A 144179-nucleotide genomic window follows, 5' to 3' on the forward strand; every position below is an offset into this window, starting at 1 on the left:
GGCCCTGCTGACTGGTGGGGGCTTCCAGCAACCATGAGATTCCCGAGGCCTTGTCTACTAGATGTAAACTGCACCATACTCCAGGTACTGGACAGAGTCCTGCAACACAGGAATACCCAGCATTTGGAGCACAACACTCCTATTACTGAATCCATGATGACACAACTGGTGACCGACGTGAAACTCTCCATTCAGCCAGAGATTAGATCAGCAATCTGAGCTGCAACACGAAATTACAACTTTAGGACATGGCACTGCCCATGTGGAGATAAGATGGTGGAATTCAGCTTATCCAATGGGTGGACAGTCTAAATGGGAACTAGATGTGAAGCGCTCCTTTACTTTGGAGTAATGGCCTTACGTATTCTTGCTTAGTACTGCCACCTCTAAATGTATTAATCATTTGAAAGCTACTGTGCAGGTGGGACTATAGCCCATATGGGTCGGCCAAAATATATCCGCAGACAGCTCCACACTGGTGACAAGGGGCTACAGATATTGGTACAATAATGCACATTAATGAACTGGACTTACTGGGGCAGGTCATTGGGGGAACGATACCTTGGGACCCCGAGGTGGCTTTGATATTTTATATGACTATCATATCCTACATTATTACAGTGGCTAGGACGCTGGTAGCTAAATATTGGAAGCCTACCAACAATGGAGGAAATGGTTAATTAGGTGCAATACAATTGCACTATGGAGCCTCTTATTGGTGAATCCTCTACATTCACGTACAGATGGGAGAGGAGGACTTCCTTTAAGGGATCAAATCATTTGGGTTGCTGCCTTTTCTAACACCGACTTTATGATTTTTTCCTTGGATGATATTGGCGCTCCGACCGGCTGTATATTTCTAGGGTCGGAAGTTACACCGTTCCTACTGCTGCATACGTTTATGCTCATACTGTCCTTTTTCTATCGTTTTGATTGTATATGTTTTAAAACTCAATAAAAATGAAGTCATAAAAAACTCAAGCATCTGCTAGGTGGAAATTTCTGATTCCCCGGGCTCAGAAAAGTCCTCACTACAGATTCCTCCGCCGGCGACTCGGCTTCATATGTAGACAGACTGTGGGCCCACAAAATGTGGCACATGGAGAAGGGATTGTCATCCAACCTGAAAGATCCATGGTGGTCAGACTGGCCTCAGCTCATGTCCAACCTTACCCCCACAACCACCAAAGGCTTCTTCAGCCAAAACTCCGTACTAAACGGTTCATTTCAATAAACAGTCTGCGAGGAGCTTCGTCCAGAGGAGCCTCAACTCCACGATCTTCTCTCGGATAACGAAGAAGTGAGGAGAAAGGGAAAAAACATCTTGGGACGCTATAGCAGCAGAGAGGAAAAGCTAAGAGATACAGATTTGTTCACACCTAGCGTCCACTGCTGCCTACAGTCAGGTCCATAAATATTGGGACATGGACACAATTCTAACATTTTTGGCTCTATACACCACCACAATGGATTTGATATGAAACGGACAAGATGTGCTTTACCTGCAGACTGTCAGCTGTAATTTGAGGGGATTGACATCCAGATCAGGTGAACGGTGCAGGAATTACAACAGTTTGCATATGTGCCTCCCACTTGTTAAGGGACCAGAAGTAATGGGACAGAATAATCATCATAAATCAAACTCTCACTTTTTAATACTTGGTTGCAAATCCTTTGCAGTCAATTACAGCCTGAAGTCTGGAACGCATAGTCCTCACCAGACGCTGGTCTCATCCCTGGTGACGCTCTGCCAGGCCTCTACTGCCACTGTCTTCAGTTCCTGCTTGTTCTTGGGGCATTTTCCCTTCAGTTTTGTCTTCAGCAAGTGAAATGCTCAATCGGATTCAGGTCCGGTGATTGACTCGGCCATTGCAGAACATTCCACTTCTTTCCCTTAAAAAACTCTTTGGTTGCTCTTGCAGTATGCTTTGGGTCATTGTCCATCTGCCCTGTGAAGAGCCGTCCAATGAGTTCTGAAGCATTTGGCTGAATATGAGCAGATAATATTGCCCGAAACTCTTCAGAATTCATCCTGCTGCTTTTGTCAGCAGTCACATCATCAATAAATACAAGAGAAGCAGTTCCATTGGCAGCCATACATGCCCACGCCATGACACTACCACCACCATGCTTCACTGATGAGGTGGTATGCTTAGGATCATGAGCAGCTCCTTTCCTTCTCCATACTCTTCTCTTCCCATCACTCTGGTACAAGTTGATCTTGGTCTCATCTGTCCATAGGATGTTGTTCCAGAACTGTTAAGGCTTTTTTAGATGTCGTTTGGCAAACTCTAATCTGGCCTTCCTGTTTTTGAGGCTCACCAATGGTTTCCATCTTGTGGTGAACCCTCTGTATTCACTCTGGTGAAGTCTTCTCTTGGTTGTTGACTTTGACACACATACACCTACCTCCTGGAGAGTGTTCTTGATCTGGCCAACTGTTGTGAAGGGCGTTTTCTTCACCAGGGAAAGAATTCTTCGCTCATCCACCACAGTTGTTTTCCGTGGTCTTCCGGGTCTTTTGGTGTTGCTGAGCTCACCGATGCGTTCCTTCTTTATAAGAATGTTCCAAACAGTTGTTTTGGCCAGGCCTGATGTTTTTGCTATCTCTCTGATGGGTTTGTTGTGTTTTTTCAGCCTAATGATGGCTTCACTGATGGTGACACCTCTTTGGATCTCATCTTGGGAGTTGACAGCAACAGATTCCAAATTCCAAATGCAGACAGCAGACTGGAAATGACCTCTGGACCTTTTATCTGCTCATTGTAATTGGGATAATGAGGGAATAACACACACCGGCCATGGAACAGCTGAGAAGACAATTGTCCCATTACTTCTGGTTCTTTAACAAGTGGGAGGCACATATGCAAACTGCTGTAATTCCTGCACCGTTCACCTGATTTGGATGTAAAGCTGACAGTCTGCAGGTAAAGCACATCTTGTCCGTTTCATTTCAAATCCATTGTGGTGATGTATAGAGCCAGAAATGTTAGAATTGTGTCGATGTCCTAATATTTATGGACCTGACTGTATATATATATTCCCATAGCTTCTATTATTGCTGAGAGTCTGGAGGCGCAGGCAGAAGTCACAGCCGATCTCTCGTCAGGGCCTGGTTTCATTTCTGTGCTCGCTCTCGAGAGCAGTTACTGAAGTCTGACAGACATTTCGGCCCTTCTCTTCCAGAAGTCGTCTTCTTCATCCATACGAGTTACATCTCACAGTGTGGAAGCTGCAGGGACAACTTGTTATGCCTAGGATTTCACTGAGGTTGTTAACACTATGTTAGCTGCCTGAAGGCCTGGGGTGTTTTTGTAGAAAGTATAGGAAAAGAACAAAATCAATCACGGTGCAATTCACCGCCATCAAGACATAGTTGTAAAGCAAGGCTTTTAACCGCCATTTTGGTTTCTGTCAGAATCTCAGTCCGCCATTTCATCGCCTGCACTTATTAAACATTGGAAGTCTCTTCTCTCAGATTCATCATCTTCAGGATCTTCCTGATAGTTGTCATCACCTCTGCAAGGCGTATTAGTGATCTACAGGATCCGTACACACAAGGGACCTTATCTTAGAGCTCTAGGTTCCACATGGTCAGGAGCTGGAGAAGGCCTGTCTTAATATATATCGAAAGGTCCGATACCTTCAGAAAATCTGAGGCCCTCTTTCTTCAGCATCATGGACCCAATAAGGGCAGAGAGCAAGTGATGCCACCAGCTGGGTGGATCAGGAGTCTGGTGAGAAGTGCTATCATTTCCATCAGTCACTCTACCTGCTCCACTGCCACGTGGCACATACCACAGGAACAAATCTGCAACACTGCCGTATGGTCAGAGTCTTCGGCCTTGATGAGGATCACAGGCTGGACCTCCTCAAGACGTAAGCCTCTACCATAGGATATTTTAATGGGGTCTCCTGTCCAACCCACTTGGACACTGCTTTGTAAGTCCCATTCCTGACTGTGCTGCCGAAGAACGTCCAAGAAAATATAAATTTATTTACGTGAAATGTTCATTTCCCGTTGTCCGCAGGCAGCACAGCTTTCCTGCCCTTTAATACAGGTAATATTGCTTTATAAAAATACACAGGCTCCTTCCTCCTATCTCAATGTGGTAAGGCTACAGTAAGTGGTGCTTATGATATGTACATGCTAGGACAGAGTACAGGGCTGTTACAAAGCAGTGCTCAAAGGATTCAGTCCCACCCCCGAGTGCTCCAACTGGCATAGCATTAAAAACACAGATATCTCTACAGCTGTTCAGCATACAGACAGAACAGTATAGCTTTAACCCCTTCAAGCAACAGCCAGTTTGGACCAAATGCCGGAGCCCCATTTTCAAATCTGACATGTGTCAGTTTATCTGGTAATACATTTGGAACACTTTTCACTTATCCAAGCAATTCTGCGATTGTTTTCTCACGACACATTGTACTTCATGTTCGTGGTGAATGTGAGTTGATCCGTTTTACCTTTATGCATAAAAAAAAATCTAAAATTTTGAAAAATTCGCCATTTTCAAAATGAGAATTTCTCTGCTTTTAAGATGGATAGTGATACCTCATAAAATAGTTATTACTTTACATTCCCCATCTGTCTACTTTATTACTTTGTAAATGTCATTTTATTTTTTTCAGTAAGTTAGAATAAGTTTAGAAGCAAATTTTTAAGAAAATTGCTAAAACCTGCCTTTTTAAGGACCAGTTCAGTTATGAAGTCACTTTGTGGGGCTTACATAGTAGAAAGCCCCCATAAATGACAAATTACACCCCTCATGGTTTTCAAAACTGATTTTACAAACTTTATTAACCCTTTAGGTGTTCCACAAGAATTAAAGCAAAATGTAGGGGTTAACAAAAGAATTAAAGCAAAATCAAGGGTTAACAGGCAAAGAAAACTCAATATCTATTAGCCTGATTCTGCAGTTTACAGAAACCCCCCACATGTGGTGGTGTACCGCTGTATGGGCACACGGCAGGGCACAGAAGGAAAGGAGCGCCATATTGTTAATGGAGGGCAGATTTTGCTGGAATGCTTTTCAGGTGCCATATCACATTTGAAGAGACCCTGAGGTACCCTTGGAAAGAAAACCCCAAAAAGTGACCCCATTTTGGAAACTACACTCCTCAAGGAATAAATCTAGGGGTGAGGTGAATGCTTTGACCCAACAAGCGTTTCATAGAATTTAGAAACATATGGCTGTGAAAATGAAGAACTTTATTTTCACACGGGTAACAGAAGAATGTGCACCCCACAAATCGCTATGCATTTTTCCTGAAAACAGCAACACCTCATACGTGGTCGTAAACCGCTGTTTGAGGGCACGGCAGCGTTCAGAAGGGAAGGAGCAGCATCGGGATTTACTAACCTGTAATTTGCCGAAATAGTTTTTATGGGCAATAACATTCACTGCGCCGAGCCCAGTGACAAATTTACAGCTATTGCCCTCAGGAGCTTCTACATCGCGCAGGAAGTCCACCACGGTACTGCGCCTGCGTGAGATTTCACATAGCGGAGGGGGGCGGCGACAAAGTCCGGGTGTGGGCAGTGCTTGGGCTCTAAAGGAAGGGCTCCAGATTAGGATAATAGCGCCCCTCTGGGCACCTTGGACACTTATTTGCATAACATAAAAAGTGGATTTTATCGCTAATGAAACCAAACAAAAAATGAAGACTACAGCAAGAAATAAGGTATTATATTGTACATGGCAGTAGTAACACCTAATATGTTCAAACCAGGTGACAGATTCCCTTTAATGACCTAAATGAACGGATATGAGAAAAATTTTATTTCAATATTATTATTTTTTTTTTACACTTAGTATTACACCTTCAGGGTCTGATCAGGCTTAGGTAAGGCGTCCAGTTGCTATGGTAACCATCAGGTCGCTGCCATCGCAGCAGGGACGGCCCGATGGAAAAGAAAGGGAGCTCCCTCTCAACCCCAGGGATGCCGCGGACGGCTACTGACCACAGCATCTATGGAGTTAAACGGCCAAGATCGGTGCCAGCACAGATTTTGGCTGTTACAGCTGACACTCTGCTGATGGCAGTGGCTCCGTTCCTGAGGAGCAAGAGGCATGGCGACACACAGGGGAACAGGGCTGATTTCAGGCTGTGATCTCCAGTGTGGAGATCACAGCCTGAAACCGGCATCTTCTGACCGGGAAGAGTGGAGACTCCGGGGCTGGGACACTTTATAGTTGGACTGTGCGTCCAAAAGTTACATGCAATTTGGACATAGTTACATCCAAATGCGCAAATGGGTTAATCAACAGGCCTCTTTAGGCCTCTTTCACACTTGCGTTGTCCGGATCCGTCGTGTTCTCCACTTGCCGGAATTACACGCCGGATCCGGAAAAACGCAAGTGTACTGAAAGCATTTGAAGACGGAACCGTCTTCCAAATGCTTTCAGTGTTACTATGGCAGCCAGGACGCTATTAAAGTCCTGGTTGCCATAGTAGTAGAGGGGAGCGGGGGAGCAGCATACTTACCGTCCGTGCGGCTCCCGGGGCGCTCCAGAATGACGTCAGAGCGCCCCATGCGCATGGATGACGTGATCCATGCGATCACATGATCCATGCGCTTGGGGCGCCCTGACGTCACTCTGGAGCGCCCGGGGAGCCGCACGGAAGGTAAGTATGCTGCTCCCCCGCTCCCCACTACACTTTACCATGGCTGTCAGGACTTTAGCGTCCCGGCAGCCATGGTAACCATTCAGAAAAAGCTAAAATGTCGGCTCCGGCAATGCGCCGAAACGACGTTTAGCTTAAGGCCGGATCCGGATCAATGCCTTTCAATGGGCATTAATTCCGGATCCGGCCTTGCGGCAAGTGTTCCGGATTTTTGGCCGGAGCAAAAAGCGCAGCATGCTGCGGTATTTTCTCCGGCCAATAAACGTTCCGTTCCGGAACTGAAGACATCCTGATGCATCCTGGACGGATTTCTCTCCATTCAGAATGCATTAGGATAATCCTGATCAGGATTCTTCCGGCATAGAGCCCCGACGACGGAACTCTATGCCGGAAGAAAAGAACGCAAGTGTGAAAGAGCCCTTAATAGGGTTGATCATGCTGACACTGCTCTTACAGTAAAGAGTCCATAGTCTCACTGCTCTTACAGTAAAGAGTCCATAGTCTCACTGCTCTTACAGTAAAGAGTCCATAGTCTCACTGCTCTTACAGTAAAGAGTCCATAGTCTCACTGCTCTTACAGTATAGAGTCCATAGTCTCACTGCTCTTACAGTAAAGAGTCCATAGTCTCACTGCTCTTACAGTAAAGAGTCCATAGTCTCACCGCTCTTACAGTAAAGAGTCCATAGTCTCACCGCTCTTACAGTAAAGAGTCCATAGTCTCACTTCTCTTACAGTAGAGTCCATAGTCTCACCGCTCTTACAGTATAGAGTCCATAGTCTCACCGCTCTTACAGTATAGAGTCCATAGTCTCACCGCTCTTACAGTAAAGAGTCCATAGTCTCACTGCTCCTACAGTAAAGAGTCCATAGTCTCACTGCTCCTACAGTAAAGAGTCCATAGTCTCACTGCTCCTACAGTAAAGAGTCCATAGTCTCACCGCTCTTACAGTAAAGAGTCCATAGTCTCACTGCTCCTACAGTAAAGAGTCCATAGTCTCACTGCTCTTACAGTAAAGAGTCCATAGTCTCACTGCTCTTACAGTAAAGAGTCCATAGTCTCACTGCTCTTACCGTAAAGAGTCCATAGTCTCACTGCTCTTACCGTAAAGAGGCTCTAAGACTATGGACTCTTTACTGTAAGAGCAGTGAGACTATGGACTCTATACTGTAAGAGCAGTGAGACTATGGACTCTATACTGTAAGAGCAGTGAGACTATGGACTCTTTACTGTAAGAGCAGTGAGACTATGGACTCTTTACTGTAAGAGCAGTGAGACTATGGACTCTTTACTGTAAGAGCAGTGAGACTATGGACTCTTTACTGTAAGAGCGGTGAGACTATGGACTCTGTACTGTAAGAGCGGTGAGACTATGGACTCTATACTGTAAGAGCAGTGAGACTATGGACTCTTTACTGTAAGAGCAGTGAGACTATGGACTCTTTACTGTAAGAGCAGTGAGACTATGGACTCTTTACTGTAAGAGCAGTGAGACTATGGACTCTTTACTGTAAGAGCAGTGAGACTATGGACTCTTTACTGTAAGAGCAGTGAGACTATGGACTCTTTACTGTAAGAGCAGTGAGACTATGGACTCTTTACTGTAAGAGCAGTGAGACTATGGACTCTTTACTGTAAGAGCAGTGAGACTATGGACTCTTTACTGTAAGAGCAGTGAGACTATGGACTCTTTACTGTAAGAGCAGTGAGACTATGGACTCTTTACTGTAAGAGCAGTCAGACTATGGACTCTTTACTGTAAGAGCAGTGAGACTATGGACTCTTTACGGTAAGAGCAGTAAGACTATGGACTCTTTACTGTAAGAGCAGTCAGACTATGGACTCTATACTGTAAGAGCAGTGAGACTATGGACTCTTTACTGTAAGAGCAGTAAGACTATGGACTCTTTACTGTAAGAGCAGTAAGACTATGGACTCTGTACTGTAAGAGCAGTGAGACTATGGACTCTTTACTGTAAGAGCAGTAAGACTATGGACTCTGTACTGTAAGAGCAGTGAGACTATGGACTCTTTACTGTAATAGCAGTGAGACTATGGACTCTTTACGGTAAGAGCAGTGAGACTATGGACTCTTTACGGTAAGAGCAGTGAGACTATGGACTCTTTACTGTAAGAGCAGTGAGACTATGGACTCTCTGCCTGAGGAGGGGGTGATGGTGAGTACAATAAAGGAGTTCAGGAGAGGTCTGGATGTATTTCTGGAGTGTAATAATATTACAGGTCCCCTTCTACCTCACTGGGTATTTTGCCTTACCTTGAACTGGATGGGCGGAGGGCTGTATTCGGCCTTACCAACTATATTACTGTGTTAACCTGTCAGGACTCTGCTTTCATCTTCCAAGGGGACAATGAAAACCGAGAGGTGGACGCGATATATAGCTCGCTCCTGTACAGCGCAGCCCGATGGGAGGAGACGCTTACAATACCCCATCCCACAGATATTTCACAAAAAGTTTTTTTTTGTTAAACATTTTATTATAAAAACATAGATAGCAGCAGCGTGGGGACAGACGGATGGCGGCAGGGGAGAGGCTCATTCCAGCTCCTTGTAGCGCTCCAGGATTCGCCTCTTCATGTTATCCCGGTACGATGCTCCCGCTTGTCTCTTCACTTTAGGCTCGCTGTAATGGAAGCAGAAGAGACTGAGAAGTGAGGCCTGTGCAGGCGGAGCTAGAGCCACGGCGCTTCAGCAGTCATCACACAGCCATAGATTAACCCCCGCCCTGCTGGTCTGCAACGCTGAGCTTCTGAAGCCCTGTGATGGATATGGGGGGGGGGTGTAGGACCCCAGTAGCAACCAATCATTTCTTGCTGCATGGAGACTGTGACTGAGCGATTCCAGACGGCCATATCGGGCGACCTCTCGTGCTCATGAAGAGCTTTAGAGAAGTGGGGACGACTGAGTTTCCGTTTCGTAGTTTACAAGATCTCTGCTTGCAGTTACTGAATGTTAAAGTTACAGCCTGAGACTGAAAACCAGTCCCGACCTAGTCTTGCTCACAGCTGAGGGTTTGTTACAATGCAGCCAGCTAAACACAGCAGCAGCACAAATCTGTTAGGCCCCTTTCACACGAGCGATACAGACGGTCAGGATCTATTCAGGAGGAAACTGCTGCTTTTCCAGACAAGTCGAGTCCGTTTTTTCCACGTCTGCGTTTTTCCACCCGGATTGCTATTCTTCACACGTGGCACCTGGACACCTTCCGTTTTTCACACAGCATCATTCACTTCTATGGTGTCAGAGCTGCGATTTCTCCTGGACGCAGAGATGATGCGCACAGGACCATTGACATGAATGGTCAGCGTTCTCGCATCTCATCCACACGGAAACCTCGCTTGTGTGAAAGAGGCCTTAAAGTATCGGTCTGAATATTGTCCACACATTGTAACAACCCCTCAGCTGTGAGCAGTGCCCGGTCCGTATGGGGATCTTGAAAGGCTTCAGTACTGCGTGGGGGAGGTGGCACACAATCGCTTTACCTGCCGGGATCAGAACCTTTCGGTTTCTTGTTTCCAGGAGCTTGGACCTCGGAGTCCAGACCTTCCCTTTCCTGTCAGAGAGTAAAGGGACAGACAGGTGTGTATCTCCACAGCTGCAGTGGAAAGGATGGGGGAGGGCGCATGCAGGGCTGGGTATGAGCTAGGGGCATGCAGCTGGCCCTTTAGCAGAGCTGTGTGTGCGCGGTGTATATTCCAGGACTGCACCTGCTGCGCGCCTTCCTCCTGTCGCTCCAGCATCTCCAGCTCTTTCCTGGCCTGCAGCAACCTCCGCTGTATGGACTGATTCTCCTGCCGATAACATCCACACTCAGTGGCAGCCAGGTAGGTAACACTCTGCCCTCCCTACCCACCATCCCCAGCAAAGCAGGCATCGGGCATGCAGAATGGGGTACACAGGGTATCACAAGGGAGCGATTTTGCAGCCAGCAGTTCGGTTGTCAATTTATAACTCAGATTATTATTAAAGTTTTCTCAGTGCAGCCTGCAGTGTAAAGAATGGAGGTTTTATTCTGGTTGCATCCACCTCAGATAAAACAATATACATAGGAAGCATAGAGACGCTTGAGGGAGTGCGGACAACGACAACCTCCAGGAGGCAGTGAATGCCCCTCCGAATGTTTGGCCTCATGGAGCGCACAATCGTCAGGACGGGCCCCATGTAATGGATGATTCACACCTCTGTCCACCTGACATTTCCCTCCAACGGACATTGCATTCCGCTGGCGAGCGCCATCCCCCGATTACATCCGATTGTGGGGTCTCTGCACCTCCAGCGCTTATTTTATAATTAAAGGAGGCCCCTTCACAGGCGATTCGGACATCACTTATAGGGATCAGAACTGGGCTCAGCGACAAATCGGAAAAGATTTACAGCAGAGGGCTCTCCTGCTGGTGCTTGACTACAACTCCCAACATGCCCTGACAGCTGCAGGCTGAGAGCTGTAGTTTTGGGACGGTGATCATGGATGTAGAGTAGATAAGCGCCCCTACCTCTTGCTCCTTCAGGAAAGCCAGCCCCTTCTGAGACTTCCTGACCTTCTCCTGGATGGCAAGGTTTTGCTGTTGGAGGGCAGAGATTACAGAAGGTTAAACACAGGATTGGGGCGGGGGTTGGGGTGCATATTCTGGGGTACAAGTCATTACCTTGTGCAGATCCGATAACTTCTGATGCCGGATTAACGCGTCCTTATTGGGGAACTGTCGCCTACACAACAGGCAAATCATCTTACTCCAATCCGTTAACTTTTCTTGATGGACGGCGATGGGGCTGAATGTGGGCGCAGCTGGTTTAGGAGCAGGGGCCGGTGGGGGTGGAGCGGGCTTCTTCTTTATCGGAGGCAGGAACACTTCCTCCTCCTCCTCCTCCTCACTGTCATCTCCATATTCTCCAAGCAGCTTAATCAGAGGGTTGTGCTTTGGCTAAGGAGAAATACCACGGTGATGGTCTGCAGCCATTGCACAACTACACCTCCCAGCATTACCTGGCGGCTGAAGGTTGCCTGGACATGCTGGGAGTTGTAGTTTGCAACAGATGGAGATGCACAGGTTGGAGAGGATTCTGTTAGCAAAAATGTTCCCATACAGAACCCCAGGAATTACCTCCAGAGGCGGCTCCTCCTTCTTGGTCACCGGAGGGGGTAACGGTCTCTTAAAGGGTTCCTTGTCCGAATCCTTCACCTGAGAATAAAAGCGACCATGAGGAAGTGCACACCGAGTCAGGACGGGGGAGGGGGGCGGCTGGCGTCCTCTCACCTTGTCCTCGGTGAAGCCCCTCCGCGGTTGGCTCGAAGGCTGCTTCTTCCCACCGCCTGCAGCTTGATCGTCCTTCTTGCGCTGACGAGAGACATAACAGATATCAGACCGGGCGGCGGAGTCGTCAGGTGCTGCGCTTGTCTACAGAGGCGACTCCGCCCTTTACGAGAGTTTTCAGCTTTTTCAGACTAAGTAGTAAATCTGGCATAAGCCCCATTAACAGAACTAAGGTTCAAATGTGACAGAAGAGGCGTAAATGACCAAAACCTCACATTCTTGTGCAAAAATACAGCAAACGTGTAACTTTTGTGTCTGCCAGAATTCTGATGCAAGGGGAAGGACAAATGCCCCCGCGTTTATGAACCGCCGCGTCACTGTAAAGATATCAGGATATTTTATACACCAGAGCTGCACTCACAATTCTGCTGCAGTTGGAAACAGTCAGCAGGCTTGTGGACTGACAACCCCCCTAACAGCTTAGCCAAGACCCTACAATGCGGAGTGTAGAGATGAAATTACAGAGTAAGCTCCGTGCAGACACTGAATCAGCTGGAAACGCCCTGAAGGTGGAATTAAAGGGGTTTTAATACCGAGGACCTTAATATAGCGCTCCGCCTCGTAGAAGTGAATGGGGCCGAGCACGGCCACCATACATTGTACAGTGCTGTGCTTGGTAAGCTCATAGGAACATCGGTGCCTTTTGAAACAGCTAATCGTCGGGGGGCCTGGGTGTCGGACCCCCACTGATCAGATCCTCAGGATAGGTAATCCGTATCAAAAACCTGGAAAACCCCTTTAATATGGGGTGCAGTTCGGGTAGACACGTACCTGGTTTCTGTTTCCACTGTAGACCGTCTTGGTCAGGGGGTCCACATACATGCCAGTTTTGGGGTTATAGACATAACTTGGACCGGCCGCTGCAGAACATAAGAATTACAGTAATGAAGACCTAAAATCCCCCCAGATGTCCCCAGCGAGAGCACAGCTCGGGGGGCTTCCTGCTCACAGATCTTACCCGTACCTTTGAATCCCGGATAGGTGATGGATCTTCTCTGTGCTCGGCGGTTCCGGGCCTGTAATCAGACAGACAACAGGCGGTGACCACAGTCAGGGGAGGCGGGGGTTGCAGGACTCGAGGGGACGGCGGTGAACTCACCTTTGCTGAACTTCTGTTGCCTTTCTGAGACTTTCTCTGTTCGTTCCTGTGGAGATGAAGCCGGGACGGGAACATTTAACAGAAAGGGAGAAGGATTCCAACATTCACCTGGTTTGGTTTGTGCTTGCTCTGGGGTTACCATGGTAGCAGGCTAACACTTCTGTGCACGTGACCTCCACCCTAAAGGGCCCTTTAATCGCACAGATTATCACTAGTGAGCGATGTAAATGCCGCAGTCTTGTCCTCTAGAGCTCAGCAGATTGTCAGGAAGGAATCTTCTGTAATATGGTCCCATGTAAAGGGACGAATACAATGGAATTAGTCTGTCGGTGCTACCATGGCAACCCCAGAGCAAGCACATGCTGAACGTCTCGCTTGCCATGCCTGATGCTCCCGACATGGTGGGACAGCCTTTCCATGACACGGGCAGGATGACAGACGCTATACTAGCTCACCTCCTCTCCCCGACAGCCAGGTCCACGGAGATCGGTTTCCCATCAATGGTGAGCGGAGGTTTGAGTTCACGAACCAACACGGTCAGACGGATCGCCTCCTAGAGTAATGGGGGAAAGGAATATACATGTCGGTCAGCACGGGAGATGTACAGGTGAGGGGTATACAGGTCAGTCAGCACGGGAGATGTACAGGTGAGGGGTATACAGGTCAGTCAGCACGGGAGATGTACAGGTGAGGGGTATACAGGTCAGTCAGCACGGGAGATGTACAGGTGAGGGGTATACAGGTCAGTCAGCACGGGAGATGTACAGGTGAGGGGTATACAGGTCAGTCAGCACGGGAGATGTACAGGTGAGGGGTATACAGGTCAGTCAGCACGGGAGATGTACAGGTGAGGGGTATACAGGTCAGTCAGCACGGGAGATGTACAGGTGAGGGGTATACAGGTCAGTCAGCACGGGAGATGTACAGGTGAGGGGTATACAGGTCAGTCAGCACGGGAGATGTACAGGTGAGGGGTATACAGGTCAGCCAGCACGGGAGATGTACAGGTGAGGGGTATACAGGTCAGTCAGCACGGGAGATGTACAGGTGAGGGGTATACAGGTCAGTCAGCACGGGAGATGTACAGGTGAGGGGTATACAGGTCAGTCAGCACGGGAGATGTACAGGTGAGGGGTATACAGGTCAGTCAGCACGGGAGATGTACAGGTGAGGGGTATACAGGTCAGCCAGCACGGGAGATGTACAGGTGAGGGGTATACAGGTCAGCCAGCACGGGAGATGTACAGGTGAGGGGTATACAGGTCAGTCAGCACAGAGGAGATGTACAGGTGAGGGGTATACAGGTCAGTACAGGTGAGGGGTATACAGGTCAGTCAGCACGGGAGATGTACAGGTGAGGGGTATACAGGTCAGCACGGGAGATGTACAGGTGAGGGGTATACAGGTCAGCACGGGAGATGTACAGGTGAGGGGTATACAGGTCAGCACGGGAGATGTACAGGTGAGGGGTATATACAGGTCAGTCAGTACAGAGGAGATGTACAGGTGAGGGGTATACAGGTCAGTCAGTACAGAGGAGATGTACAGGTGAGGGGTATACAGGTCAGTCAGCACGGGAGATGTACAGGTGAGGGGTATACAGGTCAGTCAGCACGGGAGATGTACAGGTGAGGGGTATACAGGTCAGCACGGGAGAGATGTACAGGTGAGGGGTATACAGGTCAGTACAGGTGAGGGGTATACAGGTCAGTCAGTACAGAGGAGATGTACAGGTGAGGGGTATACAGGTCAGTCAGCACAGAGGAGATGTACAGGTGAGGGGTATACAGGTCAGTACAGGTGAGGGGTATACAGGTCAGTCAGTACAGAGGAGATGTACAGGTGAGGGGTATACAGGTCAGTCAGCACAGAGGAGATGTACAGGTGAGGGGTATACAGGTCAGTCAGTACAGAGGAGATGTACAGGTGAGGGGTATACAGGTCAGTCAGTACAGAGGAGATGTACAGGTGAGGGGTATACAGGTCAGTCAGCACGGGGGAGATGTACAGGTGAGGGGTATACAGGTCGGTCAGTACAGAGGAGATGTACAGGTGAGGGGTATACAGGTCGGTCAGTACAGAGGAGATGTACAGGTGAGGGGTATATACAGGTCAGTCAGTACAGAGGAGATGTACAGGTGAGGGGTATACAGGTCAGTACAGGTGAGGGGTATACAGGTCAGTCAGTACAGAGGAGATGTACAGGTGAGGGGTATACAGGTCAGTCAGTACAGAGGAGATGTACAGGTGAGGGGTATACAGGTCAGTCAGCACAGAGGAGATGTACAGGTGAGGGGTATACAGGTCAGTCAGTACAGAGGAGATGTACAGGGGAGGGGTATACAGGTCAGTACAGAGGAGATGTACAGGTGAGGGGTATACAGGTCAGTCAGTACAGAGGAGATGTACAGGGGAGGGGTATACAGGTCAGTCAGTACAGAGGAGATGTACAGGGGAGGGGTATACAGGTCAGTCAGTACAGAGGAGATGTACAGGTGAGGGGTATATACAGGTCAGTCAGTACAGAGGAGATGTACAGGGGAGGGGTATACAGGTCAGTCAGTACAGAGGAGATGTACAGGTGAGGGGTATACAGGTCAGTCAGTACAGAGGAGATGTACAGGTGAGGGGTATACAGGTCAGTCAGTACAGAGGAGATGTACAGGTGAGGGGTATACAGGTCAGTCAGTACAGAGGAGATGTACAGGGGAGGGGTATACAGGTCAGTCAGCACAGAGGAGATGTACAGGTGAGGGGTATACAGGTCAGTCAGTACAGAGGAGATGTACAGGTGAGGGGTATATACAGGTCAGTCAGTACAGAGGAGATGTACAGGGGAGGGGTATACAGGTCAGTCAGCACAGAGGAGATGTACAGGTGAGGGGTATACAGGTCAGTCAGCACAGAGGAGATGTACAGGGGAGGGGTATACAGGTCAGTCAGTACAGAGGAGATGTACAGGTGAGGGGTATACAGGTCAGTCAGCACAGAGGAGATGTACAGGTGAGGGGTATACAGGTCAGTCAGCACAGAGGAGATGTACAGGTGAGGGGTATACAGGTCAGTCAGTACAGAGGAGATGTACAGGTGAGGGGTATATACAGGTCAGTCAGTACAGAGGAGATGTACAGGGGAGGGGTATACAGGTCAGTCAGTACAGAGGAGATGTACAGGTGAGGGGTATACAGGTCAGTCAGTACAGAGGAGATGTACAGGTGAGGGGTATACAGGTCAGTCAGTACAGAGGAGATGTACAGGTGAGGGGTATACAGGTCAGTCAGTACAGAGGAGATGTACAGGTGAGGGGTATACAGGTCAGTCAGTACAGAGGAGATGTACAGGTGAGGGGTATATACAGGTCAGTCAGTACAGAGGAGATGTACAGGTGAGGGGTATACAGGTCAGTCAGTACAGAGGAGATGTACAGGTGAGGGGGCAGTGGGTTTGGAGATGTACAGGTGAGGGGTATACAGGTCGGTCAGTACAGAGGAGGGGTATACATGCAGGTCAGCACGGAGGCAGATATGTACAGGTGAGGGGGCAGGGGGTTTGGAGATGTACATGTAAGCGGTATATATGGGGGGGGGGGCTGGAAGTAATTATAATAATCCCACAGTCGCCCCTCGATGCCCACTCTATTCCGCTACCTTGTGATTCCTCAGGTCAATGAAGCCAAATCCCCGATGGTCGCTCTTGCGGTTTTTCATGATGCGGATGCTGCGCACAGAAAGCTGCACGTACGGCTGAAGCGCCTTCACCACACTATTTGGGGTCGTGTTCACGCCGATTCCCCTGATGATGACGGCTGTGGATGGACAAGATGGAAAGTCTTGATACAAAGAACAGAGATGTGAAACTCACCCTTAACAACCCGCACGCTGCGCCACGGCTCATACTGCCGCCACGGCTCATACTGCCCGTACAAGAAAACCTCTGAAACTAACAGAACATTCACATGAATCTGTGGACTATGCTGATACACTGTAACAAGGTCATCAGCTGTGCATGCAGAATGTTCTACAAGCTAAAAGTAAGCAGAGATCTTGCAAATGGAAGGGAATTAAAACGGTCTAGCGTTAGTTATTACACAAACCATCTGAAGTACAACTCCCAGCATCCCTCCCTGTGTGGATTTAGGAGACTACGGCTCTCACCGTCCACTAGGCGTTACTCACTTGCACTCTCGGCCTTGGCGGCAGGCTTTCCTCCTTTTTTGCCCTTCGGCGGGGGGCTCCGCCTTCTCTTACTGTCATTTCTGCTGGGGACGGGGGGGCTCGGCTTGGCATTGCGCTTTTTGGCACGTCGTGAAGTAGGGAGGATCGGCGTCTTGGCATCTTTTAGGGCTTCTCGGACAGGCAGGTGGTCAGACCCTGCACGTAACAGAAGGAGGATTTATGGCAGCAGTTACTCTTAGAGGAGTGCCCCTTTATAGAACCCGCTGTAGAAATCTTATCTTGTACCAGTCCTTATTGCCGTACACTCCAGTCACCCCCAAAGCTGCTCTCGGTTATCGCTCACACCTCCCTGAGCAGTGTCTGGATGGTACGAGGTACATACGTCAGGACCTACCTGCCCGGAGGGCACTGCACTGCCAGCATCTTTCCTTAGATAAGACGTTCACCCCCTTACACTGCAGGAGACACAGAAGAGGGTTAGAGGCGGCGGGGGCGCAGCGCCCGCAGCGCACGTCCTGGGCGCAGACTCACCTGCTGGCAGCTCCATCGGTCTGAATTGGGAATGTACTTCAGACTGATCTTTTTTCCTCTAAAATTGAGGACGCCCTAAAAACAAGACAAGAAGAACTGAAAGGCAGCAAAGGACAGCGAGAAGAGCGAGTGCGAGCACAGCGCTCCGCCGGAACAGATTCCATGTGCAGAAACTGATAGAGTGGACAGAAGGCGGCAGGAGCCGGGAGGGGACCCCAAAGATGGACCTAACCCCAAACCTACTGCCTCCGGGGCCGCTCACAGGCGATGGATGGGTCTAATAGTCCCTTGTATTATTTCCTCACCATTTTTAGGACCACTGCTTTCAGTCAGCAAATGGAAGCACTCTTGTTTAGCTCCTAACCTAGTCTTCCTAGCACAGTGGAGGGATTGTTACAGTGTATCAGTGTGAGCTGAACACAAGTCCTGCACTGATACACTGTACCAAGTCCACATCTGTGTGAGGCAGCAGAAGCGCTCATTACTCAAGGACTGAGAAGTCCCCAGCGATCACCTCCTGTGAAAACCTCCATGTCACTCGACGCGGCCGCTCTGGGGGGGGGGGGGGGGGAATCTACGACGTGCTGGGAAGTGACTGAGTGCAGGACAAGGAGCCATAAGGTGTCAGCTCAGCAGCGGGCGCCACGTAACGTCCTGCTATCAGGCGGCTGTCAGATTCCAGTGGGTGATGAGGAGACGCAGCAGATAACGGACACTCGGCCAGAGTGCGCCCTTGTAAATAATGGTGTGACTGCGCTGAGAGATCCGCTGCAGTCCCATGTAAATGACGACTTGTGCCAATTTCTAATAGACTTTAGGGGGTAGTAAGCGACTGGCTCCATTTTTCTGGCATATAAAATTCACGTATTTTTGGGACACGCCATGTCTGCGGCACAACACGGAACTTTTTACTTCACTCGTTACTTCTGCAAAGTGCCAAGAAAATGGGGCCAGGGTCCGACGGGGCCACAGTCCGACAGATTTACTATACTCCACGGCAGCAAGTGGTACACAGCGCAAATCAGCGCCACCCGCATCTCAGTACCATGCACTGATGGGGGCTATGCAGCCCCCCTCACTCCCATCTTACATTTGCCCCTTTTTGTTTTCATTCCTCGCCATTTTCAAGAACTCTACTTGCAGTCAGTGAACGGGACCACCACGGTATCCAGTCCTGATGCATCACTCCGAGCTGTCTACCTCACGGAGGACAATCCAGGCTGCATACAATGTAACAAACCCTCTACTGTGAAAACTATCAGGTCAGGAGCAGCTTTCAAGGACGTTTGGATTCATTGATAGCAAGAAGAGGAGAAAATGATGAGGAAGCTGCAGAAGGTCGGACCCTTCTCTTTCCATACAGTCTCATGCAGACCCCCAAGCGAGGATCACTGCAGGCCACGATTATGGGATGGAATAACCAACACCGACTCATACCGTGCATACTGATCAGGCTCCATTCACACGGTGCGGACCCGTTCATTCTCTATGGGGACAGCACACAATGTGCTGTCCGCATCTGCATGTCCGTGCCGCGGCCACGAACTTTCGGTCCGTGGCTCGCAAAAAATAGAACATGTCCTATTCTTGTCCACAATTGCAGATAAGAATAGGCAGTTCTATGGGGGGCGCCGGCCGGGTGTATTGCGGATCTGCAATACGCTACGGACATGTGAATGGACCCTTACTCTGAGGCAGGCGGTCCCCCCACTACATAGGTCTCATCCGGAGTCGCACATCAGTCACAATATGGCACCCATAAGGATCTATGCGCCTCCCATACATTATCACTTTACACAGATTCTCTTCTATGGAAGACATGCCGCCTAATGGACACAGCAAACCGCAGCAGGGCGTTAGGACTTCAGGGCTTAAAGGGGTTCTCCACTTCTAGTTCACAGGCTCCCTAGGGGCTGATTCCCATGACCATATGCGGCCTGCATCTCCCGGGATGACTGCAGCTCCTGACCTAAACCGACCGCATCACAGTGATTTATGGTACAGTCAATCGGATGGCGGGTCTATGGTATACATGATAGACCCGCCATCAGACAGACAGTTCGGGAAGTGTAGGGATCATCCTCTGATACAGGGCCCCGCTACATCTCCTCGTACACTCGCCATCCACGTGTAGCTTTCATTCACTATTACTCCGTCCTGGTCGCATTGTAGAGCGCAGCTAGTGTCCGGTCAAATAACATGCAAAGAGAAAAGACGACCGTAACCGCGGCGAGAGGGAACACACAGAAATAGAGAGCGCCAACAAACTGCGATTCCGTGAGAAGACACAGAAATGAGGGCACAGAAGGTAAGGGTCAACAGGACGTGACCAGGGGACGCCATGTCAAACCCAGAGGAGCGCAGCATGGCGCCATACACCGGAGAGAAAGGCGCAGCATAGGACCCCCCCCCCCCCCTGCAGGGAGTCCCTTAGATTGAGTGGATCATCAGCGTACAGTGCGATGACGTGTGGGGGATCTGAGGCCCCCCTTCCTGCCCTCCACCCAGTGTCCCCCTCTGTACGGGATCGTCTGACCAGCCTGCGCCTCTGCCTTTCCATATAACTGCCGCGATGATGAGGAGGGAGCAACCATCATGCTGGGAGAAGCTGAAGACGGGCGGGATGTCACTGTCCTGCTGCATTTCATGCTGTAACTCATACACTTTAACCCTTTGCATTCCCTGCCTGATGACATGTAAAGACGGCACCTCGGCTTGGCTGCAGACACTGGTCATAGCAGATGTTCCCCTAGTGTGTCAGGGGCAGGTAAAAGGCTGCACCCCACAAACTGGCGGAATGTCTGCTGGAGCTGCAGGAGACTCGCTAGGGTTTCCCCGTCTCCTCTCCATCCTTCCAGAGCACCGCTGAACAGGTGGACAAGTAACCTTGTTGGCTTCCATGCATCCGACGGCCTCTTCCACGAGGGAAAACTCCACGCAGACAGAGCCGAAGCTGTAACCTGGGGACAGCATGTGATAGACGGGGATGTCAGTTAGTATTGGAGCAAGAGAAATGGCATTTACTTACAGCTCCCCTCCCCCACACACAGCTTTATTATGACCCCAGTACATTCACCAGAGAACGCAGGCAGGACAGACATCATAATCAGCACCAACATGGAAGGAGCCGGGAGCAGAAGCCTGCACGGAACGGGCCGTACAATGGGAGGAAGCGACCTCTGCATCTTCCCAGGTCCTTCAGGTGGGTGGTATTAGTAGTGATGAGTGTTGGGGGTCTCGGGGCCAGGTCATGCATCAGGTGGGTCCAGCACAGGGGTTTCTCTGTACTAGGGCCACCCATGGGACAGCACAAGGATTGAAAGCCACCTTTAGTTATAACAATCCCCCCCCTCCACGTGACACTATTCTTATAAGACATTACAGCGGAGTCCGGAGGACCGTGGGCCTGTGTTCTGCCACATCAGAATCTGCACAAGGAACGATTCCAGCCACAAGTCACGGCTGGGAATAGCGACAATCCACTACACGAGCTGCCCGCAATACCGGAGACTGTGTACATGAGGAGGCAGAGGTCAGACAGCCTCCACATCTGCACGTCTCCTGTATCCTCGGGAGTCGCTCCTCTATGGTTTCCTACAGGCAGGAGGTCTGAGCATTTCTAACTTTCTACAGAGTCGTGACACGGGATGTGGGGGTCATTCATTAAACACCGACATCAGCACCCACCTGGAATGTATCCGATGAGGTTCACTCCATCTTTGGGCAGGGGGCGCGCTGCGCCGAGCGCAGAGAGGATCTGTGGAGCAGAGATACAATGAGAGGATGAAGCAGCAGCCGCTGCCGGGCCTCATCCACAGCGCGGCTTCAAAGCTTGGAAACTGAATAACAACATGCAAACATTTGGTGAACAAAATAAATGTAACCTAAAACTGCACCTAAAAGTAGATAAAGAACCAAAATCAAATGAGTCACAAATATCTGACCTGGAAGAGAATGCTCCAATATAACATGTCTGAGTGGTAAAAGTATGTGAACCCCTGCTGTCAGGATGCGTGTGGCCCTTGTTTCTGCCATGTTGGTGGTTCCCTCCATGATCTGCTCTCTTCAGCTCATGACGTTGTCCTCTAGACCCCGACCATGATCCTACCAGCAGCGCGTGTCACAGAGGGGACGAGGTCTTTATGCGGGGGGGTATTCCTTCCTCCAGACAGAACATTGGACAATATCCTTCTGGACTCTGATCTTTACAAACTGAAGACGAGCAGCAATGGTCTGTTTGGAGAGCAGCTGCACCATTGTTGGTCAGTGGACTCAGCAACATTAGCTAATGTGAGAACGATCTTTAGAGGTGACCTTTGGTGTCTGTGAGCTGGCAGACTATTACGTGCCTCATCCTTGGCATGAGCCTGTGGAGGGCAATAATGGCCTGGAGTCTCCTCCATTTGTATATAATCTGATGTACAGTGGATTCGTGGAGTCCAGACTTTTTACAGATGGTTTTAGAGACTTTTCCAGCCTGATGAGCATTAACAACTCTGCTTCTGAGGTCCCCGGAATCTCCTTTTTTCCTGCCATGATGCAATTCCACAGATATGTGAAGATCAGACTTTGATCTTTAGAAAAAATTGTTCGCAGACACGTTATATTGGAGCATTTTCCTCCAGATCTGGTTTGTGGCTCATTTCTTTGATTTGTTTCTTTATCTACTTTAGGGACTTGTGTGAAAATGTGATTGAGTGTCGCGTCAGTGACGCCTCCCCTACATGGATCGCGTCAGTGACGCCTCCCCTACATGGATCGCGTCAGTGACGCCTCCCCTACATGGATCGCGTCAGTGACGCCTCCCCTACATGGATCCCGTCAGTGACGCCTCCCCTACATGGATCCCGTCAGTGACGCCTCCCCTACATGGATCCCGTCAGTGACGCCTCCCCTACATGGATCCCGTCAGTGACGCCTCCCCTACATGGATCCCGTCAGTGACGCCTCCCCTACATGGATCCCGTCAGTGACGCCTCCCCTACATGGATCCCGTCAGTGACGCCTCCCCTACATGGATCCCGTCAGTGACGCCTCCCCTACATGGATCCCGTCAGTGACGCCTCCCCTACATGGATCCCGTCAGTGACGCCTCCCCTACATGGATCCCGTCAGTGACGCCTCCCCTACATGGATCCCGTCAGTGACGCCTCCCCTACATGGATCCCGTCAGTGACGCCTCCCCTACATGGATCCCGTCAGTGACGCCTCCCCTACATGGATCCCGTCAGTGACGCCTCCCCTACATGGATCCCGTCAGTGACGCCTCCCCTACATGGATCCCGTCAGTGACGCCTCCCCTACATGGATCCCGTCAGTGACGCCTCACCTACATGGATCCCGTCAGTGACGCCTCACCTACATGGATCCCGTCAGTGACGCCTCACCTACATGGATCCCGTCAGTGACGCCTCACCTACATGGATCCCGTCAGTGACGCCTCACCTACATGGATCCCGTCAGTGACGCCTCACCTACATGGATCCCGTCAGTGACGCCTCACCTACATGGATCCCGTCAGTGACGCCTCACCTACATGGATCCCGTCAGTGACGCCTCACCTACATGGATCCCGTCAGTGACGCCTCACCTACATGGATCCCGTCAGTGACGCCTCACCTACATGGATCCCGTCAGTGACGCCTCACCTACATGGATCCCGTCAGTGACGCCTCACCTACATGGATCCCGTCAGTGACGCCTCACCTACATGGATCCCGTCAGTGACGCCTCACCTACATGGATCCCGTCAGTGACGCCTCACCTACATGGATCCCGTCAGTGACGCCTCACCTACATGGATCCCGTCAGTGACGCCTCACCTACATGGATCCCGTCAGTGACGCCTCACCTACATGGATCCCGTCAGTGACGCCTCACCTACATGGATCCCGTCAGTGACGCCTCACCTACATGGATCCCGTCAGTGACGCCTCACCTACATGGATCCCGTCAGTGACGCCTCACCTACATGGATCCCGTCAGTGACGCCTCACCTACATGGATCCCGTCAGTGACGCCTCACCTACATGGATCCCGTCAGTGACGCCTCACCTACATGGATCCCGTCAGTGACGCCTCACCTACATGGATCCCGTCAGTGACGCCTCACCTACATGGATCCCGTCAGTGACGCCTCACCTACATGGATCCCGTCAGTGACGCCTCACCTACATGGATCCCGTCAGTGACGCCTCACCTACATGGATCCCGTCAGTGACGCCTCACCTACATGGATCGCGTCAGTGACGCCTCACCTACATGGATCGCGTCAGTGACGCCTCACCTACATGGATCGCGTCAGTGACGCCTCACCTACATGGATCCCGTCAGTGACGCCTCACCTACATGGATCGCGTCAGTGACGCCTCACCTACATGGATCGCGTCAGTGACGCCTCACCTACATGGATCGCGTCAGTGACGCCTCACCTACAATGGTCTGTGCCTCCTGTCAGTCACACGGGCCTGCTGGGGGGCAGATATGCCACAAGTCTGTAGACTGATGTCTAATCTCAGGGCGTCGCTGCCCCCAACATTATGCTGGGGTTGTGGGGGAGCGATCCGCTGGTCTGCGCCAGAGAAACGTGCTATGTGACAGAGCTGCTGCACCGACTGATCAGACACAAGCTCCGTACTGTGCCCGGACTGGGTACTAGGTCACTGAGAGGGCACCTCTGTGCATGTGTGGCTCACCAGAAGCAAGAATGCCCAGAACCCACCAACGTGCCACGTTCTGCCTCCTGTGTAAAAAGTGTATGCAAAATACATGATGGACAATATCCAGAATCCTGGAGCCTCAGATGGACCTACCTATCCCAAACCCCGATACTGATGCTAAGCATGCTGCACCGCGCACAGGGTGGCCCTGAGTCATCATGGTGCGCCAGCGTCGAGGATATCGTCAGCACTGGCCTGTTAGCCCCTGTGCCCAACTACCAGACTGTTCCGCCTTATGCCAGATTATCAGGTAACAGAGAGCAGTTTCCATTTAGAAGAGATGGTACCAGATGCCGTATAACATGTCTAAGCAGAGCAGCTAGCGTAGCGCCAACCTCCGCCTGCTGACGGGATGGCGGTACTGCAGTGGCCTGTGCTCCCACCTGTGACACACGTCACTCGCATTCAGGATCCATTACCCAGGAACAGCGCGGTTCACTGCACGTTATCAGAAGTCGCTCTACTGCTACTAATTTAGTATTGGAAGTTCTTCAGCTCTTCTCTATATGGACACAGCTGTCCGTCCCTCACACTTTATACTGCAGCTCTGCTTGCAAAGACAGAAGATCAGTGGACATACCCTAATCCCGCAATGCCTTTCCTCTATACCCTCCCTCTTCTCGCTTTATAAGACCAATCAGACCTAGACACCAGGGGAGCCTCAAAAGAGGGCCCAAGTATCAACCAAAAATATAAAGAACACAGGTGCCTATAATACACAACGCCCAACAGGGAACGCGCATGAAAATAAACGCCACGGTCGCAATATAGAGCGAAATATAAAATACACGTGTGAACTGGCAAAGACCAACATCCAGGTAAGGAGTATGGCGGCAAGAAGGGGGTGAAGATAATCGCCATGGAAACCAAAGTCACAAAGTACTGACCCGATTGATGGCACCGCCAGGCGTTTCCCGTCCGCTTCCTCAAGGGAAATGAGCTGAAGGGACAAAGAATCCATCTACATACAAAGGGTCAATAAACCAGTTGATTGATCACAAAGTTAAAAGAACATCCATAGCGCTCACCATTATACCCCCAGCCACGTCACGTGCACGGACTGGGAGTCGGCTGATAGGTCACGTGATGCGCGCACCAGACATGAAGGCCCCCCCCACATACCGTTCATTTATAATAGTGGGTATAAAAAAAAATATATATATATTCCTCCGTATCCGACACACACATGTATTAAAGGGGTTATCCAATTTCTTAAACCCACATGTGCCGGGCCCCTCACCGGTAATATACTTACCCCTGGTCCTCGCACTGCACACCGGTGAAAACATCCAATGCCGGGGAGGAGCCTCCGTGGCATCGCGGGTGACGCTAGAGAGGCTCGTCCCCATCCCCGCCTGCACGTGACTGGGTGCCAGCGCGTTCCGGATAGGAGGTGGCTGGGGGCATAATGGCGAGCGCAACGGATGTTCATTAACTTTATTATTTATACATCAGATGTGATCAATTAACTGGTTTATTGACCCAGGGTATGTAGACCCTTGTGATACGGTACACGGTAGAGGTATGGTGGTGGGGGGATCTCACCCGGTGGGGTATAGTTGTATGGACTGGGAGACAGGTTGGTAGTGGGAGTCTCCCAGTCCACACCCCGGGTCCATTGCAGGCATTGCCTTTAGCTGAGGAGATCACAGGTCAGCGGGGCTGAAATCAAGGAGGGATAAGACGACCCTGGGTGTATGACTGGGGGGAGGCAGTGACCCTACAGAGAGGGTTGGAGCCGGAGACCCCGGGTGTATGACTGGGGGGAGGCGGTGACCCTACAGAGAGGGTTGGAGCCGGAGACCCCGTGTGTATGACTGGGGGGAGGCGGTGACCCTACAGAGAGGGTTGGAGCCGGAGACCCCGTGTGTATGACTGGGGGGAGGCGGTGACCCTACAGAGAGGGTTGGAGCCGGAGACCCCGTGTGTATGACTGGGGGGAGGCAGTGACCCTACAGAGAGGGTTGGAGCCGGAGACCCCGTGTGTATGACTGGGGGGAGGCGGTGACCCTACAGAGAGGGTTGGAGCCGGAGACCCCGTGTGTATGACTGGGGGGAGGCAGTGACCCTACAGAGAGGGTTGGAGCCGGAGACCCCGGGTGTATGACTGGGGGGAGGCAGTGACCCTACAGAGAGGGTTGGAGCCGGAGACCCCGGGTGTATGACTGGGAGGAGGCAGTGACCCTACAGAGAGGGTTGGAGCCGGAGACCCCGTGTGTATGACTGGGAGGAGGCGGTGACCCTACAGAGAGGGTTGGAGCCGGAGACCCCGTGTGTATGACTGGGGGGAGGCAGTGACCCTACAGAGAGGGTTGGAGCCGGAGACCCCGTGTGTATGACTGGGGGGAGGCAGTGACCCTACAGAGAGGGTTGGAGCCGGAGACCCCGGGTGTATGACTGGGAGGAGGCAGTGACCCTACAGAGAGGGTTGGAGCCGGAGACCCCGTGTGTATGACTGGGAGGAGGCAGTGACCCTACAGAGAGGGTTGGAGCCGGAGACCCCGTGTGTATGACTGGGAGGAGGCGGTGACCCTACAGAGAGGGTTGGAGCCGGAGACCCCGGGTGTATGACTGGGAGGAGGCGGTGACCCTACAGAGAGGGTTGGAGCCGGAGACCCCGGGTGTATGACTGGGAGGAGGCAGTGACCCTACAGAGAGGGTTGGAGCCGGAGACCCCGTGTGTATGACTGGGGGGAGGCAGTGACCCTACAGAGAGGGTTGGAGCCGGAGACCCCGTGTGTATGACTGGGAGGAGGCGGTGACCCTACAGAGAGGGTTGGAGCCGGAGACCCCGTGTGTATGACTGGGAGGAGGCAGTGACCCTACAGAGAGGGTTGGAGCCGGAGACCCCGGGTGTATGACTGGGGGGAGGCAGTGACCCTACAGAGAGGGTTGGAGCCGGAGACCCCGGGTGTATGACTGGGGGGAGGCAGTGACCCTACAGAGAGGGTTGGAGCCGGAGACCCTCTGTGTATGACTGGGGGGAGGCAGTGACCCTACAGAGAGGGTTGGAGCCGGAGACCCCGGGTGTATGACTGGGGGGAGGCAGTGACCCTACAGAGAGGGTTGGAGCCGGAGACCCCGTGTGTATGACTGGGGGGAGGCAGTGACCCTACAGAGAGGGTTGGAGCCGGAGACCCCGGGTGTATGACTGGGGGGAGGCAGTGACCCTACAGAGAGGGTTGGAGCCGGAGACCCCGGGTGTATGACTGGGAGGAGGCAGTGACCCTACAGAGAGTGTTGGAGCCGGAGACCCTCTGTGTATGACTGGGGGGAGGCAGTGACCCTACAGAGAGGGTTGGAGCCGGAGACCCTCTGTGTATGACTGGGGGGAGGCAGTGACCCTACAGAGAGTGTTGGAGCCGGAGACCCCGGGTGTATGACTGGGGGGAGGCAGTGACCCTACAGAGAGGGTTGGAGCCAGAGACCCCGGGTGTATGACTGGGAGGAGGCAGTGACCCTACAGAGAGGGTTGGAGCCAGAGACCCTCTGTGTATGACTGGGGGGAGGCAGTGACCCTACAGAGAGGGTTGGAGCCGGAGACCCCGTGTGTATGACTGGGAGGAAGCAGTGACCCTACAGAGAGGGTTGGAGCCAGAGACCCCGGGTGTATGACTGGGAGGAGGCAGTGACCCTACAGAGAGGGTTGGAGCCGGAGACCCCGTGTGTATGACTGGGGGGAGGCAGTGACCCTACAGAGAGGGTTGGAGCCGGAGACCCCGTGTGTATGACTGGGGGGAGGCAGTGACCCTACAGAGAGGGTTGGAGCCGGAGACCCCGGGTGTATGACTGGGGGGAGGCAGTGACCCTACAGAGAGGGTTGGAGCCGGAGACCCCGGGTGTATGACTGGGAGGAGGCGGTGACCCTACAGAGAGGGTTGGAGCCGGAGACCCCGGGTGTAAACTGCGTTTTTTGAGGTGAGCTAGGGAAAAGACCTCTGTATTAGGGCTCATTCAGACGGCCGCATGCTATCCGCAAAAACACATTTTTTTTTGCGGATTAGATCCTGTCCCATTCATTTCTATGGGGCCCTTTTCCTCCATTGCACGGCTCAGCAAAAAAAAAAAAAAAAAAATGAAACCTGTCCTATACTCGTCAGTGAAAGGCAGGACATGGCCCTATTGAAGTCTATGGATAAGCAGAAAAAACGGAATGCAATCTGTTTTTTTGCGGACATGCTGAACTGTCCGCATTAAAAACGGATCCAGCATACAGCCGTCTGAATGAGCCCTTAGGCAGAGCCCAGACGGGCAGGCGTTTATTTTTATGATGGTGCTGAAGAGGCAGAATAAATTGGACTTTAACCCCGTTGTCCGATGAGAAATCTGTGATTGCGACCCCCTGCGAGAGCGATCCCTAACGGAAGCTGAGGTGAAAGGCGTGTCGGGGTTTGTGGCGGTGCCATCAATCGGGTCAGTACTTTTGTTAGGGAGGTTAACCCCATGGCGATTATCTTCACCCCCTTCTTGCCGCCACACTGTATTTTATATTTCGCTCTATATTGGGACCTTGGCGTTTATTTTCATGCGTGTTCCCTGTTAGGAGTTGTAGTTTTCTAAGACGTAACATGGATAAAACAGAATTTATCAACAGACCCATCCCTCATGGTCAATGGCTGCCCACTCTCCCCAATCCCACAAATCCGCTGCCTTGGGGTAACCGTTCATTCTGCTCGGTCCTTCAAACCGCACATCCAAGCCCTTTATACCGCCAACTGAAAAACCTCTCTCTGATCCGCCCATTCCTCAATCCAGAGGGGGCAAAACTGCTTGTACCTGCCCTCATCATCTCCCGCCTGGACTACTGCAACACTCTCCTCTGCGGACTCCCATCTAGCACCATCGCTGCCCTCCAATCTATCCTCAGCTCTGCCGCCTGACTAATCCACCTCTCACCCCGTTACTCTCCCGTCTCTTCTCTCGCCGATCCCTTCACAGACTCACCACAACCCAAAGAATCCGGACATACAACCTGCCCCCTCCATATCTCTCTGACCGCCAATACATCCCCTCCTGTAATCTCCGATCCTCAATAGACCTCATTCTCTCCTCTTCCCACAATCGTCTCCAGGATTTCTCCCGTCCATCCCCCACACTGCGGAACGCTCTACCCCAACATATCAGACTCACCTACAGTGGAGACCATGAAAAGAAACCTAAAACCCACCTCTTCAGACAAGCGTCCAACCAGTGACCCTGCTGCCTCTATACCGCCATGACCCGCTTCACCCGCACCTACTGCGTCCTTCCTCCATACCTCGCAGACTGTAAGCCCCGTCTCCTTCTGTACCAGTCTGTGCCCCCTCCTCATATGTACAGCGCCAGGGAATGGATGGTGCTGCAATAATAACAACGGGCACTTACGTCTTCTCTAGAGGCTCCGGTCGGGAGACCATCCAGCCATACAATCCTGGTGGCTCCGTCAGGGATAGTAGTCCTCCTGTAGTCTTTATCCTGGAGAGGGACACACAATGCATTAGAGAAACCCACTGCTTCTATGAAGGCCTCCACTGTCAGTCGTTACACTGGTTACCTGTCTCTCCACCATGCTCTCCCTTTCCTCATCTCTCATTTACACGCCAAACCTACAATAACTTTGCTTTATACAAGTGCACCACAGATACTGGACAGAATCACTACTTCTCCCATCATTCCCTGTAATTGTCTTAATTTTCCTGCTTCTCCTGATTACGTGCTGTGATATAGCATAAACCATATTGATGGTCAGCCATTCTGGAGCGGAGCCCCCCGGTCTTGGCCCCCCACCCGCCTCTCCCCCCGTACCAGCGCCTTGAATACCTTACTCCCATATTGATGGTCAGCCATTCTGGAGCGGAGCCCCCCGGTCTTGGCCCCCCACCCGCCTCTCCCCCCGTACCAGCGTCTTGAATACCTTACTCCCAGGCTGATGGTCAGCCATTCTGGAGCGGAGCCCCCCGGTCTTGGCCCCCCACCCGCCTCTCCCCCTGTACCAGCGCCTTGAATACCTTACTCCCATATTGATGGTCAGCCATTCTGGAGCGGAGCCCCCCGGTCTTGGCCCCCCACCCGCCTCTCCCCCTGTACCAGCGTCTTGAATACCTTACTCCCATATTGATGGTCAGCCATTCTGGAGCGGAGCCCCCCGGTCTTGGCCCCCCACCCGCCTCTCCCCCTGTACCAGCGTCTTGAATACCTTACTCCCAGGCTGATGGTCATCATGAGATTTTTTGTCTGCGCCAGAAGCCACTCTTAAGTCCACATCCATGTAGTCCTTGTTCCTGTAGTCCGCATCCTGTCTGCCCAGAAACTCGACCCCCGGGGACGGTCCTGCTGCCGACTTGGTGGTGCTGGAGGCTGGGTGAGATGTTCTGGCCGTTGCTGGTTTCTCCGGGATGTGAACGGCCGCCTGCCCCTCAGTCTCATTCCCAGCAGCAACTTTTTCTTTCTGCTGCTTTAACTCCTTGGCTGCCAGTGTTAAGAAGTCATAGAGCAGGGAGCTCTGGCTGAGGGGGTCTGCTGAAGCCTGCTCTTTCCCGGCTCGGAGGTCCTCATCCTTCTTCTGCACATATTTACTGGTTCGGAAGTCCTGATCGCCTCCGCCTTGAGCTGGTTCCTTACTTCGCAGGTCTTGGTCACTAGGGCAGAGCTCCTTGCCGCCTGTGGAGAACCTTGTGATTTTGTTCCCCGCTTCTTTGGTTTCCTGGTTAAGTTCAGGTTTGGGATGATCTCTGAAGTCGACGTCTAGTTTTCCTGGGAAGCTGCACTTGTCGCTCTTCACGCCTCCCTTCAGTGCGGACAGCGCCCCCTCCTGGCGAAGAGCCTCGTTATTTATCTTGGAGATGGGAGACACCTGCGGTTTGTCATAAGACAAGAAGGGGACCCTTGGCTCTGTACTGGAGAGAGGCTTTGGCCCCAGATCTGGAGCAGTCATCACAGCCTTCGGCTCTTTTGAATTTTTCACTGGCTTCGAAGCGTTGTCTTTTGCCTCCATTGTGTTTGCGCTCTTTTTCATGCCGTTATCGGCAGGCTTGCGGTAATCTGCGTCTGCCCTCTCTCTTTCCCGATAGTCTGAGTCGGCGCTCTCTTTGTCCCGATAGTCTGAGTCAGCAGCCTCCATTTCTCTGTAATCTGAATCTGTGTTATCTCTGTAGTCTGAATCGGAGGTCTCTTTGCCTCGGTAATCAGAGTCAGCGCTCTCTTTCTCCCGATAGTCTGAGTCTATCCCTGGAATCTCTATGTTCCTCTTCTTATAGGGGGGCTCTGGTGCATCGGCAGACTTCAGGTCCCTGCGGGTTATGCCGGCCACCCCCTTTGGGATCACATTGCTCTGCGATTTCAGCCCGGCTTTATACTCGCTCTCCATGTAGTCGGGGCCCTCTGTCTCACTGTACATCATGGTTTCACTATGCGAGTAGTCGATGACCATCCTCTCTCTGTAGTCTAGTGCTCGGTCTTGGTCCAGGAAGTTTACATCCACGTCCGGCTCCCTGAACCTTAGGTCCAGGTCTGCAGACTCCCGGAAATGTGCAGGAACTGCCCTCTCGTTGTAACCCAATGCAGAGCGCTCCCTCAGCTCCCTGTCTCTCATGTCCGTGACCTCCCTGTCCCTGGACAGTAACTCTGCAGATTCTCGCTGTCTCAGGACGATTTCTTGCAGAGCATCCAGGCGACGCTTGTACTCCAGCTCCTCCATTTCCCTCTCGGAGTAATCCAGCGGGGTGGCCGTTCTCTGCCGCAGCTGCTCCACCGCCTGCAGCCGCCGCCGGTACTCCAGGCTCTCTCTAAAGACAGAAGGGGGCGGAAGTCTCTCTCTGTACACAATGGCTGGTTCTTCCTCATGTCTGTAATCCACATCAGGTACTCCTCTCTGACTCAGAATGGAGGCTTCCCTCTCTCTGTAGTCCATATCTGGGGCTAAGCGGGACCTAAGCTCATTCTCAGGGCCCCCCATGTCCCCATAGTGCATGTCCATCAATTCCTCTTCTCTAAAAGCCCTATAGTTGATGTTCGGCCTCGGCCTCCTGGAGAGGTGCAGCTGTTCCTCCGGCAGCATTCTGCCCTCTTCCCAATGTCCATCCATGGACACGTCCATGTTTCTGTGCATGAAGGGAGCAACTCCGGGGCCCCCAAAATGAGGGCTAGAAACCCTTGGTCCCTCCCGGAAGGGGAAAGAAGGTCGTCCTCGCATTCTTGGATAGGAGCCTGGGGGTATTCTAGGTGGAAACGGTTCTCCAGGATGGCCCCTGAGAAGAGAACAAGAGACAAAACTTGCATTAAACCAGGGTATTAAAGGGCCACTCCAGTCACCAAAGAACTCCGACACCTTCTTCTAAAAGAAGATAACTGACAACTTCAGAAATAACCTCCCCGACTAGCGAATCAATCAGCAAGAGTTCGAAGCAGCGCCTACCAGACACTTGGCTGGGACCTGACAGTCTTGTGCCTGAAGCTGCAACTGCTTGTGCGCTGGTAGCCGGAAGTGCAAAGGCACAAGATTGTCAGGGACACACAGAGCCCCCGTCCACATTTGTATTAAGGGGTTAATTCTATGCATTGGTGGCGCCGTGGCCTCATCATTGGTGGTGGGAGAGACGCTCTCCTTCTCCAGTGCCGACTGGCGGGCACACTGCTCTGTAATATGCGCCCGATGTTTTAGAGGCAGGCAGCTCTCTCAAATGTGACTGTCCCTATGACATCACTAAAATACCGCCATAATTAAGAAACGGTATACTGCCCAGCCCTAGGCAGGGAGGGGGGAGGGTATTATTCAGTGGAGCAATCGTCGGTTATTCTTAGACATGTGACTGGCGGCTCTAGTCACAACTGGCGCAAAATTGTCACATTCTATGGGCAGCACAGTGGTCAGCGGGGGCTCAGTGGTCAGCGATGGTGCCTTGCAGCGCTGGAGTCCTATGTTCGAATCCAACCAAGGACAACATCTGCATGGAGTTTGTATGCTCTCCCCGCGTTTCCTCCAGACAGACTGATTGTGAGCTCCTGGGGACAGTTGGATGCTAATGACTGTAAAGTGCGGTGGAATATAGTAGCGCTATAGAAGTGAATAAAATAAATAAATAAGTTTATTCCGTTTTTCTTTCGACCTCAAACACTCACCGAAAGCCAGGAAGCAGTTGTCGGGGGGGATTCCACATGTTCACCGCCCGGGGGTCACTGGACCTGAAGACGACCCTGTGGAAGAGAGGACGGAGCGGTCACAATCTGCGCAGTGAATAGAACCCAAGCCATGTCTCAGGACCGCGGAAGACAACCGTGTCATGCTCCACCCCCCAAACCACGGCAGGGGGGAGCGATACCGGAGCAGAGGTGCCACGTCCGCACTAGGGTTGTTTCAGGTATCGAACTTTTGATACTTTTATGCCAGTATCGATTCGGTATCAGGATGTTAATTTTTTCGATACTAGACTCTCCTCTTATGGCGCTTGGCGCGCTCGCAGACAGTGGAGAAGGAAGGAGCCCCTCCCTCCAATGACAGGGCCGCGCTGAGCCCAATGAAGCTGCCGGCACCACTGTGTCCTCCCCAGAGTCAAGCAGCCGGCAGGTGCCTGGTCACTGCGCCACCAATGATAACCAACCTTTAACACAATACAGGAGGGACCTGCCTCCTGCGTCTGTATTAAAGGTTAATTATCAGTGGTGGCGCAGTGCCCCCCCCAGTATAAAGATAATTGGTGGCAGGTCTGATCGGAGCCCCAGCAGGGTGATCCTGGGGCTCCGATCGGTCACCATAAAGCCGCCCCTGGTGATCTCCCTGCTGCTGTGGAGCCACCACCCTCTGTCAGGCAGAAAAGATCCAGGTTCCGGCCACTAAGGGGGAAACCGTTATTAAATATAAAAGTAAAAAAACTGCTAAATTAATCAATCGCCCGCTTTTACATATAAAATATATAAACAAACACATTACATATCGCCACGTCTAAAAAGTCCAAACTATTAGGCTCCATTCCCACGTCCGCAATTCTATTCTGCATTTTGCAGAATGGAATTGCGGACCCATTCATTTCTATGGAGCCGCACGATGTGCTGCCTGGACCCGGAAATGTGGACCCGCAATTCCGATCCCGAAAAAAATAGAACATGTCCTATTCTTGTCGGCAATTGCGCACAAGAATAGGCATTATCTATTAAGTGCCGGTGATGTGCGGAACGCACATTGCCGGTGTCCGTGTTTTGTGGACCCGTGAAACACACACACGGACGTGTGAATGGACCCTTAAAATATTTTTTTTTTTAAAAACACTCCTATGCGGTGAACGCCATAACAGAAAAAAGAAATAAAAACCACACAATTCACCATTTTTTTGCCACCTTGTCCCCCCAAAAAAAAGATCGGACTCTTCAATTACGGGCCAGACGTTCCATAAAATGCGGAATGCACACGGCTTTTTCGGCGGTTTATTTCTTCCGCATGGTATCGAGTATCGCAGTACTTTTTCATGGTATCGAGTATCGCAGTACTTTTTCATGGTATCGACCCGCGGTCAGGACAGCGGAGAAGAATGTGGCAAAAAAGATGGCGGCTGAGTGGGCATACATGAAGAGGGCGGAGCCACTGTCATATCAATGGGGTATACAGACACTACAAAGTCCAGCAACACCAGGGAGAGGACTCCCAGCATGCTCTGCACCCTGATGTGCGTTTTTGAAGTAAGCGGCCCCCAGGCCTATATCCTGCGGAACCACAACCCCCAGCCCGCCCTATCATGACTCACTGTGATTTTATTTGGACGAACTACAAGCCCCAGCGGGACTCCAGGGACGCTCCTCGCCGCGCCGCTGCCTCCGTTACCAGTCAGGGCGCCTCAGCTCCGAATCCTCTCCTCTCACAGACGGGCGCCAGAGACTTCCGCCCTAGACCGGAAACACGTCACTCGCACCTGCGCGCAGCATCTCGGGAGTTGAAGTACTTGCGCTGCAGGCTGTGCGGCAATATCGTGATGTGAACTACAAATCCCAGCAGCCAAAGAGCTCGGAGGAGCGGGCGATGCCGGGAAGTGTAGTCTCTGCGGAAATGAGGAGCTCGGGAAGCGGGTGAAGGCCGCGCGCGGCATGCTGGGAGTTATAGTGCGCTTTTGCGAGGATCAAGGTGTGACGCACGCTTTATAGTCTGGCCCTGACGTCATATGGGGGTCTCTGAGGTGAATCTAGGGGGATAGGTCTGTGTCAAGCAGTTGTGGTACCACAAGTCCCAGCCGGCCTTCCACAAAGCAGGACAAGGCCTGAGGTTCTGCTGGGGCTTGTAGTGACCCTGTGACCTCTCCCTAGGACTGGTTTCTTCTACAACCCCCAGAATGCGCCGGTGAAGGCTCTGACCTCCGGTGGAGCGCGCAGTCAGGTGAGGCTCGGGGCACGCTGGGAGTTGTTGTCCTACCTCGTTCACACAGCGCTCATGGCGTCAGATGTGGATAACGGCGAGACGGCGGCTTCAGCTCTGTCCGTAGAAGAAGGACGCGACCGGTGTGAGAGCCCCGCGCTGACCCAGGGGACGGAGCCCGGTGAGTGTCAGCTCTGCAGCCCAGGCCCTGCCTCTTGGGCTCTCTGACGCTTCTGCTTCTCTCCGCAGGGGCCAGTCAGGATGAAGCCATGTTTGTCCGCGCTCAGTCATACGAGGACCTGACTGGAGAAGTGGAGGGCCCCGGGCCCCAGGGTGAGAACATGGAGGAGATCACTCAGGACTTCAGTAAGCTCAGCACTCAGCTGAGTGTAAGCTCCACCCACAGCGACGAGCAGGAGGTGACCCCGGAGTGTGCGGACCCCGCGCCGCCGCAGGAGGAGGAGGAAGGGCCGCTGGACGACTGGTACCAGCAGCAGAAGCACGTGTTTGTGCTGAGCGAGGCGGGGAAGCCAGTGTATTCTCGCTACCGCTCAGAGGAGGCGCTGTCCAGCACCGCCGGAGTCATGATGGCGCTTGTGTCCTTTCTGGAGACGGAAAAAAACGCCATCCGGTCGATCCATGCAGGTACCGCACTCCTCCGACTGATATCTGCATCTGGGAAAGCTGGGTGGCATCCTCTGTCCGGGCCCCTGATTATACCCCGACACCCCCCACTCCTCTGTCCGGGCCCCTGATTATAACCTGACACCCCCCACTCCTCTGTCCGGGCCCCTGATTATAACCTGACACCCCCCACTCCTCTGTCCGGGCCCCTGATTATACCCAGACACCCCCCAGTCCTCTGTCTGGGCCCCTGATTAAACCCTGACACCCCCAGTCCTCTGTCCGGGCCCCTGTGCCTGATTAAACCCTGACACCCCCCCAGTCCTCTGTCTGGGCCCCTGTGCCTGATTAAACCCTGACACCCCCCCAGTCCTCTGTCTGGGCCCCTGTGCCTGATTATAACCTGACACCCCCCACTCCTCTGTCCGGGCCCCTGATTATAACCTGACACCCCCCACTCCTCTGTCCGGGCCCCTGATTATAACCTGACACCCCCCACTCCTCTGTCCGGGCCCCTGATTATACCCTGACACCCCCCCAGTCCTCTGTCCGGGCCCCTGTGCCTGATTAAACCCTGACACCCCCCCAGTCCTCTGTCCGGGCCCCTGTGCCTGATTAAACCCTGACACCCCCCCAGTCCTCTGTCCGGGCCCCTGTGCCTGATTAAACCCTGACACCCCCCCAGTCCTCTGTCTGGGCCCCTGTGCCTGATTAAACCCTGACACCCCCCCAGTCCTCTGTCCGGGCCCCTGTGCCTGATTAAACCCTGACACCCCCCCAGTCCACTGTCCGGGCCCCTGTGCCTGATTAAACCCTGACACCCCCCCAGTCCTCTGTCTGGGCCCCTGTGCCTGATTAAACCCTGACACCCCCCCAGTCCACTGTCCGGGCCCCTGTGCCTGATTAAACCCTGACACCCCCCCAGTCCACTGTCCGGGCCCCTGTGCCTGATTAAACCCTGACACCCCCCAGTCCTCTGTCTGGGCCCCTGTGCCTGATTAAACCCTGACACCCCCCCAGTCCTCTGTCTGGGCCCCTGTGCCTGATTATAACCTGACACCCCCCACTCCTCTGTCCGGGCCCCTGATTATAACCTGACACCCCCCACTCCTCTGTCCGGGCCCCTGATTATAACCTGACACCCCCCACTCCTCTGTCCGGGCCCCTGATTATAACCTGACACCCCCCACTCCTCTGTCCGGGCCCCTGATTAAACCCTGACACCCCCCCAATCCTCTGTCCGGGCCCCTGTGCCTGATTAAACCCTGACACCCCCCCAGTCCTCTGTCTGGGCCCCTGTGCCTGATTAAACCCTGACACCCCCCCAGTCCTCTGTCCGGGCCTCTGTGCCTGATTAAACCCTGACACCCCCCCAGTCCTCTGTCTGGGCCCCTGTGCTTGATTAAACCCTGACACCCCCCCAGTCCTCTGTCCGGGCCCCTGTGCCTGATTAAACCCTGACACCCCCCCAGTCCTCTGTCCGGGCCCCTGTGCCTGATTAAACCCTGACACCCCCCCAGTCCTCTGTCTGGGCCCCTGTGCCTGATTAAACCCTGACACCCCCCCAGTCCACTGTCCGGGCCCCTGTGCCTGATTAAACCCTGACACCCCCCCAGTCCTCTGTCTGGGCCCCTGTGCCTGATTAAACCCTGACACCCCCCCAGTCCTCTGTCCGGGCCCCTGTGCCTGGTTAAACCCTGACACCCCCCCAGTCCTCTGTCTGGGCCCCTGTGCCTGATTAAACCCTGACACCCCCCCAGTCCTCTGTCTGGGCCCCTGTGCCTGATTAAACCCTGACACCCCCCCAGTCCACTGTCCGGGCCCCTGTGCCTGATTAAACCCTGACACCCCCCCAGTCCTCTGTCCGGGCCCCTGTGCCTGATTAAACCCTGACACCCCCCCAGTCCTCTGTCTGGGCCCCTGTGCCTGATTAAACCCTGACACCCCCCCAGTCCTCTGTCCGGGCCCCTGTGCCTGGTTAAACCCTGACACCCCCCCAGTCCTCTGTCCGGGCCCCTGTGCCTGATTAAACCCTGACACCCCCCCAGTCCTCTGTCCGGGCCCCTGTGCCTGATTAAACCCTGACACCCCCCAGTCCTCTGTCCGGGCCCCTGTGCCTGATTAAACCCTGACACCCCCCCAGTCCTCTGTCCGGGCCCCTGTGCCTGGTTAAACCCTGACACCCCCCCAGTGTAAGTGTCTCCATGATCTCTCCCTTCCTCTGGCAGACGGCTACACGGTGGTATTTGTGCGGCGCTCCCCGCTGGTGCTGGTCTCCGTGTCGCACACCCGGCAGTCGGAGCAGGAGATTGCGCAGGAGCTGCGGTACGTCTACTACCAGATCGTCAGCCTGGTCACCGGGGCTCAGCTCCACCACCTCTTCCAGCAGCGGCCCAGCTACGACCTGAGGCGACTACTCACCGGCTCAGAGCGCATCACTGACAACCTGCTGGACTCCATGGACTCTGACCCCAGCTTCCTCCTGGCCGCCGTCCGCGTTCTGCCTCTAACCCCAGGACTGCGGGACGCTGCCACGTACTGTCTCCAGCAGGCCAAGGCCAAGAGCTTGGTCTTCTCCATCCTGATGTCCAGGCAGCAGCTGGTCACTCTGGTCAGGAGAAAGGACCAGTATCTGCACCCCATCGACATCCACCTGCTCTTCAACCTGGTGACCTCGTCCAGCTCCTTCCGGGAGGGCGAGGCCTGGACGCCCGTATGTCTCCCGAAGTTCAACCCGTCCGGCTTCTTCCATACCCACATCTCGTACCTGAGCCACCAGCCCGAGCTGCTCCTACTGATGGTGGCCACCGACCGTGAGGACTTCTTCACTGTGTCCAACTGCAAGAGGAAGATAATGGAGCGGCTGGAGAAGCGAGGGACGTGGGCGCCACTGATGGAGGCTCTGTGGGCCGTTCCCTATGACGTGGCACAAGCTGGCATCCCAGAACTGAGACATTTCCTGTACAAGTCCAAGAGCTCTGGACTCTTCACCAGGTGAGCGGGAGAAGCGGGCGGAGGTTGGCGTTGCCACCGCTTGTGTGAGAGCCTGATGAGACGTTCTAAACTCACCACCTCTGCTTGCTGCGAACATTCATTGTTATTAACAGAAAACCTGTGACTAAGTCCGACTCACAGCAGAGGGTTTGTTACAGTTGTATCCAGGCTGGAATGCAGGAGACTGTTGGACAGCAGTGTGAGCAGGACTAGGTCCTCTGGATGTAAGCAATGAACGTTTTAGTTCAGTGACAGCAAGCAGAGAGTGAGACACAACGGGGCAATAAAATTTGGCATCTCCAGAAATTGAAATGTACGCCGGCTGTGAAAAGCCGCAAAATATGGCGCAAACGTGGCCTGAAACATGATAAATATCCCTCGGCGTCGTGCACAGCCCAAAAATGAGGCCCAGAAGATCTGAGGCCACTGCTCCCGTAGCCCCAGATCCTGTGCTGAAGGTGGGCACAGAGATGGCGGGTATGGGTGAGGGGCAGGAGGAGGGATGGGCACAGAGATGGCGGGGATGGGTGAGGGGCAGGAGGAGGGATGGGCACAGAGATGGCGGGAATGGATGAGGGGCAGCAGCAGGAGAGATGGGCACAGAGATGGCGGGATGGGTGAGGGGCAGCAGGAGGAGGGATGGGCACAGAGATGGCGGGAATGGGTGAGGGGCAGGAGGAGGGATGGGCACAGAGATGGCGGGGATGGGTGAGGGGCAGGAGGAGGGATGGGCACAGAGATGGCGGGAATGGATGAGGGGCAGGAGGAGGGATGGGCACAGAGATGGCGGGAATGGGTGAGTGGCAGGAGGAGGGATGGGCACAGAGATGGCGGGGATGGGTGAGGGGCAGCAGGAGGAGGGATGGGCACAGAGATGGCGGGAATGGGTGAGGGGCAGGAGGAGGGATGGGCACAGATGGCGGGAATGGGTGAGTGGCAGGAGGAGGGATGGGCACAGAGATGGCGGGAATGGGTGAGTGGCAGGAGGAGGGATGGGCACAGAGATGGCGGGAATGGATGAGGGGCAGCAGCAGGAGGGATGGGCACAGAGATGGCGGGAATGGAAGAGGGCATCTTGTGGTCGCTCTGATCCTGCTGCCCCTCCTCCGGGGTTGTCTTCTCTGTAAACACGTGGCGTTTCCTGATGATCATGTGATGTCTCCACAGTCCGGCGATGGCCGCTCCTTACAACACGGAGGGAGAAGAGAAGCGCCTGGTGTCGCTGTACCAGTATCTGCACGGCCGGGCACACTGCAGCGCACACCCGCTCACAAGCATCTACCACATGGGGCCCCAGGAGAACACCGTGGCCTGGGTGAGTAGCAGAAAGGCCCTGCATGAAGGGCCCCTTCAGTCAACTGCCAATAAAGCCTCATCCTACTTCTGCAGCTTTCTAATAGACTTTGGGGCAGTTTCTAACCATATTCAAAACCTCTGCTTGCTGTCAATAAATGTGAACATTGTAGTTTACATCTGGAAGTTGTCTGACTTGTGCAGGGGAGAGCGCTGATGCACTGTAGCTGTAAACCTTTGACAGCAAGCAGAGATCTTGGAATGGAGAGGAGTGCTAACATAGAGCCTGGACGGGGCCACTGGCCCCTATAGCCGCCATGACCCCTCCCACCCAGCTTTCCTAGAGTCCTGATTTGAGCAGTGTGTGTGATGACGCCCCTCCCGCTTCTCGCGCTCTGCAGGTCACCGAGGCTTTTGAGCTCTACGTCTGTTTCAGCCCCTTAGTGACGAAGTCTTCAGCTGTGACCGGTGTCTCCCGTCTCCTGCGCTGGATCCGCAAGGAGGAGGAGAAGCTGTTCATCCTGAGCTCCCCCACCTACTGATCGTGACCAAAGAAGATGGCGTCCAGCGCCGGCCCCGCACAGCGTGTTTCTCCTGAATGCACAGACTTTATAATGAACACTGAATTACGCGGGTGCAGCGCCGCTCCTCACATGTTCTCCGAGCAGCCGCTGGCGGCCATGTTGTCTGTACACGGCTCGTCCCGTGTCGCAGGATCTGTCATTGTAATTCATATAACAAGATCTGAACATGAAAGCAGCAGCGCCACCGTCATTTCACGTCAGGCTACTTATGCTCGTCACAGGTCTACAGTTATATCATGTCCTATTCTCCAGTCACAGCCAGAGCTGCAGTGACCCCACCTCGTACCGTGCTGTGTTCTGAGACTAGCAGAGTAGTGAGTGCAGCTCTGGGTGTGACTGGAATAGAGAGATGCCTACATGGCAGGCGGCGAGTGATCCCGGGACCGCCGCCCGAGTCTGCCCTCCCTCCACACAGTCCATGGCTTCTGCTGGAGCGGGAAGGTCCAAGGACGTCTCTGTGGATGATCCAGTGCGGACACCAGCCGCCGGCAGCGCAATTCTGTCTGAAATAAGACACGGCCACCCCAAGAGGAGACAGGAGGCCTCATTCTCTGGTAAAATGAAAGCTGAGCTCTGATTGGCTGCTGTGAAAGCTGAGTGTTATCCAAGCATGTGTGGACCCACTGTGTAACTACCTGGTCTTTACTAGGGTAGTTACCAAGGGCCACTGCAGAGCAGCCCCCGGGTCAGTGGCAGCTGCCCAGGGGGGCAGAGATACTGGTGTAAGCACCGAGGGGAAGGTGTACTTCCTGCTGCCCGCGCTGGTCTTTATGGTGCGCAGCAGCAGGAGTGCTGGGCTCTGACTGGCTGCTGTGAAAGCTGGGCTCTGACTGGCTGCTGTGAAAGCTGGGCTCTGATTGGCTGCTAAGAAAGCTGAGCTCTGACTGGCTGCTGTGAAAGCTGGGCTCTGACTGGCTGCTGTGAAAGCTGAGCTCTGACTGGCTGCTGTGAAAGCTGAGCTCTGACTGGCTGCTGTGAAAGCTGGGCTCTGACTGCTGTGAAAGCTGGGCTCTGACTGGCTCCTGTGAAAGCTGGGCTCTGACTGGCTGCTGTGAAAGCTGGGCTCTGACTGGCTGCTGTGAAAGCTGGGCTCTGACTGGCTGCTGTGAAAGCTGAGCTCTGACTGGCTGCTGTGAAAGCTGGGCTCTGACTGGCTGCTGTGAAAGCTGGGCTCTGACTGGCTCCTATGAAAGCTGAGCTCTGACTGGCTCCTATGAAAGCTGAGCTCTGACTGGCTCCTTGTCACGGAAGGTGTTGCAGAAAGCTGGAACTTATAAATAAACATCCGACTGACTTGATCACAAACTAAGGAGCATATGGGTGAGCCCTATAAAACCCCTAGAGCTCTCCCTGACTGCTATGCCCATGCAAAGGTCTTTATGGTAGACGATTGCATGTCCACATACCTTATACTGTGTGACACCTGAAAACCCTATAATAGTGAGGGGACACGACCACCGGCTCCCTGCAATTAATACGGACGGACGCAGGGTCACCTAGAATCAAGCCAGTAAGGAAACACAAAAAAAGGAAAATGACTTATCTGAGGAATCAGCAGTAGGAGCCTCCAGCAGTGAACAACTCATCCAGAAAGAAGTATAAACCGCAAAGTGAGGCAGTATGGGAGGGAATATAAAGGGAGACAATTAGTGTAAATAGGTGACAGCTGGGAGAAGGAAAGGAGATGACAAAGTGAAACCAAAACAAAGAACCTCATGCAAGAGGTAGAGAAGAACGTCTAACAGACCTTCTCAGAGATCTGGTTGTGACAGTACCCCTCCCTCTACGGGTGGAATCCGGACACTCAGAGCCCACCTTCTCAGGATGAGACCTATGGAAAGCCCTGATGAGACAAGTGGCCTTAATGTCCGCCACTGGGACCCACATCCTCTCCTCAGGACCATAACCCTCCCAATGAACGAGGTACTGGAGAGAACCGCGGATAATGCGAGAATCCACAATCCTAGAGACCTGAAATTCAAGATTACCATCAACAACAATCGGAGGAGGAGGCAAAGAGGAGGGTACAGTGGGTTGGACATAAGGTTTTAATAGGGACTGGTGAAAAACATTTTGGATCTTCCAAGTCTGAGGAAGATCAAGACGGAAGGCAACGGGATTGATGACGGACAAGATCTTGTAAGGCCCAATAAACTTAGGACTCAACTTCCAGGAGGGAACCTTCAGTTTGATATTCTTTGTAGACAACCACACCAGATCACCCACATTCAGGTCCGGACCAGACACACGTCTCTTATCCGCCACACGCTTATATCTCTCACTCATCCTCTTCAGATTACCCTAAATCTTTTGCCAAATAAATGACAAAGACAAGGAAAATCTCTCCTCATCAGGTAAACCAGAAGACCCCTCTCCAGAGAGTGTCCCAAACTGCGGATGAAACCCATATGCACCAAAAAATGGTGACTTATCAGAGGACTCCTGGCGACTGTTATTTAAAGCAAACTCAGCAAGGGACAAAAAAGAACACCAATCCTGATTCTCTTCCACAAAACAGCGCAGATATGTCTCCAGATTCTGATTGACGCGTTCGGTCTGACCATTCGACTGCGAGTGAAAAGCAGAAGAGAACGACAACCGAACCCCCAAGCGAGAACAGAAAGCCTTCCAGAATCTGGAAACAAACTGCGTGCCCCTATCAGCAACAATGTCTGAAGGAATGGCATGCAATTTGACAATGTGATCAACAAATGCTTACGCCAGCGTTTTAGCATTGGGTAACCCAGGAAAGGGAATGAAATGCGCCATTTTGCTAAAACGGTCCACTACTACCAGAATCACAGTCTTCCCCGAGGAACGATGCAGGTCCGTAATGAAGTCCATGGACAGATGCGTCCAAGGACGGGAAGGAATGGGTAACGGGAGGAGAGGACCCGATGGCCGTGAATGAGGGACCTTGGCACGAGCGCAGGTCTCGCAGGCTGCCACAAAACCCTCAACCGTCTTACGAAGAGCCGGCCACCAGAATCTCCGAGCAATGAGATCCACTGTGGCTCTACTCCCCGGGTGCCCAGCAAGGACAGTATCGTGGTGCTCCTTAAAAACCTTGTCGTAAAGCGAGAGGCACAAACAACCTCCCAGGAGGACAAAGATCAGGAACCTCTGCCTGGGCTGCCTGCACCTCTGCCTCCAAATCAGGATAAAGAGCAGAGACGACCACACCTTCAGCCAAAATGGGCCCCGGGTCTTCAAAGTTCCCCCCTCCCGGAAAACAACGTGACAGGGCATCCGCCTTCACATTTTTAACCCCAGGGCAGAACGTGACAACAAAATTAAATCTAGAAAAGAATAAAGACCATCTGGCCTGTCTTGGGTTCAGACGCTTGGCCGATTCCGAGTAGGCCAGATTCTTATGGTTGGTAAACACGGTAATAGGGTGTCTGGCTCCCTCTAACCAATGGCGCCATTCCTCAAAAGCTAATTTGATGGCCAACAACTCCCTATCTCCCACATCGTAATTTCTCTCTGCGGAGGAGAGTTTCCTCGAGAAAAAGGCACACGGTCACCATTTGGCAGGAGATGGACCCTGAGATAAGACCGCACCCGCCTCAGAAGTGTCCACCTCAACAATAAAAGGTAGAGAGACATCAGGTTGTACCAAAATGGGAGCGGAAGGAAAACTCTCTTTGATACTAGAAAAGGCCTTAAGCGCATCTACCGACCAGGAGGAAAAATCTACCCCCTTTTTAGTCGTATCAGTGAGTGGTTTAAAGGGAGTCTGTCACCACATTTGAGCATATTAGACCGATCAAATAGGGTTATATGATCCACCCAGAACTTAAAAACTGTACCTTTGTTGTAGAAAACGGACTTTTCTTTTAGCCGAAAATGAACTTATAAGGTTATGTTAATGAGCCTTCTCAAGTGCCCAGGGCGGTCTCTCAATCCTCCGAGCCCCAGGCAGCACCTCCTCAACGGTTCATAACCCCGCCCTCCGTGCGCCTCTGCCCGCCCGTTTACTCCCCTCCCCTGTCTTTTTCCACTGCGGCTGTGCGGTCCAAATCGTAGCGGGCGCATGCGCAATGCAATGCCCGCTCCTGGCAGGGCATCGCGATACCTACTGCGCATGCGCCCGCTACGATTTGGACCGCACAGCCGCAGTGGAAAAGGGGAGGGGAGTAAACGGGCGGGCAGAGGCACACGGAGGGCGGGGTTATGAGCCGTTTAGGAGGTGCTGCCTGGGGCTCGGAGGATTGAGAGACCGCCCTGGGCACTTGAGAGGGCTCATTAACATAACCTTATAAGTTCATTTTCGGCTAAAAGAAAAGTCCGTTTTCTACAACAAAGGTACAGTTTTTAAGTTCTGGGTGGATCATATAACCCTATTTGATCGGTCTAATATGCTGAAATGTGGTGACAGACTCCCTTTAATAGGGCAGTCGTACTCCTGGTGAGGGGGCAATTCCTGAACACCACTCTCAGAGAAGACATCCGAAAATTCAGAGAGGAAAGGTGGTACAGTCTTAGTAGAAACCTCTGAAAGAGACGCCGTGAGGCAATTCTCTCTGCAAAACTCACTCCAACCATTTATTTGCCTTGCCTGCCAATCAATGGTGGGGTTATGTTTAGTGAGCCAGGGTAGTCCCAACACTAGAGGAGTAGGCAAACCGCTAAGGACGAAACATGACATATCCTCAACATGAGTGTCACCCACAGTCAAACGGATATTGTGAACTATGCCCTTTAACGATCTTTGAGAAAGTGGAGAGGAATCGATAGCAAAAACAGGTATGTCCTTTTCCAAAGTGCACACCTGGAAACCATGCGTTATAGCAAATTAATTATCAATGAGATTGACAGCTGCTCCACTATCCACAAAAATCTCACAAACAATGTTCTTGCTCTCTAGCGCCACCCTGGTAAGTAGGAGAAAACGGGAACTACAAGCAACAACCTTGCCAATAGAAGCCAATGGAAAGTTTTTAGAGGGATTTTTTTCTTTTAGTTTTTCTTTTATTACCCTCAGAAAACTGCCTGAATCTCCTAGAGGGGCAAACCTTAGCCAAATGATTTATACCCCCACAACAGAAACAAACCCTCCTCTGAGAGCTGAATCCTCTATCAGAGGCAAGCAAACCCAGCTGCATGGCCTCCTCCTCAGAGGGGATTGAGAGAGACTGAGACCCCTGCACACTGAATGAGACCGCCCCACTGTCCTTGGACTGAATATGACAGGAAGGAGTAGTCTCTCTCTCTCTCTCTAAGACGCCTGTCAATACGAACAGCTAGAGACATGGCAGATTCTAACGAGGCTGGTCTCTCATGAAAAGCAAATGCATCTTTCAATCTTTCCGAAAGACCATGGCAAAATTGACTTCGAAGTGCAGCATCATTCCAACCAGTATCAGCTGCCCATCTCCGAAATTCAGAACAATATATCTCTGCGGACTGTTTACCCTGGCATAACAGACGTAGTCTAGACTCAGCCAGAGCAATACGATCCGGGTCATCATATATCTGCCCCAGGGCTACAAAAAATTCATCCACCGATCGGAGGGGCCGTGCTCCGACCCGCAGCGAAAAGGCCCAAGACTGAGCGTTATCCCTGAGCAGCGAGATGATGATCCTCACCCTCTGCTCCTCATCACCAGAGGAATGGGGAAGTAGGCGAAAATGGAGTTTGCAAGCCTCTCTAAAGCAAACAAAATTCTCACTACCCCCGGAGAACGTATCCGGGAGCGAGATCTTAGGCTCGGAACAAACTCCATGAATGCCAGCAGAACCAGTCACCTGAAACAGTTTTACGGAGATCTGCTACCTCCAGTGAAAGACCCTGCATGTGGTCAATCAAGGCTGAAACCGGATCCATGCTTAAGACGGTTATGGCGGTTTATAATGTCACGGGGGGTGATGCAGAAAGCTGGAACATATAAATAAACATCCGACTGGCTTGATCACAAACTAAGGAGCATATGGGTGAGCCCTATAAAACCCCTAGAGCTCTCCCTGACTGCTATGCCCATGCAAAGGTCTTTACGGTAGATGATTGCATACCCACGTAACTAATACTGTGTGACACCTGAAAACCCTATAATAGTGAGAGGACACGACCACCGGCTCCCTGCACTTAAAAGGACGGAGTCAGAGTCATCTAGAATCAAGCCAGTAAGGAAACACAAATAAAGGAAAAGGACTTATCTGAGGAATCAGCAGTAGGAGCATCCAGCAGTGAACACCTCATCCAGGAAGAAGTATAAACCGCAAAGTGAGGCAGTATGGGAGGGAATATAAAGGGAGACAATTAGTCTAAATAGGTTACAGCTGAGAGAAGGAAAGGAGATGACAAAGTGAAACCAAAACAAAGAACCTCATGCAAGAGGTAGAGAAGAACGTCTGCCAGATCTTCTCAGAGAACTGGCGGTGACACTCCTATGAAAGCTGAGCTCTGATTGGCTCCTATGAAAGCTGGTCTCTGGCTGCTAAGAAAGCTGGGCTCTGACTGGCTGCTAAGAAAGCTGAGCTCTGATTGGCTACTGTGAAAGCTGGGCTCTGACTGACTGCTAAGAAAGCTGGGATCTGACTGGCTGCTAAAAAAAGCTGGGCTCTGACTGGCTGCTGTGAAAGCTGGGCTCTGATTGGCTCCTATGAAAGCTGGGCTCTGGCTGGCTGCTAAGAAAGCTGGGCTCTGATTGGCTGCTGTGAAAGCTGGGCTCTGATTGGCTCATATGAAAGCTGGGCTCTGACTGGCTGCTGTGAAAGATGGGCACTGATTGGCCGCTGTGAAAGCTGGGCTCTGACTGGCTGCTGTGAAAGCTGGGCTCTGACTGGCTGCTGTGAAAGCTGGGCACTGATTGGCCGCTGTGAAAGCTGGGCTCTGATTGGCTCCTGTGAAAGCTGGGCTCTGATTGGCTCATATGAAAGCTGGGCTCTGACTGGCTGCTGTGAAAGCTGGGCACTGATAGGCTGCTGTGAAAGCTGAGCTCTGACTGGCTGCTGTGAAAGCTGGGCACTGATTGGCTGCTGTGAAAGCTGGGCTCTGATTGGCTGCTGTGAAAGCTGGGCTCTGATTGGCTGCTGTGAAAGCTGGGCTCTGATTGGCTGCTGTGAAAGCTGGGCACTGATTGGCCGCTGTGAAAGCTGGGTTTTAAAAGAATGCTATGGGCAGCAAAGCCAGTTTTTCTGATAAGCATTATCCTGGACAAAAGTGAGGAGTGGGGGTCTGCCCTGTAGAAGCCCCCCATACACTGGGCGTTCACATGTCTATGATGTTGCTATGGGTGGGAGCCTGGAGGAGGAGTGTTTGATATTGTCCCTCGTACGGGAACCCGTCAGCATGCAGTGCGGTATACAGCAGGAGGTGCACGCCCAGTGTATGCCTGCTCTCCTCCACATTTACTTACTGAGGCCAGGGGTGCACACTGTTCTCTGGACGCAATGTGAGTGATGCGCCAATCCTGCCGTGCCCCGCTCATTTCAGCTGTGTTTTAGGCCGGGATCTCGGACCTGCAGCAGAGCGGGCCCCAACAGCTCATGTAGCTGTGAACCTGTGGAGGGTCGCAGTAGCCGCCAGTCCTCGGGGAGTGCTCACACGTTGCCGATTTCTTCTCAAATGTGGATTAGAGGAAAACTGGGATGTTCTAACCCGCAGCACGTTCTGCAGAAATGGTACTATCTCATTCATTGTAGAGTGAAATCTGCGGCTGAATCCAGTGATGAGCTGTCAGCCCTGCCATGAGAGCAACACGTGGTGGAAGGATGTCCTGCAGATATCACTGAGCTGTCAGTGTCCTCGTATCTCTACTAGGGGTGACGACTGTCGTATGTGATGGCTCCCCCGATCATCACACCAGCAGTTGTCAGCTCTGCCATGAGAGGACCACATGTGGTGTCAGGATGTCCTGGACGTATCACTGAGCTGTCAGGGTCCTCGTATCTCTACTAGGGGTGACCGACTGTCATATGCAATGGCTTCCCCGATCATCACACCAGCAGTTGTCAGCTCTGCCATGAGAGGACACATGTGGTGTCAGGATGTCTTGCACATATCACTGAGCTGTCAGTGTCCTCGTATCTCTACTAGGGGTGACCGACTGTATGTAATGGCTCCCCCGATCATTACACCAGCAGTTGTCAGCTCTGCCATGAGAGGACCACATGTGGTGTCAGGATGTCCTGCACGTATCACTGAGCTGTCAGGGTCCTCGTATCTCTACTAGGGGTGACCGACTGTCATATGCAATGGCTTCCCCGATCATCACACCAGCAGTTGTCAGCTCTGCCATGAGAGGACACATGTGGTGTCAGGATGTCTTGCACATATCACTGAGCTGTCAGTGTCCTCGTATCTCTACTAGGGGTGACCGACTGTCATATGTGATGGCTCCCCCGATCATCACACCAGCAGTTGTCAGCTCTGCCATGAGAGACAATACATGTGGTGTCAGGATGTCCTGCAGATATCACTGAGCTGTTAGTGTCCTGGTATCACTACTAGGGGTGACCGACTGTCATATGAGATGGCTCCCCCGATCATCACACCAGCAGTTGTCAGCTCTGCCATGAGAGGAGCACATGTGGTGTCAGGATGTCCTGCAGATATCACTGAGCTGTCAGTGTCCTCGTATCTCTACTAGGGGTGACCGACTGTCGTATGTGATGGCTCCCCCGATCATCACACCAGCAGTTGTCAGCTCTGCCATGAGAGGAACACATGTGGTGGCAGGATGTCCTGCAGATATCACTGAGCTGTCAGGGTCCTCGTATCACTACTAGGGGTGACCGACTGTCATATGCAATGGCTTCCCCGATCATCACACCAGCAGTTGTCAGCTCTGCCATGAGAGGACCACATGTGGTGTCAGGATGTCCTGCAGATATCACTGAGCTGTCAGTGTCCTCGTATCACTACTAGGGGTGACCGACTGTCATATGTGATGGCTTCCCCGATCATCACACCAGCAGTTGTCAGCTCTGCCATGAGGGGACCACATGTGGTGTCAGGATGTCCTGCAGATATCACTGAGCTGTCAGTGTCCTCGTATCTCTACTAGGGGTGACCGACTGTCATATGTGATGGCTCCCCCGATCATCACACCAGCAGTTGTCAGCTCTGCCATGAGAGGGACACATGTGGTGTCAGGATGTCCTGCAGATATCACTGAGCTGTAAGTGTCCTGGTATCACTACTAGGGGTGACCGACTGTCGTATGTGATGGCTCCCCCGATCATCACACCAGCAGTTGTCAGCTCTGCCATGAGAGGGACACATGTGGTGTCAGGATGTCCTGCAGATATCACTGAGCTGTCAGTGTCCTCGTATCTCTACTAGGGGTGACCGACTGTCATATGTGATGGCTCCCCCGATCATCACACCAGCAGTTGTCAGCTCTGCCATGAGAGGACCACACGTGGTGGCAGGATGTCCTGCAGATATCACTGAGCTGTTAGTGTCCTCGTATCACTACTAGGGGTGACCGACTGTCATATGCGATGGCTCCCCCGATCATCACACCAGCAGTTGTCAGCTCTGCCATGAGAGGATCACATGTGGTGGCAGGATGTCCTGCACATATCACTGAGCTGTCAGTGTCCTCGTATCACTACTAGGGGTGACCGACTGTCATATGCGATGGCTCCCCCGATCATCACACCAGCAGTTGTCAGCCCTGCCATGAGAGGAACACATGTGGCGGCAGGATGTCCTGCACGTATCACTGAGCTGTTAGTGTCCTCGTATCTCTACTAGGGGTGACGACTGTCATATGCAATGGCTTCCCCGATCATCACACCAGCAGTTGTCAGCCCTGCCATAAGAGGAACACATGTGGTGTCAGGATGTCCTGCACATATCACTGAGCTGTCAGTGTCCTCGTATCTCTACTAGGGGTGACCGACTGTATGTAATGGCTCCCCCGATCATCACACCAGCAGTTGTCAGCCCTGCCATGAGGGGACCACATGTGGTGTCAGGATGTCCTGCACATATCACTGAGCTGTCAGTGTCCTCGTATCTCTACTAGGGGTGACCGACTGTCGTATGTGATGGCTCCCCCGATCATCACACCAGCAGTTGTCAGCCCTGCCATGAGAGGACACATGTGGTGTCAGGATGTCCTGCACATATCACTGAGCTGTTAGTGTCCTCGTATCTCTACTAGGGGTGACCGGCTGTCATATGCGATGGCTTCCCCGATCATCACACCAGCAGTTGTCAGCTCTGCCATGAGGGGAACACGTGGTGTCAGGATGTCCTGCACATATCACTGAGCTGTTAGTGTCCTCGTATCACTACTAGGGGTGACCGACTGTCATATTTGATGGCTCCCCCGATCATCACACCAGCAGTTGTCAGCTCTGCCATCAGGGGACCACATGTGGTGGCAGGATGTCCTGCAGATATCACTGAGCTGTTAGTGTCCTGGTATCACTACTAGGGGTGACCGACTGTCGTATGTGATGGCTCCCCCGATCATCACACCAGCAGTTGTCAGCTCTGCCATGAGAGGGACACATGTGGTGTCAGGATGTCCTGCAGATATCACTGAGCTGTCAGTGTCCTCGTATCTCTACTAGGGATGACCGACTGTCATATGTGATGGCTCCCCCGATCATCACACCAGCAGTTGTCAGCTCTGCCATGAGAGGAACACATGTGGTGGCAGGATGTCCTGCAGATATCACTGAGCTGTCAGGGTCCTCGTATCACTACTAGGGATGACCGACTGTCATATGGGATGGCTTCCCCGATCATCACACCAGCAGTTGTCAGCCCTGCCATGAGAGGAACACATGTGGGGGCAGGATGTCCTGCACATATCACTGAGCTGTCAGTGTCCTCGTATCTCTACTAGGGGTGACGACTGTCATATGCGATGGCTTCCCCGATCATCACACCAGCAGTTGTCAGCTCTGCCATGAGAGGAGCACATGTGGTGTCAGGATGTCCTGTACATATCACTGAGCTGTTAGTGTCCTCGTATCACTACTAGGGGTGACCGACTGTCGTATGTGATGGCTCCCCCGATCATCACACCAGCAGTTGTCAGCTCTGCCATGAGAGGACCACACGTGGTGTCAGGATGTCCTGCACATATCACTGAGCTGTCAGTGTCCTCGTATCTCTACTAGGGGTGACCGACTGTATGTAATGGCTCCCCCGATCATCACACCAGCAGTTGTCAGCCCTGCCATGAGAGGACCACATGTGGTGTCAGGATGTCCTGCAGATATCACTGAGCTGTCAGTGTCCTCGTATCTCTACTAGGGGTGACCGACTGTCGTATGTGATGGCTCCCCCGATCATTACACCAGCAGTTGTCAGCTCTGCCATGAGAGGACCACATGTGGTGTCAGGATGTCCTGCACATATCACTGAGCTGTTAGTGTCCTCGTATCTCTACTAGGGGTGACCGGCTGTCATATGCGATGGCTTCCCCGATCATCACACCAGCAGTTGTCAGCTCTGCCATGAGGGGAACACGTGGTGTCAGGATGTCCTGCACATATCACTGAGCTGTTAGTGTCCTCGTATCACTACTAGGGGTGACCGACTGTCATATTTGATGGCTCCCCCGATCATCACACCAGCAGTTGTCAGCTCTGCCATCAGGGGACCACATGTGGTGGCAGGATGTCCTGCAGATATCACTGAGCTGTTAGTGTCCTGGTATCACTACTAGGGGTGACCGACTGTCGTATGCGATGGCTCCCCCGATCATCACACCAGCAGTTGTCAGCTCTGCCATGAGAGGACACATGTGGTGTCAGGACGTCCTGCACATATCACTGAGCTGTTAGTGTCCTCGTATCACTACTAGGGGTGACCGGCTGTCATATGTGATGGCTTCCCCGATCATCACACCAGCAGTTGTCAGCTCTGCCATGAGAGGACCACATGTGGTGTCAGGATGTCCTGCACATATCACTGAGCTGTTAGTGTCCTCGTATCTCTACTAGGGGTGACAAATGTCATATGCAATGGCTTCCCCGATCATCACACTAGCAGTTGTCAGCTCTGCCATGAGAGGACCACATGTGGTGTCAGGATGTCCTGCACATATCACTGAGCTGTTAGTGTCCTCGTATCTCTACTAGGGGTGACAAATGTCATATGCAATGGCTTCCCCGATCATCACACCAGCAGTTGTCAGCTCTGCCATGAGAGGACCACATGTGGTGGCAGGATGTCCTGCAGATATCACTGAGCTGTTAGTGTCCTGGTATCACTACTAGGGGTGACCGACTGTCGTATGCGATGGCTCCCCCGATCATCACACCAGCAGTTGTCAGCTCTGCCATGAGAGGACACATGTGGTGTCAGGACGTCCTGCACATATCACTGAGCTGTCAGTGTCCTCGTATCTCTACTAGGGGTGACCGACTGTCATATGTGATGGCTTCCCCGATCATCACACTAGCAGTTGTCAGCTCTGCCATGAGAGAACACATGTGGTGTCAGGATGTCCTGCACATATCACTGAGCTGTCAGTGTCCTCGTATCTCTACTAGGGGTGACCGACTGTCATATGTGATGGCTCCCCCGATCATCACACCAGCAGTTGTCAGCCCTGCTATGAGAGGACCACATGTGGTGTCAGGATGTCCTGCAGATATCACTGAGGTGTCAGTGTCCTCGTATCTCTACTAGGGGTGACCGACTGTCATATGTGATGGCTCCCCCGATCATCACACCAGCAGTTGTCAGCCCTGCCATGAGAGGACCACATGTGGCGGCAGGATGTCCTGCACATATCACTGAGCTGTCAGTGTCCTCGTATCTCTACTAGGGGTGACCGGCTGTCATATGCGATGGCTTCCCCGATCATCACACCAGCAGTTGTCAGCCCTGCCATGAGAGGAACACATGTGGGGGCAGGATGTCCTGCACATATCACTGAGCTGTCAGTGTCCTCGTATCTCTACTAGGGGTGACCGACTGTCATATGTGATGGCTCCCCCGATCATCACACCAGCAGTTGTCAGCTCTGCCATGAGAGAACACATGTGGTGTCAGGATGTCCTGCACATATCACTGAGCTGTCAGTGTCCTCGTATCTCTACTAGGGGTGACCGACTGTCATATATGATGGCTCCCCCGATCATCACACCAGCAGTTGTCAGCCCTGCCATGAGAGGACCACATGTGGCGGCAGGATGTCCTGCACATATCACTGAGCTGTCAGTGTCCTCGTATCTCTACTAGGGGTGACCGGCTGTCATATGCGATGGCTTCCCCGATCATCACACCAGCAGTTGTCAGCCCTGCCATGAGAGGACCACATGTGGTGTCAGGATGTCCTGTACATATCACTGAGCTGTCAGTGTCCTCGTATCTCTACTAGGGGTGACGACTGTCGTATGAGATGGCTTCCCCGATCATCACACCAGCAGTTGTCAGCCCTGCCATGAGAGGAACACATGTGGTGTCAGGATGTCCTGCACATATCACTGAGCTGTCAGTGTCCTCGTATCTCTACTAGGGGTGACCGGCTGTCATATCCGATGGCTCCCCCGATCATCACACCAGCAGTTGGGGCTGTGTGTCATTCCACAGGCAGCATTGAAGCTCTCACCACAAGGTCTCCAACCCGACCATTGTGGGATCCCAAACAGAACTTGGATTCATCACTAAAGACAATGCGGTTCCAGTCCATAGCAGTCCAGGTTTCTCATTCACAAGACCACTGCAAACGAAGGAGACGTGGATGGCTCTCAGTGGCATCTCATGTAATGGGAGCCGTGACCCCTAATTTCCTTCTGCTAAGTGCTTGGAAATGGTCTGGGGGGAGAGGCAGGGGGTGTAATGGAGAGGCTGCCCGTGTCTGGGTGGTGGACAACCAAACAGTGGGAGCTGCTGGTGCTTGGCTGTTGGTCACACGATCCTCTCTACTGGGTTCTGGCTGGAGCCTGTTCACCGCATGTGTGTGCCCTCAAGTAACCACTGCCCCCAACATCTCCAAACAGTCTAGTTGGCAGCAATTCATCAATACGACCATCCTGCTTCTGTCAGTCCAATGATGCGCCTCCACTCAAAGTCTGACAACTGGACAGAATGTCTTCTAGTGCGTCATAGGGGCAAGTCTAGTAGTCAGTGATCTCTCACCAAGAGGTACACTGCACACAAGTAGCTTCTGAGAGCCTTTTTAACGGGCGGCAGAACCCAGAGTCTGATCAGACCACTCCTGTAATCATTACATATTTGTCAGATCCGTTCAGGGCTCAGCGGTCCAAAACGGATCAGTTTTGCCCTAATGCGTTCTGAATGGATAAGGATCCACTCAGAATCTATCAGTTTGCCTCCGATCCGTCTCCGTTCCGCTCTGGAGGCTGCCTGACAATGTGGAGGCAAACGGATCCGTCCTCCATTGACTTTCAATGGTGTTCAAGATGGATCCGTCTTGGCAATGTAAGGGTCCATTCACACGTTTGTGCAATATCCGGAACGGGTGCGGACCCATTCATTCTCAATGAGGCAGGAATGGATGCGGAGACCCTGATCTTCCGGTCCGCAGCTCCGGAAAACAATAGAACATGTCTTATTCTTGTCTGCAATTGCGGACAAGAATAGGCAGTTCTATGGGGGCGCCGGCCGGGTGTACTGCGGATCCGCAATACACTACGGACGTGTGAATGGACCCTTAAAGGTGATACAAAGGGATCCGTTCTGAACGGATCCGCACAAAACGCGAGTGAAAGTAGCCTTAGCTGTTGTGTAATAGCTGTGCCTGGGGCGGAGGGTGGAGGGTGGAGGGCTCTGCTCCTCCCAGCGACTCCTTCCAGCAGCTGCAGCCATTCACCGCCTCCTGGTCAGACCAGAACTTCCAGCTGCCCCCAGACACATTCCTCTGCTGCGGCCAGGTAAGACCCCGGATCCCCGCTCTGCCGCCATCTCTCCTCTGGGATCTTTCCCATCGTTCTTGGGTTTTGTGGCTGGAGAAGGTTCCTGCTCAGCTGTGATCATTGGTCGGGGGCAGTACCTGTGATAAGCGGCGCCCTGTGCTTCCGTGGACCTCACCTGACAAGCGGACTCTGCACCGGGCAACGTCCCGACCCCTTGCATCGGTGAGATTGTCCCTTTTAGCGGTTCTTGGACCCTGCGCCCAGTGGTGACGACCAATAACCGGAGGAGGTGAGCCGCCATGCTGGTGTCCGCTTGGACTTGGGCACATATTTTAGTCGGACGCTTCTCCTCCGGTTGTGGATTTCTGGCGATCAGTTCTGCATTTGGCAGATTCTGTGGCCGCGGGCAGTAGCGCTCCAGCCATGGCGGTTTGCACCTGCGGTCACTGCGATGGGGACTGCACGGACGCAGAACCCTCAGATAAACATTCCTGGAAAAGGACTTCTGTTACATCTGTTCCTGGAGAAGCTGGGTGCAGAGCAATATGGCCGCCATTACAGCTGCCGCAGCCACGCTCCTGGGCGATGGGGAGATAAGGCGCTGCGGCCTCCCAGATACAGATAGAAGTATGTGCCCCCCTCCCCATGTTGATAGTAGAGTGTAAGCTCCTGGGGTGCAGAGACTCCGCGCTGGAGGACATGCAGCTGTTTAACCTCCTTTTCTGCTAGTAAATGCTGAGACTTGTAGTCCTGCCCTGGTGGGGGATGGGGCGGTGGGATCGGTCGTGTCTGGGGATTTCGGCGGCGCTCCTTTGTTTACTCGCTCTTCTCATCATTTCCTGTGTCTCGGGGATTACGTCGTTAAAATGACGGCACCTTCCCTAACGTTACAGCAGCCGAGGACGGACATGCTGGGCCTTGTAGTTCTTCAAAGAGTATGTGGGGAGTTGTGGTCCTACAAGATCTGTGTACCTAGGAGGATGTGTCAGGAGCAGGTGCACTGGGGTGTGAAATTCCATAGGATGTGTGTGCGGGTGGGTTATGCTGAGAGTTGTAGTCCTCCAGGTCTGGCCATGTGCCCAGAGTATGTTGTGATCCTGCAGAGTCACCGCTGGAAAATGTCTGGAGGAAGGAAACGGAGGAAGGGCAGCGGGTCACGAGAGCAAGGGCCAGGCACAAGAGCTGACAATCTACTGACATCACAAGAACTCATGCACAGGACCGCTGGATGTTCAGCTGTCTGCAAATTGCGGATCCGTAAAACACGGACACCGGCCGGTGGCGGCCCCCTAACAGAAGAGTCCGTAATGCGAACAATAATAGGACGTCCGAACCTAAGAGACGACGGCCAGAGGATTAGATACACCTGATGGTGTGCAGTCTCAGTGATGGCACCGCTGATCTCTAGTGATGGATAGGCGGCATTCTCAGTGATGGCACCGCTGATCTCTAGTGATGGATAGGCGGCAGTCTCAGTGATGTCACCGCTGATCTCTAGTGATGGATAGGCCACAGTCTAAGTGATGTCACCGCTGATCTCTAGTGACGGATAGGTGGCATTCTCAGTGATGTCACCGCTGATCTCTAGTGATGGATAGGCTGCAGTCTCAGTGATGGCACCGCTGATCTCTAGTGATGGATAGGCGGCATTCTCAGTGATGGCACCGCTGATCTCTAGTGATGGATAGGCGGCAGTCTCAGTGATGTCACCGCTGATCTCTAGTGATGGATAGGCCACAGTCTCAGTGATGTCACCGCTGTTCTCTAGTGAATGGATAGGCGGCATTCTCAGTGGTGTCACCGCTGTTCTCTAGTGATGGATAGGCTGCAGTCTCAGTGATGTCACCGCTGATCTCTAGTGATGGATAGGCCACAGTCTCAGTGATGGCACCGCTGGTCTCTACTGATGGATAGGCTGCATTCTCAGTGATGTCACCGCTGATCTCTAGTGATGGATAGGCGGCATTCTCAGTGATGTCACCGCTGATCTCTAGTGAATGGATAGGCGGCATTCTCAGTGGTGTCACCGCTGTTCTCTAGTGATGGATAGGCGGCATTCTCAGTGATGTCACCGCTGATCTCTAGTGAATGGATAGGCGGCAGTCTCAGTGATGTCACAGCTGATCTCTAGTGATGGATAGGCCAGTCTCAGTGATGTCACCGCTGATCTCTAGTGATGGATAGGCCACAGTCTCAGTGATGGCACCGCTGGTCTCTAGTGATGGATAGGCGGCATTCTCAGTGATGTCACCGCTGATCTCTAGTGATGGATAGGCGGCAGTCTCAGTGATGTCACCGCTGATCTCTAGTGATGGATAGGCGGCATTCTCAGTGATGTCACCGCTGATCTTCAGTGTTTTATTGCGCTGTACTTGCGGGGTGTTCTATGATCCTGTCACTGAGGGGTTAACCCCGGGGGGTGTATACTTTCCTCTAAGCAGCCCCACCCGGAGGAGGCGCAGACTTCTGCAGGTAATTGTGCTCAGAGGCCTGGAATGCAGGAAGGGCAATGGCTGCAGGTGACAGGATCTGGATTAGGGTTGATTAGGAGGTGACCTGTTCCTTCCCTCCTGTGTTTAGTATGAAAGTTTTTCCCCCACACTGATCGTGAAAAGGACAGGAGAATACAATCTATTACCCCCTGTTATCAGCCATTTCAGGGGAGAGGATGACTGTAGGACAGGAGAATACAGTCTATTGCCCCCTGTTATCAGACATTTCAGGGGAGAGGATGACTGTAGGACAGGAGAATACAGTCTATTGCCCCCTGTTATCAGCCATTTCAGTGGAGAGAATGACTGTAGGACAGGAGAATACAGTCTATTGCCCCGTGTTATCAGCCATTTCAGGGGAGAGGATGACTGTAGGACAGGAGAATACAGTCTATTGCCCCCTGTTATCAGACATTTCAGGGGAGAGGATGACTGTAGGACAGGAGAATACAGTCTATTGCCCCCTGTTATCAGCCATTTCAGTGGAGAGAATGACTGTAGGACAGGAGAATACAGTCTATTGCCCCGTGTTATCAGCCATTTCAGGGGAGAGGATGACTGTAGGACAGGAGAATACAGTCTATTGCCCCCTGTTATCAGCCATTTCAGGGGAGAGGATGACTGTAGGACAGGAGAATACAGTCTATTGCTCCCTGTTATCAGCCATTTCAGGGGAGAGGATGACTGTAGGATAGGAGAATACAGTCTATTGCCTCCTGTTATCAGCCATTTCAGTGGAGAGAATGACTGTAGGACAGGAGAATACAGTCTATTGCCCCGTGTTATCAGCCATTTCAGGGGAGAGGATGACTGTAGGACAGGAGAATATAGTCTATTGCTCCCTGTTATCAGCCATTTCAGAGGAGAGGATGACTGTAGGACAGGAGAATACAGTCTATTGCTCCCTGTTATCAGCCATTTCAGGGGAGAGGATGACTGTAGGACAGGAGAATACAGTCTATTGCCCCCTGTTATCAGCCATTTCAGAGGAGAGGATGACTGTAGGACAGGAGAATACAGTCTATTGCTTCCTGTTATCAGCCATTTCAGGGGAGAGGATGACTGTAGGACAGGAGAATACAGTCTATTGCCTCCTGTTATCAGCCATTTCAGGGGAGAGGATGACTGTAGGACAGGAGAATACAGTCTATTGCCCCCTGTTATCAGCCATTTCGGGGGAGAGGATGACTGTAGGACAGGAGAATACAATCTATTGCCCCCTGTTATCAGCCATTTCAGGGGAGAGGATGACTGTAGGACAGGAGAATACAGTCTATTGCCCCCTGTTATCACCCATTTCAGAGGAGAGGATGACTGTAGTACAGGAGAATACAGTCTATTGCCTCCTGTTATCAGCCATTTCAGGGGAGAGGATGACTGTAGGACAGGAGAATACAGTCTATTGCTCCCTGTTATCAGCCATTTCAGGGGAGAGGATGACTGTAGCACAGGAGAATACAGTCTATTGCCCCCTGTTATCAGCCATTTCAGGGGGAGGATGACTGTAGGACAGGAGAATACAGTCTATTGCTCCCTGTTATCAGCCATTTCAGAGGAGAGGATGACTGTAGGACAGGAGAATACAGTCTATTGCCGCCTGTTATCAGCCATTTCAGGGGAGAGGATGACTGTAGGACAGGAGAATACAGTCTATTGCCCCCTGTTATCAGCCATTTCAGGGGAGAGGATGACTGTAGGACAGGAGAATACAGTCTATTGCCCCCTGTTATCAGACATTTCAGGGGAGAGGATGACTGTAGGACAGGAGAATACAGTCTATTGCCCCCTGTTATCTGCCATTTCAGGGGAGAGGATGACTGTAGGACAGGAGAATACAGTCTATTGCCCCCTGTTATCAGCCATTTCAGGGGAGAGGATGACTGTAGGACAGGGGAATACAGTCTATTGCCCCCTGTTATCAGCCATTTCAGGGGAGAGGATGACTGTAGGACAGGAGAATACAGTCTATTGCCCCTGTTCTCAGCCATTTCAGGGGAGAGGATGACTGTAGGACAGGAGAATACAGTCTATTTCCTCCTGTTATCAGCCATTTCAGGAGAGAGGATGACTGTAGGACAGGAGAATACAGTCTATTGCCCCCTGTTATCAGCCATTTCAGGGGAGAGGATGACTGTAGGACAGGAGAATACAGTCTATTGCCCCCTGTTATCAGCCATTTCAGGAGAGAGGATGACTGTAGGACAGGAGAATACAGTCTATTGCCCCCTGTTATCAGCCATTTCAGGAGAGAGGATGACTGTAGGACAGGAGAATACAGTCTATTGCCCCCTGTTATCAGCCATTTCAGGGGAGAGGATGACTGTAGGACAGGAGAATACAGTCTATTGCCTCCTGTTATCAGCCATTTCAGGAGAGAGGATGACTGTAGGACAGGAGAATACAGTCTATTGCTCCCTGTTATCAGCCATTTCAGAGGAGAGGATGACTGTAGGACAGGAGAATACAGTCTATTGCCCCCTGTTATCAGCCATTTCGGGGGAGAGGATGACTGTAGGACAGGAGAATACAGTCTATTGCCCCCTGTTATCAGCCATTTCAGGGGAGAGGATGACTGTAGGACAGGAGAATACAATCTATTGCTTCCTGTTATCAGCCATTTCAGGGGAGAGGATGACTGTAGGACAGGAGAATACAATCTATTGCTTCCTGTTATCAGCCATTTCAGGGGAGAGGATGACTGTATGACAGGAGAATACAGTCTATTGCCCCCTGTTATCAGCCATTTCAGGGGGGAGGATGACTGTAGGACAGGAGAATACAGTCTATTGCCCCCTGTTATCAGCCATTTCAGAGGAGAGGATGACTGTAGGACAGAAGAATACAGTCTATTGCCTCCTGTTATCAGCCATTTCAGGGGACAGGATGACTGTAGGACAGGAGAATACAGTCTATTGCCCCCTGTTATCAGCCATTTCAGGGGAGAGGATGACTGTAGGACAGGAGAATACAGTCTATTGCCCCCTGTTATCAGCCATTTCAGGGAATGGGATGACTGTAGGACAGGAGAATACAGTCTATTGCCCCCTGTTATCAGCCATTTCAGGGGAGAGGATGACTGTAGGACAGGAGAATACAGTCTATTGCCCCCTGTTATCAGCCATTTCAGGGGAGAGGATGACTGTAGGACAGGAGAATACAGTCTATTGCTCCCTGTTATCAGCCATTTCAGGGGAGAGGATGACTGTAGGACAGGAGAATACAGTCTATTGCTCCCTGTTATCAGCCATTTCAGGGAGAGGATGACTGTAGGACAGGAGAATACAGTCTATTGCCCCCTGTTATCAGACATTTCAGGGGAGAGGATGACTGTAGGACAGGAGAATACAGTCTATTGCCCCCTGTTATCAGCCATTTCAGGGGAGAGGATGACTGTAGGACAGGAGAATACAGTCTATTGCTCCCTGTTATCAGCCATTTCAGGGGAGAGGATGACTGTAGGACAGGAGAATACAATCTATTGCCCCCTGTTATCAGCCATTTCAGGGGAGAGGATGACTGTAGGACAGGAGAATACAGTCTATTGCTCCCTGTTATCAGCCATTTCAGGGGAGAGGATGACTGTAGGACAGGAGAATACAATCTATTGCTCCCTGTTATCAGCCATTTCAGGGGAGAGGATGACTGTAGGACAGGAGAATACAGTCTATTGCTCCCTGTTATCAGCCATTTCAGGGGAGAGGATGACTGTAGGACAGGAGAATACAGTCTATTGCCTCCTGTTATCAGCCATTTCAGGGGAGAGGATGACTGTAGGACAGGAGAATACAGTCTATTGCCCCCTGTTATCAGCCATTTCAGGGGAGAGGATGACTGTAGGACAGGAGAATACAATCTATTGCTCCCTGTTATCAGCCATTTCAGGGGAGAGGATGACTGTAGGACAGGAGAATACAGTCTATTGCCCCCTGTTATCAGCCATGTCAGGGGAGAGGATGACTGTAGGACAGGAGAATACAGTCTATTGCTCCCTGTTATCAGCCATTTCAGGGGAGAGGATGACTGTAGGACAGGAGAATACAGTCTATTGCCCCCTGTTATCAGCCATGTCAGGGGAGAGGATGACTGTAGGACAGGAGAATACAGTCTATTGCCCCCTGTTATCAGCCATTTCAGGGGAGAGGATGACTGTAGGACAGGAGAATACAGTCTATTGCCCCCTGTTATCAGCCATTTCAGGGGAGAGGATGACTGTAGGACAGGAGAATAAAGTCTATTGCTCTCTGTTATCAGCCATTTCAGGGGAGAGGATGACTGTAGGACAGGAGAATACAGTCTATTGCCCCCTGTTATCAGCCATTTCAGGGGAGAGGATGACTGTAGGACAGGAGAATACAGTCTATTGCCCCCTGTTATCAGCCATTTCAGGGGGAGGATGACTGTAGGACAGGAGAATACAATCTATTGCTCCCTGTTATCAGCCATGTCAGGGGAGAGGATGACTGTAGGACAGGAGAATACAATCTATTGCCCCCTGTTATCAGTCATTTCAGGGGAGAGGATGACTGTAGGACAGGAGAATACAGTCTATTGCTCCCTGTTATCAGCCATTTCAGGGGAGGGGATGACTGTAGGACAGGAGAATACAATCTATTGCTCCCTGTTATCAGCCATTTCAGGGGAGAGGATGACTGTAGGACAGGAGAATACAGTCTATTGCCCCCTGTTATCAGCCATGTCAGGGGAGAGGATGACTGTAGGACAGGAGAATACAGTCTATTGCTCCCTGTTATCAGCCATTTCAGGGGAGAGGATGACTGTAGGACAGGAGAATACAGTCTATTGCCCCCTGTTATCAGCCATGTCAGGGGAGAGGATGACTGTAGGACAGGAGAATACAGTCTATTGCCCCCTGTTATCAGCCATTTCAGGGGAGAGGATGACTGTAGGACAGGAGAATACAGTCTATTGCTCTCTGTTATCAGCCATTTCAGGGGAGAGGATGACTGTAGGACAGGAGAATACAGTCTATTGCCCCCTGTTATCAGCCATTTCAGGGGAGAGGATGACTGTAGGACAGGAGAATACAGTCTATTGCCCCCTGTTATCAGCCATTTCAGGGGGAGGATGACTGTAGGACAGGAGAATACAATCTATTGCTCCCTGTTATCAGCCATGTCAGGGGAGAGGATGACTGTAGGACAGGAGAATACAATCTATTGCCCCCTGTTATCAGTCATTTCAGGGGAGAGGATGACTGTAGGACAGGAGAATACAATCTATTGCTCTCTGTTATCAGCCATTTCAGGGGAGAGGATGACTGTAGGACAGGAGAATACAGTCTATTGCTCCCTGTTATCAGCCATTTCAGGGGAGGGGATGACTGTAGGACAGGAGAATACAGTCTATTGCTCCCTGTTATCAGCCATTTCAGGAGTTGCTTGTCTTTGCTGGTATTTGCTTTTGATGCTGTGATTTCCAGGTGTTAACAGGACGATCCTCCGGCTTCTTGTCGGGTGTGTCTTCCACTATTTTTTCTTTCTTGGTATCACACTGTCACACCCTTCATGTTCACAGGGGAGGAAACTTCCAGAATTTCATCACCACCTGGGATATGATCTAGCAGAAACTGAAGAGACGACTGTAAATATCACTACGGCCCGAGCTGACCACACACATCACTTACATACCCTGGGGGCACTGGATTTTCCAGCAGCACAGAGTATTTCTGGCATCCGCTCACCTGTGTAGATGGCTCAGCAGTAGGTGATGTGCCCTTGGGGGGGGGTGCTATATGTATGTGCAAACAGCGGTTACACAGGAATGTGAGGCGGAGCTGCTGTTTTTGGTCCGGGTGTATCCTGTGTTTGCGGGGGAGGGATTTGATATTTTCCTGCTTGGCAGTTAAATGGTTATGGAGGCCGTGTGGTTGATTCTGTCCAGGATTGTGAAACGTTCTGTAACCGCGAGATACATGACTGCGCCATGTTCTTGTGACCCCCGCTAATATGTGTCGTCATGGCAATCAATCACAAAGACCCCTCCATTTGCAACCTGGTTGCCGTGGAGGGCGCCATTAATTTGGTGATCCAGCCCGCCATATGGTTTGAGAGTAAAGCGGCTGATTCTTTACCGCGTGCAGCGAATCGTCTCATGAATTATTGGTGGTCGATGTATCCGTCAGGATCCTGTTGATACACTGTAACGACTGTGATATTTGCTCTGCAGCGGATCTGTGCGGGCTCGCTACCACAATTAAAACTTGCGTCTCCGGTCGCATGGATCAGTATTCAGTGTAGACGATACCTCTGATGAACTACAAGTCACAGCATAACCTGGAGTCCTGTAAACTCTCGCTGTCCTGTGCGCGGCTCGTTATACAGGTCAGGACTCAGGAGCATGTTACAGGCGGCACTTATCTCCCAGAGGTCATGGGGGCGGGTCCATCAGTGACACAAGGAATTCACTTGTGGCTGCAGCAAATGGAGGGGGAGGGAGGGGGCGGCCGCAGCAGCAAATGGAGAGGGGGTAGGCTGCAGGGTAGGGAGAGAGGGCCGCTCAGCTGCAGCAAATGGAGAGGGGACGGCCACAGGGAATGGAGAGGGGACGGCCACAGGGAATGGAGAGGGGACGGCCACAGGGAATGGAGAGGGGACGGCCACAGGGAATGGAGAGGGGACGGCCACAGGGAATGGAGAGGGGACGGCCACAGGGAATGGAGAGGGGACGGCCACAGGGAATGGAGAGGGGACGGCCACAGCGAATGGAGAGGGGACGGCCACAGGGAATGGAGAAGCAGCGATGCTGCCACAGTCACAGGGGCCATGGGGATGGGGCTTCTGGGAAACGACGCGGAACCTTCACAGGCGAACAAATAAGTTCCATCAGTGACACAAGGAATTCACCTGTGGCTGCAGCAAATGGAGAGGGGGTGACCCCAGAGGATAGAAAGGGGGTCACCAGAGGATAGAAAGTGGACGGCCACAGCGAATGGAGAGGGGACTGCCACAGCGAATGGAGAGGGGACGGCCACAGCGAATGGAGAGGGGACGGCCACAGCGAATGGAGAAGCAGCGATGCTGCCACAGTCACAGGGGCCATGGGGACGGGTCCCAGAGGTGGATATGATATGTGTCTAATCCTGGCACTGGGTTCCTCTTGCTGTCTCCCCCTCAGGAGCCGCTTACCCCACTATCCGTTGCCTTTTGCATGGCCCTCACCCAGCAATGTTTCCCTACGGTGCAGCCCCTCATGGGCTCTGGGTCTCCTGGCCCTAGCTATGGCCACCCATAGTCTCACGGTGGCTCCACTGAACCCTTCCCTGAGGCTCCCTACAGTCCACCAGTGGCGCTCCCAGGCCTGCCGCCTCGCACCCTGGGCACCTCATGGACTGCGCTCTCCCTGCTGGCACCAGACGACCTCCTTACTCCCAGCTCCGCTCGCATCACCTCAGCATGGGGGCCACGTAGCCTGTGCTGATGGCGCTTCTCCCGCAGCGGCCCCCAGCCCCTTACGCTTTTAAGGTGACATAGACAATTTTAAAGCAAGGGTCATTAGCTCTTACACTGTGTTCTATACTCCAGTCACATCAAAAGCTGCAGACATGATGTGACTGGAGTATGAGACAAGTAATGTAACAGCAGTAATTCCTCTGTGGTCTTCTTGCTGCCGCTTCTCTTCTGCTCCTCCATCACTTGGTGTGCCCCTCCTGTACATGGCGGCTGCTGTGACGGTACTGACTAGTTCTGCCTCTCTCCACAGGTTGCTTACAATGGCCGCTCTGTGCTGGACCCTTTGTCCTCCTCTGGGGTGAGCGTGGACCCTGCTGTGGATTGTCTTCTCCAAAACTTCCTGATGGGGCCTTTCGGTGGGATCCTCGTCATCATCCTCTGGGCCTCCTTGGCCTCCACGTGGCAGTGTCCAGTCATACCCTTCCAGTCTCTGGATCGTGACGTCCAATATGAGCTGCCTCGCTTCACCGCTCCAGGCACCATCCAAAACGTGGCTGCCAGGGAAGACGAAGGCTCCTTACTGTTCCTTACGACTACCAACCGCCTGCACGTGGTGAGAAGCTCCGACCTCCACCACCTGCAGGATCTCCTCACCGGCCCCACCCAGAACTCCGGGTGCATGATGGGTAGTGCCCTCCCCAAGCAGGGGCAGAACACGGACAGCGAGGTGCTGGTGGTGGATCCGGAGGAGAGCTTCCTGTACAGCTGCAGCTCCTCTTTCCACGGACTTTGCTTCGTACATGAGTTCAATGACTCTGCGATCGTGAAGACTTCCTGTCTGTTCCGGGAGCAGGGGAACGCCCCGTCGTTGTGCCCAGACTGTATCGCCAGCCCCCGGGGCACCATGGTCACCGTGGTACAGTACAGGCGGCACGTCTACTTCTATGTGGCATCTTCTGTGGATTCTAATGTGACAAAGGATTACGGCACCACCTCCCTGTCCATCCGGCGGCTCCTCACATCTCAGGACGGATTTTCCAGTGATTTCCACTCGCTGACGGTCATCCCGCCATTCCTGGACACTTACCTCATCCGCTACGTTTACACCTTCAGCACCGCAGGTTACGTCTACTTCTTGACTGTGCAGCGAGAAAGCCTAGAGTCCCGAACCTATCAGAGCCGACTTGTGCGCCTCAGCGCCGAAGAGCAAGACCTGAAGAGGTAAGAGCCCCGCGCAGGAACGTGACCTGGGCCAATCAGAGCAGTCCTGCTGCCCAAAGAGACCAATAACAGAATAAAAAAACATTCATGTTTATATCAAGAGGCTAAAAACGTTAAACTTGTCATCACACAGCTGAGCTTTTGGTACAGTATTTCCCAGAGCAGCTGCAGAAATCTCTCCTGTGCTTGATAGTTTGTTACAATGTGTCAGTCTGGGTTCCTCACAGAGGATTGTCTAGAAAGGATAGAATTGTAAAAAACCCTCAGCTGTGAGAAGTATTAGATCAGGCTGGTTAGGGCTATTTTATGTAGGGAAGGTATGTACAGAGTAGGGTCGTTTCTAGGAGCCGCTGATCTCCGGGGTCATTCTGCTTTTTGTGTCTTGCAGCTATCGGGAGCTGGTTCTGGACTGTCGTGTGGAGGAGAAGCGGCGTCGCAGGTCACAACCCAGAACCTTCAATGTCCTGCAGGCGGCCCACGTCGTGGGGGTGGGGAAGGACCTGGCCACGGAGCTGGACCTGCAGCCCGATGACCTCGTGCTCTTTGCTGCATTTGCTCAGAGCGAAACAAACAGCGAAAAACCCCTCCGAAAATCAGCGCTGTGCGCCTTCCCGCTGCGGCTCATCGAGCGCTCCATCCAGGAGGGAATGAAGAAATGCTGCAGCATCGAGTACACGGAGAGACTGTCCCGAGGCCTCCGCTACTACCAGGACAACCACTACTGCCCCCAAAACGTAAGGATCGTCAGTGATGTCATCAGCAGGGGGCGGGGCTGGGACTACCTCTCAGACAGGATATACAGGCAGGTTGTCAGCAGTAATAGATGTTCTTGTAGTATAAGGTGTCTGATCACATGTCATTATATCAGTGATGTCATCAGCAGGGGGCGGGGCTGTGACAACCTCTCAGACATGATACGCAGGCAGGTTGTCAGCAGTAATAGATGTTCCTGTAGTATAAGGTGTGTGATCTCATGTCTGATCACATGTCATTATATCAGTGATGTCATCAGCAGGGGGCGGGGCTGTGACAACCTCTCAGACAGGATATACAGGCAGGTTGTCAGCAGTAATAGATGTTCCTGTAGTATAAGGTGTGTGATCTCATGTCTGATCACATGTCATTATATCAGTGATGTCATCAGCAGGGGGCGGGGCTGTGACAACCTCTCAGACAGGATATACAGGCAGGTTGTCAGCAGTAATAGATGTTCCTGTAGTATAAGGTGTGTGATCTCATGTCTGATCACATGTCATTATATCAGTGATGTCATCAGCAGGGGGCGGGGCTGTGACTACCTCTCAGACAGGATATACAGGCAGGTTGTCAGCAGTAATAGATGTTCCTGTAGTATAAGGTGTGTGATCTCATGTCTGATCACATGTCATTATATCAGTGATGTCATCAGCAGGGGGCGGGGCTGTGACAACCTCTCAGACATGATATACAGGCAGGTTGTCAGCAGTAATAGATGTTCCTGTAGTATAAGGTGTGTGATCTCATGTCTGATCACATGTCATTATATCAGTGATGTCATCAGCAGGGGGCGGGGCTGTGACAACCTCTCAGACATGATATACAGGCAGGTTGTCAGCAGTAATAGATGTTCCTGTAGTATAAGGTGTGTGATCTCATGTCTGATCACATGTCATTATATCAGTGATGTCATCAGCAGGGGGTGGGGCTGTGACTACCTCTCAGACAGGATATACAGGCAGGTTGTCAGCAGTAATAGATGTTCCTGTAGTATAAGGTGTGTGATCTCATGTCTGATCACATGTCATTATATCAGTGATGTCATCAGCAGGGGGCGGGGCTGTGACAACCTCTCAGACATGATATACAGGCAGGTTGTCAGCAGTAATAGATGTTCCTGTAGTATAAGGTGTGTGATCTCATGTCTGATCACATGTCATTATATCAGTGATGTCATCAGCAGGGGGCGGGGCTGTGACAACCTCTCAGACATGATATACAGGCAGGTTGTCAGCAGTAATAGATGTTCCTGTAGTATAAGGTGTCTGATCACATGTCATTATATCAGTGATGTCATCAGCAGGGGGCGGGGCTGTGACTACATCTCAGACAGGATATACAGGCAGGTTGTCAGCAGTAATAGATGTTCCTGTAGTATAAGGTGTGTGATCTCATGTCTGATCACATGTCATTATATCAGTGATGTCATCAGCAGGGGGCGGGGCTGTGACTACCCCTCAGACAGGATATACAGGCAGGTTGTCAGCAGTAATAGATGTTCCTGTAGTATAAGGTGTGTGATCTCATGTCTGATCACATGTCACTATATCAGTGATGTCATCAGCAGGGGGCGGGGCTGTGACAACCTCTCAGACAGGATATACAGGCAGGTTGTCAGCAGTAATAGATGTTCCTGTAGTATAAGGGGTGTGATCTCATGTCTGATCACATGTCATTATATCAGTGATGTCATCAGCAGGGGGAGGGGCTGTGACTACCTCTCAGACAGGATATACAGGCAGGTTGTCAGCAGTAATAGATGTTCCTGTAGTATAAGGGGTGTGATCTCATGTCTGATCACATGTCATTATATCAGTGATGTCATCAGCAGGGGGCAGGGCTGTGACTACCTCTCAGACAGGATATACAGGCAGGTTGTCAGCAGTAATAGATGTTCCTGTAGTATAAGGTGTGGATCTCATGTCTGATCACATGTCAGTATATCAGTGATGTCATCAGCAGGGGGCGGGGCTGTGACAACCTCTCACACAGGATATACAGGCAGGTTGTCAGCAGTAATAGATGTTCCTGTAGTATAAGGTGTGTGATCTCATGTCTGATCACATGTCATTATATCAATGATGTCATCAGCAGGGGGCGGGGCTGTGACAACCTCTCAGACAGGATATACAGGCAGGTTGTCAGCAGTAATAGATGTTCCTGTAGTATAAGGTGTGTGATCTCATGTCTGATCACATGTCATTATATCAGTGATGTCATCAGCAGGGGGCGGGGCTGTGACTACCTCTCAGACAGGATATACAGGCAGGTTGTCAGCAGTAATAGATGTTCCTGTAGTATAAGGTGTGTGATCTCATGTCTGATCACATGTCATTATATCAGTGATGTCATCAGCAGGGGGCGGGGCTGTGACTACCTCTCAGACAGGATATACAGGCAGGTTGTCAGCAGTAATAGATGTTCCTGTAGTACAGTGATTCTCAAATAGTGGGGCGCCAGGCTCCGTAAAGGGGGGCTCGTTCAGGGCCGGCCTTTGGGGTGTGCGAATTTCTTCTGTATAATGCCGGCAGGCGGGCCGGGCGGCCGGCGCGTCCCTCAGTGACGTCACTTGTCTGCGCCGCCTGCTTCATTCATAAAGCAGGCGGCGCAGACAAGTGACGTCACTGAGGGACGCGCCGGCCACCCGGCCCGCCTGCCGGCATTATACAGAAGAAATTCGGATATACGGTACTATTAGGAGTGAGGGGGGCATGTTTAATTACTTTAAAGGGCGGCGGCGGGCACACGGAATCTGTGGATGGCACAGTTAAGGGGTGGGGGTCTGTGGATGGCACTGTTATGGGGTGGGGGGTCTGTGGATGGCACATATATAACAGTGCCAGCCACAGATCCCCCTGTAACAGTGCCAGCCACAGATCCCCCTGTAACAGTGCCAGCCACAGATCCCCCTGTAACAGTGCCAGCCACAGATCCCCCTGTAACAGTGCCAGCCACAGATCCCCCTGTAACAGTGCCAGCCACAGATCCCCCTGTAACAGTGCCAGCCACAGATCCCCCTGTAACAGTGCCAGCCACAGATCCCCCTGTAACAGTGCCAGCCACAGATCCCCCTGTAACAGTGCCAGCCACAGATCCCCCTGTAACAGTGCCAGCCACAGATCCCCCTGTAACAGTGCCAGCCACAGATCCCCCTGTAACAGTGCCAGCCACAGATCCCCCTGTAACAGTGCCAGCCACAGATCCCCCTGTAACAGTGCCAGCCACAGATCCCCCTGTAACAGTGCCAGCCACAGATCCCCCTGTAACAGTGCCAGCCACAGATCCCCCTGTAACAGTGCCAGCCACAGATCCCCCTGTAACAGTGCCAGCCACAGATCCCCCTGTAACAGTGCCAGCCACAGATCCCCCTGTAACAGTGCCAGCCACAGATCCCCCTGTAACAGTGCCAGCCACAGATCCCCCTGTAACAGTGCCAGCCACAGATCCCCCTGTAACAGTGCCAGCCACAGATCCCCCTGTAACAGTGCCAGCCACAGATCCCCCTGTAACAGTGCCAGCCACAGATCCCCCTGTAACAGTGCCAGCCACAGATCCCCCTGTAACAGTGCCAGCCACAGATCCCCCTGTAACAGTGCCAGCCACAGATCCCCCTGTAACAGTGCCAGCCACAGATCCCCCTGTAACAGTGCCAGCCACAGATCCCCCTGTAACAGTGCCAGCCACAGATCCCCCTGTAACAGTGCCAGCCACAGATCCCCCTGTAACAGTGCCAGCCACAGATCCCCCTGTAACAGTGCCAGCCACAGATCCCCCTGTAACAGTGCCAGCCACAGATCCCCCTGTAACAGTGCCAGCCACAGATCCCCCTGTAACAGTGCCAGCCACAGATCCCCCTGTAACAGTGCCAGCCACAGATCCCCCTGTAACAGTGCCAGCCACAGATCCCCCTGTAACAGTGCCAGCCACAGATCCCCCTGTAACAGTGCCAGCCACAGATCCCCCTGTAACAGTGCCAGCCACAGATCCCCCTGTAACAGTGCCAGCCACAGATCCCCCTGTAACAGTGCCAGCCACAGATCCCCCTGTAACAGTGCCAGCCACAGATCCCCCTGTAACAGTGCCAGCCACAGATCCCCCTGTAACAGTGCCAGCCACAGATCCCCCTGTAACAGTGCCAGCCACAGATCCCCCTGTAACAGTGCCAGCCACAGATCCCCCTGTAACAGTGCCAGCCACAGATCCCCCTGTAACAGTGCCAGCCACAGATCCCCCTGTAACAGTGCCAGCCACAGATCCCCCTGTAACAGTGCCAGCCACAGATCCCCCTGTAACAGTGCCAGCCACAGATCCCCCTGTAACAGTGCCAGCCACAGATCCCCCTGTAACAGTGCCAGCCACAGATCCCCCTGTAACAGTGCCAGCCACAGATCCCCCTGTAACAGTGCCAGCCACAGATCCCCCTGTAACAGTGCCAGCCACAGATCCCCCTGTAACAGTGCCAGCCACAGATCCCCCTGTAACAGTGCCAGCCACAGATCCCCCTGTAACAGTGCCAGCCACAGATCCCCCTGTAACAGTGCCAGCCACAGATCCCCCTGTAACAGTGCCAGCCACAGATCCCCCTGTAACAGTGCCAGCCACAGATCCCCCTGTAACAGTGCCAGCCACAGATCCCCCTGTAACAGTGCCAGCCACAGATCCCCCTGTAACAGTGCCAGCCACAGATCCCCCTGTAACAGTGCCAGCCACAGATCCCCCTGTAACAGTGCCAGCCACAGATCCCCCTGTAACAGTGCCAGCCACAGATCCCCCTGTAACAGTGCCAGCCACAGATCCCCCTGTAACAGTGCCAGCCACAGATCCCCCTGTAACAGTGCCAGCCACAGATCCCCCTGTAACAGTGCCAGCCACAGATCCCCCTGTAACAGTGCCAGCCACAGATCCCCCTGTAACAGTGCCAGCCACAGACCCCCCTGTAACAGTGCCAGCCACAGACCCCCTGTAACAGTGCCAGCCACAGACCCCCCTGTAACAGTGCCAGCCACAGATCCCCTGTAACAGTGCCAGCCACAGATCCCCCTGTAACAGTGCCAGCCACAGATCCCCCTGTAACAGTGCCAGCCACAGATCCCCCTGTAACAGTGCCAGCCACAGATCCCCCTGTAACAGTGCCAGCCACAGATCCCCCTGTAACAGTGCCAGCCACAGATCCCCCTGTAACAGTGCCAGCCACAGATCCCCCTGTAACAGTGCCAGCCACAGATCCCCCTGTAACAGTGCCAGCCACAGATCCCCCTGTAACAGTGCCAGCCACAGATCCCCCTGTAACAGTGCCAGCCACAGATCCCCCTGTAACAGTGCCAGCCACAGATCCCCCTGTAACAGTGCCAGCCACAGATCCCCCTGTAACAGTGCCAGCCACAGATCCCCCTGTAACAGTGCCAGCCACAGATCCCCCTGTAACAGTGCCAGCCACAGATCCCCCTGTAACAGTGCCAGCCACAGATCCCCCTGTAACAGTGCCAGCCACAGATCCCCCTGTAACAGTGCCAGCCACAGATCCCCCTGTAACAGTGCCAGCCACAGATCCCCCTGTAACAGTGCCAGCCACAGATCCCCCTGTAACAGTGCCAGCCACAGATCCCCCTGTAACAGTGCCAGCCACAGATCCCCCTGTAACAGTGCCAGCCACAGATCCCCCTGTAACAGTGCCAGCCACAGATCCCCCTGTAACAGTGCCAGCCACAGATCCCCCTGTAACAGTGCCAGCCACAGATCCCCCTGTAACAGTGCCAGCCACAGATCCCCCTGTAACAGTGCCAGCCACAGATCCCCCTGTAACAGTGCCAGCCACAGATCCCCCTGTAACAGTGCCAGCCACAGATCCCCCTGTAACAGTGCCAGCCACAGATCCCCCTGTAACAGTGCCAGCCACAGATCCCCCTGTAACAGTGCCAGCCACAGATCCCCCTGTAACAGTGCCAGCCACAGATCCCCCTGTAACAGTGCCAGCCACAGATCCCCCTGTAACAGTGCCAGCCACAGATCCCCCTGTAACAGTGCCAGCCACAGATCCCCCTGTAACAGTGCCAGCCACAGATCCCCCTGTAACAGTGCCAGCCACAGATCCCCCTGTAACAGTGCCAGCCACAGATCCCCCTGTAACAGTGCCAGCCACAGATCCCCCTGTAACAGTGCCAGCCACAGATCCCCCTGTAACAGTGCCAGCCACAGATCCCCCTGTAACAGTGCCAGCCACAGATCCCCCTGTAACAGTGCCAGCCACAGATCCCCCTGTAACAGTGCCAGCCACAGATCCCCCTGTAACAGTGCCAGCCACAGATCCCCCTGTAACAGTGCCAGCCACAGATCCCCCTGTAACAGTGCCAGCCACAGATCCCCCTGTAACAGTGCCAGCCACAGATCCCCCTGTAACAGTGCCAGCCACAGATCCCCCTGTAACAGTGCCAGCCACAGATCCCCCTGTAACAGTGCCAGCCACAGATCCCCCTGTAACAGTGCCAGCCACAGATCCCCCTGTAACAGTGCCAGCCACAGATCCCCCTGTAACAGTGCCAGCCACAGATCCCCCTGTAACAGTGCCAGCCACAGATCCCCCTGTAACAGTGCCAGCCACAGATCCCCCTGTAACAGTGCCAGCCACAGATCCCCCTGTAACAGTGCCAGCCACAGATCCCCCTGTAACAGTGCCAGCCACAGATCCCCCTGTAACAGTGCCAGCCACAGATCCCCCTGTAACAGTGCCAGCCACAGATCCCCCTGTAACAGTGCCAGCCACAGATCCCCCTGTAACAGTGCCAGCCACAGATCCCCCTGTAACAGTGCCAGCCACAGATCCCCCTGTAACAGTGCCAGCCACAGATCCCCCTGTAACAGTGCCAGCCACAGATCCCCCTGTAACAGTGCCAGCCACAGATCCCCCTGTAACAGTGCCAGCCACAGATCCCCCCGTAACAGTGCCAGCCACAGATCCCCCTGTAACAGTGCCAGCCACAGATCCCCCCCGTAACAGTGCCAGCCACAGATCCCCCCCGTAACAGTGCCAGCCACAGATCCCCCTGTAACAGTGCCAGCCACAGATCCCCCCCGTAACAGTGCCAGCCACAGATCCCCCCGTAACAGTGCCAGCCACCCACAGATCCCCCCCGTAACAGTGCCAGCCACCCACAGATCCCCCCCGTAACAGTGCCAGCCACCCACAGATCCCCCCCGTAACAGTGCCAGCCACCCACAGATCCCCCCCGTAACAGTGCCAGCCACCCACAGATCCCCCCCGTAACAGTGCCAGCCACCCACAGATCCCCCCCGTAACAGTGCCAGCCACCCACAGATCCCCCCCGTAACAGTGCCAGCCACCCACAGATCCCCCCCGTAACAGTGCCAGCCACCCACAGATCCCCCCCGTAACAGTGCCAGCCACCCACAGATCCCCCCCGTAACAGTGCCAGCCACCCACAGATCCCCCCCGTAACAGTGCCAGCCACCCACAGATCCCCCCCGTAACAGTGCCAGCCACCCACAGATCCCCCCCGTAACAGTGTCCGTCATCCACATTTCTTTCTTTTTTTATTCTCTTATACGTTAATAAGGATACAGTGTTATGCAGAGGTGTACTTATAACAATGTTATAGACAAATGATACTATTTACAGTCGCGCGGGGGGCGCGAAATGTTTTCTTCTTCCTAGGGGGGGCATGACAGAAAATAATTGAGAAGCACTGCTGTAGTATAAGGTGTGTGGATCACATGTCATTATATCAGTGATGTCATCAGCAGGGGGCGGGGCTGTGACTACCTCTCAGACAGGATATACAGGCAGGTTGTCAGCAGTAATAGATGTTCCTGTAGTATAAGGTGTGTGATCACATGTCATTATATCAGTGATGTCATCAGCAGGGGGCGGGGCTGTGACAACCTCTCAGACATGATATACAGGCAGGTTGTCAGCTGTAATAGATGTTCCTGTAGTATAAGGTGTGTGATCTCATGTCTGATCACATGTCATTATATCAGTGATGTCATCAGCAGGGGGCGGGGCTGTGACAACCTCTCAGACAGGATGTACAGGCAGGTTGTCAGCAGTAATAGATGATCCTGTAGTATAAGGTGTGGATCTCATGTCTGATCACATGTCATTATATCAGTGATGTCATCAGCAGGGGGCGGGGCTGTGACTACCTCTCAGACAGGATATACAGGCAGGTTGTCAGCAGTAATAGATGTTCCTGTAGTATAAGGTGTCTGATCACATGTCATTATATCAGTGATGTCATCAGCAGGGGGCGGGGCTGTGACTACCCCTCAGACAGGATATACAGGCAGGTTGTCAGCAGTAATAGATGTTCCTGTAGTATAAGGTGTGTGATCTCATGTCTGATCACATGTCATTATATCAGTGATGTCATCAGCAGGGGGCGGGGCTGTGACTACCTCTCAGACAGGATATACAGGCAGGTTGTCAGCAGTAATAGATGTTCCTGTAGTATAAGGTGTGTGATCTCATGTCTGATCACATGTCATTATATCAGTGATGTCATCAGCGGGGGGCGGGGCTGTGACTACCTCTCAGACAGGATATACAGGCAGGTTGTCAGCAGTAATAGATGTTCCTGTAGTATAAGGTGTGTGATCTCATGTCTGATCACATGTCATTATATCAGTGATGTCATCAGCGGGGGGCGGGGCTGTGACAACCTCTCAGACAGGATATACAGGCAGGTTGTCAGCAGTAATAGATGTTCCTGTAGTATAAGGTGTGTGATCTCATGTCTGATCACATGTCATTATATCAGTGATGTCATCAGCAGGGGGCGGGGCTGTGACTACCTCTCAGACAGGATATACAGGCAGGTTGTCAGCAGTAATAGATGTTCCTGTAGTATAAGGTGTGTGATCTCATGTCTGATCACATGTCATTATATCAGTGATGTCATCAGCAGGGGGCGGGGCTGTGACTACCTCTCAGACAGGATATACAGGCAGGTTGTCAGCAGTAATAGATGTTCCTGTAGTATAAGGTGTGTGATCTCATGTCTGATCACATGTCAGTATATCAGTGATGTCATCAGCAGGGGGCGGGGCTGTGACTACCTCTCAGACAGGATATACAGGCAGGTTGTCAGCAGTAATGGATGTTCCTGTAGTATAAAGTATGGATCTCATGTCTGATCACATGTCATTATATCAGTGATGTCATCAGCAGGGGGCGGGGCTGTGACTACCTCTCAGACAGGATACACAGGCAGGTTGTCAGCAGTAATAGATGTTCCTGTAGTATAAGGTGTGTGATCTCATGTCTGATCACATGTCATTATATCAGTGATGTCATCAGCAGGGGGCGGGGCTGTGACTACCTCTCAGACAGGATATACAGGCAGGTTGTCAGCAGTAATAGATGTTCCTGTAGTATAAGGTGTGTGATCTCATGTCTGATCACATGTCATTATATCAGTGATGTCATCAGCAGGGGGCGGGGCTGTGACAACCTCTCAGACAGGATATACAGGCAGGTTGTCAGCAGTAATAGATGTTCCTGTAGTATAAGGTGTGTGATCTCATGTCTGATCACATGTCATTATATCAGTGATGTCATCAGCAGGGGGCGGGGCTGTGACTACCTCTCAGACAGGATATACAGGCAGGTTGTCAGCAGTAATAGATGTTCCTGTAGTATAAGGTGTGTGATCTCATGTCTGATCACATGTCATTATATCAGTGATGTCATCAGCAGGGGGCGGGGCTGTGACTACCTCTCAGACAGGATATACAGGCAGGTTGTCAGCAGTAATAGATGTTCCTGTAGTATAAGGTGTCTGATCACATGTCATTATATCAGTGATGTCATCAGCAGGGGGTGGGGCTGTGACCACCTCTCAGACAGGATGTACAGGCAGGTTGTCAGCAGTAATAGATGTTCCTGTAGTATAAGGTGTGTGATCTCATGTCTGATCACATGTCGTTATATCAGTGATGTCATCAGCGGGGGGCGGGGCTGTGACTACCTCCCACCCATGATTTGTTGGATATTTTAGGGTGTCGTTTTGAGTGACTTACCTGTGGTTGTTTCCGCTCCAGGTGAGTGACTCTGCCCCGGTCCCTGACCGCAGTTGCTGGGCGGTTCCGACGCTGGTGACTCCGCCGTTGGCTCGCCTGGATCTGTTTAATGGACGTTTGAACGGGACGCTCCTGACCGCCTTGTTTGTCACCACCAATGACAGTATCACCGTTGGTCACCTCGGCACCTCGGACGGTCGCGCGCTGCAGGTGCGGTTATTATAATGAGGCGGTGTCGTCACAATGTCCACTGGTCACTGATCTCTTCCCCCCCCCACAGGTCATCCTGCAGCGTAACAGTAATCCGCTGTTCCTGTCCAACTTCTCGCTGAGCGCCAGTCACCCGGTGTCACGTGATGTCACCCGCATCGGCGACGACCTTTTTTTCATCACTGGGAACCAGGTGGGTGGAGACCTTACTGGAGAGATGGGTGAGGCACAAGCAGCGTCTCATTGTCCTCTCTCTGCAGGTGACCAAGGTCAGCGTCAGGGGCCCCGGCTGCCGCCACCTCCTCAGCTGTAGCCGCTGCCTGCGGGCCCCTCGCTTCATGGGCTGCGGATGGTGTAACAATGGCTGCTCTCGAATGGAGGATTGTGAAGGAGGATGGAACCAGGACACCTGCCCCCCTATAATCACCGACGTAAGATGTGCCCTGACACTAACGTTATTACAGCTGACCATGCCCTCGCCCCCATACTGATCACATGACCACGTCCTCGCCCCCATACTGATCACATGACCACGTCCTGACCTCTATACTGATCACATGAACACGTCCTGACCTCTATACTGATCACAAGGCCATGTCCTGACCTCTATACGGATCACATGACCACGTCCTGACCTCTATACGGATCACATGACCACGTCCTGACCTCTATACTTATCACATGACCACGTCCTGACCTCTATACTGATCACATGACCACGTCCTGACCTCTATACTGATCACATGACCACGTCCTGACCTCTATACTGATCACATGACCACGTCCTGACCTCTATACTGATCACATGACCACGTCCTGACCTCTATACTGATCACATGACCACGTCCTGACCTCTATACTTATCACATGACCACGTCCTGACCTCTATAGTGATCACATGACCACGTCCTGACATCTATACTTATCACATGACCACGTCCTGGCCCCCATACTGATCACAAGGCCACGTCCTGACCTCTATACTTATCACATGACCACGTCCTGACCTCTATACTTATCACATGACCACGTCCTGACCTCTATACTTATCACATGACCACGTCCTGACCTCTATACTTATCACATGACCACGTCCTGACCTCTATAGTGATCACATGACCACGTCCTGGCCCCCATACTGATCACAAGACCATGTCCTGACCTCTATAGTGATCACAAGGCCACGTCCTGGCCACAATACTGATCACAAGGCCACGTTCTGATCACATGACCATACCCTCGCCACCATACTGATCACATGACTACGTCCCAGCCACTGCTCTGATCTCAGTCATCTTCCTCCTACAGTTTTATCCCCGCGTGGCTCCTCTGCGCGGTCGGACAAACATCACCATTTGCGGCAGAGATTTCCAGTCTCACGAGGTCTATTATGGGCCCCCCAATTCACAGATCATGGCGCAGACTCACCAGGTGTTTGTGGGGCAGCGGCTGTGCTCTGTGGACCCACTAAAGAGCAGCAGCAGAAGGTAAGGGCGGGAGCCGCTTCTCATTTGGGGGCCACGGTCGGTGGCTCTCAGGGTCTCATCGGGCTCCTTGTCTCTGCAGACTGGTGTGCACGTTACAGACACAGGGGCCGCCGGATGCCGCCTCTCCCGCTGACATCACCGTAAAAATTAGAGAAAATCTGAACAACGTGGCCTATTCCGTGGATGGCAGTGCCACAGTCAGCGGGTTCAGCTACGTGGTGAGGAAATTACTCGGATGGTGTGAGGATAGCGGTGACCCCCGGGCGCGCCTCTGCTCACTAATCCATATCTCCTACCAGGAGCCGCTGCTGATGTCCGTGTCTCCGTCTTTCGGACCTGTGGCTGGAGGGTCTCGTCTCACTCTGAAGGGCCAGAACCTGAGTGCGGTGGAGAATCGGCGCGTCTATATCGGAGACGCGGAGTGCACCGTGTACAGCCAGTGAGCATTTCTGGTCATAGTTCTAAAGGTCCGAATCTCATTGATAATGAAGCCTGATACCTCTGTAATCTTCTACATCTGCCCTCCAGGTCGTGTCCAGCAAATGACCTGTGCTGTGTGTCCCCTCCCGTCTCCTTCCTGGGACCCAAAGACATCATCCTATGGTTGGACGGAGCTCAGACTCCTCACCCTCAGACCTTCACCTACAAGCCAAACCCAATTGTCAGTAGTATCCAACCCAACTGCAGCCTATCCCGGTGAGCGTTACATCCTGTATTATACTCCAGAGCTGCACTCACTATTCTGCGGGTGCAGTCACTGTGTATATACATTACTTATCCTGTACTGATCCTGAGTTACATCCTGTATTATACTCCAGAGCTGCACTCACTGTTCTGCTGGTGCAGTCACTGTGTACATACATTACTTATCCTGTACTGATCCTGAGTTACATCCTGTATTATACTCCAGAGCTGCACTCACTATTCTGCTGGTGCAGTCACTGTATACATACATTACTTATCCTGTACTGATCCTGAGTTACATCCTGTATTATACTCCAGAGCTGCACTCACTATTCTGCTGGTGGAGTCACTGTGTACATACATTACTTATCCTGTACTGATCCTGAGTTACATCCTGTATTATACTCCAGAGCTGCACTCACTATTCTGCTGGTGCAGTCACTGTGTACATACATTACTTATCCTGTACTGATCCTCAGTTACATCCTGTATTATACTCCAGAGCTGCACTCATTATTCTGCTGGTGCAGTCACTGTGTACATACATTACTTATCCTGTACTGATCCTGAGTTACATCCTGTATTATACTCCAGAGCTGCACTCACTATTCTGCTGGTGCAGTCACTGTGTACATACATTACTTATCCTGTACTGATCCTGAGTTACATCCTGTATTATACTCCAGAGCTGCACTCACTATTCTGCTGGTGCAGTCACTGTGTACACATACATTACTTATCCTGTACTGATCCTGAGTTACATCCTGTATTATACTCCAGAGCTGCACTCACTATTCTGCTGGTACAGTCACTGTGTACATACATTACTTATCCTGTACTGATCCTGAGTTACATCCTGTATTATACCCCAGAGCTGCACTCACTATTCTGCTGGTGCAGTCACTGTGCACATACATTACTTATCCTGTACTGATCCTGAGTTACATCCTGTATTATACCCCAGAGCTGCACTCACTATTCTGCTGGTGCAGTCACTGTGTACATACATTACTTATCCTGTACTGATCCTGAGTTACATCCTGTATTATACTCCAGAGCTGCACTCACTATTCTGCTGGTGCAGTCACTGTGTACATACATTACTTATCCTGTACTGATCCTGAGTTACATCCTGTATTATACTCCAGAGCTGCACTCACTATTCTGCTGGTGCAGTCACTGTGTATATACATTACTTATCCTGTACTGATCCTGAGTTACCTCCTGTATTATACTCCAGAGCTGCACTCACTATTCTGCTGGTGCAGTCACTGTGTACATACATTACTTATCCTGTACTGATCCTGAGTTACATCCTGTATTATACTCCAGAGCTGCACTCACTATTCTGCTGGTGCAGTCACTGTGTACATACATTACTTATCCTGTACTGATCCTGAGTTACATCCTGTATTATACTCCAGAGCTGCACTCACTATCCTGCTGGTGCAGTCACTGTGTACATACATTACTTATCCTGTACTGATCCTGAGTTACATCCTGTATTATACTCCAGAGCTGCACTCACTATCCTGCTGGTGCAGTCACTGTGTACATACATTACTTATCCTGTACTGATCCTGAGTTACATCCTGTATTATTCTCCAGAGCTGCACTCACTATTCTGCTGGTGCAGTCACTGTGTACATACATTACTTATCCTGTACTGATCCTGAGTTACATCCTGTATTATTCTCCAGAGCTGCACTCACTATTCTGCTGGTGCAGTCACTGTGTACATACATTACTTATCCTGAGTTACATCCTGTATTATACTGCAGAGCTGCACTCACTATTCTGCTGGTGCAGTCACTGTATACATACATTACTTATCCTGTACTGATCCTGAGTTACATCCTGTATTATACTCCAGAGCTGCACTCACTATTCTGCTGGTGCAGTCACTGTGTACATACATTACTTATCCTGTACTGATCCTGAGTTACATCCTGTATTATACTCCAGAGCTGCAGTCACTATTCTGCTGGTGCAGTCACTGTGTACATACATTACTTATCCTGTACTTGATCCTCAGTTACATCCTGCATTATACTCCAGAGCTGCGCTCACTATTCTGCTGGTGCAGTCACTGTGTACATACATTACTTATCCTGAGTTACATCCTGTATTATCCTCCAGAGCTGCACTCACTATCCTGCTCAGTCTGTCCTTTCTCTTCCAGGGGAAGCTCTCTGACCATTCGTGGCTCGAACCTGGATTCTGTGTCCAGTATAACGGTCTGGTATCAGGGCAGGAAGCAGGTGAGTGTCCCCCAATCTGTGGATGAAGGGGCCCCAGGGTTTCTCTGTATATTGGGGGTTCACACATAGAAGAGACGGCGGCCCTGTCCACATCACAAGCCGCAGCTTTCTCCGATTTGCTGACCGAGCCGCGTCATATAGTTCGCAAACGTTTTTAGATGCCATAGTTATTGTGCGAACTTCACCAGCCAATAGGAGGCGTGACGTCAGCCGGTTATCGCCAGCAGTCCGGTGCGTTTTCACCGTCTAAACGTGAGACCGCATTAGTGAACGCACGCCACTGTCCAGCGCGCTCCACATGTGTACTGTATTTCCTGTCCTTGTGGCTTTAACCCCTTGTTCTCTGCAGGTGTGTGACCAGGCCTTCACCCCCAGCCGCGTCCTCTGCAGCACCCCCTCCACGTTAGATGATAAGACGCCCACCAGGCGGTCCGGGGTGCTGAGTCTGGAGCTGGACGGGTACTCCTATAACCACTCCGGGAACTTCCCCTCCTTTAATTACACCATTTACCCGTTTGAAAATGAGAACCGTTTCCAACTGAAAAAGGGGGACAACGAGATCGAGGCGCACGTAAGATCATGTGACAGGCCGTGGGGGGTCTCTGGGGGACACGTGAGGGACAGGGGAGGCTTTGGAGGGGGGACCATGAGTAAAGATGACCGCTATCCTGTGTATTGGGGGGACGATAGTAGATTTTGGGGCGGGGGGTTACCTTCCATTGGATGCTCCAGGACCCCCTGCCCTTTCACCCCCACCCTGGGTCTGGAGTTTAGAACCTGAACGATGAGAGTAAGGCTGCGTTCACATCTGTGGCATATACACCGGATACAGTGACCGGCGCTGCGCCAAGGCGTTCTCGATGCCGATGTGATCCCGACCTGAGACGCCGGGTGTATCCAGTGTGTCTGATCTCACATATAATGTATCACTCCCATCATCCCTGCCCCAGGGGCCCGCAATCAAAGCTCCTTATGATTATTGTGCACTCTCACTCCCATCATTTCTCGCATTTCCCCTTTCAGCACATCTTCCTGGCTCGACTGAACGGCTGCCTCGATGTCTCCATGACGGTGGACGGCCGGGAGTGTTACCCCAAAGTCCTGGAGAATGAGATCACCTGCAGGATCCCAAAAGATGTGGTCATCCCATCAGAGGGGGCAGTCGTCCAGGTACAAAACCTCCCCCCCCCTGTGAACGTGGTCCCCTGGGTCCTGTCAGCAAACGTGGCCCTCTGTGTCCTGTCAGTGAACGTGGTGACCCCCTGTGTCCTGTCAGTGAACGTGGTGACCCCCTGTGGCCTGTCAGTGAACGTGGTGACCTCCTGTGTCCTGTCAGTGAACGTGGTGACCTCCTGTGTCCTGTCAGTGAACGTGGTGACCTCCTGTGTCCTGTCAGTGAACGTGGTGACCTCCTGTGTCCTGTCAGTGAACGTGGTGACCTCCTGTGTCCTGTCAGTGAACGTGGTGACCCCCTGTGTCCTGTCAGTGAACGTGGTGACCCCCTGTGTCCTGTCAGTGAACGTGGTGACCTCCTGTGTCCTGTCAGTGAACGTGGTGACCCCCTGTGTCCTGTCAGTGAACGTGGTGACCTCCTGTGTCCTGTCAGTGAACGTGGTGACCCCCTGTGTCCTGTCAGTGAACGTGGTGACCCCCTGTGTCCTGTCAGTGAACGTGGTGACCCCCTGTGTCCTGTCAGTGAACGTGGTGACCCCCTGTGTCCTGTCAGTGAATGTGGTGACCCCCTGTGTCCTGTCAGTGAATGTGGTGACCCCCTGTGTCCTGTCAGTGAACGTGGTGACCTCCTGTGTCCTGTCAGTGAACGTGGTGACCTCCTGTGTCCTGTCAGTGAACGTGGTGACCGCCTGTGTCCTGTCAGTGAACGTGGTGACCTCCTGTGTCCTGTCAGTGAACGTGGTGACCTCCTGTGTCCTGTCAGTGAACGTGGTGACCCCCTGTGTCCTGTCAGTGAACGTGGTGACCCCCTGTGTCCTGTCAGTGAACGTGGTGACCCCCTGTGTCCTGTCAGTGAACGTGGTGACCCCCTGTGTCCTGTCAGTGAACGTGGTGACCTCCTGTGTCCTGTCAGTGAATGTGGTGACCTCCTGTGTCCTGTCAGTGAACGTGGTGACCTCCTGTGTCCTGTCAGTGAACGTGGTGACCTCCTGTGTCCTGTCAGTGAACGTGGTGACCGCCTGTGTCCTGTCAGTGAACGTGGTGACCTCCTGTGTCCTGTCAGTGAACGTGGTGACCTCCTGTGTCCTGTCAGTGAACGTGGTGACCCCCTGTGTCCTGTCAGTGAACGTGGTGACCCCCTGTGTCCTGTCAGTGAACGTGGTGACCCCCTGTGTCCTGTCAGTGAACGTGGTGACCTCCTGTGTCCTGTCAGTGAACGTGGTGACCTCCTGTGTCCTGTCAGTGAACGTGGTGACCTCCTGTGTCCTGTCAGTGAACGTGGTGACCCCCTGTGTCCTGTCAGTGAACGTGGTGACCCCCTGTGTCCTGTCAGTGAACGTGGTGACCTCCTGTGTCCTGTCAGTGAACGTGGTGACCCCCTGTGTCCTGTCAGTGAACGTGGTGACCCCCTGTGTCCTGTCAGTGAACGTGGTGACCCCCTGTGTCCTGTCAGTGAACGTGGTGACCTCCTGTGTCCTGTCAGTGAACGTGGTGACCTCCTGTGTCCTGTCAGTGAACGTGGTGACCTCCTGTGTCCTGTCAGTGAACGTGGTGACCTCCTGTGTCCTGTCAGTGAACGTGGTGACCGCCTGTGTCCTGTCAGTGAACGTGGTGACCTCCTGTGTCCTGTCAGTGAACGTGGTGACCTCCTGTGTCCTGTCAGTGAACGTGGTGACCCCCTGTGTCCTGTCAGTGAACGTGGTGACCCCCTGTGTCCTGTCAGTGAACGTGGTGACCCCCTGTGTCCTGTCAGTGAACGTGGTGACCTCCTGTGTCCTGTCAGTGAACGTGGTGACCTCCTGTGTCCTGTCAGTGAACGTGGTGACCTCCTGTGTCCTGTCAGTGAACGTGGTGACCCCCTGTGTCCTGTCAGTGAACGTGGTGACCCCCTGTGTCCTGTCAGTGAACGTGGTGACCTCCTGTGTCCTGTCAGTGAACGTGGTGACCCCCTGTGTCCTGTCAGTGAACGTGGTGACCCCCTGTGTCCTGTCAGTGAACGTGGTGACCCCCTGTGGCCTGTCAGTGAACGTGGTGACCCCCTGTGGCCTGTCAGTGAACGTGGTGACCTCCTGTGTCCTGTCAGTGAACGTGGTGACCTCCTGTGTCCTGTCAGTGAACGTGGTGACCCCCTGTGTCCTGTCAGTGAACGTGGTGACCCCCTGTCTCCTGGCAGTGAACGTGGTGACCCCCTGTCTCCTGGCAGTGAACGTGGTGACCTCCTGTGTCCTGTCAGTGAACGTGGTGACCCCCTGTGTCCTGTCAGTGAACGTGGTGACCCCCTGTCTCCTGTCAGTGAACGTGGTGACCCCCTGTGTCCTGTCAGTGAACGTGGTGACCCCCTGTCTCCTGTCAGTGAACGTGGTGACCCCCTGTGTCCTGTCAGTGAACGTGGTGACCTCCTGTGTCCTGTCAGTGAACGTGGTGACCTCCTGTGTCCTGTCAGTGAACGTGGTGACCTCCTGTGTCCTGTCAGTGAACGTGGTGACCTCCTGTGTCCTGTCAGTGAACGTGGTGACCTCCTGTGTCCTGTCAGTGAACGTGGTGACCTCCTGTGTCCTGTCAGTGAACATGGTGACCTCCTGTGTCCTGTCAGTGAACGTGGTGACCTCCTGTGTCCTGTCAGTGAACGTGGTGACCTCCTGTATCCTGCCTGATACCCTCTTTGGTCACCAGGTTTGTGTTGACGGTTTTTGCACGGATTTGGGTCACTTGGTTGTGGTCACTCTGCTGGAGCCGGTCCTGGGAATTGCACTGGGGACAGTCGCCTCCATAGTGGTCGTCGCAGTTTTAATTTTCCTTCTACTAAAGGAAAGAAAAAAAGGAAAGAAGAAAGGTGAGTGGCAGCCATGAGCGAGCGGCCATCTGAGCAGACAGCCATGAGCGAGCAGCCTTCAGTGAGCAGGCACCCATGAGCCAGGGGCCATCAGTGAGCAGGCAGCCATGATCGAGCAGCCTTCAGTGAGCAGGCAGCCATGAGCGAGCAGCCTTCAGTGAGCAGGCACCCATGAGCCAGGGGCCATCAGTGAGCAGGCAGCCATGATCGAGCAGCCTTCAGTGAGCAGGCAGCCATGATCGAGCAGCCTTCAGTGAGCAGGCAGCCATGATCGAGCAGCCTTCAGTGAGCAGGCAGCCATGATCGAGCAGCCTTCAGTGAGCAGGCAGCCATGATCGAGCAGCCTTCAGTGAGCAGGCAGCCATGATCAAGCAGCCTTCAGTGAGCAGGCAGCCCTGATCAAGCATCCTTCAGTGAGCAGGCGGCCATGAGCCAGGGGCCATCAGTGAGCAGGTGGCCATGAGCGAGCGGCCATCAGTGAGTAGGCGGCCATGAGCGAGCGGCCTTCAGTGAGCAGGCGGCTTCAGTGAGCAAGCGGCCATGAGCGAGCAGCCTTCAGTGAGCAGGCGGCCATGAGCGAGCAGCCTTCAGTGAGCAGGCGGCCATGAGCGAGCAGCCTTCAGTGAGCAGGCGGCCATGAGCGAGCAGCCTTCAGTGAGCAGGCGGCCATGAACGAGCAGCCTTCAGTGAGCAGGTGGCCATGAACGAGCAGTCATGTAATCAGCCTCTTACTTCTTTACAGTAGCAGAAAACCTGGAACTGCTGGCAAATAACCGAGAAGTGGTCGTCTCTCCAATCGCCTTCCCTCATGGCGACTACAGGGGGTCCTGTAAGTGTTCACATGGCCGACGCTGCCCTTACATGAAATGCCGGAGAAATGGCAGTTCCTGTACATAAATTGCCACACGGGAAGATGCTCACCTGCTGGGCGATATAACTGTATTTTCTCCTGTTGTCAGATATCCCCAGCAGCAGTTCCGGTGGTGTGTCATTCCGCGGGGGCCTGTACTCTGGGGGCAGCGTCGGCGGCGGATCCGTGCCCATCCTACTCACCAGTCTCCTTGATAACCTGAGGCCGGAGCTGCTGGATGAAGTGAAGGACGTCCTGATCCCTGAGAGCCGCCTGATCACACACCGCGAACGGATAATAGGGAAAGGTCAGAGCGCTAAAACCGAGCCGCAGAGACTGGGAGACGCCCTGTCAGTAAGCCCCGCCCCCAACACAGCTTCCTGTTGATGGTCATGTAAGATGTGACTCTTCTTGGCGTTGCTGATTGGCTGCGAGGGCTGACAGAGGCGAGGGGCTTATAGGACCAGCAATGTCCAGTCCCCTGAGGGGCTCTTCGGGGGTTGGGCCAATGTTATAAATGCGCCACCCCCGTCCTGCTCCCTGTCGCCGCCTCATTGTCCAGGGCGTGACTACCGTTTTTCTTTTCTTCCACCTCAGGTCATTTTGGAAGCGTTTACCATGGAATGTACACAGACGAGGAGGGCCACGAGCTGCACTGCGCTGTCAAGTCCCTCAACAGTAAGGACGAGGGGAAGGGTAACGTCATGTACTCCAATCGCAACCAAAGCTGCACTAACTATTCTGGTGACTGGTGCTTCAGACTCACCCCTAAAATTCTGGGGTCTCACAATGCACCATTCTGAGGGTCCTGTATACAGACGTGGTAGTTGTCAGTGGTATGAGAGACCAGAGGTAAAACTGCAGTGCAGTTCTGGATAAGACGTAACAGTAGAACTGTGACAGCAGCTCTGGATGTGACTGGAGAATAAGATGTGCTGTAACAGGAGCATTATGACTGCTGCTCTGGATGTGACTGGAGCATAAGACGTAACAGAGTTGTGGCAGCAGCTCTGGATGTGACTAGAGCATTTGGCTAGAGTGACAGATTCCTGAGCTTTGTGCTTTCCTGCAGGGATCACGGATGTGGAAGAGGTGGAGGAGTTTCTCCGGGAGGGGATCCTGATGAAGGGCTTTCATCACCCCCACGTCCTGTCCCTCATCGGGATCTTTCTGCCGCGGGAGGGGCTCCCCCTGGTAGTCCTCCCGTACATGTCCCACGGGGACCTGAGACACTTCATCCGCAGCGAGGACCGGGTGAGTGCTGTACTATTATAATGGTGGTGGTGGGGCATGGTTATAGTGTGATAATGACCGCCTCTGTCTCCGCAGAACCCCACGGTGAAGGATCTGGTCGGCTTCGGTCTGCAGGTCTCCCGGGGAATGGAGTATTTGGCGCAGATGAAGTTTGTGCACAGAGACCTGGCCGCCCGAAACTGCATGTGAGTAACTGGGCGGAGCTGGAAAAATATGAAGTGATACTATAATGCTACAATGTATACAAGCTGCTCAGTGTCACAGAGCACCCCCCCCCCCTCGGAGCCGACACTCTCCAGGGGTGCTCCGGGAGCTGCTGTGCCTGCCACTGACCACAGCTATGTCTTCCAGGCTCGATGAGGCGTATAAAGTGAAGGTGGCGGATTTCGGCCTCGCTCGGGATGTGTTTGATAAGGAATATTACAGCGTCCGACGTCATAAGAACGCGCGTCTGCCGGTGAAGTGGATGGCACTGGAGAGTCTACAGACCCAGAAATTCACCACCAAGAGCGATGTGGTGAGGGCCGGCTGGCAAGGGGATGGGCGTCATGTGATGGGATCAGAAATAACCCTCCATGTAATCTCTTTCATTCCAGTGGTCTTTTGGGGTGCTGCTGTGGGAGCTGATGACACGAGGAGCCCCCCCATATCCAGATGTGGATCCATATGATATTACCCGATACCTGTACAGGGGGAGACGTCTCCCACAACCAGAGTACTGCCCGGACCCCCTGTGAGTCCTGCTGACCTAAGTGTACACATCTGCTGGACACCACCCCTTTAAAAGAGGGAGCTCACTACATACAGATTATACAGCCACCACTAGGGGGAGCTCACTACTTACAGATTATACAGCCACCATTAGAGGGAGCTCACTACATACAGATTATACAGTCACCACTAGAGGGAGCTCACTACATACAGATTATACAGCCACCACTAGAGGGAGCTCACTACATACAGATCATACAGCCACCACTAGAGGGAGCTCACTACATACAGATCATACAGCCACCACTAGAGGGAGCTCACTACATACAGATAATACAGTCACCACTAGAGGGAGCTCACTACATACAGATTATACAGCCACCACTAGAGGGAGCTCACTACATACAGATTATACAGCCACCACTAGAGGGAGCTCACTACATACAGATTATACAGTCACCACTAGAGGGAGCTCACTACATACAAATTATACAGCCACCACTAGAGGGAGCTCACTACATACAGATTATATAGCCACCACTAGAGGGAGCTCACTACATACAGATTATACAGTCACCACTAGAGGGAGCTCACTACATACAGATCATACAGCCACCACTAGAGGGAGCTCACTACATACAGATTATACAGCCACCACTAGAGGGAGCTCACTACATACAGATCATACAGTCACTACTAGAGGGAGCTCACTACATACAGATTATACAGCCACCACTAGAGGGAGCTCACTACATACAGATTATACAGTCACCACTAGAGGGAGCTCACTATATACAGATCATACAGCCACCACTAGAGGGAGCTCACTACATACAGATCATACAGCCACCACTAGAGGGAGCTCACTACATACAGATCATACAGCCACCACTAGAGGGAGCTCACTACATACAGATTATACAGCCACCACTAGAGGGAGCTCACTACATACAGATTATACAGCCACCACTAGAGGGAGCTCACTATATACAGATCATACAGCCACCACTAGAGGGAGCTCACTACATACAGATTATACAGTCACCACTAGAGAGAGCTCACTATATACAGATCATACAGCCACCACTAGAGGGAGCTCACTACATACAGATTATACAGTCACCACTAGAGGGACTCACTACATACAGGTTATACAGTCACCACTAGAGGGAGCTCACTACACACAGATTATACAGCCACCACTAGGGGGAGCTCACTACATACAGATTATACAGCCACCACTAGGGGGAGCTCACTACATACAGATTATACAGCCACCACTAGGGGGAGCTCACTACATACAGATTATACAGCCACCACTAGGGGGAGCTCACTACATACAGATTATACAGTCACCACTAGAGGGAGCTCACTACATACAGATTATACAGCCATCACTAGAGGGAGCTCACTACATACAGATTATACAGCCACCACTAGAGGGAGCTCACTACATACAGATTATACAGCCACCACTAGAGGGAGCTCACTACATACAGATTATACAGCCACCACTAGAGGGGGCTCACTACATACAGATTATACAGCCACCACTAGGGGGAGCTCACTACATACAGATTATACAGCCACCACTAGAGGGAGCTCACTACATACAGATCATACAGCCACCACTAGAGGGAGCTCACTACATACAGATTATACAGCCACCACTAGAGGGAGCTCACTACATACAGATTATACAGCCACCACTAGAGGGAGATCACTACATACAGATTATACAGTCACCACTAGAGGGAGCTCACTACATACAGATTATACAGCCACCACTAGAGGGAGCTCACTACATACAGATTATACAGCCACCACTAGAGGGAGCGCACTACATACAGATTATACAGCCACCACTAGAGGGAGCTCACTACATACAGATTATACAGCCACCACTAGAGGGAGCGCACTACATACAGATTATACAGCCACCACTAGAGGGAGCTCACTACATACAGATTATACAGCCACCACTAGAGGGAGCTCACTACATACAGATTATACAGTCACCACTAGAGGGAGCTCACTACATACAGATTATACAGTCACCACTAGAGGGAGCGCACTACATACAGATTATACAGTCACCACTAGAGGGAGCTCACTACATACAGATTATACATCCACCACTAGAGGGAGCTCACTACATATAGATTATACAGTCACCACTAGAGGGAGCTCACTACGTACAGATTATACAGTCACCACTAGAGGGAGCTCACTACATACAGGTTATACAGCCACCACTAGGGGGAGCTCACTACATACAGATTATACAGTCACCACTAGGGGGAGCTCACTACATACAGGTTATACAGCCACCACCAGGGGGAGCTCACTACATACAGGTTATACAGTCACCCCTGCAGTACTGACATTTCTCTTATATAAACCCTTTATGTTTGTACCCCAGTGTTCTTGTACTGTTTGTGGGGTGGGACTATGGGCTGTTATTGGGGGGCTTGTGTTTGATGCATGTTTCTTGTCTTCTCAGCTACACCCTGATGCTGCAGTGCTGGAATCCGCATCCCGAGGAGCGGCCGAGCTTCACCCAGCTGGTTGGCGACATGGAGGTGATCTCTAGCTCCCTGTGGGGGGACCACTACATTAATCTGAATGTAACGTACATCAACCTGGAACGCGACCAGTTCTACCCACCGGCGCCACCTGGCTCCGAGGATGAGCTGGAGAACTTCATTACTGACGAGGAGGAGGATGAAGAGGATGAGGCAAATGGAATGATGTGAGCGTCAGCTGACAGGTCAGGAGGACGCTCCTCATAGGACTCTCAGCAGAGCGGTGAGGCTTCATCTACAGCAGAGCGAGTCCTCCTGCAGCTGCACTGACACACTGTTACTACTGCGCCTCAGTGAAACAGCTGGAGGGCCTGACATTCAGACAAGATGCAGAAGGAAACGGCACTGTAAAGTTTGGATGCATCTTGTGTCACAGCAAAGTGTGGAGTCCGCTGCGCCTCGTGCCTCAGGAGCTTCTAATGGACGGACACGGTACCATGTTCTGCGGGGGAGGTACCTTCGCCCTGAGAAACATTTTCTATAGTTTTTTTACTTTCTAAACCTCCATAACTCTAATGTACAGCAGGCGATTACTTACACTGTGACCGCAGGGCCCATTGTGGGGCGATACTTGAAGAGCACAGGGTCATATCCTCCATGTATATATCGCTACCAAGAGAAATATTTTTATACAAAGATTTGGGAAAAGAAACTTCTCGCCAAGTGAGGACTGTAAATAAAGGAAATTTACTTTCTTATCTCCTCTGTGTATGATTAAAGAGCAAAGAACGTCCCAGTGCCCCGCAAAGAAAGTCACCCCTGAACCCCTACTATAAGTGCAGCAAATATCCAGAGTCACTTATCCTGTACTGATCCTGAGTTACATCCTGTATTATACTCCAGAGCTGCACTCACTATTCTGCTGGTGCAGTCACTGTGTACACATACATTACTTATCCTGTACTGATCCTGAGTTACATCCTGTATTATACTCCAGAGCTGCACTCACTATTCTGCTGGTGCAGTCACTGTGTACATACATTACTTATCCTGTACTGATCCTGAGTTACATCCTGTATTATACTCCAGAGCTGCACTCACTATTCTGCTGGTGCAGTCACTGTGTACATACATTACTTATCCTGTACTGATCCTGAGTTACATCCTGTATTATACTCCAGAGCTGCACTCACTATTCTGCTGGTGCAGTCGCTGTGTACATACATTACCTATCCTGTACTGATCCTGAGTAACATCCTGTATTATCCTCCAGAGCTGCACTCACTATTCTGCTGGTGCAGTCACTGTGTACATACATTACTTATCCTGTACTGATCCCGAGTTACATCCTGTATTATACTCCAGAGCTGCACTCCCTATTCTGCTGGTGCAGTCACTGTGTACATACATTACTTATCCTGTACTGATCCTGAGTTACATCCTGTATTATACCCCAGAGCTGCACTCACTATTCTGCTGGTGCAGTCACTGTGTACATACATTACTTATCCTGTACTGATCCTGAGTTACATCCTGTATTATACTCCAGAGCTGCACTCACTATTCTGCTGGTGCAGTCACTGTGTACATACATTACTTATCCTGTACTGATCCTGAGTTACATCCTATATTATACTCCAGAGCTGCACTCACTATTCTGCTGCTGCAGTCACTGTGTAAATACATTACTTATCCTGCACTGATCCTGAGTTACATCCTGTATTATACTCCAGAGCTGCACTCACTATTCTGCTGGTGCAGTCACTGTGTACATACATTACTTATCCTGTACTGATCCTGAGTTACATCCTGTATTATACTCCAGAGCTGCACTCACTATTCTGCTGGAGCAGTCACTGTGTACATACATTACTTATCCTGTACTGATCTTGCAGCTGCAGACATTGATCTTCCTGTAATTTCTTGCAGTGTGACTGTCCATCCACCAGGTGGCAATATTTGAATGGCTGATTAGAGGGTGAAGTTCACTGACTGTCCAACAGGTGGTGATCTTTTACAGAGATCCTATAGACGTCGTCTGAGCTTTCAATGTATAAAACTTTCTCTGTATTTGGTGTCAACTGGGGTCTGTGGGCAGAATCTGGGTCTTATCAGTGGGCAGTGGGGGTCACCGTGGTCTTTGAAACTGAATTATTTGGGATTGTGGCTGAACCCCTGTCCTCGTTTGAGGATTAAATCTGCATATTTGTGTCAAGTCCTCTTTACAGGATTTAAACAAAATGTTTCTAATCCTGGAGGAGCCGCTGCCCCTCCCCCCCTCCGCGGTCTGTATGGTACGGTAATCTATTGTGACACTGTTAGAATAGAAAGTCGTCTCTGAGCCAAGGTTTACCGAAATACACCGTGAGACCTGAGGGCCACAGGGGGCAGCGAAGACAGGTCACATAACCCCCCTGATGAACGTCTCAATCCAGACGACAAAAAAAATCTTATACGTGGAAAAAACTGGAAATGACGAGGAGACGGAAGTGAAGCCAGAGAAGATCCCGGTGTATGGGTGAGAAGTGGACCTGTGGCAAAAAAATTAGGGCACAACGGAAGAATCTGGGCATCAGAGTGCAACACAGAAGGACCCAGAGCGCCAGAACATAGTGCCACGGCCAACATAGGGCAGCACAGAGCACCAGAGGTCAGAACATAGTGCCACAGGCCAACATAGGGCAGAACATAGTGCCACGGGCCAACATAGAGCAGTACAGAGCACCAGAGGGCAGAACATAGTGCCACGGGCCAACATAGGGCAGAACATAGTGCCACGGGCCAACATAGGGCAGTACAGAGCACCAGAGGTCAGAACATAGTGCCACGGGCCAACATAGGGCAGTACAGAGCACCAGAGGGCAGAACATAGTGCCACGGGCCAACATAGGGCAGTACAGAGCACCAGAGGGCAGAACATAGTGCCACGGGCCAACATAGGGCAGTACAGAGCACCAGAGGTCAGAACATAGTGCCACGGGCCAACATAGAGCAGTACAGAGCACCAGAGGGCAGAACATAGTGCCAACATTGGTCAGTACAGAGCACCAGAGGGCAGAACATAGTGCAAAAGGGCCAACATAGGGTAGCACAAAGCACCAGAGGGCAGAACATAGTGCCACGGGCCAACATTGGTCAGTACAAAGCACCAGAGGGCAGAACATAGTGCCACGGGCCAACATAGGGTAGCACAAAGCACCAGAGGGCAGAACATAGTGCCACGGGCCAACATAGGGTAGCACAAAGCACCAGAGGGCAGAACATAGTGTCACGGGCCAACATAGGGCAGTACAGAGCACCAGAGGTCAGAACATAGTGCCAAGGGCCAACATAGGGCAGTACAGAGCACCAGAGGTCAGAACATAGTGCCACGGGCCAACATAGAGCAGTACAGAGCACCAGAGTGCAGAACATAGTGCCACGGGCCAACATAGGGCAGCACAGAGCACCAGAGGTCAGAACATAGTGACACGGGCCAACATAGGGCAGTACAGAGCAGCAGAGGTCAGAACATAGTGCCACGGGCCAACATAGGGCAGTACAGAGCACCAGAGGTCAGAACATAGTGCCACGGGCCAACATAGGGCAGAACATAGTGCCACGGGCCAACATAGGGCAGCACAGAGCACCAGAGGTCAGAAAATAGTGCCACGGGCCAACATAGGGCAGTACAGAGCACCAGACGTCAGAACATAGTGCCACGGGCCAACATAGAGCAGCAGAGGGCAGAACATAGTGCCACGGGCCAACATAGGGCAGCACAGAGCACAAGAGGGCAGAACATAGTGCCACGGGCCAACATAGGGCAGTACAGAGCACCAGAGGTCAGAACATAGTGCCACGGGCCAACATAGGGCAGTACAGAGCACCAGAGGTCAGAAAATAGTGCCACGGGCCAACATAGAGCAGTACAGAGCACCAGAGGGCAGAACATAGTGCCACGGGCCAACATAGGGCAGTACAGAGCACCAGAGGGCAGAACATAGTGCCACGGGCCAACATAGGGCAGTACAGAGCACCAGAGGGCAGAACATAGTGCCACGGGCCAACATAGGGCAGTACAGAGCACCAGAGGGCAGAACATAGTGCCACGGGCCAACATAGAGCAGTACAGAGCACCAGAGGTCAGAACATAGTGCCACGGGCAACATAGAGCAGTACAGAGCACCAGAGGGCAGAACATAGTGACACGGGCCAACATAAGGCAGTACAGAGCAGCAGAGGTCAGAACATAGTGCCAACATTGGTCAGTACAGAGCACCAGAGGGCAGAACATAGTGCAAAAGGGCCAACATAGGGTAGCACAAAGCACCAGAGGGCAGAACATAGTGCCAAGGGCCAACATAGGGCAGCACAAAGCACCAGAGGGCAGAACATAGTGCCACGGGCCAACATTGGTCAGTACAAAGCACCAGAGGGTAGAACATAGTGCCACGGGCCAACATAGGGTAGCACAAAGCACCAGAGGGCAGAACATAGTGACACGGGCCAACATAGGGCAGTACAGAGCAGCAGAGGTCAGAACATAGTGCCAACATTGGTCTGTACAGAGCACCAGAGGGCAGAACATAGTGCAAAAGGGCCAACATAGGGTAGCACAAAGCACCAGAGGGCAGAACATAGTGCCACGGGCCAACATTGGTCAGTACAAAGCACCAGAGGGCAGAACATAGTGCCACGGGCCAACATAGGGTAGCACAAAGCACCAGAGGGCAGAACATAGTGCCACGGGCCAACATAGGGTAGCACAAAGCCCCAGAGGGCAGAACATAGTGTCACGGGCCAACATAGGGTAGCACAAAGCACCAGAGGGCAGAACATAGTGCCACGGGCCAACATAGGGTAGCACAAAGCACCAGAGGGCAGAACATAGTGTCACGGGCCAACATAGGGCAGTACAGAGCACCAGAGGGCAGAACATAGTGCCAAGGGCCAACATAGGGCAGTACAGAGCACCAGAGGGCAGAACGTAGTGCCACGGACCAACATAGGGTAGCACAAAGCACCAGAGGGCAGAACATAGTGCCACTGGCCAACATAGGGTAGCACAAAGCACCAGAGGGCAGAACATAGTGCCAAGGGCCAACATAGGGCAGCACAGATACAGTACAGACCAAAAGTTTGGAGACACCTTCTCATTCAAAGAGTTTTCTTTATTTTCATGACTATGAAGGCATCAAAACTATGAATTAACACATGTGGAATTATATACATAACAAACAAGTGTGAAACAACTGAAAATATGTCATATTCTAGGTTCTTCAAAGTAGCCACCTTTTGCTTTGATTACTGCTTTGCACACTCTTGGCATTCTCTTGATGAGCTTCAAGAGGTAGTCCCCTGAAATGGTCTTCCAACAGTCTTGAAGGAGTTCCCAGAGATGCTTAGCACTTGTTGGCCCTTTTGCCTTCACTCTGCGGTCCAGCTCACCCCAAACCATCTCGATTGGGTTCAGGTCCGGTGACTGTGGAGGCCAGGTCATCTGGCGCAGCACCCCATCACTCTCCTTCATGGTCAAATAGCCCTTACTTTAAAAGTTTTCCCAATTTTTCGGCTGACTGACCTTCATTTCTTAAAGTAATGATGGCCACTCGTTTTTCTTTACTTAGCTGCTTTTTTCTTGCCATAATACAAATTCTAACAGTCTATTCAGTAGGACTATCAGCTGTGTATCCACCTGACTTCTCCTCAACGCAACTGATGGTCCCAACCCCATTTATAAGGCAAGAAATCCCACTTATTAAACCTGACAGGGCACACCTGTGAAGTGAAAACCATTTCAGGGGACTACCTCTTGAAGCTCATCAAGAGAATGCCAAGAGTGTGCAAAGCAGTAATCAAAGCAAAAGGTGGCTACTTTGAAGAACCTAGAATATGACATATTTTCAGTTGTTTCACACTTGTTTGTTATGTATATAATTCCACATGTGTTAAGTCATAGTTTTGATGCCTTCAGTGTGAATCGTTAATTTCTAACGATAATTTGTTTTCCCTTAGTCCTAACAGCAGCACAGATGGGGTTAACTGCCCCCCGTGGACTGGTAGGACCGGCAGAATTTTTAATGAGCCCAAAGAATAACCAATAGAAGAACTCCAGCTCCCTTAAAGGGAGGGGTTCGCCCCCCAGCCCACCGTGTCTATAACAAGAAAGTACTTAGGGCGGGAAAATTTGTGTGCTCCTGTTAGGACTAAGGGAAAACAAATTATCGTTAGAAATTAATGATTCCCTTACGTCCTACCAGCAGCACAGATGGGGAGATAGCAAGAAGAATCCCCTAGGGAGGGTCCTCATGCCCGGCAGAAGTAAGAACTGTCTGCCCAAAGGCCGAAAACTCTGCTACCTTAGCATCTATTCTATAATGAGAGATGAAGGTTGATTCAGAGCTCCAGGAAGCCGCCTTACAGATCAACTCTAGGGGGAGAAGACTTCTCTCCGCGACAGAGGTAGCTACGGCCCAAGTAGAATGGGCCCTCACAAACTCCGGAGGATCTAAGGATTGGCAGGTGAAAGCTTCCCTAATGGCTTCCTTGACCCAGCGACTAATAGTAGTTTTAGACGCCTTACGGCGTTTAGACTTACCGGCAAACAGGATGAAGAGGTTCTCATCTATCCTGAATTCTTTGGATCTATCCACATAGATCCGGAGGCATCTCGATTAGAGTTGAGCGAACACCTGGATGTTCGGGTTCGACGAGTTCGGCCGAACTTTCGAAAAATGTTCGGGTTCGGGATCTGAACTCGACCCGAACTTCATCCCGAACCCGAACCCCATAGAAGTCAATGGGGACCCGAACTTTTGGGCACTAAAAAGGCTGTAAAACACACCCGGAAAGGGCTAGAGGGCTGCAAAAGGCAGCAAAATGTAGTTAAATCCCCTGCAAACAAATGTAGATAGGGAAATGATGAGTTAACATAAAATAAATTAAAATTAAACAATATTAATTGGAGTGAGGTCCCATAGCACAGAATCAGGCTTCAAGTCACCCACCAATGGAGAAGGTCACTTACTATTATTTTGACCACAGCACCCAGACAAAGGAGAGAGGTCCCACAGCAGAGAACCAGGCATCATATCACCCACCACAGGAGTAGGCCACCATTTAGTTACTTTGACCCCTACACCCAGACGGAGGAGAGAGGTTACACAGCAGAGAATCAGGCATTTAGATCACCCACCACAGGAGTAGGCCACCATTGAATCAGACCCCGGCAACCATGTCAGATGGCACAAGCATAAGCTTTATATCAATCAGCACAGGAGAAGGCGACTTTGACAGACTTTGACCCCTACACCCAGATGGAGGAGAGAGGTTTCACAGCAGAGAATCAGGCATCATATCAACCACCACAGGAGAAGCCACCATTTAGTTACTTTGACCCCTGCACCCAGGAAGAGGAGAGAGGCCCCACAGCACATATTCTGGCATCATATCAGCCACCACAGGAGAAGCCACCATTGAGTTACTTTGACCCCCGCACCCAGGAAGAGGAGAGAGGCACCACAGCACATATTCTGGCATCATATCAGCCACCACAGGAGAAGCCACGATTGAGTTACTTTGACCCCTGCACACAGGAAGAGGAGAGAGGCACCACAGCACATATTCTGGCATCATATCAGCCACCACAGGAGAAGCCACCATTTAGTTACTTTGACCCCTGCACCCAGGAAGAGGAGAGAGGCCCCACAGCACATATTCTGGCATCATATCAGCCACCACAGGAGAAGCCACCATTGAGTTACTTTGACCCCCGCACCCAGGAAGAGGAGAGAGGCACCACAGCACATATTCTGGCATCATATCAGCCACCACAGGAGAAGCCACGATTGAGTTACTTTGACCCCTGCACACAGGAAGAGGAGAGAGGCACCACAGCACATATTCTGGCATCATATCAGCCACCACAGGAGAAGCCACGATTGAGTTACTTTGACCCCCGCACCCAGGAAGAGGAGAGAGGCACCACAGCACATATTCTGGCATCATATCAGCCACCACAGGAGAAGCCACCATTTAGTTACTTTGACCCCTGCACCCAGGAAGAGGAGAGAGGCTCCACAGCACATATTCTGGCATCATATCAGCCACCACAGGAGAAGCCACCATTGAGTTACTTTGACCCCCGCACCCAGGAAGAGGAGAGAGGCACCACAGCACATATTCTGGCATCATATCAGCCACCACAGGAGAAGCCACCATTTAGTTACTTTGACCCCTGCACCCAGGAAGAGGAGAGAGGCCCCACAGCACATATTCTGGCATCATATCAGCCACCACAGGAGAAGCCACCATTTAGTTACTTTGACCCCTGCACCCAGGAAGAGGAGAGAGGCCCCACAGCACATATTCTGGCATCATACTAACCACCACAGGAGAAGCCACCATTGAGTTACTTTGACCCCTGCACCCAGGAAGAGGAGAGAGGCACCACAGCACATATTCTGGCATCATATCAGCCACCACAGGAGTAGGCCACAATTTAGTTTATTTGACCCCTGCACCCAGGAAGAGGAGAGAGGCCCCACAGCACATATTCTGGCATCATATCACACACCACAGGAGAAGGCCTCTTTCAGTGATTTAGGCCTTTGGACCCAGACAGAGGAGAGAGGTCAGAGATTAGCTTCATATCCCCCAGCACAGCAGAAGACCGCTTTATTTGACTTAGGCCTCAGCACCCAGACAGAAGACAGAGGTAGCATGGCAGAGGTTATGGCTTCATGTCACCCGTTAGTTTAACCGGCCACTTTCATCTGGTTAGGCCCCGGCGCCCAGACAGAGAAGAGTTTCATTCAACTGTGGGTTTCATAAAATTTGTATCAAATAAAGAAGTGGCCCGTAGCACAACAAGACATGTTTTAGGCAGTTAATAAGGACTACTCTGCACAAGGGAGGGACAGGTCCTGTGGGATCCATGCCTGGTTCATCTTTATGAAGGTCAGCTTGTCCACGTTGGCTGTGGACAGGCGGCTGCGCTTGTCAGTAATGACGCCCCCTGCCGTGCTGAATACGCGTTCAGATAAAACGCTGGCCGCCGGGCAGGAAAGCACCTCCAAGGCATAACATGCTAACTCTGGCCACGTGGACAATTTCGAAACCCAGTAGTTGAATGGGGCCGAACCATCCGTCAGGATGTGGAGGGGTGTGCAGACATACTGTTCAACCATGTTAGTGAAATGCTGCCTCCTGCTAACACGTTCCGTATCAGGTGTCGGTGCAGATAGCTGTGGCGTGGAGACAAAACTTTTCCCCATTTCTGCCATGCTAACCCTGCCCTCAGATGAGCTGGCCGTGACACAGCTGCGTTGGCGACCTCTTGCCACTCCTCTGCCTTCACCTTCCACCTGTTCCCCTGTGACATGTGGGAATGCTCTCAAGAGCGCCTCTATCAGCGTGCGCTTGTACTCGCGCATCTTACGGTCGCGCTCCAGTTCAGGAATTAAAGTGGGCACATTGTCTTTATACCGGGGATCCAGCAGGGTGGCCACCCAGTAGTCTGCACACGTTAAAACGTGGGCAACTCTGCTGTCGTTGCGCAGGCATTGGAGCATATATTCGCTCATGTGGGCCAGGCTACCCATGGATAAGGACAAGCTGTCCTCTGTGGGAGGCGTATCGTCATCGTCCACCGTATCCCCCCAGCCACGCACCAGTGATGGGCCTGGGCTGCCACCCCGCTGTGAACTTGCGTCATCCTCGTCCCCCTCCACCTCCTCCTCCTCATCCTCCTCCAGTACAGTGCCTTGGCTGGCGACTTGTGAACCTGTCCTCTGCTGCTTAAACAAACCTCCCTCTGAGCCACTTCGAACAGACTGGCCCGAAAGTGTTAGAAACGAGCCCTCATCCTCCTCCTCCTCCTCCACCTGGGCCACCTCCTCTAACATCATTGCCCTAAGTGTTTTCTCAAGGAGACATAGAAGTGGTATTGTAACGCTGATAACGGCGTCATCGCCACTGGCCATGTTGGTGGAGTACTCGAAACAGCGCAGCAGGGCACACAGGTCTCGCATGGAGGCCCAGTCATTGGTGGTGAAGTGAGTCTGATCCACAGTGCGACTGACCCGTACGTGCTGCAGCTGAAACTCCACTATGGCCTGCTGCTGCTCGCACAGTCTGTCCAGCATGTGCAAGGTGGAGTTCCACCTGGTGGGCACGTCGCATATGAGGCGGTGAGCGGGAAGGCCGAAGTTCCGCTGTAGAGCAGACAGGCGAGCAGCGGCAGGATGTGAACGGCGGAAGCACGAACAGACGGCCCGCACTTTATGCAGCAGCTCTGACATGTCGGGGTAGTTGCGAATGAACTTCTGCACCACCAAGTTCAGCACATGCGCCAGGCAAGGGATGTGCGTCAAACCGGCTAGTCCCAGAGCTGCCACGAGATTTCGCCCATTATCGCACACCACCAGGCCGGGCTTGAGGCTCACCGGCAGAAACCACTCGTCGGTCTGTTGTTCTATACCCCCCCACAACTCCTTTGCGGTGTGGGGCCTGTCCCCCAAACATATGAGTTTCAGAATGGCCTGCTGACGTTTACCCCGGGCTGTGCTGAAGTTGGTGGTGAAGGTGTGTGGCTGACTGGATGAGCAGGTGGAAGAAGAGGAGGAGGAAGCTGAGTAGGAGGAGGAGGCTACAGGAGGCAGAGAATGATGCCCTGCGATCCTAGGGGGCGGAAGGACGTGCGCCAAACAGCTCTCCGCCTGGGGCCCAGCCGCCACTACATTTACCCAGTGTGCAGTTAGTGAGATATAGCGTCCCTGGCCGTGCTTACTGGTCCACGTATCTGTGGTTAGGTGGACCTTGCCACAAATGGCGTTGCGCAGTGCACACTTGATTTTATCGGACACTTGCATGTGCAGGGAAGGCACGGCTGTCTTGGAGAAGTAGTGGCGGCTGGGAACCACATACTGCGGGACAGCCATGGCCATCAGCTGTTTGAAGCTGTCTGTGTCCACCAGCCGGAATGACAGCATTTCAAAGGCCAGCAGTTTAGAAATGCTGGCGTTCAGGCCAAGGGCTCGAGGGTGACTCGGGGGGAATTTGCGCTTCCTCTCTAAGGTTTGAGATATTGAGAGCTGAACGCTGCTGTGTGATATAGTGGAGACGCTAGTTGACGGTGGCGGTGGTGGTGGTGGCGGTGGCACATCCTCTGTTTGCTGCTCGGCAGGTGGCAACATTCCTCTCGAGGCGGAAGCCGAGGCAGCAGCGGTAGAGGGAGCAGGGGGAGCCTCAGCGAGTGCCTGGTTTTTAAGGTGTGTACCCCACTGCAGTTCATGCTTTGCATGTAGATGCCTGGTCATGCAGGTTGTGCTGAGGTTCAGAACGTTAATGCCTCGCCTCAGGCTCTGATGGCAGAGCGTGCAAGTCACTCGGGTCTTGTCGGTAGGACATTGTTTAAAGAAGTGCCATGCCAGGGAACTCTTTGAAGCTGCCTTTGTGGGGCTGGGTCCCTGTTGGCGATGTCCAGTAGCAGGCGAACTCTGGGGGCGGCGGCTCGTCTGCTTTGGCCCCCTGCTCCCTCTTTGGCTTCGCTGTTGTCTCGGTCTCACCACTACCTCTTCCTCTGAACTGTGAAAGTCATCGCCACGACCTTCAGTCCATGTGGGGTCTAAGACCTCATCGTCCTCTGCATCGTCTTCCACCCAGTCTCCCTCCCTGACCTCCTCCTGTTCAGTCTGCACACTGCAAAAAGACGCGGCAGTGGGCACCTGTGTTTCGTCATCATCAGAGAGTCGGTGACTCTGCTGTGGTGGTATTCCCATGTCCTCTTCATCTGGAGACATAAGTGGTTGTGCGTCAGTGCATGGTATGTCTTCCTCCACTGGGGAAGGGCTAGGTGGACACCCTGGGAAACCCTGGAAGCAGAGTCTTCAAACAGAAGAAGAGACTGCTGCATAACTTGTGGCTCAGACCGTTTCCCTGATATGCTTGGGGGTGATGTGACAGACTGATGGGCTTGGTTTTCAAGTGCCACCTGTGCGCTTTCCGCAGAAGACTGGGTGGAAGACCATGTGGTGAACGTGCTGGAAGCACTGTCGGCCACCCAATCGATTAATGCCTGTACCTGCTCAGGCCTTACCATCCTAAGAGCGGCATTGGGCCCCACGAGATATTGCGGTACATTCTGCCGGCTAGTTGAGGGAGTTCGTTCCCTACTGTGTGCGCGCCTGGGGCCGAACGGCCACGTCCTCTACCAGCAACAGAGGCTCCACGGACACCACCACGACCGCGTCCTCGTCCCTTAATAGTATTTTTCTTCATTGTTGCGATTCAACTCGCACCACAATGAAATATATTATTTTTTATAAGCAAAATCCCCTCACTGGAATACTTTCAGTCTTTTGACTGTATGGATTACAGATGGAATGACTGTTATATGTGAGTACCGCTTTCTTTGACAGATTCTAGTATGGGTACATATATGTTTTCCCAACCCCAGCACATTAGTTTGCTAATTCCAGATGTATGAAACGCAGGCCTAACTGTATCTAGTATATTGAACGCCAGATAAACTAACTTGGCCTTTTTTAAATAAAAAAAATTCCCTCACTGGAATACTTTATGGCTTTTCACTGTATGGATTACAGGTGGACTGGTATTAGTAGGGGTGACACAAGCACACCCAAGTCCCTGATGTAGGATTTCTATGGCACAGACCACTATTACAAGTGATTAATGGACGTTGGGAGAGATTGTGCTGCAGCACTAGTCCCAAGATGGCCGCCGCCTATCAGCCCAGTAACATGTGCCACAAAATGGTCTGCACAACCTTTAAAAAAAATAGCCTTGGACTGTGCTGCTAAATCGCTATTGGTCTGAATCCCAGGTGTAGATGTCTGACTTGTTTGGAGCTTTGGAATGCACACTGTGGCAGCTTCTGCTGCAGCACTACAAGTCGCAAAATGGCGGCCGGCGGTCAGCCCAGGTACATGTGGATGGAAAAATCACTCTGGCCACTCTAAAAATAGCCAATCCCTATCAAAAAAGCAGCTCAGCTGCAGTTGTTCAGATGAATCACAGGTGGAGGAGAGAAATTTGCTTCCAGTTATTCAATTATCCCTGCCTATTCTCGCCCTAGCATCAGCTGCGTCTATCCCTGTTCTATTCACATCGGGAGTGAGCACGTCCCGACGTGCGCACAAGCTTATAAAGAGGCTGAGTCACATGCTGCACTTGGCCAATCACAGCCTTGCCAATAGTAGGCATGGCTGCGATGGCATCTTAGGGCAAGTAGTATGATGCATGTTGATTGGCTGCTTTGCAGCCTTTCAAAATGCGCCAAAATACATGCCGAACGACGAACCCGAACCCGAACTTTTACGAAAAAGTTCGGGTTCGGGTCCGTGTCACGAACACCCCAAAATTCGGTACGGACCCGAACTATGCTCGAACTGTTCGCTCAACACTAATCTTGATATGTCCAGTGGATGTCTAACTGGAACATCAAAGGAGGAGGCAGAGAATAATACAGGTAGAGAAATTACCTGATTGATATTTTGAAAAGTTGGAACTTTAGGTCTAAAATAAGGTAGAAATTTTAGAAGGACTCTGTCCTGTAAAAAAAATAATGTATGGGTGTAAAGCGGAAAAAGCTTGCAGCTCCGAAATTCTTTTGGCTGAGGTAATAGCCAGAAGAAAGACCACCTTGAGTGTTAGAAACTTAAAGCTTGCCTCCTCCAAAGGTTCAAAGGGGGGAGATGCCAACCCCTTGAGAACTACTGACAAGTCCCATTGGGGAACAGGTTTCAGTATTGTAGGCTTCAATCTTTCTGCTCCCTTAAGGAAGCGTTTGATGAGCGGGTCCCGAGAATATGGCCTGTTGAGACAGGCCGAGATGGCAAAAACTTGGACCTTCAGGGTAGATGGGTCGAGACCTCGGTCTAACCCATCCTGGAGGAATTGTAAGATTGCAGAGAGGGGCGGATCTGCAGACGCCACCTGGTTGGAACTACACCATGAGGTGAAGATCCTCATGATCCGGGAGTAGGCCTTCTTGGTAGACTCTGCTCTGGAATGTGACAAGGTTCTCAGGACCGACTCAGAGAGCCCATCCACTCTGGGAAGGGACTGATCAACCTCCAGGCTGTCAGGTTGAATCTGTGCAGATCTGGGCAGAGATGAGTGTCCCACGACACCAGGGTCTGCTCCGGGGGGAGTCTCCAGTATTGTCCCCGACTCATCTGAATGAGCTGGGTAAACCAGGATCTCCTGGGCCAAAATGGTATGATGGATATTACCGAGGCCTGATCCTGACGGATTTTCATCAATACCCTCGGAATCATGGAAAAAGGAGGGAAGATGTAAGCCAGCCTGAACCTCCATGGTATTGTCAGAGCATCTATCGCCAGGGGGTTGTCCTCCCTGTATAGGGAACAGAACCTCTGTACCTTGGCGTTGAACCTGGTTGCCATGAGATCCACTTCTGGCATACCCCATCTGAGGACTAGCTGCCTGAAGATCTCCGGATGCAGTGACCACTCTATGGTCGGTAGGCCGCGACTTAGGCGATCCGCAATGATGTTGAGGGAGCCTCGGATATGAGTGGCAGATAGATGGGATAGGTTCAGCTCTGCCCACCGCAGAATTACCCCAATTTCTGAAAGAAGGGGTAAGGATCTTGTGCCTCCCTGCTTGTTTATGCAAAGCACGGCAGTCATGTTGTCTGACTGGACTTTCACTGCTTTGCCCCGAATCTGAGGGGCGAAGTGAAGGAGGGCTAGCCGGATAGCACGCATCTCGCGGAGATTTGAAGAAAGATGCCGCTCCTGAGGAGACCCAGATCCCCGAACTGGGGATCCGTCTAAATGGGCGGCCCAGCCTACAAGGGACGCGTCCGTAGTCAATACGAGCCAAACTGGTTGGGTCATAGACTTCCCAGCTGGTAGATGGAACCACCATCTGAGGGAATTACGGGTTTGGTTGGATAGGGAGCACAGGGAATCTAGCCCCATAGGGCTGCCGTTCCATTTGTTTAAGACCTCCGACTGAAGAGGTCGGAGGTGCCATAAAGCCCAAGGGACTGAATCCGCAGCCGCTGACATGAGCCGCAACATCTTCATGAGAGTCCGTATGGAGACTCGTCGTGGTACATAAAGGAACCTTGCCAGGTCCTGAATCCGCGCTCATCTTTCTGGCGTCAACTGGAGGGACATCTCCAGAGAGTCGACTACGAATCCTAGATAATGGATAGAAGTTGAAGGGCTCACGTTCGACTTCTGCCAGTTGATGATCCAGCCTAGGCGGAGCAGAAAGGAAATTGCGACATGAAGATGATGAGAAAGTAAAGGGACTGAAGAGGCTAGAAGGAGCCAATCGTCCAGGTAAGGAACAATGGTCAGTCCCTGGAGTCTCAGAGCTGCTACCACCGATACTACCACTTTGGTGAAGATAAGGGGGGCAGATGAGATTCCGAAGGGGAGGGCGGCAAATTGAAAATGCCTGCGTACTCCTAAAAATCTGGACCGCGATCCTGAGAAATTTCCGGTAGGAAGGATGCATCGGGATGTGGAGGTAAGCATCCTTGAGGTCCAGAGTAGCAATCACATCCCCAGGGCTGAGGAGGTGGCTGACTGACCTTATGGTTTCCATCCGGAACCTGGTTCTTCTTACGAAACGATTGAGGAATCTCAAATCTATGATCATCCGGAGATCTCCTGTCTTCTTGGGTACCAGGAATACTGGAGAATAAATCCCTAGACCCATCTCCCCTGCCGGTACCTCCTCCAGGGCTCCCTTGGAAATGTAGTCCTGGATATAGGACTCTAAGATCTTTTGTCTGGCCGGCAAAAAACTGTGCGATGAATCTTTCTGGGGGGAGAGAAACGAGGTCTATTGCTAGCCCGTAGCTACTATGCTTTGGACCCAGGGATCTGATATTTCCTGGGCCCATACGTGCTTGAACAAAGAAAGACGACCCCCTACAGGGAGGTGAGGGAGGGGTACGGGAAAATCTAGAGGCGTAACGACAGGGGTAGCAGGGTTTATCCAAGAGCCTCTGGGAGGCCCATAGTCAGGAGGGCTTTGCCTCCCTGGTGGGTTTACGGGAGCGTCTAGAAAATTTTCTAGACTGCCCCCCCCCAGTCTCTACGTCTGGCCTGCTGTCTGGATCGGCCCCCGCGATCTTGTCTACCCCTGCCCCGAAAGGGCTGTTGGGGGAGACTTTTTCCCTTTTTATCCGAGAGACCCTCCATGATGGTGTCTAATTCTGAAACGAATAAACGGTTTGGTTTGAAGGGAAGCCCACAGAGGTTATTTGGATGCGTTATCCGCATTCCAGGGCTTTAGCCACAGAGGTCTCCTAGCAGCAGACACTAGAGCCATGGTCTTGGCTGCCAATTTTAGCTGTAGCTGGGACGTGTCACACAGGAAATCCATGGCCAGATTGACGGATTTGAAAGCGGCTAGGATGTCGTCTCGGGAGACACTCTGGTCGACATCAGTTTGGATTTGGTTGAGCCTAGATCTTAGGAAAGAAGAGACCTCTGTGGCCGCAATGGAGGTTGAGGCCGAAGCTGCGGCCGCCGAGTAGCTCCTTCTCAGGGTGCACTCTGCCCTCCTATCTAGAGGGTCCTGCAGGCTAGACCCATCGTCTGCAGGAACCAGAGTGCGCCTGGACAATTTGGCTATCGCCATGTCCACCTTAGGAATGGAACCCCATGATTCCACTAAGGGTTTAGCCATCGGAAACATTAACTTAAATTTGCGGGTGAGGACTGGACCTTTTTCCGGCTTTTTCCATTCTGTGCGCATCACAGAAAGAAGGGTCTCATCCGCCTTAAAGACCCGCTGAGTCCGGCAGGCGGGATCGGAAGACTCCCCTACGTCAACATCATGGTCCCCCGACCTGATGGACTTCAATAACTTCTGTGTCTTTTCGGGTGGAAAGAAACATGAAGTTGATTCCTCCTCATCCGAGGAAGATGACCCCACAGAGAGGGGCATAGGTCTATCAGTAGGGGTGGCAACCTCCATCGGAGTCTGAGAGGGAACCGGTAACCTCTCATTTAGAAGGCGTACGACCCCCTTGATGGAGTCGTCCACGTACGTCTTAGCCCACTGGTACATGTCCTGCATAGACGGTTCTGTAGCGGTGCCAGAACGGCAGCTGTCGCACCTGGAATAGGGGCAACTATCGTCAAGAGGTGTGTTGCAATCGTAACAGGCCAGGTGCTTCCTCTTGGCCACGGACTTCCGCTGCTGGTCTGACTCTCTAGGAGAAGCCATAGCTAAATCTAAAGAAGAAAATTAAAACATCCGTAAAAAACTAAGGGAGAATAACATTAATTAGCGGCACGAACCAGAGGAGAAAAGTCAAGCCCTTTGAAAAGATAGGATCTGAATGGGATTCAGATGATATTAGACAACTCTCACTGAAGGCAGGAGACTCTGGAGCTTGTTAGAGCAGCGCAGCCAGAGACAGACTGAGGCGATCAGGGACAGCTCCGCCCAGGGGAGGGGCCCAGTAACAGGCCCTCCCCCAGAAGACACTGTCACAGATATTATACCTCACTGTGGTAAAGAAAGGAATCTTCATTCCCTTTACATCGCCGACCCCCCCTGTGGGAACAAACCCCCGGCTGGCAAGATCTAGTTTTATCCAAGAAAAAAACGACATCAGCCGAAAGACCGGAAGTGACGCCGCCGCGGCTGCGCGTCACTTCCGGTCATGGCGGCGCCCATGCCACGCCGGAATCGGGAACGAGCCGACACGTCCAGGAGGGGAAAAAACTCAGAGACTAGAGAAACACATCCCCCCCAGGTACCGATAACTCAGGCAGCTGAAAGGGGGAAATGGAAAAAATAAGCGCATAGAAAAAGCGCTTGATCTAAAGACAAAGAGACCAGAGAAACATTAGAGTAACGGTCTCCAAATCCCAGAGAGCTTCGCCAGTCCACCTGTCCAAAGGACAGAAAAAAACACGGAGGGCGGGGGCGAACCCCTCCCTTTAAGGGAGCTGGAGTTCTTCTATTGGTTATTCTGGTCCTACCAGTCCACGGGGGGCAGTTAACCCCATCTGTGCTGCTAGTAGGACGTAAGGGAATCTACGATTTTCATAGTCATGAAAATAAAGAAAACTCCTTGAATGAGAAGGTGGGTCCAAACTTTTGGTCTGTACTGTATATATATAATATAAGACAAAGAGCTGGATCGCACATCCTCAATACTATGCTTTTATCTGATAACTGCTTCTCGGCGCCATACATGGTATACCTACCCCTACGCTGCATGCTGTACATGAGGTATTAGAATACAATTTGATCAAAAAACATACCCCCACTCACCGCGACAAGGTTGCCTCTTTGAATGGGACCTTATTCTAAATTTGGCGCAGCACAGTACCGCACCAGCAAGCAGCGGGACCCAGCAGTCAAACAGCACCCCCACTGTCTGGCAAAGCCACCCTGGCACTGGGCCCCACCAACCCACCAGCACAGCACCGAAGCAGCAATGGCTGCCGTGCAGTACTGCACCATGTGAACAGGTGTGGAACTCACCTTATCTCATACTCTCAGGAACTCCAACTGAGGGCTCATGCACACGACCGTTGTTGTTTTGCAGTCCGTTTTTCACTGATCCGTTGTTCTGTATCTGAGTTTTTTTTCCCCTCTGAGTTAAGTCCTCTTCCGTTCTGTTATTGCACAAAACATATCCGTGTGGTTTCCGTATTTGATCAGTTTTTTGCGGATTGTATACAGAAACAGTAAATTATTAATCACCAAACACATGAGCAATATGGGCTGGGCATAGCATTTCTACAGTCAAAATACGGATGACATACAGATGTGTTCCGTGTGCGTTCTGTATTTTTAGCGGACCCATTGACTTGAATGGGGCCTCGGACCGTGATTTGCGGACAATAATAGGACATGCACTACTTTTTGTGGAACGGCCATGCGGACACGGAATGCACATGGAGTAACTTCCATATTTTCTACAGCCCCATTGAAATAAATGGTTCCGCATACGGTCCGCAAAAAAAACGGAACAGAAGCTGAAGAAAATACTTTTGTGTGCATGAGCCTTGAGAGATAGAAATTTATACCCTTAGGCCTCCTGCACATGAATGTGTGCTTCCTGTTGCCGTATTGCGGACCGCATTTGTGCATTGCGGCCCGCAGTACGACCACGGGGCGCACACGAACGTAGGAACGATAGGAATTTATACCCTTAGGCCTCCTGCACACCCCTGCTAATTAAAAGCACCTGGGCCGAATGGGGAGGAGTGCTGATACCAGGAGGGAAAAGAGCATAGATTCTACAAGGCAGCAGAGGGCAGAACATAGGGCAGCAGTGGGCAAAACATAAGGCAGTACAGAGCAGCAGAGGGCAGAACATAGTGCCACGGGCCAACATAAGGCAGTACAGAGCAGTAGAGTGCAGAACATAGTGCCATAGGCCAACATAGGGCATCAGAGGGCAGAACATAGTGCCAAAGGCCAACATAGGGCAGAACATAGTTGTCACGCCCTGGCCTGTGGGTGTTCTGAGGAGATCTGTCAAAGTTGCTGCACGTGACTTGATCTGACAGTTTCTTTTGTTGTGGGTTAGAACTGAATCCCACCTCCTCCCAGGTGTTGTTCTTTAGGTAATTGGTGAGGCTATTTATTCCTCCCTATCCCTATAGCCTTTGCGGGTTATAGTTCTGCCTTGTGTGAGCTCTGGAAGTTTGGTGGATCGTCTTCTCCAACTCATCTCTAGATAAGTCCTTTTCCCTTGTTCCTTCTGTGTCTGTTTTGACTAGGCCTCTAGTGTGACTCTAGCTCCTTCGGTTGTTGAAGGAGCTTGGGTGTCTCTTTCCCTCTTCCCTACAGCTGAGGGTTTGGTTCAGTGTGTTATAGTCTTAGGTAAGTGGGCATGTGCATATCTACCACTGAGATATGCACATGGGCATAGCAGCTTAGGGAAAGTGTTTTAGGGATTGCTAGGAGGTGACCCCTTTGTTCCCTAGCATTTGGGGCCTAGTCAGTTGTTTTGTTTGCTTTGCCATGTTCTGTTTCCTTCCCTTATCTTACCTACCGTGACATTATAACCCGCCATACCGTCATTTTTCTTTCCCTTGCTGCAAAATGGAAACTATTGATGCTTTGGTTGATCGCATGCAGGGATTGTCTTTAGAGGTACCTGACCTCCGCAATTCGGTTGCACGGTGTCAGAGTACTTTAGCGTCTGGCGCCGCCGGAGGAAACCAGGTATGCCTGGAACCTAAGGTCGCTCTCCCTGATAGGTTTTCCAGGGGAAGTGATAACTTTATTCGGTTCAGGGAGTCCTGTAAATTGTATTTTCGTCTGCGTCCGATTTCATCTGGAGACGAAAGCCAAAGAGTAGGGATTATTATTTCTCTGCAAAAAGGTGGAAAAAAAAAATCAGTCAGAGCAGGCATATTCGTATCCTACCTGCAGTACCCGATTCCTCCTGCCTGCCATGAAGGCGCTAGACTTTGGAAATTTTGAGTTAAAGGTATTTGTTGACAGTGGCGCAGGGGTTAATCTTATTGATTTTCAATTTCTTCAGAGTCATGTTTTTAAAACTAGCGCATTAAGCAAAGAGATACCAGTGTTTGCTATAGATTCCACCCCCCTCTCGCAAAGATGTCTAACTCATATAGTTCAGGATATTCATTTGAGGGTGGGTGATTCCCTTACGTCCTAACCAGCAGCACAAGTGGGGGGAGTTCTCCCCTGTGAAACTGGTCGGACAGGTGGAATTTTTATTGATTAAAATTGCTACCAAGACAATTAAACAATTAACCCACCCCCTATAAAGGGACGCCCGCCCTTAAACCAGTGCTTTTTTATCTGTCCTGTGGACGGAGGACAGGTTCAGGCGCTGCCTTTTACCTTACAGATTCGTTTGCTGCCAAGTCTTGGTCCTTGTGGTCATTTTTTTCCTAAGTTCGGCCGGGTTGTGGCCTTTGCCGCAGTTACATGGAGCGGGGGGCCTGTTAGCACCTCTATTTCCCGGCGACATCCTTCTGGGCTCGGCCTGTACTCGGCCGCGGTCCCGGCTGCCGCGCTCGGCATTTCGCGCACAATACCCGGAAGTCGACTTCCGGGTCAGCGGCGCGCGTATATTCGACGGCTGTTTTAGCCGCGCTTCAACCCAGCTGTGCCTAAATTTGTATTTTTGCCCCAGATTTACACATATAATCGGGGGGGGGGGGGGGGGAAAGGCCTTCTGGTTTATCTTTATAAGTAATAATGTAGTGACAGTGGGTTTTGCAGATGGCGTCTCCCAATGGCGACCAGCATGGGAATTCCCCCCCATAAACAGAAGCACCTAACTTGTGCCAACTGCGAGATGCCGATGCCGGACTCCTATGAATTCAATAGGTGTCCTTTATGCCGTCCTCCTCCGACGCAACCCACGATGGGTGACATGTTCGGCTGGATGAAGGAATTCATGGGTAATTCCATTATGGAGATCAAGAGCGCCCTTTCTTCTAAGAGGCCCAGAGCTTCATCGCCAGGTCCTGTAGCTATGGCTGAAGACATCATTTCGGTTGCAGACCGTTCCTCCTCCTCTTCTGATGAAGATGATGCCACTTATCTTTTTCCTGCTGAGAAGACGCAAAGACTTCTACGCTCCATCCAATCAAGGGATCATGATGTTGAGTAAGGGGAAACTCCACCGTCCACCTCTAGGGGGCCAAGGGCCTTTAAAGTGGATAAAGATTTAAAAAAGCTTATGTTAACTGAATGGAAGCATCCTGAAGAAGGTCCAGTTCTCACGAAGAGATTTAAACTGATGTTTCCTCTCCAGGAGTCGGAATCAGAACTGTGGGTACCGCCTCCGAAGGTCGATATGGCGATCTCCAAGTTGTCTAAGAGGACCATAGTTCCTTCTGATGACGAAAGCAACCTTCAGGATCCATTAGATCGGAGGGCCGAGTGCACTCTGAGGCGCAGCTATTCCGCAGCTGCAGCCTTTGCTTCAGTTGCAGTTGCTTCCTCAGAAGTCGCAGAGTTTGTTCGCTTCCGCGTTCTCAGAATTCAGTCGGACATGGAATCTGGAATCTCCAGAACTGACGTGCTAGACCAGTTCAAGACCTTGCTCCTCGGAACTGACTTTTTGTGTGACGCTTCCACACAGCACCTGAAATTAGCCGCCAAAGGCATAGCTCTCTCTTCCGCCAGTCGGCGGCCCCTGTGGTTGCGTCCCTGGGTTGCCGATAACGCCTCCAAATTCAATCTGTGTGGCTTACCATATGAACCAGGAAGACTCTTTGGTTCAGAATTAGATAAGATAATGGAGAGCCTGGCGGATAAAAAGGGAAAGTTCCTCCCCCAACAATCCTTTCGGGCCGGAGTAGGCCCAGAAGTTCTAGAACCCAGGGCCCCTCAAGGTCTCAGAGACGTCAGGAGTCGTCGGACGGGGTCGCGGTCGTGGAAAGGTCCGTAAAGCGGATCTATGACTCTCCCGCTTACCTTCCTCCTTCCCCTCCAAATCGTCTGTGCGATGCTCAGAATTTCAGTTCCCCTCCGGTTGGACCAGTGGGTCCTAGAAATAATTATGTGGGGGTACAAAATTGATTTTCTGTCCCCTCCCCAAGAGAAATTTGTTTTAACCAGAACCCTAAACAGACCAAACAGTCTATCTAAGAGGATTCTGTCCTCCTTTATGTTCAAAAAAGGGCCCTACAGGAAGTTCCTCCTCGCGAACAAGGGCTGGGAGTATACTCCCCCGTTTTTCTATTCCCAAAGCTGTCGGGCGATTGGCGCATGATCATAGACCTGCGTTACCTAAATCGGTTCATAAGACCAAAGCGCTTCAGAATGGAGACCATTCGATCACTCATCAGCATCCTAAACCCCGGCGATCTAATGATCACCTTAGATCTGAAGGATGCTTACCTATATAATCCCCATTCACCCAGCTCACAGGAGATTTTTAAGAATTGTGGTTTCCATAAGAGGGGTGGTAAAACATTACCAGTTTGCTGTGCTGCCTTTTGGCATTTCCTCCGCTTCCCACACTTTCACAAAAGTTGTGGCTCCGGTTGTCGCCCAACTCAGGCTTCTAGGGCTAGAAATCGTGCCATACCTAGACGACTGGCTTCTAAAAGCCGCCACTCTAGACGTTTATTTATTTCATCTTCAGCTGGCTCTTCAGTCTCTCCAGCGCTTGGGCTGGCTCATAAATTGGGAAAAATCAGAGATCGTTCCATCTACTTCCAGGATGTTCCTGGGTTTTCTTGTAGACTCCGAACGGATGACCCTTTCCCTCTCTCCAGAGAGGAAGGATCGAGTGATAAGAGCCGCGCAGTTCCTCATGGCACCTCGCCGGGTGTCCATCAGAACACTCATGAAGAAGTTAGGCCACATGTCAGCATCTGCGGAAGCAGTTCCTTGGGCCCTATGGAACCTACGTCCACTTCAGGAAGAAGTGTTAGCAGTCTGGAATCGCAACCCCAAGGGGTTGGACAAGACGCACTCCCTGTCTACCGAAGTCCGTTCCTCCCTCAGGTGGTGGAAGAACCTATCAGATGGGAGGTCCTTGATTCAACCTCGTTGGATCACGTTGACCACAGACGCCTCCCTTCTAGGTTGTGGAGCCCATCTGGAGGAGAATCCAGTACAAGGTACCTGAAGTCTGCAGGAGAGGCTTCTCTTATCCAATCTGAGAGAATTGAGAGCAGTTCGTCTCGCTCTCTACCACTTTGCTCCTCTTATCCGCGGGAAGGTGGTAAGAGCCCACTCGGACAATACGATGGTAGTCGCTTACATCAACAGACAGGGAGGCACAAGATCTCAACCTCTCCTCCAGGAAGTTGGTTTAATTCTTGCTTAAGCAGAAACCAGTCTATCCCACCTTTCAGCTGTTCACATCAGAGGGAATCTCAACGTAGTTGCAGATCGGCTGAGTCGGGGTCTGCCAGTTCCAGGCGAATGGTCATTGAACAGAGAAGTTTTCACCCAGATCACTCTCCGGTGGGGTACTCCAGAGATCGACTTGATGGCGACCCGATTGAACGCCAAGGTGGACAGATTCTGCTCCCTCTACAAGGAGGACAATCCTCTGGCGATAGACACTCTGTCCATAACATGGAGGTTCAGGCTGGCTTACATATTCCCTCCAATTTCCATGATACCAAGTGTATTGACGAAAATCAAGCAAGACCAGACCCCGGTCATTGCGATAATACCATTCTGGCCGAAGAGGTCTTGGTTCACCCAGCTCATGAAGATGAGTCAGGGCACATATTGGAGACTAACCCCTAACGCAGGACCTAGTGTATCAGGACACAGGTCCCTGCCTAGATCTGAGGAAACTCAATCTGACAGCCTGGAGATTGACAGGTCCCTACTAGAAGCTAGAGGGCTTTCTGCGGAGGTCTTGAGAACCATTTCACACTCCAGGGCGGAGTCTACAAACAAAGCTTACTCAAGGATATACAAGATCTTCTTTCAGTGGTGTGTTGATAAAGAGGTTGTACCCTCAGATCCTCCTCTTTCAGCGATTCTACAGTTTCTGCAGGACGGCCTGGACAAGGATCTAAGCCCGTCAACACTCAGAGTTCATACCAGTGCACTTTCTGCCTTTTTAGGCAGACCTTTAGCTCAAGACCCCCTACTCAGGAGGTTCCTCAAAGGAGGAGCCGAAAGACTAAAACCTAGAATCCTGAGACCTATCCCTGAATGGGATTTATCTGTGGTTCTGAAGGGGCTATCCTCTCCACCCTTTGAACCCTTGGAAAATGTGGACCTTAGATTTTTATCTTTGAAGGTCACATTTCTACTGGCCATAATTTCGGCCAAGAGGATTGGAGAACTGCAGGCCTTAGCGGCCGCTGAGCCTTATACCCTCTTCCTCCAGGACAGAGTTCTGTTAAGGTTCCTACCGACCTTTGTCCCCAAGGTACCATCATTTAGAAATACTAATCAGACCATCACCTTACCGGTTTTATGTCCCTCTCCCTCATCTCCAGAGGAAGAAGCCCTCCATTCCTTGGACATTTCAAGAGATCTCAGAATCTACCTGAACAGAACTGCGGACTTCAGAAGATCTGAACCCCTTCTGCTGTCCTTGTCGGGGAAAAACAAAGGTCTAAAGGCCTCTAAACCCTCTTTGAGTAGATGGGTAAAAGAGGCAATCCATGAAGCTTTTCTAGCTCAGGGGTTGGCTCCTCCATCCTTTGTCACTGCCCACTCTACAAGGGCAGTATCTACTTCGTACGCAGAGAAAAGTTTGGTCCCGCTAGAACAAATCTGTGCTGCAGCCTCTTGGAGCTCCCACAGCACCTTTATGAAGCATTACCGCCTAGATTCTAGGCGCTCTGATGGAGTGGCATTTGGACGTACCATTCTCAGTGCCGCCCTCTCATAAAAAAAAAAAAAAGAAGGGGAACCCTCCCAATTTGTCTGTCGCTCCTTGCTAGGTCCCCACTTGTGCTGCTGGTTAGGACGTAAGGGAAGCGTTAATTTTAACATAAATTTGTTTTCCCTTAGTCCTAACAGCAGCACACAAATTTCCCACCCTATTTTTGTTTGTGTACTTGCTGATAAAGCACTGGTTTAAGGGCGGGCGTCCGTTTATAGGGGGTGGGTTAATTGTTTAATTGTCCTGGTAGCAATTTTAATCAATAAAAATTCCACCTGTCCTACCAGTTTCACAGAGGAGAACTCCCCCACTTGTGCTGCTGTTAGGACTAAGGGAAAACAAATTTACGTTAAAATTATGTTGAGTTAATTTCTTGTTTTGTTATGAAAGGTTTGCCTGCTCCGATGGTTCTGGGTTTACCATGGTTGATAAAACATAACCCTACCATTGACTTGCAAACAAGTCAAATCAGTAATTGGAGTGAATTTTGTATGAACAACTGTCTTAGTGCCTCAATTTCGGAGGTGTCCACTAAGGTGTTGCCTCAGTTTCTTTCCGATTTTTTGGACATATTCTCGGTGGGTGGAGCTCAAGAGTTGCCCCCTCACTGAGAGTTATATAATCTTTCTCAACCGGAAAGAGTAGCTATGCAGGAGTAAATTGCCGAGAGTTTGGCAAAGGGACATATTAGACCATCTAAGTCTCCTATGGCAGCGGGCTTCTTTTTCGTAAAGAAGAAGGATGGATCCCTTAGACCGTGCCTAGATTTCCGGGAATTGAATCTCATTACTGTCCATGATCCTTATCCCGTTCCCTTGATTCCGGATCTATTTGATCAGATTGTTGGTGCTAAGGTGTTTTCTAAGTTGGATTTAAGAGGAGCTTATAATCTGATCAGAATCAGGGAAGGAGATGAATGGAAAACGGCCTTCAATACCCCCGAGGGTCACTTCGAGAACCTAGTCATGCCCTTTGGTTTAACTAATGCTCCAGCAGTCTTTCAGCGCTTTATCAATGACATTTTTCATCATTTGGTGGGGAGATTCGTTGTTATTTAACTCGATGACATACTAATTTACTCATCTGATATGGAGACTCATAAGGATCATTTGAGACAAGTATTATTAATCCTTCGAGAGAATAAATTGTATGCTTAGTTGGAAAAATGTGTGTTTGCTGTTCAGGAGCTGCCGTTTTGGGGTACTTGCTTTCTGCCTCCGGTTTTCATATGGATCCCAAAAAAGTCCACACGGTACTGGAATGGGACCGGCCGGAGAATCAGAGAGCCCTCATGCGGTTTTTAGGATTTACTAATTACTACAGAAAATTCATCCTGAATTATTCCACCATTGTCAAACCTTTGACAAATATGACTCGGATAGGCGCTGACTTCTCTGTCTGGTCGGATGAGGCATTACAGGCTTTTTCTGCTATTAAGAAATGTTTTGCTTCTGCTCCCATTCTGATGCAACCTGATGTGTCTCAACCCTTCATTGTGGAGGTTGACGCGTCAGAAGTGGGAGTCGGAGTAGTCTTGTCGCAGGGTCCCTCTCCTAGCAAATGGCGCCCGTGTGCTTTTTTCTCCAAGAAACTCTCGGCAGCCGAAAGAAATTATGATGTTGGGAATAGAGAGTTGTTGGCCATCAAAATGGCCTTTGAAGAGTAATGTCATTGGCTAGAAGGGGCTACCCATCCGATTACGGTATTTACTGACCATAAGAATCTGGCTTACCTGCAATATGCAAAGCGTTTAAATCCTAGGCAGGCTAGATGGTCATTGTTTTTTACCAGGTTAAATTTTGTGGTCACATTTGGCTGATGGGGTGGTGGTTTCCGCTCTTTACCCCGAGCTGGAGACGGAAGTGTTGGGGGTTCAAGGTGAGGCACCTGATTCCTGTCCTCCAGGGAAGTTGTTTGTTCCTTCAGAACTGCGACACAAGGTGTTCAAGGAACATCATGGTACTGTCCTTGCCGGACATCCTGGAAGTAAATCCACTGTAGATCTTATTTCCCGGAGATTCTGGTGGCCAGGGTTGCATAAATGTGTTAAGGGCTATGTAGCAGCTTGTGAGACCTGTGCACACGCTAAGGTTGCTCACACTCGGCCATCAGGATCTCTTCTTCCTTTGTCCATTCCATCTCGTCCTTGGACGCATTTGTACATGGACTTCATTACTGATTCGCAGAGTTCCTCTGGGAAAACTGTGATTTTGGTGGTGGTGGTGGACCGCTTCAGTAAGATGGCTCACTTTGTACCATTATCAGGTTTGCCAAATGCAAAAACTCTTGCTCAGGTTTTTATTGATAACATTGTGAAATTACATGGCATTCCCTCTGATGTGGTGTCTGATAGGGGGACGCATTTTGTTTCCAGGTTTTGGAGGGCGTTTTGTTCTCGTCTGGGTATTCAGTTGTCTTTCTCTTCAGCTTTTCATCCTCAGTCGAATGGTCAAACTGAGCGCACTAACCAGAACCTGGAGACCTATTTGAGGTGTTTTGTCACTGAGAATCAAGAAGAATGGTCCTCGTTCTTGTCTTTAGCCGAGTTTGCCTTGAATAACCATAGGCAGGAGTCAACTGATAAGTCACCATTTTTTGGCGCATATGGTTTTCACCCTCAGTTTGGTACTTTTTCTGGGACCGAATCTTCTGGGATACCGGAAGAGGAGAGATTCTCTTCCTCTTTGTCATCTATCTGGCAGAAGATTCAAGTTAATTTGAAAAAAATGGGTGAAAGATATAAACGGATGTCTGAGAAGAGACGTATGACTGGTCCGGAGCTGTGTGTGGGTGATTTGGTGTGGTTGTCCAATAAGAACATTAAGCTGAAGGTGCCCTCTTGGAAATTGGGTCCAAGATTTATTGGCCCTTATAAAATCTCGGCCATTGTCAATCCAGTGGCGTTTCGTCTGGAACTTCCGCAGGCCTGGAAGATCCATAATGTGTTTCACAGGTCCTTGTTTAAGAAATATGTGGAACATGCGGAACCATCTCCTTTGCCTCCTCCTCCTGTTTTGGTTGATGGTAATCTGGAGTTTCAGATCTCTAGAATTCTCAACTTGCGTGTTCTTCGGGGTTCCCTTCAGTACCTGGTGCATTGGAGGGGATACGGTCCCGAGGAAAGAATGTGGGTTCCGGCTACCGATGTTAATGCCATCTTGTGAATGCCTTTCATAGGGCACACCCGGATAAAGTTGGGCCTGGGTGTCCGGAGGTCACCCGTAGATGGGGGGGGGGAGGGGGGGTGATAAGGGCTACTCTCATGCCCTGCCCTGTGGGTGTTCTGAGGAGATCTGTTAGAGTTGCTGCACGTGACTCGATCTGACAGTTTGTTTTGTTGTGGGTTTGAGCAGAATCCCACCTCCTCCAAGGTGTTGCTCTTTAGGTAATTGGTGAGGCTATTTATTCCTCCCTCTCCCTATAGCCTTTGCTGGTTATAGTTCTGCCTTGTGTGAGCTCTGAAAGTTTGGTGGATCGTCTGCTTCTACACATCTCTAGATAAGTCCTTTTCCCTTGTTCCTTCTGTGTCTGTTTTGACTAGGCCTCTAGGGTGACTCTAGCTCCTTCGGTTGTTGAAGGAGCTCGGGTGCCTCTTTCCCAATTCCCTACAGCTGAGGGTTTGGTTCAGTGTGTTATAGTCTTAGGTATGTGGGCATGTGCATATCTACCATTGAAATATGCACATGGCATAGCAGCTTAGGGAAAGTGTTTTAGGGATTGCTAGGAGGTGACCCCTTTGTTCCCTAGCATTTGGGGCCTAGTCAGTTGTTTTTTTTGCTTTGCTGTGTTCTGTTTCCTTCCCTTATCTTACCTACCGTGACAATAGTGTCACAGGCCAACATACGTCAGCAGAGGGCAGAACATAGTGCCACAGGCCAACATAGGGCAGCATAGAGCACCAGAGGGCAGAACATAGTGCCACGGGCCAACATACGGCAGCAGAGGGCAGAACATAATGACACGGGCCAACATAGGGAAGCACAGAGCACCAGAGGGCAGAACTTAGTGCCACGGGTCAACATAGCGCAGCATGGAGCACCACAGGGCAGAACAGAGTGCCATGGGCCAATATGGAGCACCAGAGAGTAGAATATAGTGCAACAGGCCAACATAGAGCACCAGAGGGCAGAATATAGTGCCATGGGACAACATAAGGTAGCACAGAGCTCCACAGAGTAGAACATAGTGCCACAGGCCACCATAGGGCAGCACAGAGCACCACAGGGCAGAATATAGTGCCACAGGCCAACATAGGGCAGCACAGAGCAGAACATAGTGCTACGGACCAACATAGGGCAGCACGGAGCTCTAGAGAGCAGAACATAGTGCCAAGGGCCAACATAGGGCAGCACAGAGCACCAGAGGGCAGAATATAATGCCACGCGCAATCATAGGGCAGCACAGAGCGCCATAGGGCAGAACAAAGTGCCACGGGCAAACATAGGGAAGCACAGAGCACCAGAGGGTAGAACATAGTGCCACGGGCCAACATAGGGCAGCACAGAGCAGAACATAGTGCCACAGGCCAACATAGGGCAGCACAGAGCAGAACATAGTGCCACAGGCCAACATAGGGCAGCACAGAGCAGAACATAGTGCCACAGGCCAACATAGGGCAGCACGGAGCAGAACATAGTGCCACAGGCCAACATAGGGCAGCACAGAGCAGAACATAGTGCCACAGGCCAACATAGGGCAGCACAGAGCAGAACATAGTGCCACAGGCCAAAATAGGGCAGCACAGAGCAGAACATAGTGCCACAGGCCAACATAGGGCAGCACAGAGCAGAACATAGTGCCACAGGCCAACATAGGGCAACACAGAGCAGAACATAGTGCCACAGGCCAACATAGGGCAGCACAGAGCAGAACATAGTGCCACAGGCCAAAATAGGGCAGCACAGAGCAGAACATAGTGCCACAGGCCAACATAGGGCAGCACAGAGCAGAACATAGTGCCACAGGCCAACATAGGGCAGCACAGAGCAGAACATAGTGCCACAGGCCAACATAGGGCAGCACAGAGCAGAACATAGTGCCACAGGCCAACATAGGGCAGCACAGAGCAGAACATAGTGCCACAGGCCAACATAGGGCAGCACAGAGCAGAACATAGTGCCACGGGCCAACATAGGGCAGCACAGAGCAGAACATAGTGCCACAGGCCAACATAGGGCAGCACAGAGCAGAACATAGTGCCACAGGCAAACATAGGACAGCACAGAGCAGAACATAGTGCCACGGGCCAACATAGGGCAGCACAGAGCAGAACATAGTGCCACAGGCCAACATAGGGCAGCACAGAGCAGAACATAGTGCCACAGGCCAACATAGGGCAGCAAAGAGCAGAACATAGTGCCACAGGCCAACATAGGGCAGCACAGAGCAGAACATAGTGCCACAGGCCAACATAGGGCAGCACAGAGCAGAACATAGTGCCACGGGCCAACATAGGGCAGCACAGAGCAGAACATAGTGCCACGGGCCAACATAGGGCAGCACAGAGCAGAACATAGTGCCACAGGCCACCATAGGGCAGCACAGAGCAGAACATAGTGCCACAGGCCAACATAGGGCAGCACAGAGCAGAACTTCTCTTCCTCTTTGTCATCTATCTGGCAGAAGATTCAAGTTAATTTGAAAAAAATGGGTGAAAGATATAAACGGATGTCTGAGAAGAGACGTATGACTGGTCCGGAGCTGTGTGTGGGTGATTTGGTGTGGTTGTCCAATAAGAACATTAAGCTGAAGGTGCCCTCTTGGAAATTGGGTCCAAGATTTATTGGCCCTTATAAAATCTCGGCCATTGTCAATCCAGTGGTGTTTCGTCTGGAACTTCCGCAGGCCTGGAAGATCCATAATGTGTTTCACAGGTCCTTGTTTAAGAAATATGTGGAACATGCGGAACCATCTCCTTTGCCTCCTCCTCCTGTTTTGGTTGATGGTAATCTGGAGTTTCAGATCTCTAGATTTCTCAACTTGCGTGTTCTTCGGGGTTCCCTTCAGTACCTGGTGCATTGGAGGGGATACGGTCCCGAGGAAAGAATGTGGGTTCCGGCTACCGATGTTAATGCCATCTTGTGAATGCCTTTCATAGGGCACACCCGGATAAAGTTGGGCCTGGGTGTCCGGAGGTCACCCGTAGATGGGGGGGGGGGAGGGGGGGGGAGAAGGGCTACTCTCATGCCCTGCCCTGTGGGTGTTCTGAGGAGATCTGTTAGAGTTGCTGCACGTGACTCGATCTGACAGTTTGTTTTGTTGTGGGTTTGAGCAGAATCCCACCTCCTCCCAGGTGTTGCTCTTTAGGTAATTGGTGAGGCTATTTATTCCTCCCTCTCCCTATAGCCTTTGCTGGTTATAGTTCTGCCTTGTGTGAGCTCTGAAAGTTTGGTGGATCGTCTGCTTCTACACATCTCTAGATAAGTCCTTTTCCCTTGTTCCTTCTGTGTCTGTTTTGACTAGGCCTCTAGGGTGACTCTAGCTCCTTCGGTTGTTGAAGGAGCTCGGGTGCCTCTTTCCCAATTCCCTACAGCTGAGGGTTTGGTTCAGTGTGTTATAGTCTTAGGTATGTGGGCATGTGCATATCTACCATTGAAATATGCACATGGCATAGCAGCTTAGGGAAAGTGTTTTAGGGATTGCTAGGAGGTGACCCCTTTGTTCCCTAGCATTTGGGGCCTAGTCAGTTGTTTTTTTTGCTTTGCTGTGTTCTGTTTCCTTCCCTTATCTTACCTACCGTGACAATAGTGTCACAGGCCAACATACGTCAGCAGAGGGCAGAACATAGTGCCACAGGCCAACATAGGGCAGCATAGAGCACCAGAGGGCAGAACATAGTGCCACGGGCCAACATACGGCAGCAGAGGGCAGAACATAATGACACGGGCCAACATAGGGAAGCACAGAGCACCAGAGGGCAGAACTTAGTGCCACGGGCCAACATAGCGCAGCATGGAGCACCACAGGGCAGAACAGAGTGCCATGGGCCAATATGGAGCACCAGAGAGTAGAATATAGTGCAACAGGCCAACATAGAGCACCAGAGGGCAGAATATAGTGCCATGGGACAACATAAGGCAGCACAGAGCTCCACAGAGTAGAACATAGTGCCACAGGCCACCATAGGGCAGCACAGAGCACCACAGGGCAGAATATAGTGCCACAGGCCAACATAGGGCAGCACAGAGCAGAACATAGTGCTACGGACCAACATAGGGCAGCACGGAGCTCTAGAGAGCAGAACATAGTGCCAAGGGCCAACATAGGGCAGCACAGAGCACCAGAGGGCAGAATATAGTGCCATGGGACAACATAAGGCAGCACAGAGCTCCACAGAGTAGAACATAGTGCCACAGGCCACCATAGGGCAGCACAGAGCAGAACATAGTGCCACAGGCCAACATAGGGCAGCACAGAGCAGAACATAGTGCTACGGACCAACATAGGGCAGCACGGAGCTCTAGAGAGCAGAACATAGTGCCACAGGCCAACATAGGGCAGCACAGAGCAGAACATAGTGCCACAGGCCAACATAGGGCAGCACAGAGCAGAACATAGTGCCACAGGCCAACATAGGGCAGCACAGAGCAGAACATAGTGCCACAGGCCAACATAGGGCAGCACAGAGCAGAACATAGTGCCACAGGCCAACAAAGGGCAGCACAGAGCAGAACATAGTGCCACAGGCCAACATAGGGCAGCACAGAGCAGAACATAGTGCCACAGGCCAACATAGGGCAGCACAGAGCAGAACATAGTGCCACAGGCCAACAAAGGGCAGCACAGAGCAGAACATAGTGCCACAGGCCAACATAGGGCAGCACAGAGCAGAACATAGTGCCACAGGCCAACAAAGGGCAGCACGGAGCACAGCGCCAAGGACCTACATAGGGCAGCACAGAGGGCAGAACAGGCTTAGTGGTTACAGTCTCTCTGTGAGGGCACAGGCTTAGTGGTTATAGTCTTTATGAGGGCACAGGCTTAGTGGTTACAGTCTCTCAAAGAGGACACAGGCTTAGTGGTTACAGTCTCTCTATGAGGGCACAGGCTTAGTGGTTATAGTCTCTCTATGAGAGCACAGGCTTAGTGGTTACAGTCTTTCTATGAGGGCACAGGCTTAGTGGTTACAGTCTCTCTGTGAGGGCACAGGCTAAGTGGTTACAGTCTCTATGAGGGCACAGGCTTGGTGGTTATAGTCTCTCTATGAGGGCACAGGCTCAGTGGTTACAGTATCTCTATGAGGGCACGGGCTTAGTGGTTACAGCCTCTTTATGAGGCACAGGCTTAGTGGTTACAGTCTCTATGAGGGCACAGGCTCAGTGGTTACAGTATCTCTATGAGGGCACGGGCTTAGTGGTTATAGTCTCTCTATGAGAGCACGGGCTGAGTGGTTACAGTCTCTCTATGAGGCACAGGCTTACTGGTTACAGCCTCTTTATGAGGCACAGGCTTAGTGGTTACAGTCTCTCTATGAGGCACAGGCTTACTGGTTACAGCCTCTTTATGAGGCACAGGCTTAGTGGTTACAGCCTATGAGGGCACAGGCTTAGTGGTTACGGTCTCTCTATGAGGGCACAGGCTTAGTGGTTACAGCCTATGAGGGCACAGGCTTAGTTGTAGGCAATAGGATAATTAGGTACCATGACTCTTTAAATAGTAAAAGCATATATTACACTGGCCCTTTAAGAGATAACCACTCCCTCTCCCCGTTGCTGGCGTAGCCCCCAGCTCCTGCATAATGGTGCTCTGTTCTCCTTCGTGTGGAGGTCGTATCTGCAGTTATCAATACACACGCAGTCTGTACGGCTCCTAAGAGGGGCAGAATCTCCGTCCTCACAGCCATCTGCACACTATTCCACACCTCCCAACTTTTCCAAAGCAAAAAACGGAGAATACGCAGCAAGCTTTTCATACTAGGCCACGCCTCTAACTCCGCCCAAAACATAACTACACACACCCAGTCCTCTAAATGCTCCCACATAGTAATTACTCCTCCTTTACGCCCCCATACAGTAGTAATAGCCACATTGTACCCCTTGACACTTGTAATGCCAACATTGTACCCCTCACAGTAGTTATGCTCGGATTGTGCCCCTCACATATCAGTACACTGCTCGCTCTCTCTATATATATATATTTTTTTTTGCATATATTATACAGTATAAGAGATGCAGTGTGTACAGATATATAGTATATACAGCCGTGTACTGATATGTGAGGTACGAGGTATAATAGATGCAGTGTGTACAGATATATAGTATATACAGCAGTGTACTGATATGTGAGGTATGAGGTATAATAGATGCAGTGTGTACAGATATATAGTATATACAGCAGTGTACTGATATGTGAGGTACGAGGTATAATAGATGAGGTGTGTACAGATATATAGTATATACAGCAGTGTACTGATATGTGAGGTACGAGGTATAATAGATGCAGAGTGTACAGATATATAGTATATACAGCAGTGTACTGATATGTGAGGTATGAGGTATAATAGATGCAGTGTACAGGTATATAGTATATACAGCAGTGTACTGATATGTGAGGTATGAGGTATAATAGATGCAGTGTGTACAGATATATAGTATATACAGCAGTGTACTGATATGTGAGGTACGAGGTATAATAGATGCAGTGTGTACAGATATATAGTATATACAGCAGTGTACTGATATGTGAGGTACGAGGTATAATAGATGCAGTGTGTACAGATATATAGTATATACAGCAGTGTACTGATATGGGAGGTATGAGGTATAATAGATGCAGTGTGTACAGATATATAGTATATACAGCAGTGTACTGATATGTGAGGTACGAGGTATAATAGATGCAGTGTGTACAGATATATAGTATATACAGCAGTGTACTGATATGTGAGGTACGAGGTATAATAGATGCAGTGTGTACAGATATATAGTATATACAGCAGTGTACTGATATGTGAGGTACGAGGTATAATAGATGCAGTGTGTACAGATATATAGCATATACAGCAGTGTACTGATATGGGAGGTATGAGGTATAATAGATGCAGTGTGTACAGGTATATAGTATATACAGCAGTGTACTGATATGTGAGGTACGAGGTATAATAGATGCAGTGTACAGATATATAGTATATACAGCAGTGTACTGATATGTGAGGTACGAGGTATAATAGATGCAGTGTGTACAGATATATAGTATATACTGCAGTGTACTGATATGTGAGGTATGAGGTATAATAGATGCAGTGTGTACAGATATATAGTATATACAGCAGTGTACTGATATGTGAGGTATGAGGTATAATAGATGCAGTGTGTACAGGTATATAGTATATACAGCAGTGTACTGATATGTAAGGTATGAGGTATAATAGATGCAGTGTGTACAGATATATAGTATATACAGCAGTGTACTGATATGTGAGGTATGAGGTATAATATATGCAGTGTGTACAGATATATAGTATATACAGCAGTGTACTGATATGTGAGGTACGAGGTATAATAGATGCAGTGTGTACAGATATATAGTATATACAGCAGTGTACTGATATGTGAGGTATGAGGTATAATAGATGCAGTGTGTACAGATATATAGTATATACAGCAGTGTACTGATATGTGAGGTATGAGGTATAATAGATGCAGTGTGTACAGGTATATAGTATATACAGCAGTGTACTGATATGTGAGGTATAATAGATGCAGAGTGTACAGATATATAGTATATACAGCAGTGTACTGATATGTGAGGTACGAGGTATAATAGATGCAGTGTGTACAGATATATAGTATATACAGCAGTGTACTGATATGTCAGGTACGAGGTATAATAGATGCAGTGTGTACAGGTATATAGTATATACAGCAGTGTACTGATATGTGAGGTACGAGGTATAATAGATGCAGTGTGTACAGATATATAGTATATACAGCAGTGTACAGATATGTGAGGTACGAGGTATAATAGATGCAGTGTACAGATATATAGTATATACAGCAGTGTACTGATATGTGAGGTACAAGGTATAATAGATGCAGTGTGTACAGATATATAGTGTATACAGCAGTGTACTGATATGTGAGGTATGAGGTATAATAGATGCAGTGTGTACAGGTATATAGTATATACAGCAGTGTACTGATATGTGAGGTATAATAGATGCAGTGTGTACAGATATATAGTATATACAGCAGTGTACTGATATGTGAGGTACGAGGTATAATAGATGCAGTGTGTACAGATATATAGTATATACAGCAGTGTACTGATATGTCAGGTACGAGGTATAATAGATGCAGTGTGTACAGGTATATAGTATATACAGCAGTGTACTGATATGTGAGGTACGAGGTATAATAGATGCAGTGTGTACAGATATATAGTATATACAGCAGTGTACAGATATGTGAGGTACGAGGTATAATAGATGCAGTGTACAGATATATAGTATATACAGCAGTGTACTGATATGTGAGGTACAAGGTATAATAGATGCAGTGTGTACAGATATATAGTATATACAGCAGTATACTGATATGTGAGGTACGAGGTATAAGAGATGCAGTGTGTACAGATATATAGTATATACAGCAGTGTACTGATATGTGAGGTACGAGGTATAATAGATGCAGTGTGTACAGATATATAGTATATACAGCAGTGTACTGATATGTGAGGTATGAGGTATAATATATGCAGTGTGTACAGATATATAGTATATACAGCAGTGTACTGATATGTGAGGTACGAGGTATAATAGATGCAGTGTGTACAGATATATAGTATATACTGCAGTGTACTGATATGGGAGGTATGAGGTATAATAGATGAGGTGTGTACAGATATATAGTATATACAGCAGTGTACTGATATGTGAGGTACGAGGTATAATAGATACAGTGTGTACAGATATATAGTATATACAGCAGTATACTGATATGTGAGGTATGAGGTATAATAGATACAGTGTGTACAGATATATAGTATATACAGCAGTGTACTGATATGTGAGGTACGAGGTATAATAGATGCAGTGTGTACAGATATATAGTATATACAGCAGTGTACAGATATGTGAGGTACGAGGTATAATAGATGCAGTGTACAGATATATAGTATATACAGCAGTGTACTGATAGGTGAGGTACAAGGTATAATAGATGCAGTGTGTACAGATATATAGTATATACAGCAGTGTACTGATATGTAAGGTATGAGGTATAATAGATGCAGTGTGTACAGATATATAGTATATACAGCAGTGTACTGATATGTGAGGTACGAGGTATAATAGATGCAGTGTGTACAGGTATATAGTATATACAGCAGTGTACTGATATGTGAGGTACGAGGTATAATAGATGCAGTGTACAGATATATAGTATATACAGCAGTGTACTGATATGTGAGGTATGAGGTATAATAGACGCAGTGTGTACAGATATATAGTATATACAGCAGTGTACTGATATGTGAGGTATGAGGTATAATAGATACGGTGTGTACAGATATATAGTATATACAGCAGTGTACTGATATGTGAGGTATGAGGTATAATAGATGCAGTGTGTACAGATATATAGTATATACAGCAGTATACTGATATGTGAGGTACGAGGTATAAGAGATGCAGTGTGTACAGATATATAGTATATACAGCAGTGTACTGATATGTGAGGTATGAGGTATAATATATGCAGTGTGTACAGATATATAGTATATACAGCAGTGTACTGATATGTGAGGTACGAGGTATAATAGATGCAGTGTGTACAGATATATAGTATATACTGCAGTGTACTGATATGTGAGGTATGAGGTATAATGCAGTGTGTACAGATATATAGTATATACTGCAGTGTACTGATATGGGAGGTATGAGGTATAATAGATGAGGTGTGTACAGATATATAGTATATACAGCAGTGTACTGATATGTGAGGTACGAGGTATGATACAGTGTGCACAGATATATAGTATATACAGCAGTGTACTGATATGTGAGGTATAATAGATGCAGTGTGTACAGGTATATAGTATATACAGCAGTGTACTGATATGTGAGGTATAATAGATGCAGTGTGTACAGATATATAGTATATACAGCAGTGTACTGATATGTGAGGTACGAGGTATAATAGATGCAGTGTGTACAGATATATAGTATATACAGCAGTGTACTGATATGTGAGGTACGAGGTATAATAGATGCAGAGTGTACAGATATATAGTATATACAGCAGTGTACTGATATGTGAGGTACGAGGTATAATAGATGCAGTGTGTACAGGTATACAGTATATACAGTAGTGTAATATGTGAGGTATGAGGTATAATAGATGCAGTGTGTACAGATATATAGTATATACAGCAGTGTACTGATATGTGAGGTACGAGGTATGATACAGTGTGCACAGATATATAGTATATACAGCAGTGTACTGAAATGTGATGTATGAGGTATAATAGATACATTGTACAGATATATAGTATATACAGCAGTGTACTGATATGTGAGGTACGAGGTATAATAGATGCAGTGTGTACAGATATATAGTATATACAGCAGTATACTGATATGTGAGGTATGAGGTATAATAGATGCAGTGTGTACAGATATATAGTATATACCGCAGTGCACTGATATGTGAGGTATGAGGTATAATAGATGCAGTGTGTACAGATATATAGTATATACAGCAGTGTACTGATATGTGAGGTACGAGGTATAATAGATGCAGTGTGTACAGATATATAGTATATACAGCAGTGTACTGATATGTGAGGTATGAGGTATAATAGATGCAGTGTGTACAGATATATAGTATATACCGCAGTGCACTGATATGTGAGGTATGAGGTATAATAGATGCAGTGTGTACAGATATATAGTATATACAGCAGTGTACTGATATGTGAGGTATGAGGTATAATAGATGCAGTGTGTACAGATATACAGTATATACCGCAGTGCACTGATATGTGAGGTATGAGGTATAATAGATGCAGTGTGTACAGATATATAGTATATACAGCAGTGTACTGATATGTGAGGTACGAGGTATAATAGATGCAGTGTGTACAGATATATAGTATATACAGCAGTGTACTGATATGTGAGGTATGAGGTATAATATATGCAGTGTGTACAGATATATAGTATATACAGCAGTGTACTGATATGTGAGGTACGAGGTATAATAGATGCAGTGTGTACAGATATATAGTATATACAGCAGTGCACTGATATGTGAGGTATGAGGTATAATAGATGCAGTGTGTACAGATATATAGTATATACAGCAGTGTACTGATATGTGAGGTACGAGGTATAATAGATGCAGTGTGTACAGATATATAGTATATACAGCAGTGTACTGATATGTGAGGTATGAGGTATAATATATGCAGTGTGTACAGATATATAGTATATACAGCAGTGTACTGATATGTGAGGTACGAGGTATAATAGATGCAGTGTGTACAGATATATAGTATATACTGCAGTGTACTGATATGTGAGGTATGAGGTACAATGCAGTGTGTACAGATATATAGTATATACTGCAGTGTACTGATATGGGAGGTATGAGGTATAATAGATGAGGTGTGTACAGATATATAGTATATACAGCAGTGTACTGATATGTGAGGTACGAGGTATAATAGATACAGTGTGTACAGATATATAGTATATACAGCAGTATACTGATATGTGAGGTATGAGGTATAATAGATACAGTGTGTACAGATATATAGTATATACAGCAGTGTACTGATATGTGAGGTACGAGGTATAATAGATGCAGTGTGTACAGATATATAGTATATACAGCAGTGTACAGATATGTGAGGTACGAGGTATAATAGATGCAGTGTACAGATATATAGTATATACAGCAGTGTACTGATATGTGAGGTACAAGGTATAATAGATGCAGTGTGTACAGATATATAGTATATACAGCAGTGTACTGATATGTAAGGTATGAGGTATAATAGATGCAGTGTGTACAGATATATAGTATATACAGCAGTGTACTGATATGTGAGGTACGAGGTATAATAGATGCAGTGTGTACAGGTATATAGTATATACAGCAGTGTACTGATATGTGAGGTATGAGGTATAATAGATGCAGTGTGTACAGATATATAGTATATACAGCAGTATACTGATATGTGAGGTACGAGGTATAAGAGATGCAGTGTGTACAGATATATAGTATATACAGCAGTGTACTGATATGTGAGGTATAATAGATGCAGTGTGTACAGATATATAGTATATACAGCAGTGTACTGATAAGTGAGGTACGAGGTATATTAGATGCAGTGTGTACAGATATATAGTATATACAGCAGTGTACTGATATGTGAGGTACGAGGTATAATAGATGCAGTGTACAGATATATAGTATATACAGCAGTGTACTGATATGTGAGGTATGAGGTATAATAGACGCAGTGTGTACAGATATATAGTATATACAGCAGTGTACTGATATGTGAGGTATGAGGTATAATAGATACGGTGTGTACAGATATATAGTATATACAGCAGTGTACTGATATGTGAGGTATGAGGTATAATAGATGCAGTGTGCACAGATATATAGTATATACAGCAGTATACTGATATGTGAGGTACGAGGTATAAGAGATGCAGTGTGTACAGATATATAGTATATACAGCAGTGTACTGATATGTGAGGTATGAGGTATAATAGATGCAGTGTGTACAGATATATAGTATATACAGCAGTGTACTGATATGTGAGGTATGAGGTATAATATATGCAGTGTGTACAGATATATAGTATATACAGCAGTGTACTGATATGTGAGGTACGAGGTATAATAGATGCAGTGTGTACAGATATATAGTATATACTGCAGTGTACTGATATGTGAGGTATGAGGTATAATGCAGTGTGTACAGATATATAGTATATACTGCAGTGTACTGATATGGGAGGTATGAGGTATAATAGATGAGGTGTGTACAGATATATAGTATATACAGCAGTGTACTGATATGTGAGGTACGAGGTATGATACAGTGTGCACAGATATATAGTATATACAGCAGTGTACTGATATGTGAGGTATAATAGATGCAGTGTGTACAGGTATATAGTATATACAGCAGTGTACTGATATGTGAGGTATAATAGATGCAGTGTGTACAGATATATAGTATATACAGCAGTGTACTGATATGTGAGGTACGAGGTATAATAGATGCAGTGTGTACAGATATATAGTATATACAGCAGTGTACTGATATGTGAGGTACGAGGTATAATAGATGCAGAGTGTACAGATATATAGTATATACAGCAGTGTACTGATATGTGAGGTACGAGGTATAATAGATGCAGTGTGTACAGGTATACAGTATATACAGTAGTGTAATATGTGAGGTATGAGGTATAATAGATGCAGTGTGTACAGATATATAGTATATACAGCAGTGTACTGATATGTGAGGTACGAGGTATGATACAGTGTGCACAGATATATAGTATATACAGCAGTGTACTGAAATGTGAGGTATGAGGTATAATAGATACATTGTACAGATATATAGTATATACAGCAGTGTACTGATATGTGAGGTACGAGGTATAATAGATGCAGTGTGTACAGATATATAGTATATACCGCAGTGCACTGATATGTGAGGTATGAGGTATAATAGATGCAGTGTGTACAGATATATAGTATATACAGCAGTGTACTGATATGTGAGGTACGAGGTATAATAGATGCAGTGTGTACAGATATATAGTATATACAGCAGTGTACTGATATGGGAGGTATGAGGTATAATAGATGCAGTGTGTACAGATATATAGTATATACAGCAGTGTACTGATATGTGAGGTACGAGGTATAATAGATGCAGTGTGTACAGATATATAGTATATACAGCAGTGTACTGATATGTGAGGTACGAGGTATAATAGATGCAGTGTGTACAGATATATAGTATATACAGCAGTGTACTGATATGTGAGGTACGAGGTATAATAGATGCAGTGTGTACAGATATATAGCATATACAGCAGTGTACTGATATGGGAGGTATGAGGTATAATAGATGCAGTGTGTACAGGTATATAGTATATACAGCAGTGTACTGATATGTGAGGTACGAGGTATAATAGATGCAGTGTACAGATATATAGTATATACAGCAGTGTACTGATATGTGAGGTACGAGGTATAATAGATGCAGTGTGTACAGATATATAGTATATACTGCAGTGTACTGATATGTGAGGTATGAGGTATAATAGATGCAGTGTGTACAGATATATAGTATATACAGCAGTGTACTGATATGTGAGGTATGAGGTATAATAGATGCAGTGTGTACAGGTATATAGTATATACAGCAGTGTACTGATATGTAAGGTATGAGGTATAATAGATGCAGTGTGTACAGATATATAGTATATACAGCAGTGTACTGATATGTGAGGTACGAGGTATAATAGATGCAGTGTGTACAGATATATAGTATTTACAGCAGTGTACTGATATGTGAGGTATGAGGTATAATAGATGCAGTGTGTACAGATATATAGTATATACAGCAGTGTACTGATATGTGAGGTATGAGGTATAATAGATGCAGTGTGTACAGGTATATAGTATATACAGCAGTGTACTGATATGTGAGGTATAATAGATGCAGTGTGTACAGATATATAGTATATACAGCAGTGTACTGATATGTGAGGTACGAGGTATAATAGATGCAGTGTGTACAGATATATAGTATATACAGCAGTGTACTGATATGTCAGGTACGAGGTATAATAGATGCAGTGTGTACAGGTATATAGTATATACAGCAGTGTACTGATATGTGAGGTACGAGGAATAATAGATGCAGTGTGTACAGATATATAGTATATACAGCAGTGTACAGATATGTGAGGTACGAGGTATAATAGATGCAGTGTACAGATATATAGTATATACAGCAGTGTACTGATATGTGAGGTACAAGGTATAATAGATGCAGTGTGTACAGATATATAGTGTATACAGCAGTGTACTGATATGTGAGGTATGAGGTATAATAGATGCAGTGTGTACAGGTATATAGTATATACAGCAGTGTACTGATATGTGAGGTATAATAGATGCAGTGTGTACAGATATATAGTATATACAGCAGTGTACTGATATGTGAGGTACGAGGTATAATAGATGCAGTGTGTACAGATATATAGTATATACAGCAGTGTACTGATATGTCAGGTACGAGGTATAATAGATGCAGTGTGTACAGGTATATAGTATATACAGCAGTGTACTGATATGTGAGGTACGAGGTATAATAGATGCAGTGTGTACAGATATATAGTATATACAGCAGTGTACAGATATGTGAGGTACGAGGTATAATAGATGCAGTGTACAGATATATAGTATATACAGCAGTGTACTGATATGTGAGGTACAAGGTATAATAGATGCAGTGTGTACAGATATATAGTATATACAGCAGTATACTGATATGTGAGGTACGAGGTATAAGAGATGCAGTGTGTACAGATATATAGTATATACAGCAGTGTACTGATATGTGAGGTACGAGGTATAATAGATGCAGTGTGTACAGATATATAGTATATACAGCAGTGTACTGATATGTGAGGTATGAGGTATAATATATGCAGTGTGTACAGATATATAGTATATACAGCAGTGTACTGATATGTGAGGTACGAGGTATAATAGATGCAGTGTGTACAGATATATAGTATATACTGCAGTGTACTGATATGTGAGGTATGAGGTACAATGCAGTGTGTACAGATATATAGTATATACTGCAGTGTACTGATATGGGAGGTATGAGGTATAATAGATGAGGTGTGTACAGATATATAGTATATACAGCAGTGTACTGATATGTGAGGTACGAGGTATAATAGATACAGTGTGTACAGATATATAGTATATACAGCAGTATACTGATATGTGAGGTATGAGGTATAATAGATACAGTGTGTACAGATATATAGTATATACAGCAGTGTACTGATATGTGAGGTACGAGGTATAATAGATGCAGTGTGTACAGATATATAGTATATACAGCAGTGTACAGATATGTGAGGTACGAGGTATAATAGATGCAGTGTACAGATATATAGTATATACAGCAGTGTACTGATATGTGAGGTACAAGGTATAATAGATGCAGTGTGTACAGATATATAGTATATACAGCAGTGTACTGATATGTAAGGTATGAGGTATAATAGATGCAGTGTGTACAGATATATAGTATATACAGCAGTGTACTGATATGTGAGGTACGAGGTATAATAGATGCAGTGTGTACAGGTATATAGTATATACAGCAGTGTACTGATATGTGAGGTACGAGGTATAATAGATGCAGTGTACAGGTATATAGTATATACAGCAGTGTACTGATATGTGAGGTATGAGGTATAATAGACGCAGTGTGTACAGATATATAGTATATACAGCAGTGTACTGATATGTGAGGTATGAGGTATAATAGATACGGTGTGTACAGATATATAGTATATACAGCAGTGTACTGATATGTGAGGTACAAGGTATAATAGATGCAGTGTGTACAGATATATAGTATATACAGCAGTGTACTGATATGTAAGGTATGAGGTATAATAGATGCAGTGTGTACAGATATATAGTATATACAGCAGTGTACTGATATGTGAGGTACGAGGTATAATAGATGCAGTGTGTACAGGTATATAGTATATACAGCAGTGTACTGATATGTGAGGTACGAGGTATAATAGATGCAGTGTACAGGTATATAGTATATACAGCAGTGTACTGATATGTGAGGTATGAGGTATAATAGACGCAGTGTGTACAGATATATAGTATATACAGCAGTGTACTGATATGTGAGGTATGAGGTATAATAGATACGGTGTGTACAGATATATAGTATATACAGCAGTGTACTGATATGTGAGGTATGAGGTATAATAGATGCAGTGTGTACAGATATATAGTATATACAGCAGTATACTGATATGTGAGGTACGAGGTATAAGAGATGCAGTGTGTACAGATATATAGTATATACAGCAGTGTACTGATATGTGAGGTATAATAGATGCAGTGTGTACAGATATATAGTATATACAGCAGTGTACTGATAAGTGAGGTACGAGGTATATTAGATGCAGTGTGTACAGATATATAGTATATACAGCAGTGTACTGATATGTGAGGTACGAGGTATAATAGATGCAGTGTACAGATATATAGTATATACAGCAGTGTACTGATATGTGAGGTATGAGGTATAATGCAGTGTGTACAGATATATAGTATATACTGCAGTGTACTGATATGGGAGGTATGAGGTATAATAGATGAGGTGTGTACAGATATATAGTATATACAGCAGTGTACTGATATGTGAGGTACGAGGTATGATACAGTGTGCACAGATATATAGTATATACAGCAGTGTACTGATATGTGAGGTATAATAGATGCAGTGTGTACAGGTATATAGTATATACAGCAGTGTACTGATATGTGAGGTATAATAGATGCAGTGTGTACAGATATATAGTATATACAGCAGTGTACTGATATGTGAGGTACGAGGTATAATAGATGCAGTGTGTACAGATATATAGTATATACAGCAGTGTACTGATATGTGAGGTACGAGGTATAATAGATGCAGAGTGTACAGATATATAGTATATACAGCAGTGTACTGATATGTGAGGTACGAGGTATAATAGATGCAGTGTGTACAGGTATACAGTATATACAGTAGTGTAATATGTGAGGTATGAGGTATAATAGATGCAGTGTGTACAGATATATAGTATATACAGCAGTGTACTGATATGTGAGGTACGAGGTATGATACAGTGTGCACAGATATATAGTATATACAGCAGTGTACTGAAATGTGAGGTATGAGGTATAATAGATACATTGTACAGATATATAGTATATACAGCAGTGTACTGATATGTGAGGTACGAGGTATAATAGATGCAGTGTGTACAGATATATAGTATATACAGCAGTATACTGATATGTGAGGTATGAGGTATAATAGATGCAGTGTGTACAGATATATAGTATATACCGCAGTGCACTGATATGTGAGGTATGAGGTATAATAGATGCAGTGTGTACAGATATATAGTATATACAGCAGTGTACTGATATGTGAGGTACGAGGTATAATAGATGCAGTGTGTACAGATATATAGTATATACAGCAGTGTACTGATATGTGAGGTATGAGGTATAATATATGCAGTGTGTACAGATATATAGTATATACAGCAGTGTACTGATATGTGAGGTACGAGGTATAATAGATGCAGTGTGTACAGATATATAGTATATACTGCAGTGTACTGATATGTGAGGTATGAGGTACAATGCAGTGTGTACAGATATATAGTATATACTGCAGTGTACTGATATGGGAGGTATGAGGTATAATAGATGAGGTGTGTACAGATATATAGTATATACAGCAGTGTACTGATATGTGAGGTACGAGGTATAATAGATACAGTGTGTACAGATATATAGTATATACAGCAGTGTACTGATATGTGAGGTATGAGGTATAATAGATGCAGTGTGTACAGATATATAGTATATACAAGCAGTGTACTGATATGTGAGGTACGCGAGTATAATAGATGATAGTGTGTACAGATATATAGTATATACAGCAGTGTACAGTTATGTGAGGTACGAGGTATAATAGATGTAGTGTGTACAGATATATAGTATTGACTTAATAGGATGGAAGAATCTCCTCCGTCCGTACCACTAACTGCCCTTCTAAACCACACCGACACCGACTTGAATGGAGAAATTGACCGTGATGGCCGAACTTTATTATTCACATATAATAATAATAAATAATCACAACAATAATGACAATAATAATAACAACCGACACATTAACACAACCTTCAATGTTATGACCCACTGCACAGTACCAAAAGGATCCTGGAGGGCAACCCAAACCAGCGCCATCTTCCTTAACCGTCTCACCTTGTACTTCAAGCTTACCCTCGGCCGCACTCACCGACCCAAGAGCACCAACTGCTTGAAGTAACCAAGTATCTCCTCCTGTAGGCCTTTTAGCCCAGACAGGAGCCCCCATCCTCGGCATTCAGAAACCACATGAGATGCAGGCTCCAACATGTCCCGCATCTCTTAACCATTGAATCGCTCCCCCAGGATCCCCTAACAATCAGCCACGAGAAGACCACCGGTGACACCTCACCTGTGGGCGTCCCGCCAAACCCTCAGGGCCGTCTCCAAACCCTCCTGAATGCTCAAAGCCCACATGTCAATACCGACATCATTAAGGTGCACACCATCCGCTCTCAAGAACTGAGGCGATGCCGCCTCCAATTCCCGGTGACGCACCACTATACCACCTTGCCTGCGAACAAAGCGCCCCACCTCCTTATTCAATTTCGCCCGCGCCTTATTGATCCGCTCAACCGACCTGGCGAACCTCCAACTACTTCTCGCCACCACCTCCGACCAAACCAGCAAAATCTCAGGAAAATCCGCCAGCAAACGCAACACATCCAACTTAATATCCCGGATCACATCCCGGGACCGACGTACCCCCAAATCATTCCCGCCGACATGAAGAACCAACACGTCCGGAGGCCGATCCAACTGTACGTTCAAATAGATCTCCGGCAAGACTCTCCCCCAAAGAAGCCCCCGCAAACCAATCCACCTAATCCGCATGTCCTCCGCCGAAAAACCCAACTGGCGTCCGTTCCGCCTGACGTCCGCTCGCAAGGCACCCCAATGAACATACGAATGCCCAAAAATCCAAGCCAAACAAGGCGCCGACCCTGCAACAAAACAAACACAGTTAAAACACATCCCAGATTGTCAGATACTTTAACAACTTCCCCACCTCAGAGCCCTCACCAGACCTTCACAGCAAATGGGGCCGGATATATGACCGAAAACAATCCGACTCCCAACGTCCTATACGCCGAATGACCTCCTCACCTAGGCCCCACCTAGCCGCCTCTGTCGCGGCACCTATCCGAAAAGAATGAGAAGCGTATTCCATAGCGGGCAAACCAGCAGCCACTAAGCACCTCCTGAAAACAGCGACAAATTGGAAACGAGACAACGCGACCCATCCTGATGAATCAACAACGTCCCCTTCCCACTCGGCCTCACCTCCAAGAAATCCTCCACACAGCGCACAGGACAAAGCACAGACCCAACCAACGGCCTCAGCCATAACACAACCCCTCTACCCTCCTGGTCCGTCTTAGACCTGCGAATGCAACACCGCAAAACACCATCCACCAAACCAACATCTTCCCATAACAAACCCCCAGTGCTCGTGCGACTCGCTGCCACCAACTCTGAGATGCGAAACGCTCCAAAAAATGCCAGAGAAAAAGCCGCCCTAAACAAACACACTTCATATGCCGACATACACACCGATCCCGCCTCTGACCATAACTTCTGCAACACCGCAAATGAAACCGGCCTGCGATTGTCCCTCCGTACCCCGCAACGGCGGTATCCCTTCAACGCCTGCCGTACCATAAAACACTTAGACACATCGGCCATACCTCGCAACCGCAACCAAAAGGCGACAGCCGCTAACCTCTTTGACGCCACTGAAAAAGATAAACCTGCCGCATAAAACGTTCCTAACCAGAAAACCAATAACGTTCGAAAATCCTCCAGCGAGCTACAACCCCCCACTTGCTCAATCAATTCCTCCCACAAAGACCACACAGAAGAATACGCAGCCCACGTACCGTTACTAAGTGACCGCCTAATCAGGCCCGCTGACACCCCAAGGCCACGCTCCAGAGCCACTGAGGACAGGGCAACCCCCGAATTTCGGCACCCGGCGCCAAGCCGCGGAAACGCTCCCACTGAAAACGAGAAAGGGAATCGGCCAATGAGTTATCCACTCCTGGGACATGTTCCGCCACAAAACAAGCATTCAATCGCAAACCCCTCAGCACAAAGTACCTCAGCAAATTCAACACAGGCGGTGAATTAGCCGACTGACTATTAATTGCTTGCACAACTCCCATGTTATCACAGTAAAAACGCACCCGCCGATTCCTCAGCCAGTCCCCCCACAACTCAGTGGCCAAAACAATAGGAAAAAGTTCCAACAACACCAAGTTTGAAAGGAAACCAGCCTGCCTCCATTCCGCCGGCCAACCACCTGCACTCCATTGTCCCCTACAAAATACACCATAACCACAAGAACCAGACGCATCCGAAAACAACTCCAGGTCCACATTGCTAACCACCGCTTCCATCCACACCAACCGACCATTATAATCCAACAAAAAATTCTCCCACACCACCAAATCATCCTTCACAGCCCCCAGCAACCGCAAGTAATGAAAAGGCGCAGTAATGCCCGCAGTGGCTAACGCCAAGCAACGGCAAAAAACCCGCCCCATTGGCAAGATGCGACAAGCAAAATTCATTTTTCCCAAAACTGATTGAACCCGCTTAAGTTGCACCTTCCTAGCCTTCCTCAGAAACACGACCTCCTGCAAGAGATCACGCACCTTATCCTCAGGCAAACGACACTCCATAGCCAAACTGTCAATCTCAATACCTAAGAACTTAATGACCGTGGCCGGGCCTTCCGTCTTATCCGCCGCCAACGGAATTCCGAAACGCGCCGCAACCCTCTCCATCGTATGCAGCAGCACTGCGCACACCCTAGATCCAGCCGGACCAAGAAACAAAAAATCATCCAGGTAGTGCAAAACCGAGCTCCATCCCGCCTCCTGTTTCACCACCCATTCTAAAAAACAACTAAACGACTCAAACAAGGAGCACGAGATCGCGCACCCCATCGGCAAACAACAATCAACATAAAAACAACCTTCCCACTTAAAACCAAGCAAGTGCAAACTGTCAGGGTGAATGGGCAACAATCGAAACGCAGCCTCAATATCAGTCTTAGCAAGTAGGGCGCCCTGCCCGAAACGCCGCACCCACCGCACTGCCTCATCAAAAGACGTGTATGACACTGAGCATAACTCGTCCGCTATCCCATCATTCACAGACCCACCAAGCGGATAAGACAAATGATGAATGAGCCTGAACTTATTGGGCTCCTTCTTAGGAACCAAACCCAATGGGGATACCCATAACTCCGGCAAAGGACACTCTGAAAAGGGGCCTACAACTCTGCCAGCCGCAACCTCCTTCACAATTTTTTCCCTCACCACATCAGGGTAGCGCAAAGCTGAAATCAAATTCCGGGAAGCAACCCGCGTCCCCACCAAACTACACGGGATAACAAACCCCGCGGTAAACCCCTCCAACAACAACCGAGCCGCCCCCCTATTTGGGTACCTCCTTAAATACGGCTCCATCTCTTCCACCCTCACCGGTGTCACCCCTCTTTTGCATAACCTCGGATCCCTTACCTTTCCCCCTCCGGAAACACCGGGACAAGCTATGGGAACCTCCGCAACCGGAGCACTCATGCTTAAACCTGCAATCGGCCAAGAACCGGCAATGTCCTTCATTGAATTGCCAGCAATAACCCTTTTTTCCCCCAACCTGAGACTCCGCAGCCGAGGCACCCCCGGCCGCTCCACGAAAGGGCTGAGACCCTCCACCCCGAGGTGCTGCCATCAAACGCATCCACAGACCAATATCCTTATGGTCCCAACGAATGCTAGGCCTGACCGCCTTCCGCTGCCGGAACTGCTCGTCGTACCTAAGCCAAGCCACACCCCCATACGTCCGATGAGCCTCCCCAATAGCATCCATATAGCAGAAAAGAGCCGAGCAGTGCTCTGGCGTCTTTTCCCCAATGACGCTGGCCAAAATTGCAAAAGCCTGCAACCAATTCTGAAAAGTGCGCGGAATTAACCTAAACCTCCTCCTTTCTTCCTCCTCCTTCTTGCTCTCATCCAGCTTACCCCTATCCAAATTAAATTTCTCCAAAGGGAGCATAGAGAAGATCTCCACATATTCATCCTTCCATATCTTCTCCCTGACCTCCGGCTTCAAATGAGCCCCCAGCGGCCCCTCAAAACATACATAAATCTCACCCTTTGCTGAATCCGCCAACCTAACACCGTCAACCACATCACCTTTCTCCCCAGCTACCCGCCCGGAACCACAGGCCTGGCCACCGGCCACCGCACCCCCACTCTCACTCAGTAAACCCTGCGCCGCCCCTGGAACCACCGCCAAATCAGCCGCAGGAGACCACACAGCCGCCGGATTCCCCACTGCACCCGAGCCCAACCGTGATAACAAAGCAAGCATACCCGATAATACATCCTTCACTAAAGCCTCAGAACCCCCCCCACTATGTAACCCTGCATTCCCGACCCCTCTAACATGCATTTGACACGCCGCTCTCTCACCTGGCCGTCCCCGGGCGGTGTCGCCGGCAGCCGCAGACCTCCCTTCTGATACCACACACGAGACGTCACCTCCAGATGGCCCAGCGTCGTCCATACCGCCAGCCGCAGACTCTTCTCCAGGATCCACTTCGCCTTCCTCCAACTGGAACGACTCCTCCTCCTCCTGTTGCAAAGGGCCAACGTCCGCAGCCCCTTGTGAAGAAGAGGCCCTCACTCCTGGCCGCACACCTCTCATCCCGACGATTCCCAGTGAAGCTGGCTCCACAGCACCGGCACTGTGAGCCGCGGTCCCATGCAGCCGTTCCGGGGGCTCATCCTCCACCGCATCTCTTGAGAAGGCGCCATGTCGCCGACCCACCACCAGGGGTCGCGACGCGCTTCCTCTCCCAGCATCACCGCTCTGCGCCTCAGGCCC

The 144179-nt window shown here is 50.4% G+C and overlaps 2 protein-coding genes and 2 long non-coding RNA genes across 10 annotated transcripts; 1 reads left to right on the plus strand and 3 right to left on the minus strand.

Moving 5' to 3' along the window:
• Nucleotides 1-9119: 9119 nt before the first annotated feature.
• Nucleotides 9120-35331, minus strand: LOC120978647 (RNA-binding protein 6-like). 4 transcript variants are annotated; one of them, XM_040406907.1, is made up of 21 exons: nucleotides 35200-35331; nucleotides 33584-33658; nucleotides 30663-32712; nucleotides 29852-29941; nucleotides 21456-21525; nucleotides 20655-20728; nucleotides 17769-17843; nucleotides 17632-17692; nucleotides 17238-17432; nucleotides 16710-16867; nucleotides 13518-13615; nucleotides 13063-13108; nucleotides 12928-12979; nucleotides 12735-12823; nucleotides 11907-11987; nucleotides 11754-11831; nucleotides 11298-11573; nucleotides 11145-11213; nucleotides 10359-10442; nucleotides 10134-10204; nucleotides 9120-9274 (listed from the first exon to the last, which is right to left on the minus strand). In XM_040406907.1, the coding sequence occupies exons 2-21, from the start codon at nucleotides 33619-33621 to the stop codon at nucleotides 9187-9189; spliced, it is 3843 nt and encodes a 1280-aa protein (XP_040262841.1). In that variant the 5' UTR covers nucleotides 33622-33658; nucleotides 35200-35331; the 3' UTR covers nucleotides 9120-9186. The 4 variants fall into 4 exon arrangements, with proteins under 4 accessions (XP_040262841.1, XP_040262842.1, XP_040262843.1 ...); XM_040406908.1 differs by lacking the exon at nucleotides 10359-10442; XM_040406906.1 differs by having other exon boundaries at nucleotides 9143-9274; nucleotides 10134-10442.
• An 83-nt stretch (nucleotides 35332-35414) lies between these two features.
• Nucleotides 35415-92754, plus strand: MST1R (macrophage stimulating 1 receptor). The gene is made up of 26 exons (XM_040406905.1): nucleotides 35415-35573; nucleotides 35872-35982; nucleotides 36051-36446; nucleotides 38654-39419; nucleotides 40587-40734; nucleotides 66307-67217; nucleotides 67606-67951; nucleotides 78030-78218; nucleotides 78289-78411; nucleotides 78479-78649; nucleotides 79527-79705; nucleotides 79785-79923; nucleotides 80005-80144; nucleotides 80234-80401; nucleotides 82572-82650; nucleotides 83000-83221; nucleotides 83674-83820; nucleotides 86497-86656; nucleotides 87399-87485; nucleotides 87616-87813; nucleotides 88104-88184; nucleotides 88579-88760; nucleotides 88836-88945; nucleotides 89112-89277; nucleotides 89357-89493; nucleotides 91975-92754. The coding sequence occupies exons 1-26, from the start codon at nucleotides 35537-35539 to the stop codon at nucleotides 92225-92227; spliced, it is 5646 nt and encodes a 1881-aa protein (XP_040262839.1). The 5' UTR covers nucleotides 35415-35536; the 3' UTR covers nucleotides 92228-92754.
• LOC120978649 lies at nucleotides 36440-37648 on the minus strand. Of its 4 annotated transcripts, none has more exons than XR_005774150.1 (3): nucleotides 37479-37648; nucleotides 36870-36951; nucleotides 36440-36732 (listed from the first exon to the last, which is right to left on the minus strand). It is a non-coding gene; the product is annotated as an uncharacterized LOC120978649 (long non-coding RNA). The 4 variants fall into 4 exon arrangements; XR_005774149.1 differs by having other exon boundaries at nucleotides 36440-36780; XR_005774151.1 differs by having other exon boundaries at nucleotides 36440-36686; nucleotides 36829-36951.
• Nucleotides 86152-86520, minus strand: LOC120978650. Its single transcript, XR_005774152.1, has 2 exons — nucleotides 86460-86520; nucleotides 86152-86429 (listed from the first exon to the last, which is right to left on the minus strand). It is a non-coding gene; the product is annotated as an uncharacterized LOC120978650 (long non-coding RNA).
• Nucleotides 92755-144179: the final 51425 nt, after the last annotated feature.

This window comes from Bufo bufo, chromosome 9 (genome assembly GCF_905171765.1).
Source record: "Bufo bufo chromosome 9, aBufBuf1.1, whole genome shotgun sequence".
Taxonomy (NCBI): domain Eukaryota; kingdom Metazoa; phylum Chordata; class Amphibia; order Anura; family Bufonidae; genus Bufo; species Bufo bufo.

Excerpts from the sequence above, each read along its gene's own strand:
- LOC120978647 (XM_040406906.1), bottom strand. The coding sequence starts at position 33,621 with ATGTGGAATCCCCCCCGACAACTGCTTCCTGGCTTTCG. Across the intron at positions 17,693-17,768 it reads ACCGATGGAGCTGCCAGCAG|TGTAAGGGGGTGAACGTCTT; the intron begins GTGAGTCTGCGC and ends TGTCTCCTGCAG. Across the intron at positions 12,980-13,062 it reads GCAACAGAAGTTCAGCAAAG|GCCCGGAACCGCCGAGCACA; the intron begins GTGAGTTCACCG and ends GTCTGATTACAG.
- MST1R (XM_040406905.1), top strand. The coding sequence starts at position 35,537 with ATGCTGGGAGTTATAGTGCGCTTTTGCGAGGATCAAG. Across the intron at positions 79,924-80,004 it reads TCAGCGGGTTCAGCTACGTG|GAGCCGCTGCTGATGTCCGT; the intron begins GTGAGGAAATTA and ends ATCTCCTACCAG. Across the intron at positions 88,946-89,111 it reads CTGGCCGCCCGAAACTGCAT|GCTCGATGAGGCGTATAAAG; the intron begins GTGAGTAACTGG and ends TATGTCTTCCAG.